This window comes from Eutrigla gurnardus (assembly GCF_963514095.1).
Source record: "Eutrigla gurnardus genome assembly, chromosome: 6".
Taxonomy (NCBI): domain Eukaryota; kingdom Metazoa; phylum Chordata; class Actinopteri; order Perciformes; family Triglidae; genus Eutrigla; species Eutrigla gurnardus.
Window position 1 is genome coordinate 26,460,218 of NC_139920.1, and position 108,628 is coordinate 26,568,845.

General features: G+C 42.9%; 5 protein-coding genes and 1 long non-coding RNA gene across 9 annotated transcripts; 2 read left to right on the forward strand and 4 right to left on the reverse strand.

Annotated features, from left to right (window-relative positions):
- Positions 1 to 3,199: 3,199 nt before the first annotated feature.
- LOC311014237 lies at positions 3,200 to 13,429 on the reverse strand. Its single transcript, XR_014597245.1, has 2 exons — positions 12,919 to 13,429; positions 3,200 to 5,905 (listed from the first exon to the last, which is right to left on the reverse strand). It is a non-coding gene; the product is annotated as an uncharacterized lncRNA (long non-coding RNA).
- A 15,226-nt stretch (positions 13,430 to 28,655) lies between these two features.
- ncln (nicalin) lies at positions 28,656 to 36,424 on the forward strand. Of its 4 annotated transcripts, none has more exons than XM_084012513.1 (15): positions 28,656 to 28,935; positions 29,645 to 29,835; positions 30,133 to 30,277; positions 30,363 to 30,457; positions 31,371 to 31,451; positions 31,686 to 31,789; positions 32,462 to 32,550; positions 32,892 to 33,031; positions 33,541 to 33,719; positions 34,283 to 34,370; positions 34,450 to 34,487; positions 34,687 to 34,851; positions 35,081 to 35,134; positions 35,393 to 35,471; positions 35,633 to 36,424. In XM_084012513.1, exons 1-15 carry the CDS (start codon positions 28,761 to 28,763, stop codon positions 35,693 to 35,695), a joined length of 1,686 nt encoding a protein of 561 aa, XP_083868639.1. In that variant the 5' UTR covers positions 28,656 to 28,760; the 3' UTR covers positions 35,696 to 36,424. The 4 variants fall into 4 exon arrangements, with proteins under 4 accessions (XP_083868639.1, XP_083868637.1, XP_083868640.1 ...); XM_084012511.1 differs by having other exon boundaries at positions 28,657 to 28,935; positions 33,541 to 33,767; XM_084012514.1 differs by having other exon boundaries at positions 28,657 to 28,935; positions 34,450 to 34,488; positions 34,691 to 34,851.
- Positions 36,425 to 37,841: 1,417 nt separating this feature from the next.
- On the reverse strand, positions 37,842 to 64,084 carry cers1 (ceramide synthase 1). The gene is made up of 7 exons (XM_084012515.1): positions 62,968 to 64,084; positions 46,342 to 46,501; positions 43,740 to 43,920; positions 43,333 to 43,494; positions 43,072 to 43,219; positions 42,817 to 42,980; positions 37,842 to 41,466 (listed from the first exon to the last, which is right to left on the reverse strand). Exons 1-7 carry the CDS (start codon positions 63,214 to 63,216, stop codon positions 41,424 to 41,426), a joined length of 1,107 nt encoding a protein of 368 aa, XP_083868641.1. The 5' UTR covers positions 63,217 to 64,084; the 3' UTR covers positions 37,842 to 41,423.
- A 328-nt stretch (positions 64,085 to 64,412) lies between these two features.
- On the reverse strand, positions 64,413 to 71,066 carry cope (COPI coat complex subunit epsilon). The gene is made up of 10 exons (XM_084011901.1): positions 70,922 to 71,066; positions 70,704 to 70,766; positions 70,485 to 70,585; positions 69,469 to 69,621; positions 68,961 to 69,014; positions 68,565 to 68,646; positions 68,191 to 68,346; positions 65,808 to 65,876; positions 65,080 to 65,154; positions 64,413 to 64,744 (listed from the first exon to the last, which is right to left on the reverse strand). Exons 1-10 carry the CDS (start codon positions 71,021 to 71,023, stop codon positions 64,691 to 64,693), a joined length of 909 nt encoding a protein of 302 aa, XP_083868027.1. The 5' UTR covers positions 71,024 to 71,066; the 3' UTR covers positions 64,413 to 64,690.
- A 1,282-nt stretch (positions 71,067 to 72,348) lies between these two features.
- On the forward strand, positions 72,349 to 85,997 carry tnfaip8l1 (tumor necrosis factor, alpha-induced protein 8-like 1). The gene is made up of 3 exons (XM_084011906.1): positions 72,349 to 72,655; positions 83,780 to 84,060; positions 84,824 to 85,997. The coding sequence occupies exons 2-3, from the start codon at positions 83,789 to 83,791 to the stop codon at positions 85,110 to 85,112; spliced, it is 561 nt and encodes a 186-aa protein (XP_083868032.1). The 5' UTR covers positions 72,349 to 72,655; positions 83,780 to 83,788; the 3' UTR covers positions 85,113 to 85,997.
- A 14,694-nt stretch (positions 85,998 to 100,691) lies between these two features.
- On the reverse strand, positions 100,692 to 108,147 carry mydgf (myeloid-derived growth factor). Its single transcript, XM_084011907.1, has 6 exons — positions 107,920 to 108,147; positions 106,107 to 106,157; positions 105,884 to 105,945; positions 105,493 to 105,574; positions 103,469 to 103,541; positions 100,692 to 101,931 (listed from the first exon to the last, which is right to left on the reverse strand). The coding sequence occupies exons 1-6, from the start codon at positions 108,079 to 108,081 to the stop codon at positions 101,852 to 101,854; spliced, it is 510 nt and encodes a 169-aa protein (XP_083868033.1). The 5' UTR covers positions 108,082 to 108,147; the 3' UTR covers positions 100,692 to 101,851.
- Between the last annotated feature and the right edge of the window lie 481 nt (positions 108,148 to 108,628).

Genomic DNA, 108,628 nt, shown 5'->3' on the forward strand with positions numbered 1-108,628 from the left:
ACTTAGAGACTAGCATGGTGCTTTTCAGTTAGCCTATTAGCTGGTTTGATTTGCATTGAGAAATCATGAGGCTAACTAGCATGCTATAGGCAATGATAACATGCTGATGTTGACCATTTTCACCATCACCATCACATTTGCTGATTAGCACTAATAGAAAGTGCAGTTGAGGCTGATTGGGCGTTACAATCCGTCCTGTGTTTGTTGGAATAGTTTAAATATTTCACTGCTAGAGGAAAGTTCATCCTTTGGAGGCCATGAATGTCTGTACAAAGGTTCATGACAATACAACGTCTTCCAATTATGCTTTGGGCATTCCTATAATGAACATGCAAGATACAACATGTTATCTAATGAGCTTTTAGTTGCTGGTTGCTTGTGGATTTCTTTATTAGCCACTGAACAAAGCCAGGCTGGCTGTTTCCCATGGTTTCCATGGATCTCCAGCTTTATTTCTGATTGAATATGAGTGGAGGTCATTCTTCTTATCTATCTTTGCCAAGAATTCAAATGAATGTGTCTCAAAATGCTGAACTATTCCTTTAAATGATAGGCTTTGAAGGTGTTTATCACCATTTGTCAAAAAAAAATTAATTACAATCCACTCATTTGCAGGAACCAGCATCCGTACAGGATATCATAAATCCCAGGTTTAATGCGTGTGCATTTGTTATGACTGCGACCACAGATCTCCGACTAAATAATACCAATCACACTGAACACTGAACATATTAATGGGATACTCTGTGTGCACAAAGTAAATCAATTCCATGTGAGACATCTGACTGAATGAAACAGTCTCAAGCCTCCTTCTGCACATATGAAATCAATAAAGCATGTTCTTAATCAGCCGCCTATAAATCCTACACAACTTCACACATTTGAACCTCGCATTTCAAAGCCCCGTCACTGTCTCTCATCGCTGGGTTTAACTCTCCAGAGGGTTTGGACTTGCAGGTTTGGAGGTCCTGCGCTGCAGCAGCGGCCTCAAGACTGGCTTTGGTTCTTTTTGGAGTTTTTTTTTTCCATGAGGCCTGAGGAATGGAAGGAGCTGAAGCTTTGTAGAACAGATGTTCCCGCTCAGCTCTAAACCAAATTACGCAGCCGAGCTCACAGCCACGGGCCAGAACCGCACGGATGCTGATTGAATGGCAAAGGGGGCAACACAAGCAGATCAGGCTCAATAAAGCAGCCACATCGTGAAATCTGGTCAGCCTTTGAGGCTTGGAGATAAAAGGGATATTGACATCGCCGTGGAGACTAAAACGAGAGCTGGAGGCTCTGGTCTGGGGCGCCTCCAGCTGCGGGGATGGCTGTCTTCATGAGAACTCCAAATTGCGTATTGTCATGTTTTTGATTTTTAGATTTGTGAGACAGGCAGCTCGAAACTGGGTGTAACGTGAACGGAGAGTTGAACCTTTGACCTTTTGCAGTTCGAAGTACAAAGCAGGCAATAAGCAAACACTCTTGTCACACTGGTGATGATTCTTCACACTGAGATCACAATCCCTCATCCCCAGACTGTAAACCAAATACTGCTCCGTCTATTTGGAATGTAAAAAAAACACTAAAATAGGTGAATTCCTTTCAAAATAAAGGTCCCTCCTTGTGAAACCACCATCACTCAAACTAAGAATGTAGCTAAAAAGTGTAGTTTTAAGCCTTTCTGACAACGTATTTTTCAGACAATCCATTTTTAACCTAATAATCAACGCATGAATCAACATGAAAGTCTGTTTACATGCCTGGGGAAGTATTCTGCATATGTTTTGGGGGGGAAAAAGCTAAATAAATTGCTTCAAGTGATGTCACCCTGTGGCTGCTGGAGTTTGAAAAGGAAAAAGGAAGAAAGAAGTGAGCTTACCAGACGTCTGTAGGTCCTCACGGCCCCTTTTTGGGGAACAGAAAACCAAAGATCCTATAAAAGTCAATGCAATTTGGTGTGTTTGGCTAGTTTGTATGCATTTATGCTTGTTAAAAAAGCATTCGTTTTATAGACAAGTCTAATAATTAGCGGTCACGATCACCGTAATAAATTAAGGTTGATCGCCGTCGTGAATGAACGCGGTGGCCGGATATTGCTTATCCTGACATCTAACGCTACACTGATTGACTCACCAGCTTAGTGAATAATCAACCTGTTAATAGCCAACAGAGCAGCCTCCCACTCAAACTAAGCTTATCCATCAGTGGATGTGTGTTTCCATAATGGAGACTGCAGGTTTTGACAAGAACAAACAATGCTTATGTTGTCCATTTTCTGAAAGGTTGTCAATGTTACTTTTTTCCTGAAAAGTATCTCTTTACTCATTCATTCACAAATCTCTCTCACTCCGGGTATAACTTTATCAGCTGCCGTTCACTCGTTTAAACCAACCAGATTTAGCCGTAACCATCCTAAATTCATAATATTATCGCTGTCATTGTTTTCTCCTCTCTGCTGCTCCTCCCCATTCACCTCCAGTCATTCATCACACCCAGTGCCAAGGGTTCCTAAATCCTGTTCCAAATCCCATCATTTTAAATTTATCGGTGCACTCTGAATAAAATCTCAAAATATAAAGAAGCTCCAGCTTCCTCAAACACCCAGTCTGACCCGTGAAGCCCATAAATCCATAAAAACAATTTGGAAAATCATCCCTAATTAAACCCACGTTTCATAATTCAGAAAGATAATACATGTATCAATATGTCAATTAGTTTTGCCTTTTCGACTACCTTTTATTCCTTGTTCCCTCACAGGGATAAATGACGTGAAAAAACAACACAATGTTAGAATTTTCAGGCTCATTGAAACTTTATTACAATTAAATCGCGGCTGGATTAGTAATGAAATGAAACACAAATCATGCTTCAAATGAAAGTAGTTAGAAAGACACTGACATTTAGATGAATGCGCTTCACGCACCGTCGTCCACATTAAGGTAGATTAAAACGTTCACACAAATCATAGCTAACTTGTCGGTGGTTCCGTTTGGCTGGAACAATGCCTCCAAGACAATATCACACTGCTGACACGATGAAAAAGGCAACTCGCTAACCTTTCCTCGTGTAATCTCTTACAAGGCGTGAACGGAGCATTAATCCGCTGATATTCAACGTAACAGAAATATAATTCTGTGGTGCCAAACACGATCGGTGGAGTTGCTGGATAAGAGCACATCCATCACGCTTGGTAATGAGCTTTCGTTTTTTTGGGGGGGGTTTTTTCTCCCCGTGGGTATGAAATCTTCAAGATGATGCACTATTCCTTTGGCGGCTGCAAGTTATCTGCAGAATGGGGAGGAAACAGCATTGCACACATTCCCAGTCACTGATAATGGGGACTGCTGGGTGACATCAATTACACAGACAGAGCAGACATTTCACTGGGATTACCTGACAATAAACTCCAGTCTCAGTCTGGCCTTTTTGACAGCACAGAAAGACAGGAGGGAGGAGGGGGGGGGGAGTCAGAGAGAGACATGGACCGAGAGTGAGACTTGCATGCAGCTTTTTCAAGGGAAGAACGCTGAAATAAACATGAGCACAACAACAGGATCGGCGGCATCAGTATGTAAGTATTCACACGATGGCTCGGGATGCCAGGGCCTACCTATCAAGCAATAAATGGCAAATCTGCTTATGAAACATTCATATTTTATCAAAAAAATAAATAAATAAAATAAGGGGACAGCCATCTAAAGCGTTGGAGCCGCACCGCCTTGCATACGCTTCGGGGTTCAGTCGCGTCGCCTGACAGGTTGGAGGGCGCGGGTTTGATTTTCATCAGGGTCAATGACTCGAGGCCGAGCTCCCCACATTATTCCGTGGTGGGTGTGGTCAACTAAACACTGCAAAGTTGTTGGATCTGGATCAAGCTGCATGTTCAGTGGAGGTGGGTGAGGTTTAAAAGTCTCCTGGATGCTTGCTGGGCTTTAAAGACAACTTCACAACAGCAGCCAAACTGTGGAATAACGACTTCTGGGTCCCACATTGGGCCCCAATAGGCTTTTTGCCAACTTACATTTGGAAAGCGATGTGGACATAAGTCAAACACTCAAACAGCCATTATTTAAGAGATTACGTCCAAGTGTTGTAAAATGTATGACTCACTGAGTCCAGAGTTCTTGTCCTCCCTTGTCCGTTCATGTGAATGAGGCGGTTTTAAAGGACGGCGCCACAGTTCTCTTCTTAACGCGGGGTCATACTGTGCAGATCCTGCCAGATAGTGGACTCCACTCCTGTTCCTGCTGAACTGAGCCAGTTTTAAGGTAAAACACTGATACCAGTTCAGTAGGCACGGGAGGATACAGCCCCAACATCGCTCCGTTTAGGAAATGCACGGTGTTGAAAAAAAAACAGGATAATATGATGCCGAGCTAGAGCAGATACAACAAACACTCAATCTCTGAGTGTTAGAGTGAATATCTCAAAGCCCGGCACCTGCTACGCCTGTCAAGCTGTGTGTTCTCATATTATGGCACCAGGGTACAGTGATACCGCTGGTAGAATGGCAATTCACAAATCTCTCTAGTTAGTGGTCTATCCCTCTTACCGTAGCCCCACGGACACCGCTTTAAGCTCTGACAGGCCTGCCTTAGTTACGGTTGCTAAGCTTAGACAATCACTGCTTTGCGTCGTAAAGGTGCGTACGGTTTCTTCAGTCCGGGCGGCACCAACACACTTCTTGTCCTGGGTAAACCCCGGTTGGACTTGAACCTGGCGAGCCCCGACGGGTCTGACATTTAGCACCGCATTCCTAAAACGGCAACACAACCTGTGGCAGTTCACATTAAAACCTGGGTCAAAAGGGCTGCTGTTTGATTCTGCAGCAACACATTCAACGCTCCTCCACGGGACCCCGGTCTTTAAGTCTTCATGTCGTCTGATCTCCCGGGCCTCCCTCGCCGCCTAATTCCTCGTCACTCCTCGCCGCCTTTCTTCACATCCGAGATCATCAAGATCTTTCCGTTCACCGGAACGAATCCCCTTCCGCCGAAATCAACTATTTCACCTCAGGCACTGAACTTAGCCACTGTGAACAACACATAGCAGGGATCAATGCTCACCAATTAGCTAAGCTCTGTGCCTTTAGCAAGTGGGTGGCTGGTTTTTTGAGGGAACAGAGACTCATGCAGACCTTTACGTGACTGCTCGGTGGTGAAGTTTGACGGGTTTTCAAAGCCTGCCATGCAAATGATGTGGAGGTCTGCTTCGCCTTTCCGTGGGGCTCATTCGTATCATGTTTCAGAATGCGTTGCCAACAGAGGATCCTTGCCTTCATTGGAAACATGAAAACCGTCCCCGTGTTTATAAATCTAAGTTCCAAGAGCCGAAACGTGATCCGCCTCCAAACATTTCGTTCTGTTCGTGTAAAGTCGTGTACGGCTCTCATGTGCATTTACATGGACTTCCTGCCTGATTCGAAACGGGAGAATAGTGAAGACAGTTTAAATTTCAGACAGCTGCGCATTTAACTGCGGCCTTAAACGCATTTCGCAGTTTTTTTTTTTTTTTCTTCCGCGTGAGAAACCGATTCCGCAACTTAACCTCTTGAAGTCCACCGAGAGGGGACGAATCACGATATCCAATCTAAACCTCTCCAGTGTTTGTTCCTTGGACGCCATAGCAACATCCAGTGTCGGATCATAACAGAACAGCCGAGAAGAACACACAAAAGCATCCCCACTGTGGAAACATAACACAGGCGGGTCACCTGCTGAGCTGTGAAGGAGTGGAAATCCCTGGCAATGTGATTTTTGTTATTCTTTGTGCATCAAATCACGGTGCCAGGAACCCTCCCCACCACAGCCGGGGCAGAGGCTGGATCCACATGCACCTCTCTCTGCTCTCTGTGTCTTCTCCAACCTCCTCCTGGGCTCCAGATACCTTTCGGCCACGGCAGCTGTGGAGCACCTGTGACCTGAAAGCAAGAGAGACGCACGTTATTCGTCCGAGCAAAACCTTTAAAGTCGAACTCAAACCGACCTGATGATGCGCTTTAAACCGATGACACAAATTATCTAAAAATGTGAAATTGTGGGAAGTGAGGGATGACTCTGCAGACTTGTGTGCTGCACAGGATGCAGCAGATGTGGAGTCTTGGTTCGGGACATGCAGAGCCAGCTACCTGGTCCGTGTGTTTAAAGTAACACTGCTTTTGAAATGGTGAAGGCAATGCAAACTGTCTGGCGGCGCCGCTGGATATCAATACACCGCCGAGAGAATGTGCACCATAATGGGATTTTTGTGTCTTGTTTTTGCACATAATAAGCAAACTATAACAAATGGACATAGTTCTGTTTGGTCTCTGTTTCCCATTAAATAAGCGGCTTTCAGGTCGGAGAGGTTTGTTTGATTTGTTTCCATTATAGAAGGCTTTACTTAGCTGGGTGGGTCCAACAAGGGCAGACGTAGAGAAAACAAACTTTACAACTTCCCTCACCGTGTATCATTATCTTTTGTTGTTGTTGTTGTTGTTTATGTCATTTTTGCACGGAAAATTCCCGGCCCACCCTGCTGGGGAAGGAATAATGACAGGATTGTTGAGCAGTGAGGAGTAGGAGGAGGTTTGGGCCGAGTCTCAACAGTCTCTCCTTCATTGCTTCTCGTATATCGTCTGCGTCTCCCTTACACCTGATTTAAGAGTCCAAATCATTTGAGAACCACATCTGGAGTTTCTTCGACCCCCAGCGAGAAAAAACACATCAGGAATAACTTAGGAAACAAAAAAAAACTTTTATACTTTTGATTTTTTTTTATACTTTTTATACTCAAAAAAAAAATGCGACTGGTCTTGGTCTCGATGCCACTTTTTGAAGGTCTCAGTCATGTAACCTAATCTGTATACACAAATCTAATAAATGCATTTATTTGATGTTAATTGTGTGCTTTAATTATGCTTTTTTTTTGTTGCCCCAGCTCATATTATCCACGCCAACGATCACCCAACGGGCTACAGAAACAACTCGTTCCAGTCAGGAGTTGATTAACGAGCTTGAAGGACAGACTTCCATCTATAATCAATGCTGGAGGAGTGAAGATCCCACATGAAAGAACTCTCATCGCTGCATTTCCAAATCTCGATAATTACAAAGACATTTCACAAGATCTTTAGATGTCAAAAACTCTATTCCTGTCTCCACTTGCAGGTACGTAATAAACATTACAAGCGTCTGCTGACAGGATCTCAATGGCATGTGTGCAGCATGTGAAAAAGGAACTGCGTGTCCTCCGGCAGCAGCCGTGGTGTTTACGTGCAGAGCCACAGTACATGTTGTACGACCTAATGAAGGCGTGCAAAATCCTTCCAGACGGAGAAATATGTCCGTCCTGTCAGCCGGCGTTAACAGTCCGCCCCTCCCTGCGTAGGAATCATGAATAAATATGTTTATCTAGGTTGTGAGATGTGGAACGTAAAAGTTGTGCTTCACTGAACAGTTTGTAGGAAAGTGGAATGAGGGATTGCCTGCTTGTGTGTGTGTGTGTGTGTGTGTGTGTGTGTGTGTGTTCATTTGCATGCATGAGTTGGAGCGTGTTAAGTGTGAAAGAAAGAAGAAAATGGTGAGTGTGAGTGAAAGCAAAGGGAGTGGTCATGCCCTCTGACATTGTCTGTGAGTCAGTGTTTGTTTTCTGGGTGTGAAAACTTGATATGGGAAATCACTGACCTGTAACTCTGTTGTCAGGCTTGAAATGAATGGTGGGATGATGTGACATGTGTGGATTATAGGGTGACATACAGAGGGGATGTGGCGTGATTACACACATACAGCAGATTAGAACTGCAATCAGTCATTTAACCGTCATACTTTTCTATAGTTAATAATTAATTTGTGGTTTTGCCTAGAAAACATGGTCATTTTAACTGAATTTTATTATCATATGACAAAGAAAAGCAGCAAAACCTCACGAGAAGCTGGAAACATCAAATGTGAAAAATGACAGAATGATTAAGGATAGTCACAGTAGGAGTAGTAAAAGTAATATTTTCATTTTCTGTCAAACATCTCATTTGACATGAATTCCAAACGTCCGTAGCAACTAAACGCTCTCTCGCTTGTCTGTGAAAGCATTGTGTCGTGTCTTGTGTAATTCCCCAATGAGCATAATTTACAACTCGATGGAAGTTATTATTTTCCACAAGGCTGACAGTGTGAACAAGTCACCACATTTTTAGAAAGTGCAATGTTTGCACACTCAGCCGAACAAAATGACCTCATTCACGCAGCCTGGAGGAACTGCTTGTTGGGCGAAAGGCCGAAGGAGGCACGAATATAATCCCGGAGCTCAAGCGGTCGGTAACTTCAAAACGAAAAAGATGAACTGCAACATTAATGTTCATATAAATACCCACAAATATCAGTTGTACACCAGATCAGATTTTACATGTGAACCCTCGCCGCTCGCCGCTGACGTCACTCTGCATCTGGCACGTCGGTGCCACCGTCATTTGTCAGCCTGTCTTCGAAACACAGGCGACGTGTTGAGAGCGAGTCGGAGAGAAATGGAAGTATGTGGGAATGTGTGCGTGTGAGAAAAGAGAGCAGAAGTACAAGTCAAATAGCGTTGGAAAAAAGCCTCGATGGCTGGAATGTTGTCATGCTGTTCTTGGCCGTAAAGTGACAGAGTGCATCACCGAACGGCGCCTGTTTCCCCCCCATCCCATCCCCCGCCCCGGCTGTGACCGATCATTTCTGTCGATTTCTGGCTATCCGACATTCTCGCCCACTTAGCAATCACTACGACAATAGTCTCATTCTTAAACTACTGTTGTAAAACTTTACAACAATGTGACTACTTGTGTGCACGAATCCCACCTTCAAAAAGTAGTTATTTTCATGTGCCCCTCCCCCGCCGCCGCCGCCGCCTTAAAGGCGTCGGTGTGCTTTAAACAAGGCAATTCTCAGCCCCGTCAAACAGCATCCCCCCAGGAGAACATCACAAAACGGATAATCCAACAGTGATTGTTCAGGTGCGGCGCCGAGAATCCGGCAGAATTGTAACTTCAGACAGAACTTTAGAGGCGCACACGTGGACAACTGGCGTGTAAAGATGATGGAAAGACGCGTGGGCGCAAACTGCGTGGGATGTGAAATGTTTCCGTCTATCCCGGGGTTTAATGAATCTGCTTCAGAAAAATGTGGAGGGAAAAAGGTGAGCGACTGGAGGGAAATAACACAAAAGAACCGGAGGTTCTGTCAGAGAGGTGATGCATCGGTCGGACGCCGGCCGTTTTAAGAATTGATCAGAGATAAAACCACGAGGCCCCTGTCTGAACCAATAACACCTCTAAAGACCCCATGAGCATTAAAAAGTCATTATCAGAGCTTGTTGGGTCTGAGCTTCATTATTTAGCTCATTAGATCCCTCAGTCTGGATAAACCAGCCCTGCCATGTGACAGATGAAGGCGGCAGCCATTAAGGAGGAGCTTTTTTTTCTTTTTTTCTCATGTTCCATTAACAATAATCCACTTTGCATGAATGCAATTTAGACGGGGGATGTAATTTCATGCAGAATCAATCACAACCAAACCCTTTTGTTGGGAAACGAAACAGAATAAGACATACGAGACTAAACAGATTTGGGAATTTTACGTCAAAAAAAGTACTAAATCATTTGAATGTTGCATTAAAGAGGCGCTGACTCACCTCTTATAGGAACAATGGAGGAAAATAAGAAGTGATCTGGGCCTTTCGGCGCTGACAGAAACATGATCCACGGTAATGCATGAGGGGGGAAATGGCACAGCTGCATTAAATCCTGGCATCTCTGAATCTGATAGTTGCAGCTATCTCAGCTATTAGCTAATAGCCGTGGCCACGCTGATAACATTATGAGTGGAATGGAAAGACTCTCAGGGAGAAAAGGGAGGTGGTTGCAGAAGTAGAAGAGACGCACGCAAAAGATAGTAAAAATAGGAAAGATGAAAGAATTGATAGTGACGTCACAGTGGAGGAAATTATATCAGACGCACCAACACCGGACTATCAGGTTCATCTGAGGACAGCGAGGCGTATCAATGCGACTATTATGAACTCTTGAAAGGTCTCATACCAGACTCGACTAAACCGACCGCTTTTTTCTTCTACGTGTGACACACCCTGTCAACGAACCTTCCTTCCTTTGTCTGATTTCAAAAAAGCCGTCCCATAAAAGTTGTAAAATCAAATGTTAAGATAACGGTAGATAGTGAGAATCTATACGTCTTTTTTTTTTTTTATCGCATCCAGATAGCGGCGAGGAGCGAGTGAAGGAGGTTTCTATTTGACTATTGGGACGCGTCCGTCAGCATGGCGTGTGGGAAGGCCGGGAGGAGTTGGCGTGTTCGGATCGTGACCTCCGTGACCGGCAGGCTCCCTCCCACTCCAAGCATGCAATCTCTCCACAAACTGAGGCCTGTTTTTCCACCGCACATGGCTTCAATTGAAGGCTACTGCTGCTGCTGCTGCTGTGTCTGCAGCTCCGGGAGAAAAAAAACAAAAAACACATAAAAAAGAAAACAGCCAGGCGTAGCTCGACAAACCTGATTATGAAATCAGTAACTGGCAAACAGATCGAGCTGGCAGTGTCGCTTCGTCGTGAATATTTCCATGGTTGAATTGGCAGAAGAAGATGTGTGTTTTTTCTCCTCTTGATTTTCTTAAAAGTATTTGTCTCTTTGTGAACGCGTGTGTTTACGTGTGTGTGTTTGTGTGGGAAGTCTCACTCCAGCGCCAACAAGGCAAGCTGTTTACTACTTGGTTGGTCATAAAAAGTAAATATGCATCAGTCGGGGGCCTATCAAAGGCTCCTTCAGTTGGTTCCTGGCTAAGATGGCTTTGGATGTGTGCTGTAATTGCCTCGGCTCAGACAGAGATTCTCTGTGGTAGACGCATGACCGGGGCTGAAAGAGCTGAGGGAAACCATGCTGTCCCGTACACTTAAACACTCCGCAGTTGATCCGAGAGGAGCCGGCGAACGCACCAAACGTAGGGGAAGGGAGGAGGAGGAGGAGGAGGAGGAGGAGGACACCGACGTACAGGAAAGCCACACAGGTGCACGCCATGCAAGAAGACAAACAGACGTGCTCACGCTCGCTTTAAACTCCATTCAATTAGCAGGCAAACCCCTTAAAACAAACATCTGTTGTTCTCAAGGCAACGCCCAGGTGGACGTCTGCCTGCGGGCATGCAAAGTTTGCTTTATAGAGTCGGGATTTAAAGCTGGGTTAACTGATATTTCATCACTAGAAGAACATGACGTCATTTCATTAAGCTATTAGGGTTTACTTCTTCTAGACCTTTTAGCAGAACACCGCAGTAACATGGGCATCCCATCGGATTTATGTTTGGCCATGGAACAAATGTAAACGCATTAATTATTTAGAATATTAAGTTGTGCACGTTAGCTTTGGTTTGGAGGAGAATCATCATCATGGGCTTTTACTTACTTACTTACTTTACCTGCGTGGTGTTTGTCTAACATCACGTAATTACACTTTTTAAATCTGGGGATTCATGTTTTGACGGTCGGTTGTCACGATATCCGATTAGGGCAATTATCACGGCCGAAACAAGCAATATTATCGCGATATTACGGCAGTAGCTCAAGCCAAGTCTGCGGGGACTTGGCTTGGGAACTGGAGGGTTGTGGTTCAAGTGCAAAGTGTTTGCCTACTGCCCATTGAGCAAGGCACCGGACCCCCAAACTGCTCCCCAAATTTCACCGTGTGCTGTGCAATGTACGACACAGAAAGAAAGGATTTATTTTGTGTTTTTTGGAAAATTAATGACACACAAAATGACTTTTAGGTGGAGAGTCTATGCGTAAAAGGATTTAGGAGGCGAGGGATTATTTACATGATATTATCTTGTGTATATATGGAAATTATATAAATGCCATTTATCATTTTATTCGGTGCAAGCACAGATAAACAAATTGCAAAACAGTTAAAAGACGCATACAGCTGCATAGCTGGGTGGTAATTGTTTTTGTTACATGAAATAACTATTTATCACTCAATCCCTCGTTTATTTCGCTGCATTCGATGCAAACACTGGACGACAATTAAACGTCTGGAAGAGAACGGGCCTTTGCTATTGTGTAACACGTTTCTCACACATGGGAACAACTCGGTGATTTAGCAGCCGCAGATAAAGCCTTGTCCAAAAATGTTCTGTGCACTTGACTTTAGGGGTGAGTTTATCAAATCAAACTCCAGTTCTGAACAGTGGTGAGATTATGTCGCTCTACAGGAAAAAAAAAAAACCCACAGTCATGAGTTTGCTGAGAGAAAGTGCTGGTACAGCAGCCAGAAGTCATGCAGGTATGTGTGTGTGTGTGTGTGTGTGTGTGTGTGTGTGTGTGTGTGTGTGTGTGTGTGAGAGAGAGAGAGAGACATAGAGAGAGAGAAAGAGAGAATACTACTTTATCTGCATTTCTGTTCACAGCGATCAAATACAGGTTTATTCAACTTTTATAAGATATTTGTCTTTATGTTTATTGATCTGGCATTACAACGCTCAGAAGTAACCTCGTCTAAAGATTTTACTTTTCATCCAGCCTTCACAAACAACGAGATTAAACCAAGCGTGTGAAATATCTCCGCCGTGCCAACGATGGCAGTAAAACAGATTTGTCATACAAAACAGAGAAGCACTGTCTTCATAAGTGGCATCATGGAATGATCAAAGCTAGACTCTGACAACTGCATAAACTCCATAACATCAGACCGAAGCTTTGATCGTATCTGCTGTCTTGTGTTGTGTCAGCTGCCAAAGGGGGGGGAAAAAGGATGAAAAAAAAAGAAAAAAAGAAAGGAGAGGCACACACAGAACAGAGCAAAGCTAATAAAATTTGGGAATGGAACGCTACACCCACATAAGGAAACGAGTCAAAGGGAAAAAATGTGTGTGAAAAGCTGGAGAGAGAGACAGAGAAGGGTGTTTGCCACTCACCGTGCCCACAGGTCCGTGTTGTTTTGGGGGGGGGGTGTTATCGGTAGGTCTGAGTCACCTCAAGAGTTCAGATGAGGATAAGTTGAAGAGTTGACCCCCCCCCATGTGGAGAGGACCCCGCTCCCCCCGGTTCACTGGCTGACCAACTAACCCCTCTGACTGGCTAATGACTGGCGAGACGATCGCACGGCCGCCTGACTGTGCCAACTGTGCCAGCTCGGATCCAAGAATCAGTCGACAGTCGAAATCCTCCAGAGTCATCCCGGCGAGCTCTCGCTGCCAACGCTGTCCATGTCACGTCCTGGTCCTCAGTCCAGGACCGCTTCCCAGAGCGAGAGAGATAGAGAAAGAGAGGGAGAGAGGGAGAGAGGTAAAGTGAAGATCTGTCCCGCTCGTTTCCCACAGGCTGCCAGGAGGAGAGGGGAGGAGTGGAGGCTGCTCTGTTCCCATAGAGGTCAGATGTGGAGTTAACACACCCAGCCGGCAGCAGGCTGGTAACTGCTGCCTGCCTACAACCGGAGTTACCCCCCCGCCCCCCTCCCTCCATCACCCCTCCCACCTCCCGCCTCTCTCTGCCCTCCCAAACCTGACAGATCCCCCTGGAGACGCAGCAGAGCAGGGACCCACTCAGCCAGGAGTAACAGTAGAGACAGAGAGAGACTCTCAACCAGTTGTCCCATGAGATCCACTGTCCATATGAGAGTCTGGAGGAAGAGCTGCCAGTCCTCCCTCCTCCTCCTCCTCCTCCTCCTCCCTCCCTGCCTCTCCTCTTTCATTCCCCTCTAGTTTTTTTTTCCCAGCCTCCACCGAGACACTCTTATTGTGGCAATTGCATTAGCCTTTAGCGAGCGAGGTATGGCTCTAAGTGCCTAATGCGATGTTGTGTCTCTCTGTCTTTGTCTCTCTCCTTATCTCTCTGCCTTTTCTCCCAAGTGTCCGTCAGTGTGACATGTACACAAACACAACACAACACACACCTCCTCTCCTTCCTTCTTTGCAGCTTTTCTTCTTCCTCTGTGAGTTATCCCTTAAAGGGACACTGTCTCTCATTTTTTTTTTGCTCGCGGAGGTGCGGAGGTGCTTTGACGGAGTCCAGGTGCAGGATCGTATTTCTGGAGGCTGAGAGGCGATCGATTGTGTGTGTTTTTTGTTTTTTTTATTTGCCTTGTGATTGTCTCCAATGTTTACGCGCCATTACAGAACTAATGGTCTGCCGTGCCACTGCAGGGGATATGTAGCCTATGTAGAATCAATACAACAACAATGGGCAGAAAGCACATTTAACCACTTAGTTTATGACCACAATAACATAGAAAGAAGGGTATTATCGCAACATATACTGGAAATTTGAGTTTTAAACATGAGGCATGTTTGTTCTCAAAAAAGTTTTAGTGTGCTTTGATTAAAGGATATCAAACGTCAGATTTTTATTTCCAAATAAGGAAGATTTACTGCACCGACACAACAATGGGTGCTTGATTTAAAGGTATAATATGCAACAATACTGAAAGAATATCTCTCCATCATTTATCAGCCATTAGAAGTGTGTGGTGGTGTATCTGCAGAGACCATGAAAATTAATACTATTTCATGCTAGGGACTCTTCTGGGGATCAATAAAGAGCATTTGGGCTCCAGGCTCATTGTAAATAATATATAAAATGTTGATGCTCAGCATACATAACTTGTTTTTTATTTTTAGCATAGGCTTTATGCTTTAATCTCTCATATTAATATTAAAGGGAAAAGGCTTATTCAGTGAGAAGTAATGCGTTTGGCAAACATACAGTATTATGTAATGTGGACTGGGGTTGCTGAAGTGTAAACTTACTTAAATCCAATACAAAGCAGAGCTGCTAAGGTTACTTAGCCACACTCCGTAGCCTGCAGGATCACCTTCCATACAGAGGAGAAATACTAGACACTCATGTACAGGTTGATTTTATTGGTTTTGGTTTTAGAAAGCCTAAAGAAACACTCCATCTTCCATTTGTATTTGAAATGCAATTTAAATTAAAAAAAAGCAAATGTTAAATTGATAAAGTCCAATTCACGTTTGCTTCGTAGGCTTCAATATGTTCAACCAGTAAAATAAAACTCTCAACAGAGCCAACAGAGGGGTGACAGTGTTTCATCAGCAGATGCGATGCAGCAGTTTTGGACTCTGAAAGTCTGACACTGGAGAGTGACAGGAGGCCCATGAGGTCACGGATTTCACCCCAAAAGTGTTGTCAAAAACAGCTTTTCTGTCCTGCTGTTAAAAACTCCACTTTGCTTAAAAGCAAGAATGATGCACGGCAGAATATGTGAACAACAAGTAACAGGAAACACTCCTCAGGTCTGCTCTAACGATGCCCCTCCGAGGCAGAAGCATGCGGCTGCAACTGCTCCCTCCTGTAAATCTGAAAATGATTAGAGGGCAGCAGCTAAGATTAGACTGTATTTCACAGCGTATTACATGTCCAGACATAACATTCATTAATTAAACTACCTACCTTCCTTTTTGAAGTTAGATACTATCCTACAAAAGCATTTTTTAAGGGACGAGAACTGCAGCCCATGCAATGTTCTCTCAGCTGCCTGTCCGTCTCATAACTCACGGCTGCTTTATCGCTGCCATCTATCATTTCCACTGCACAAAATTAGACTCCAGTCTCTTTTTTTTGCGGGCTGCTTTTTCTAAGTTTAACAGCAAAGGAGGCTCCTGGTGGTGATGATTCTCTAAATGACCTTAATCACTTACCTCTAATGAGTCTTATAGCCCTGCAGATCATGTTTCATTGGTGCAGGCTTAAAGATTTGTGCATGCATTGAGCGTTTTGGTGCTTAAAGCTGCATTAATACATGTTTTATATTACAGTATGGATGATATGACAGTGAATGATCAATTATCTTATCAGACTGAATTGTCATTTAATTTCACTTCATGTCTGTCGGACGGGAAATTCATGTTAGCCTCATTTTTTTTCCCCCATAATTAAATTATGTATTCATCACACTGACATCATTGTTCAGTAGACGCCGGTTGTTGCTACGGCTCATTTTAATGTGAATTGGAGAAATACTCCAGCCAACAATGGGCTGCTTCTGTGGCGGTGGACAGAAAGATGATGTCCACATTCTTCATCCCCGCCTACACATCATTTATTGACTCGGTTGTTTTTCCAACCAGGGCGACGGTCTTCAAGGTGCTCAATGCCAGACCCAAACAAATCTGGGATGATGTGGGCCGAGATGCAGAGCTCCAGAGACCTATTATAAGAAATGAAAGGGTTGATATCCAGAATATAGGGAACACTATTTCCCCCGAAAAAGAGATGCAAATGTAATTGTCAGTGCTTTGAGCGCCACAAATAAAATTCCATCCAACTTGCTGCCGAGACAGAAATCTCAGGGATGGAAATCTCAAACCCTGAGCAAATAAGACCCGACTGGAAGAAATCACCACCCACTCTGGAAACTACTGAAAATTAAATCAGCACTTATGAGAGAGAAGCTTCACGGGACGAAAACCGACGCAGCACGACTACATTAATCATAGATCGTGCAGCTGATGCCATCTCAGCACAAAAACCAGCCATCTCTCAAGGCAGCGATGGGTGCTCGTCGCTCACGCCGAGGTGCTGATGTTTGTCTGTGTTTCTCATATTTTCCCCTTCGGAGCTCATGTGTTTGTTTGAACTAGTCTGAAGCATTCAGACTTTCCAGCGGACCGAGCCAGCAGCGAGCGGAGAGAGGCGAGGCTGACCGACTGGGATCGTACCCTCACGTTGAGTGAAAACCCAACGTTTGTCAAAACACCGAGGAGAGGAGGTTTCTCTGCATGCAATGAATGCTGTTTTGTTACACACCACTACGTTGCAGTATATAAACAGTGTCACACATTGTTTGCAGAAAGAAAATGCTCCTGCATTACTTTTCCCTTTGCAGCATAAACCAATGATTCTGTGTAGGACACTCGAGATGTGGGACATCATATTCATACCAGAGGAGGAATTTTTTATGTCTTTCCAACCAAGTCTCACAACAAATCCATTAAGGGGAGACTTCATCCATTAAGTATTGTTTTTGGGGGGCATTTTATGCATTTGGTAGAACGATTTGACAGTAAAGAGGTGACAGGAAGTGAAGGGAGTCGTTAGCAAATTGAAGGTCAAGAAGCAGGTCTTTCAGGTCTCATAAGGCTGACCATTAAAATGATGATTGATTTCAAAGATAGTGTTTTTGACAACACATTCTTCCCCCCGGTTAAATATTGCAGTTGGGTCAAGCTTCAAACTGTGACGCTCTTGCATAGAAAGTGTCTTTTAATGATAAACATCTTCACAGGGAGGTGTTTAGGCAACAATAACCACGTAGTTGGTGTGATTGATGTTTAATTGATCGAGTTTCGGTGTATTGGAAGGGAGAACAGGCAGTGTTTCAGTGACACCAGCCAAGAAGTCTCAATTGTAATCATTGTGAGTTGCGGCTGACTCCCCGTCAACAGTTATGTAGCTGTTGCTCAACGGGTGCTTTGGTTTACGTAGAGAGATTAATTTGCTTGCGAGGGGTAAATGTTTTTGCGATGCATTGCTCCCGTCGTGCCCGTCCTCGTGTTTTGATGTTACAGCAGAGAGATGCAGAGGTGAGTCTGACGACAGGCTGAGAGGGAGACAGACAGGCTGGCTGCCAGTCTTTGACTTTTCCAGGGTGGGTTGAAGACGGTGCCAGAGGGAATGCCATGCATGGTGCTGTGCCGGGAAAAAGAAGCCTACGCAAGACATGGGGGAGGGAAAATGCACGTGCACACACACACACACACACACACACACACACACACACACACACACACACACACACACACACACACACACACACACACACACACACACACACACAGAGACACCCTTTATTTAAGCATTTCACAAAACATGGGGCACGAACCATCAAGTTTACACACGCACAGGCTGACAATAGACAAGTACGCAGACAGACAGGCACACAAGGATCCCATTGGACACCCAGCTACAAACCAAACGCTTGTACAAACACACACACACACACACACACACACACACACACACACACACACGTACTGTACACAACCTATACAAATGAGCTCCAGAGGCTCCCCGGCATGTGGCAGATGCCCAGCTCTCCTGCCCACATCCTGTTTCCAGACCGAACCGGAGCTCGCCCCTTCACACGGGGCAGCAACATGGCTGCGGCCGGGGAAAAAAGGACACTGATTAAAGTTTTTTCGGATGTTTATCATTTCTGTTTCTCTCTCTCTCATTACAAAAGATCACTCCTCATTCATAACTGTGTCGGTGGGAATTTGGTTGTACATGCTGATGTTTTCTCTTTTCTTTCTTTATCCAGCGGGGGGGGGGGGGGGGGGGGGGGGGGGGGACTTGCTTCAGTTTGTTGCTCAAGGGCACTGAAAGCACGACGGAGGCTCGATGAGACAGAACTTGAACAGGAGCCGTCTCAATAACTTCAGTGGCCGTTCAAACAACCTCTCTCCCTATATAGGCAGACAGTGAGAGAAAACACACACACACACACACACACACACACACACACACAGGCATGCTGGATGACTTTTGAGTGAAAATAGACACATGTGTTCCCTAAAGCTCGGTGACTTTTAGCTCTAAGCCGTTAAAGAGAGGGATTGTGTGTGATGCATGCTGCCCGGAGGGCTTCTCTCTTAGAGTTCCCACTCTGTACTTTCCCATACTTCTGAAGCATCGCGGCCATGTGTAGTAAACTGTACGGCCACATGTGCATTCATTTTGAATGCGCTCACATTCCCCATGCCGTCTAATGCAACGGATTACACACCTTATTTCTATTTTATGAGACAATTTGATTCATTCAATTGCCTTTTTTTTTTTTTTCCACAACAGACATTTTAATTTGTCATAGCAGGAGAAGCACAGGTGTAACTAATAACATTAACAGGGCCTCGGTTACATTTACCGTCTCAGTGAGCCAGCCAAACGCCAGAGCCCTGGGCATTATTCATGTTATTAATTACACCTGTGCTTTTGTGTGCTACAACACAGAAAAGGGCATAAAACATATTTAACTTCGGACAAAGAGTTTGAAACACACACCATCTTTACCAGCCCTAAACCTGTACAGTAGAGTTTTATCTGATAACCATACTGAGGATGTTAAAAGTCAGCTGAGGCTGGGAATTAAAGTGTATGTAAGATGAAGTAGAGGGAAGTGGAGTTACAGGAGAGAGATTCAACAAGAATGGAAGGGAAGCAGGCAAGAAAAGACACATGTGTCGGCTGTAATGACTCCCCCCCGCCCCTGGAAATCTCCAAGGACTAACTGAACTCTTCAAACCTCCACATCTGGATGACACACCACCACCACCACCCTGCATCAAAGGAAGGGATGCAGCAGAGGGCCAGACAGGTGGCAGGGTCATTCACATACAGTGTATAAACCTCCACAAACATGGATTTACACACAATAACCTGACGTTTCCAGCCGTGGCAGCGACGACAGGGACGTCAGCCACTTTGGTCCAAACTCCACAACGCTTTGATGGATCGCCATTCCAGTTTATAAAAGTGATTAATGTTCCCCATCAACATTAATGGCTCTCCGAACTGCACTTCCAAAGAGGTTGACAATTTTGTCTTTGATTGAAACAGCTGTCGGAGGGTTTGCCCCCCCCAGAGGATGAATTGTAATAATGTTGGTGAATGTTTCATCTAGCGCCATCATCAGATCAAAATTTCAATTTGTTCAAGACATCGGTTTATGACCAAAACCATTATTTCCTCAAAAATGTTCCCGTCTGCATCAGTTGTACTTTGTTTTTAGTGAATAAGAAATGTTGGTTAATTTGCGCCGCAAATCAATTTTGAGTAGAAAAAAACGCTCAAAAACACTAAATTGATTTTATTTCCATTTTCACCGAAAACATTTTTTCATGATTTATTCTTGACAGTAAGATTGTCTAAACAATATCGGGTTGTAAGGGTGCGACCAATTGAATGAGCCACATATTCAGAGGTAACCGCATGACTGAGAAATATAATCCTACGTATGAAATATAGAACCAAGCAATATTAAATAAAATATCAGGCAGTCAGTTCTTTTAGAAATCCAACACTTTAAACAAATTACATTTTAGTAACGTTAGATAATCAAAACAGATTATGAACCAGAATACATTCCAGTAAAAAGTAAACTCTTCATACTGCAGTGGGTCTTTTCTTCTGACATCCTGTAACACCAATCTATCGCCTCAACACGTGGACCCTGCACAGGCTGAACTAATAACTGCACTGAGGAACACACCGGGCCGAGCACCCAGTGGGGCGCTCGGAGCAGAGCGCTCGCCGAGTGCACCCGGGCTGTCACCCGCCCGCCGCTGCTCCTCTGCCTGCCGTCGGTGATGGATGACCCGTGAGGGATGATGAATCGACTCCTGTCAGGTCCTCAACACATCCTCATCTGGGATTCAGCCGTAGGGGGAAAAAGAGGCAGAGCGTCACCGTCGCCTCGCATTGTACTTTAAAATACTGCAATTCCATGAGGCAAGGTTATTTTATCATCCTGAATGCTTTCTTTTTGGGATTCATCCATCGTTTTATGTCATGAATGGATTTGGATTTGGGATTTACTGACAAAACACAGCGACGCTCTATTTTCAATGTCATTATAGTTTTGATATATTAAGAAACTAGATGATTGAACCTGTGTACAGTGTCTTCTTATTTAATGCTTTGGTCTTCTTGTTCTTCTCATTGTACTGTCAGTGAAAGTTACTTTAAAAATCAACAGCGGTTTTGATTTGACTCGTCGTCAGTGAATGTTAACACTGTTTCACTTCTTCAAAGGAAGTTCACACTTTCATATATTGTATATTATATCAAATGAGTCGTCACTGAGTCCACAACTGGCACAAACCTCATTGGTACGACCGGATCAACCCTGGTTTTACTATTTGAACATCACTCTCTTTGCTTTCCTCACTCATTTCATCACGTTTTCTTCATTTCCTGTGTAAGCAAGCAGATGGCTCTGAGTTTGGGTTAAGGCCCGAGTGTTATCTGTGCCGAGCGAGAGAGAGAGAAAGAGGGGCTTCCTGGTAGCTTCAAAGCCAGCAGATTCTGAGCTCCCTCAAACCAAAACAGCCCCTCCGCTTCATCGCGAGCACAGTCCCTCGCCGAGGTGGTCAGCTGGGTTTATGAGAGTCAGTGGCACAGATGGTTTGTGTTTGCATTGAGGGATCAGGTTAACGCCCCCTGCGCTGAAAAGCCGATCGATCGAGCTGCGGGTCACGACGGAGACGTCTACAGAGAGACACACACACAGAAAGAGAGATGGCGAGGAAGTCTCATTTCACACAACTCTCAGCACGAGAGCAAACAGAAGCAGACGGAAACCATTCCCAGTCTACTGCGTGCCCCGGTCCAGATTACTTCCTGAAGGTTCACTAGAATTTCAATCATCCCCCCCCCTCTCCCCCACCTCCTTCCTCTTTCACTCTCGTGCATCTGGCAAACGCAAGCCGATATTTACATTCATAACAAACAATGAATCCTCGAGGACGAGGGAGAGAGAATGATATCCAATGACTTGGGCGGTGTGGCTTCAGGAGGCAGATACCATTCTCTAACAGCCACGATGGGCTGCTGGCAGATATTAGACCTCCCTCGTAAACCTCCACCAGCGGGCTGCATGGCAGTGAGCCTCCAACAGTCTGCTCAACCCTCTTCCTTACAGCAGCACGGCCAATTACAGACCAGATGTGGCAAAAGCGGGCTGCACGGTGGTGCGGTGTGTAGCACGGTCGCCTCACAGCGAGAGGGTCCCGGGTTAGATTCCCCTGTGGGGAGTTTGCATGTTCTCCCCGATAAGCGATAGATGGAAGGATGGAAGGATGTGGCAAAAGCCCGGGGGAGCAGGCCTCCCTGACTAAAGCAGATCAACATCTAACGCTTGTTTCTGGCTCTTGATTTGAGAATAGTTTCACGCTGTTCATTTTGCTTTATTGCTTCATAATGATCAATGGTATTGGGGTTAGCAACCGTTAGCTTAGCTTAACACAAAGAGTGGAAAACTGAAGCGTCAAAACCATGTAGTTATGCTGTATTAATGCTCTGTCCATCTGATTTAGCACCTTTAATGATAAGAAAGTATTAACTTTTTGCATTATTTCCTTTTCCTCTTTCAACAGCTGTAAGAAGACTCTTCACATCTGTCTGCTCTGCGAAGCAACAGCCTACTGTAATGCCGACACGTGGTCGGGCATTGAGCTCTAAATGTGTGAATGCACGCAACGCGGGTTCCCGTTTCTCTCTCGCCACCTGAACAATTTAAACCCGGCTGGCAATCAGTCAGCAATCAGGCCGGCAAACAACCAAAACAAACAGCAGGCGGGTGAGCGATGGTCGGACGGCGCTCCCGTCGGCCCGATGTGACCTCTGGACGAGGCGGCCTCATGACTGATTGCTGTTTAAGCTCAATCACAGTCAGCACACTTCCTACTCCTGTGGGCCAGCTAAATGGCTCTATTCTCTCCGTCAAACCCTCATTTCTCTCTCTCTCTCTCTCTTTCAGCTATCTGCTCTCTCGCTCTCCCTCCGGGGTCTCTAACAACCCCCCCCCCTCCCTTCATTCTGTCTGTCTGGACTGGAGGGAGGCACCGTGGGAGTTTAATTGCCTCGTATTTCCATGAAGCCAAGTTCATTACATTAACAGCTCCGGCCCACGCTGCATACTTCTAACCTGCTGCAATTTGTTTTTGTGTTTATTAGGCTGGCAGAGAGGCAGTTTCCCGCTCAGCTGGGGGAGAGGGAGCGAAAGAGGGAGCGGCTGGGTGAGGGAGAAGGTCAGAGCGAGCTCTGCAGGCACAGGCATCCATTGTGATGCAGCAGCCGGGCGGATAAAAACATGACAGGGAGGTAAAGGCGAGGAACGCAATCCAAGGCCTACTCGAGAAATCAGGGTCGCTGTGGTGGGGATGCAAAGACAAGGCAGTGAAGGAACGATGAGGGGAAGGTCAGTGTGTACAGACGGCTGGAAACTTTTAGGATAAATTGTCATAAATGTAAAAAAAAAGTCAACAGAAAAAGAGAAAAAACATCATTTAAAAACAGCACCATTATATGTTATCATCATATTTGGCTCCATTGCTGAATCAATACATACACCAGTCAATATTTCTATATTAATGACTCAAATGATTAATATGAACGTGGTATGAACTCACAGAGAGTCATCAGTTTCCCTTCAGCTCCACCCAGCATTTTAGCATCTTTCAGCTGATTGTTTTGGATTTACAGCTTGCAACTTTACAGTCTCCACAGCTCTCATCGACATCGTTACCATCGGCAACAGTGAAAAAGCACCAAACATCATACAAGCACCAGTTAACGACAAACTGGGGAATCTTAGAGATATTTCACACAGGATTTGGGAGAGACCAATGACGGAGCTCAAAGAGAATGAATATCGGACTTTTATTTTGTCAAGTGGATGAAGACACAGCTCCAAATGAATCATAACGTTGCTCCGTGTCAGCTGGATGTGAAAAGTTTGCTACAACAACTTTATAAGGTGACGATATGTCAGTTTTGTGCAAACAGCTTGTTCTGATGCCTATAAATGGCCAATAAAAAAAACAACAAACACTTAATTTACTGGATATAAATTTAAAAAGAATGTGTTCTGCCTCCTCTAGAGATTTTTTCTTTTTGTCTTCCTGCCAGTGGCGTAAATTACAACCGGCCCCAAAGCATGCTATTTTGAGGGACCCCAGTGCCCACTATATAGTGCCTTACACACACACACACACACACACACACACACACACACACACACACACACACACACACACACACACACACACACACACACACACACACACACACACACAGGGTCTCTATGGGCCTAGGTCCCTTCTGCAAGGTGTGATCTAAATTAGCTGACTTTGCAGAGCCCCCTTCGATTCAAACGGTATGGTTTAATGGTACAAAGAAAGTAGCATTTAATCAAACTACTAAAAAACAATTGACCTGCAGTGAACCTGGGACTTTAAGGCCTCGGTGGGTGTAGGGGAAGCCAGCATGCAAGACTGGTAAAACACACTGTAATAGGCAAAGAATAGGAAGACAGACAGGAAAGTATTAGACAAGATCCTCTCCCATCATGCTGCTTACATTCCCAGCATTGAAAGTGATTGCCCCACACACACACACACACACACACACACACACACACACACACACACACACACACACACACTCCATTCATGAATTTCTGTCTGTTCCGCCCACCAAATGTACAGTTCACACAGTACAGAAGATCGGACTGTGCTCGGTCATGACACATGTTCCTCTTTCGCAAGCGTGGAGTTCCTAGTTTGCTACACACACATCCTGCAGATTCAGGCTCATATGGCAAATATAGCAAATTCAAAAATTAGCTTCCTAAGTATTTTGTATTGCAAAAGTGTGAAAACACCGCAAATCCCTCAGTGCATTCAATTAGAGACAATGTGTACCCGTTTAGTGTTGTGCAACGGCTGTGATGATACCGTCAGAAAACCACCAGCTAATCTAAAGCAGCAGCACATAGTGGATCCCCTCAAACCCTCCCAAGAACCACGGAGGAAAAGAATAAAAAGGCAGAAAGTGTGAATTAGAGAGGGGTTCAGTTCGAAGCGAGAGGAAGTTAAGAGTAAGACAATACGACGAGCAAGAGAGAGGGAGAGATCGGCCGAATCCACCGGCCAGCGTGAGTGAGCGTCTCTGAAAGTGGATATGAAGGCGGATGAGCCACGCCAACCTCCTCTGACCACATTAACAAAACCTAATGGAACGGCTGGCTCCAGGAGGCCTCGTCATCCATTATCTGACTGTTGCCCCGCGCAACCAAATAGGCTCACGGCCTCAGCGGCTGCAGCTCAGCTGTCATACACTACGGTCTCCCTTTTTCTTTGTCTTATTTCCACTGGCCTTAATGAAAATGATTGGTAAATCAATTCCCCGGTACGTAAAGAAGCCTAGGCAATATTACCTCCACCGGGGTTGTGGCCACAAATCAACTATATATCAGCAGGGAAGGGAAGGGGAATCTAAGGATGGCCATATATTGTATTGAGAGGCGGCCGTCATCTCAGATTCATCGTTACCGGGCCATCGTTGAGAGCAGAATCACAGCTCAAAACCTCAGCTCAACCCCTTCAGTGTGATTTAAGAACTCACAATAAAAGTCATTTTTATTTTTCTATTCTATTCCAGCTATCTATTTTATGTTATTCATGCAAAATAATAGCAAATGTTCACTAATATTTCAGGTTCTGGCTTCCTCTGTGTGTTGTCCAATACAATATCACACTTATACACTACATTTGGCACATGTAGTTAGTAGTTACTTTATAGATAAATATTGTATAAAAAAAAACAATCAAATGAGCTTAGAAATATGCTAAACATACCCAACTATATATACAAGAGGACAAATCTGCTCCAGTTTGACCGGCTACAAAATGAAAACACTGCAATAACAATAACCCAATGATAGACTATCTAAAAATAAAACAATGTACAGAATGAGTACTTTTCCTTTGGATACTTTCAGTACATTTAATTGACACAATTTTCTCACTTTAAGTAAGGCGTTTTACTTGTAACAAGGGATTTATTTGACATTTTGGAGAAGAGATGACACTGATTCTGCACATCAACAACAAATCAGGTGCTTCAATCAATCAATCAATTTCTGGTGACTGATGATTCCAATTTAAAGGGATTTTAAAAATGATTATTGGTTATTTACTGAGGGTGAACGTGATGTTATTTGGTCTTCAGAGACGTGGTTTACCAGGCTGTGTTAGATTTTTTTATCATTATTGAGGGGGAAGGTAGGGGACTTGCTTAAAATAGCAAGACACTCTATAGCAGAGCCAGAATCTAAAGTGCAGTAGAGTCTTTAAAAACATCCAGATAGTGTCTCCTCTGACCAATCTTCATATCACGGACGCCCTCACTTCAATCTCAGGCCTTGTTGTTTTCAAGCTTCCGCTCATTAACAAGAGTATTACATGGCGGGTGGTGTTTTAAGGAGTGACTGACTCAGAAGACCTGCTCTATAAGGTCTCGGTTAGAAAGACCCCCATTGTGTTGCAGACAGCGCTGTCTGTGTGGAGACTGAATTCTGGAAATCACTCCCTCTTACAGTATATCTTTGGTATTCTGTGATTCTGACCTTGTCGTCGAGCGGTTTAAACACTTCAGTGTGGCCAGTGTTTCAGCGTGGTGAGAAAATGACAGCATCCTCTGAGAATGGGAAGGGGCAATACACTGAGGGGGGGCTACTTACCGGTACATAGGCATGCTACACAGGAAAATGCTTACTTACTGCTAGGTAGCTAATCTCTCTTAATCCACGGTACTTACACACACACAAACACACTGACTGCACCTTTTGTGTCGCACAGAGAAAGTGTTTTTCTGTAGTCGGGAGCAAAGGCTGGTCTGATTCAGGACATTCCCAGGAGCGCTGGAAAGAAATGAGGACACTGAACAGCTCATGCATTGTGTGTGTGTGTCTGTGTGTGTGTGTGTGTGTGTGTGTGTGTGTGTCTTTGTGTCTTCCCTGTTATGCGCACACAGTCATGTTTGGATTTGGCAAGTGAGAATGGTGACGTCCTGGATCTTTTGTTGAGCCACTGTGTTGGATGATCCTGTGATAATAAGGATGTTATGAATTCATGTGGCACTCCACGCCAAAATCCATACAAGAACATTATTTTTCCTCTTGAAAACAATTATTCTTTTCTACCGTTTTCTTTATCAGTGTGTCTTCCTTCGACCAGCAGCCGGTCATCATGTGAGTGGATCTCCAAAGGATAATTTCACAGCAATGTGAAATCATTACACACACACACACACACACACCAAATTGGTTTTGTGCTTTGTTTGCTACTTGTCCTCTCTCACCAGCCCGGGCACAGATTACTCATATAAGAGGAAATAATGACGCCAAGGTCCATTAAGTGGGATGGCAGGACATCATATCAGCATTAATCTGCCACTTAGCAGAGCAGCCTCGGGAGGGAGAGACAGGGAGAAGATAGGGAGCGAGAATATTATTTGCAGTTCCACCCAGCTGTTCTCAGACTTTTCTTCTTTTTTTTATTATTATTACTGTGTTTTTTGATGATGTTAAACTTTACTCAAAAGATCTGGTTGAAACAAATTGATTTTTGTGATCCCATGACCAGGTTTCTTTTTTATAAAACGTCACAGAGAAATGATGTGATTTGCTTGGATGAGTTTATCTACAGTATGTAGTGCAAGATGAGTCATCAAATATACAACAGGAAGAGAAACAACAGGATTGTATATATATAAATACTCAAATATGCTTTTCTTCTCTTTCTATTTCTTTTTGTTTTTTAATTAATAAAATGGAGAATTTATTTTGTGCCTTTCCAAACCATCACCAAGTCCAAACTATACAGTCAAATACAATAAAAAATAATAACAGACAGGCAGCTATCTTGGTACCGTTGCGAACAGTGGGGTCATGTCAGGTCATATATCTGATATCATGGATTACTTACAAATCTGATGGAAATCAGGTACAGAAATAGTCCATATCTAAAGACAAATTTAAAAACAAAACACGGCAAACAAACAATAAAAAAAGTGCTCAACGAAAAAGTGACATCAACACTGGTAACAGCTAAAACTTCCATAATAGGGTCAACCCCATGTCCATTGTCCTCAATTCAGGCTTGTGGTAATTGTCCATCATTATCTATCTATTCAAGTCCAAATTATAGTCCACTCCCAAACGTTCCAGCGGCCTCCTCCTTATATGCACCAAAAATATGATTCCTTTTATTGATGTAGTGTCTACGTTTTTCCAGGGTCACCACCTCTGAAATCAGAGATTTCCACATGGAAGGGTCATCACTGACCCACTTCACCTTTAAGGCTTTCCTTGCTAACATTAAAAGCAACTGAATCACGTCCTCATTATTTTTAAGAGACAGGGACCGACAGAGAAGTGGGTCTACTGACACCTGCTGACCTATTGCTGTAGACTTACATTTAAAAACTTAGGGCTAAATGTAAGGTCCTGTGGTTGACGACAACAAGGCACCGAAAAGGACAGCAAAACAATTTTCTTCCATGCTTTTGCATGACTTTGGTTACAAAAGCCATATATAGTTATTTTTAAAAAATCATTGAATAATAAACATGCAACATTAACAGTATAAATTAGACCACCGTATTTTTAAAACTTAGACACAGACCCGTCTGTTTTTCATGAAGTGTTTTTTTGTTACGTGAAAAAAAGTAGAATTTTTTGATGGCTGCATGTGCAATTTGATTTACGTGATCAGAAATACAATTATAGCCTTCACTGCGAATATCAGAATATACTTTACTATATCATAACCCGGCTCTCTCTCATGGTTAGAGTTTTCATGGTGCACAGCGCCATCTAGTGTCATTAAATAATACACGACCGTTCAATTAAAGCTGCCCTAGCAGATCCCTGAAGGACCGTTGATTCAGTTTAAAATATTTACTTATTAGATAAATATCATACATAAACACGTACATTCCGATAAGCATCAACATATATGTATCTGTCTTCAAAAACAGACAACAATGTTGCTTTTGTTCTGTCTCACAGTGTGGAGTGCCTTCCGACCGCCTGATCAAAATCATCTGTCAGTTGCTCCGGTTGCAGTTAGCGATAGCCTGCTAGCTAACCTGGGTCCCCGGCTGTCAGTTGCAGAGAACGGTGCCAGCTAAAACAAATTAGTTTACCCCTAGCTGTGCGATCAATACAATCGGCACGATGTTTGAGGAGGCTAGCGAAGTGTTCGACAACATGTTCAAAGCATCGTTTCCTCTCACCTTCATTGTGTTCATCCCCGCGGTGCTGATCCTGGTGTCGCCGCTGCCGGCCGAGGCGGCACATGAGTTCACGGTGTACCGCATGCAGCAGTACGACCTACAGGGACAAGCGTACGGTGAGACAGCTGGTTCTTTATCTCATCACTTAGCAGTGAATGGAAGTGCACCTCGGTTATGTTGACCAGTGACTAGATCGCTCTTCAACTGCAGTCTCTCGGCCAATCGTCGAATTAGCTTCAGTAGGTTAGCAGTAGCTAGCTAGCTAATGTAGCTTAGCTTGACTCGTAGGGCACGTCAAGCTAGCTTAGCTCCTAGATGCAAATCAGCATCTTTACTCCTTAAAATAATGATTGAACGTCACTCTTACGTGCATATCCCCGTAATAAACCATATCCAGTATCGATCCCTCATTAGATTGGCAACATTTTAAAAAAGCGATCTTGCTCAAAAGGGACAGACACAAAATACTAGTAGAATTAGCTGGTTCACAGTCTGTGCTATGATCTGTGAGCTGTTTTGAGTAGTGTACATCTTTGAGTAAGTCCGGAAACGACTGAGGTTTCTAGTATAGTGAGGAAACATCCTGGCAAGGAGAAAATTAAGTATATGGTGTCATCTGTGTGGCACGTCTTAGATGAAGATGAATGAAAGCCACTTGACAAAGAGGTCAACTAAACCCAGCCCTTTTTGTTATAGTCTACTATAGTTTTTTTTACAGCTTTGATAGTAGGATAAGTCATTATTACCCTTTTCCTTTTGACATAAACCAACACAGGAGTCATTAGTGTTTCATAATTGATGCTGATTGTGTCTCCTCCCCCTCAGGTACCAGGAATGCCATCCTGAACACGGAGGCTCGTACTGTGGAAGCAGAGGTACTAAGTCGTCGCTGTGTTATCATGCGACTCGCAGACTTCTCCTACGAAGAGTACCAAAAAGCTCTGCGGCAGTCAGCAGGAGCTGTGGTCATCATCCTGCCCAAGAACATGTCTGCTATGCCCCAGGACATAGTACAGGTGACACACTTTACACCCCCTTCATCCTCAACTGTTTCTTCTTTGGTTGTGTAACTAAATTAGAGCTATTGTAGGAAAGGTTAATTTGTAATTCCCGTTTCTCTCGTTTGCCACTGAAGCTCTCTCTCATCACATAAGCCTACATTTCTCCTTAAATGTGAGCAATTCCGAAATGTCAGGCTTGAAGGAATTAATCAGATTTTCCCTTTCAGTTTTAAACCATCAGCCTCTCTGGCTTAGAAATCGAGCTTTGAGTCTTGTTAACGCCGTTGTTTCCCCTCTGTTCATCCTGTGTAGCAGTTCATGGAGCTGGAGCCGGAGATGCTGGCCACTGAAACCATCGTCCCCGTCTACTTTGCCGTGGAGGACGATGAGCTTCTGTCCATCTACACCCAAACTCTGACCTCGTCCTCCTCACAGGGCTCCTTATCAGCAGCTGAAGGTAGAGAATCGCAATACGGTGGCAATGTGGGATGCGCCACTCTGCAAGTCAATTCTAACGCTGTGTTTTCTGTTGCTTTCTGTAGTGCTGCTGCATACAGCCACAGCCAACGGTTTCCAGATGGTCACCAGTGGAGCGCAGAGTAAAGCCATCAGTGACTGGGCCATCACCAGTCTAGAGGTGAGAGACTTAAAGTCCCAGAAGTTAATGACCTCAGCTTTTCGACTGTGACGTATTCCCCTATGAAAGGAAATATTTGAGTAGTGTACAGTTACACGATGGAGTTAAATGATATCCATTATATGTGATTGGACCGCTATAAAGTGGGTGGGGTTAGAATGTAGAGTTTGATTTGACTGGTGATGTGATCTCAAAGGGTTAACATGATTTTTTTCTTCATCTTTGACCATAATCTGAAGACTAATATACCAGAATGAACTGGTTTAAACCCACATATCTTTATAAATTGATATTGTTTTCATGTAATTCCATTCAGTAACTCGTAAGATTAGAAAGGCTTTCCAAGGCGCCGGCTTTTGCAAATGACAGATGTTTGGTGTGTACGTTGGTTTTTGGAAAAGCCAAGTTGGAAGAGAATGTTTTCCTTTTAATTTTCCTGAACACCTGACGGGATTTAAACATGCTTTGTGCTAAGCTTTCTCTCTGTTTGGCTCTCAAGGTCAAAGGAGTTGCTCAATGTGAATTCTCATTCTTCAACTGTTTTCATTCAGACTAAACAATCTATATTTCTGTCCCTTTTTCATCAAAGTTAATGAAGGGATTTGATTTTACTTTGACCCTTGTTTAAGTTTAGTATCTCTCTTATAAATCAAATAGTTTTGAGTCGGCACGGGTGGTGAATTTTGAGTTCAGGACATTATAATCCAGTCTTTGTGTTAAAACCAGAAGGAAAAAGTGGTTTAGTCACACTGCAGGGGATTAGGAGACCCTGAGGTTGACTGACTGTAACCCACTGCACCTCGGCTCACGCTACAGTTTAATACGCACATTGGTTCTGCTGAATCCCATGCTTTAGATCACCAGCTTCTGTTTTATTTCCGCTAATGGCTCTTTTTTTTTTTTCATTTCCCAGGGTCGTCTGGCTGGAGTTGGAGGAGAAGACCTGCCCACTATTGTCGTGGTGGCTCACTACGACTCCTTTGGTGTTGCTCCAGTATGTTCATGGCTTCTTTTCTCTTACAAATAACCCCTGACTCTTTTACAATTTAAAAGGAACAAATGTTTTGTCAGCAAATGTAAGGATTTGTAGACGTGTACGATTTGGTGTCCTAGTAAATTTGTCAGAAAGTGTTTTTAGTTGTTAGAAAAAAACACTAATGTGACAGAACTGTGAGTAAAAAGAGCAGGCCAGGAAAATAATCTAATTTGTGTGTGTCTCCGTGTCCAGTGGTTGTCGTACGGAGCAGACTCAAACGGCAGCGGAGTGTCCATGTTACTAGAGCTGGCTCGTCTCTTCTCCAAACTTTACACCTACAAGAGGACCCACGCTGGGTGAGTGCCGATGACAGCGCTCACACTTGGATTATTATTTGTCACATTGGCCTGAAATATCAATTTGCATACATTTTGAGCTGCGTTTAAAAAGCACAATTTCCTTTCCTGTGAAGACAGACACCTCGGGTACTGTCTATGCTGAGCTCTCACTCTTCTGTGCATTGTCTATACGGTGAAACGGTAGAAGGACCATTGATTGCTGACCTCAGTGGTTCATCTGAACATAAAATAAAGTCGATTTGTTACGTCCATCACATTTATTATGGTTAGTGTCCTGCTCCAAATGCTTTTTAAGAACTACACTGAACATCATCCGTGCACTCTGCTTGGCTGTAAGAATCACAGCAAGCTTAAAGCGGTCAATATGGAACAAGCTCAGTCTTATGTCTGAATGTACTTAACAGGAGCTGAGTGGAAGGACTTCTTACAGAGAGTGCTTAGTAAAGGAGTAATGGACTTTACTGTAAATTGCTCCGTGGTAGACGAAGCTCCGACTCAGCACTACTCACTTGATTTGTCCATCATTCTAAGGCCCCGTGTGCTTTGATATTTATTTCCCACAGATTTCTGAATGTAATCTCTTTACCTTGTACATCTGCCTCCATCGGGTTCTTTCAGGATATTTTCCTCCCTGATTTGACTCACGTGTGACTCGTATTGTGTGTTCAGGTACAACCTGCTGTTCTTTGTATCCGGTGGAGGGAAGTTCAACTATCAGGGCACCAAACGTTGGCTGGAGGACAATCTGGACCATACAGGTACTGTTCAGTTCATGCACTGCTTACAGAAGGGAACAGAAGTGTTCATACAGCTGGTTTGGTTTGATAGAAACATTTTCGGCTATGATTAAATTTTGATGCAATTCTTCAAATCTGAATTGAATTGGTATTTAATTCCTCAAAACATAGAATGATTCCCACTAGAAAATAAACCCAACGGTTGCATTTGAAGGCTTCGTGTTGAAGCAGATCAGACATAATGGCAAACAAACCAGCCCTAGTTATTTTCTCTACATACAGTACTTGGTTGTTTAAACATATCATGTGCTCTTTTTCACGCTTTCTGTCTCTCAATATTATCTATTATATTATATTCATAGACTCCAGTCTGCTGCAGGACAACGTAGCCTTTGTGTTGTGTCTGGACACTCTGGGGAACGGAGACACTCTGCACCTCCATGTGTCCAAACCTCCTAAAGAGGGATCTCCTCAGTTTACTCTGCTCAAGGAGCTGGAGATGGTAAGAATGATGCACCTCCATTTATTTATTTGTAAATGTCTGTCATTAGTCACTTACTGAATCTCTGACTGCAACCTTTGACAAAAACACACTCTTGTTTAGTAACGGATGTATAGGTATAGTAATAATATCATAACCTATATAGTAATGTAAATGGCTGTTCAAACTCAGCTTTCCCCGTTTAATACTGTAGATATTTCTGTAACAAAGCAGCACTTTCTTTCATAAGTCATGTGAGTTTTGAACCAGAGCATATGTGCTGCTTTACCCCAAGTTATCTTGTGTGCTTAATCTTGACATAAATAGCAAGTGATGTATAAACTAACATTTAATTCTTAGTTAATGTGTAAAAAAATGCATGTGGTTTTGCTGCTGCTCTGTAGTCTGCACATACTTCTGATACATTAAAGGTTTTTTTTTCTGATACAGGCAGTTTTGCTCTACTTTTCTTTTCTCTAAACCCAGATCATATTGTAGATTATAGGCTATAACTTCTCATTTCCTCTCAGGTGGCTGCTAGTCAGTACCCGGAGGTCAAGTTCTCCATGGTCCACAAGAAAATCAACCTGGCTGACGACATGCTGGCCTGGGAACACGAGCGCTTCGGGATCCGCCGGCTGCCGGCCTTCACGCTGTCCCATCTGCCCTCCCACCGCCTGGCTCAGCGCTTCAGCATCATGGACGTGCGGTCAGTGTCCCCCTCTTCTCGCCAAGGAGCGGGAGAGCCCCCTGCTGGGTGGGTTCATTACTGCAAGTTTCTGAATCACCCAAAAGAAAAGCGTCTTCCATTCTTGCTGTCATTTCTATTCATGTCGCAGGTGTCGTCATAGACCTATTCCTTTTCTGTCAAGTCCCTTGGGACACCTTACATGGATAGAGCATTGTGAGGTCATCGCCAGTGCATATATGACGTCATTCATGACTGTATTTATGCACTTTTGTCAGATGTGGAATGAGGACTCTCCATTCCTTAATCCTGCTCCTGTTCCCAAACATCTACCCGTCTCTGTTGGTAAACCATTTATTGGGTCCGTGTAACTATTTCACACTTGACCCATGACCTATCAGTCGATTTGATCTTGCTCTGTCAAACTTACTGCGTTTCAGCCCACCTGTGTGGAACTTGTTGCTCTGTAATTGATTTCTTCTCTTGCTGCAGAGGGTTTCTGGTTTCTCTCCCCTTTTCTTTAAATGTTTTTCCCTTTTTCACCGTGTCTTAACTTTCTGCACATGTGCGATTGTGTCTTACAGGCCTCACGTAGATGTGAAGAAACTCAGCAGAAACACCAAGCTGGTAGCAGAGGCACTAGCCAGGGTCATCTACAACCTCACAGAAAAGGTAGGTCGCCACGCAGACGGAGAAACTGTTTCCACTTGTTTCCACGTGATGTGAAATTTTTGTTGTTTCTGTTGCAAAGGGTGCTCCTGGGGACCTGCAGATCTTCACTGAACAGATGGTGAGTCACGAAGTAGCGAGGATGCAGTGGTAACAATGTTTAAAAGAATCAACCTTGGCAACAATTGTTCCTCTTCTTTAGAGTTTTATTCTTTGTTTCAAAAGCAAACCCTCTATACAGTTTAACTATGTCCTGTCCATCACAGTGGTGGTTATTTTGTCTGTAGCTCATACTCAGTTTGTGCCTCTTGTCGCGGCGGCAGGTGCAGGACGAGCAGCTATCAGCCACAGTGGACTGGCTCACGGCGCAGCCGCGGGCCGCTCAGCTGGTGGACAAAGACAGCAGCGTGGTGTCCACTCTGGAGTACCACCTCGGACATTACCTCAAGGATGTCAAGAGACACTATGTCAAAGCTGACAAAAGGTAAAGGAAAGGGTGCAGGCGGACAGAAAAGATGTATATTAATATATAAAAATTAGTTTTCCACCCATTTAAATGAAGTGCCTTTTTTTTCATTTTATTAGCTCGTCCTAAATATCCTTGTATTTTATAATAAATCATAGACATTTCTAATGGTAATGAGTCTTTCCTGCATGTTTTCCGAACCGACAGATCTAATATTTATTGTACTTTCTCTCCGTTTTGTCCTCAGGGATCCAGAGTTTGTTTTCTACGACCAGCTGAAGCAGACGATGAATGCCTACAGGTATGCTGTAATGAGCTCCTCTTCCCCCTCAGAGATGCTTCAGTGCAGTCATGCTGGTTTACTGTAGCTTCGTAAAATCTCTTCATCTCACCGCTGTCTGTAGAGTCGTGTAGAATCTCATCTGCTTTCAATTACTCCTCAGTTGTTTTGATTCATGCTAGTCCATACTAGTAAAAGATCATATCCGAACGTTAAAAACGGCTATCAAATAATGCTTTTTTTCTGTTTCTCTTTTTAATAATCTCTCTCATCTCACAGAGTGAAGCCTGCTATTTTTGACTTGCTGCTGGCTGTCTGCATTGCAGCCTACTTAGGGATGATGTATCTTGCTATCCAGGTAAGTCACAGTAGCCTCTTTAAATACATACGTTGTTAGTTTTACATATTTAAAGCGGCTATAACTGATATTCCATGTTTGAAAATGCTTTGAATGTGCAGATGTTTTGTGGGTATTCTTGTCTGGAAACATTACATTTTTTTTATTTATATTTTTTGCAGAACTTCGGAGTCCTGTACAGTGTTGTCCGTAGAATCACCCAACCCAAGACAAAGACCCATTAAGGTCCATCACACCATATTTCTTCCCAGATCCCACCCTTTTTCCCCGCAGATTAAGGAACTTTGACCAGTAAGAACACAGAAGCCGGTCTAAGCTGCAGTCCTCATGATGGTTTACAAACCAGCAGCATCTCTTCCATTTTTCTTTCATCCTGATCCACAAACAATGATGTCAGATCCTGTCCTGCTGCCAATCTAATCCACTTGGTCCCACCGACCAGAATAATCAGGAATCATGTTTCACTCTCCCTGCCTTCATGAACACAGATGTCTCGCCATTTTGAAATAATCCCCTCATGTCGTCTGGATTGTTTTTTTTTCATTAATTCACTCTTGGGATGTAAAGCGTTTTGTCCACACCTCTGAGATCCAGATGAGATTAAGTGAGAGTTGCTGTTCCGCCGATCGCTCCTCGTCGGTAGACGGTACGAGTGACCGCCCTGCCAAACTGACGTCATGTGTTGTCTCAGGCAGCTACAGGGAGAAACTGACCACACAGAGTTCAGCCCAGAATTTCATTTGTCGAGAGACGTGTTCAAACCAACTTGGCTGTTAAAGGGCAGGTTCACTTTTTTCCCCCCCCAGTCTGCTTGAATTCAATACTTGCGTTACCATGAAGGAGTTTAGTGAGGAATTAATTGCTGTGATTGTTCTTTCGCTCAATACTCACAGCTTCTAATGTCCATGTGGGGAAAAAGAGGACACTTCATACTAAAAAGACTGTTAACATTAGATGATACCCACTTGGCCTCATTTTTTTTTGCATTGACAGGATTATAGATTGTTTTTTATCCAATGATCTTTTGATTCTTTTTTTGTTATTAATCAATCGCTTAGTCTATAAATGTCAGAAAGTGGTAAAGAAAATGCAGCTTTTCAGAGTCAGGTGAAGGTTGTCAACATTATTTCTTCAAGCTAACAGAACAAACTACAAAATACAGCAATATTAAACATAATAAAAGGCAACTCATCACATTAATCATGTTTGGTATTTGTGTTTAAAGCTGTCAGTCAACTTCTAATTGATTATATGGGCAGGTGAGTGTTGCGTTGAGACAGACTTGGGGGGTAAAAACTGAACTTATCCTTTTTAAATGCACAGCGAAAATGACTCCCAATATTGTTTACGGATAAGACAACCTGTCTAAATAAAATGTGAAGTAGTGTCTAGATGATCCTGATTTCATAGGCTTGGTAGTGGATTTATTAAAAGAATAGAATGGTTAAAATATCTTTACTAAATAATTATTGTATGTATTAATATCCCCGTTGTCCCTGTTAAATAAATGTTATAGAAATGTAAAGCAGATTCCACCTTTGACATTTTCTTTTGATACTTTTTGTGTCACCTTTTCGAGGTTTACGTCCTCTTCATGTGTGACTTGATGTGTCTTACTTTTACTGCTTTGAAGAAAACCAGAATTGATAAAGAGAACCTGGCTGGTGACGTTGACTTATCTCATGTTAAATAAAGGTCAACATGTTTGTCTAATCAGAGCATGTGTTAAGTGTGTAATAGTACAACGCCTACACATCATGGCGAGATAAAAACTCCCCCTTTACTCCTTTTTTATCAGTAGAAAACGTGTGCTGAATTGGACCTTTTTGCTGACCGTAGCAATAATGTGATTTGACTTAATCAGATTTTTAAAAGTGAATATTTTGGTCGAGCCGGCACTGCAGTGTTCGTACACTGGAGGTCTTAAAATGGACAATGACACATTGTGGATAAAGTGGGGACAAAAGTCTTAAAACATACCTAGATGATTAATTTCAGGCGATATTGGCGTGGAAAATGAATACTGCAGTGTTTCCTTGATCTCTCTCTACCCTCGTCTTGCCTTGTTGTGGGTGAATGGTGTGTTAATTGTTTATTTGCCATTTTGTATTTTCCATGTTACTGCATGACCTGTGACCCCACCGCCTTCCGTTTTTACCAACCTGAGGGAAATACTGTGGTGTGGTACATTTGAATATTTTTTTTTTTTATTTATTGAAGCGGTTATTTTCCATTTGTGCACTGAACTGAACTCTCCTCTGGTCTGAACTCTGTTTCACCTCATCCACAACACTTGATCTTTGCAATCAATATATCAGTTGTGATTTAAAACAAAATAAATGAATTAAAAGAAATCACAAGGAGCACGACTCTTGTTTACTGACATGTTTTTATTTTGTGGGGGGGGGGGGGGAACGAAACGATAACATTGGCTGAATGGTGTTCAAATTGCATTACAAAAGAGCAAGTATGTCTTTATCAAGTGGTCAGATTTAGAAATTGGTCTTATTGTTGAGTTTGGGGGGGAAAAAACAACAAAGGTTCATTAAAAAAAAATCAATTACAGTGTATCAATGATCTGGAAAACAGGTATTATTAATATCCATTTCAAATTAACAAGTTTGTTACCTTTTCATCCCCAGAAAGTCATAAAAATTCCCATTTTTTTTCCCTTTCCCAATTTTGATCTACTAATGAACAATAAAAATAATACTAATAAATTACAGTGCAATTTAGAAGAAATACCTGCAGGGCTTTTTCCTGCCCGTCGTTCTCTACTAGCTCTCCTCTTCGCTCGTCACCATCTCCCAAAAAACACTTGCCTCGTAATGTGAACGGACATTTTGGCACAATCGAAGCACTCGTCAAAGATACTTTGTGTCGCGATGGAGGCGAAGCCTGCGAGCCAGCTCAGGCAGAACAACATTTTATACCACGTTTCCATACATTAAGATCAGGGAGTAAAGAGGTTAGAGGCTAAATAGATCATACTCCTAGTTGTTGCAACACAAATCCACAGAATCTTTGCCGCCTCGTCATTTCACCGTCACTCCCTGATCTTCTTTGAGCTGATCTCGGTGTTTGGGAACGGGGAGTGACGAGGTCAGAGCCTGAACATCAAGTCTCTGCGTTAACAAACCCGAGTTGTCTGACTGAACTGAGCTTCACACGCAACGGGTTTTCCAACGTTTCAGATGCTTAATTAAGAATCAGCCAAATCCATACAGAAAAGAGAAAAAAAACGACAATTTCAAAAATGTTTTCCTTCTATTTCAGATGGTTTCGTCACGTCTCAGTAGTTGTTAGGGGTGGGCGACATGAACACAATGTATTTCATATCCTACTGACATACATGATGATGTATTAAACTTTCAGAGGGTTGGGTAAGTCATCAAAGTAAATACCTGAAAAGACAATGTACTTTAGATGCAAAAATATGAAATCCAATATTTCCAAAATTGACACCGTGGTGTAAACAGTATAGAATATCGTCATATCGCCCACCCCTAGTAGCAGTTAGTTTGGGAGAGATCGACGGTCCACACAGTACCGGACCAGACTTGAGGAATGAGTCGCACTAAATCCAGATCCTCAGGTCTTTGTGGGTTTACTGCAAACTTCACTCCGGTCAGCTGTCACCATTCACAAAAAATATCAGCAATTTATGGCTCATCTATGCTAACAGTGGAGCAGTCGAGACCTCCGAGGTCACTTCCTGCCGGGACGCCATGCTAGTAAAACCAGTCAGCCACGGGACTCTGGATGTCTGATATATAACACACAGCAACATGTTTGATGAACCATGTTACTTTACAGTACAGCTGTATGACAACTACAGTAAAAATGAGCGTGAGCCAGCATTCAGATGAACAGGAAGAAATCTGAGACTAAATCCAGATGTTTGTAAAGGTAGATGAAGGAAACGACTCTCCCTGGAAATATCCGATCTGAGCAGACAGTCACCGACTCGTACACAGCAGGGAAATCAAATAAAAGTGGAATACCAACAGTGCTCTCAGAGTAGGGAAAAAACAGCAGCAATTCCAAAAAAAAACTAATCAATAATAACCTGAACTACAGCAATAATTGTTTCATATAAAATTAAAAATGAGTTGTAACTCGCCACATGTGCGGATGTGGGGATCGAGGAAGACAAACAGATAAACTAAAAACAGCACGACATCCGTGGCCTGCTCCAGCACCACAAGCATGCTGTTCATCCAAACAAGAGCTTGAATTTGATCGAGAAGGTGGGAAGAGTAGAAACATCCCTTAGTTTTACAGATGCAAGAGCCGTTTCCACTCACACACACACACACAGTAAACCAGTGGCATCCTGGGAAACCCCGTCTAATTCACTTTAATTGAATTTGTTCAAAAAATCATCCCATATGTGGGATTCCTGGGACTTTAATCCCATCTCTTATATATATATCTTAAAATATACAAATTTCGATGCCAGATAAAATCTATCACACACTGGTTTGTATGTTTGTCAGCCAACATTATGTGTGTTCAAGTGGTCACCGCTGCTTGAAAGAAAGATCACTTTTAGAATCATTTTTAGACATTAATAAAGACATCATGATTACATAGCTAGAGGATTTTTTTTTTCTTCATTGTAAGACAATTCCTAGCATATTTCCAAAATCATTCGATATCATGCATTCCTGAATACCATAATGTGTGCATACATGTTTTTTTTTCTTCTTCAAAATCATACTAATCTGTATCTTTACACAAGTTCTGGGTTATTACCGCCGTCGCCCACGAACTAGTCATAAATATTAATCAAATCCACATTGGTTAAACAAATTAAAAGATGAGGATGATACTGAAAACCAAGTCAATCAATTCTAGCTATTTGCTGTCATTAAATCAGCAACCAGCTTGTATGCCTTCATGTCAGTGCAGCAACAGATGCTTCCCAACAAATGGAAAAAAAAGAGGAAAGAATAAAAAGCTTTTTCTATACAATTAAATATTTCCAATGTATGTTGATCATCAGTACAAGAGATAACATGTAAAAAGAAATCAAAACTAAGAGGTGAAATGTTGTGAAGGATTTAAAAGATTCAGCTACATCCATCCTGAAACACCTAACACACACACACACACACACACACACACACACACACACACACACACACGTCTGCACACACACACCAATGTGGCTTTTAAATTCAGCCTAATGGACGCCAGAGCTGTGCGGTCGCCACCACTGACTTGTGCAATGATATGAAAATCAATACATGTGGTGAAACAGCAGCAGACGAAGCCAGGTCGGCTGTTCTGCATCACTACAGCGGTGGAAAAATTATACAGAGAACACAATATTTCCCATACGAGTCACGATGTTTAGCCTTTTTCTCTTCACGTCTTGTGTCAGAGAAGATGGACGGAGGTTAAAAGACAAAAAGGAATTCATTGGAATTTCGCAAACACAGCTTTGCCCCTATAGAATTAGCATATTGCTTGTGTGCCAGGTTGCTAAAGGTTGTGTAAATGTCTACAGAACCACTACAGAACCTTTTTCCTTGCCTGGGTGCTGCGGGGCTGTTCAGGGTGACGGTGATGATTGGGGGTCACCCTGAACCACTACGTGACAATCACAGTCCAACTCTCACTCAAAACTGCTTCTTGTTTCTACTGAATCTATCAAATAGTAAAGTTAGCAACAATAACACAAAACCTGAAATAACATTCACAGTGCTCTAATAAAAACAAAATGACAGCGATGAAATTAAACGTTCTAAAAACAAATAAAAAGGAGCAAAAACTCACTGCAGCCAAACTTCCTATTTCCCCCTCATTTCTTTTCTGTTTGTGACACTCTTCTCTTCAGCCACGTTTTTTTTTTTTTTCTTTTTTTTTCGGAGGGCCATCCAAGGAGGGTGTCTGGTCTTGCTTGTAATTGTAGCCCAGTGCCAGGTGGTGGCGACGGAGAGCCTGTTATAGATGCTTCTCTTTGGTGACCCCGTTCTGTGCGTGCTTCCTACAAAAGGGAGACAATGGAGAGTCAGGGGACTGAGAGCTAACTGCTAGGCTAGCTCCCTGACAGGAGAATACGCTTCTGGGGGTGAGGGGATCAGCAGGTGTGAGGCATTAGCAGGCAGAGAAGGATATCAGCAGCGGTCAAGGCCAGGCAGATAAGAAGTGCCACATAATCACATCTCCATATGGCTCTTTTGAGGCGATCGACCTGCGAGGGCCGCCGGTTACAGAAGTTGAATCTACAAGTGGAGAAGTGTGAAGTGCCACGACACCACAGCTCAGTTTTTTTCTGCTAACGTATGAATAGCTATCAGTTTCAGGGTCTTCAGAGTTTCAGTGGGCAAAGGCTGCTGTGATAATCAGCAGCATGAAAGGTACACATGACAGTCGGCCACGAGGCTCAAGGCAGCAGATAAAGATAGATGAATCCATGAGTTACGATAAAGACACAAACAGATATTCTTCGGTTTTTCGTCGAGTTAGCATGTTCTTGTTTAGAGTTCACTATTGCAAAGTGCTGAGTAGAAATGTTCACATAGGAAGAGACCACTATTGTGCAACTATATGAACGTCTGTCTGACTGTATGTAAGCAGCAGCAATACAGTCGGCTAATTATTAAGAGGTATCAAACTGATGGCAGTGGCACGGATAGTCAATTCCTGTTAATGCTAATGTCATAACTCCATATAAAAGCTCCAACATCATAGCTTTTATTCAATACAATATTCGGGACCAACCTCTCTTTAAAATCAAGTGTTCAATGTGTTAAGGGCATTTAAATTGTTGTTAGTTTTAGATATTCAGAGGCAACAGGAACTATTCGACCATATTTATATTGAGAAATGTTTCTTAGCCACGCTAACAGCTAATATTTGCTTCAGGCTCCGCTGTACTTTAACGCTAATTAGCAAGTATTAGCATGCTGCTAACGCACTCGATTGAGAAGGTTAACAAGAAAGATGTTATTCCTACTACACATGAGCATGTTAACACTGTCACTGTGAGCATGATAGCATGCTGACGTTCATTCATCTCATTTAGCTGCAGGTCACTGAGACTCTTGTGTTTGTGCACCTAGCTACATTTGCATATCAAGTCAACTTTAAATGGGTTTTTATTCATGAAATATTGATTTTGTAAGAAGATAATTAAAAAAAACTACTGCAACAGATCTTCCCTTCACACTTGTTCATGTGTCCATAATGAACTGTCTTAAACCTAATGATTTATTGATGTTGACATAGCACCCGAAACTGCATTGACAGTGAAAACCCGGCAGCAGTTGGTGGTATTTATCCTCCCAGAGGTCGCTCTCTCAGATTAAACAACTGACTGTTGGAGTTAGCTCACCCCTGGGCTGAGTTGTGATGTCCAGCATCATTATCGTGGTTTTGTGCCCGCGGTACTCTGGGAAGGCCGCCGGCTGCCGCCTTGCTGCCGTCCTCGTCTTCATACTCCCTGACGTCGTTCACCTCCTTCACCTTAAGCACCTTCACTACGAAAACCACAATGAACTACACAGGAAACGGAACAGGAAACACACCAAAAAAAGAGGTTAGATTGTGTGACGTTTTGGATTTCATTAATAAACCTGTGTGTCCTCACCAAGAACCAGTAGATGTTCATGAGCAGGAGCGCCAGGAGGAGAGCGTTGAAGAAGAAGTAGAAGGGGATGTTGGGGACGGACTGCAGGCTCGACACACATGTGGCGTACAGCACTTTAAGAGGAAACCAGTAGAGACGGAACCAGAACCTAAGAGGACACAATTGACACCAGAGATAGAAATTCATGTCTATTCATCGATTCAAGCATCTATTCTTCAAAAAGGAGTCAGAGACTACATGTTTGTGTTTGTTGAGCCTCACCAGGTGATGCTAAAGCTGACGGAGCCCATGTTGGACAGCACGTCGTTGAGCAGGTAATAGCCTCCTCCTCTGGACTTCAGGTAGATGTTGAGCTTGGTGAACTCCAGCTGGATGTCGTTGATGTCGTGGAGGAACAACACCAGGATCCCTACGTTGTGGTATCTGAGGGGCAGGGAATGTTTTAGCTTCTTTTCTAATACAAGTCCTTTAAAAGGTGGCGCCTTTCGCATTTTTGGAGAATCAAACCGACGACCTCAGTGCTAATGTTTGGGGAGTACAACCAGAAAAGCATTAAACCAACCAAGTAAATCACACATATGACTTATGTGGTTTTATGCTCATCCAAAACCTATCAGGGTCAAAAGCAAATCTTTTTAAGGCAAACACATTCCACCAAACCAACGCACCTGAAGGCGTAGGAGAAGCTAATGAGTGCCAGTGTGATGATGTGGTGCACCACCATGACGGCTGAATCCTTCCTCCACGCGTCCATGTAGACCGTAGCGTAGATGGAGTGGCCGTAGAAGCTGCCCTGGATCAGGTAGGCGATGGCGATGTCTGTAGGCACTGACATACCACTCTGCCAGTCTGGAGAAACAGGCAGGAAACATACACACATCAACAATCAGTCAGCTTTTACTTTAGAATTAACTTATGAACTGTCAAATTATGAATGTAGAAAAATGGCAACATGTGTATTATTATTTCTTTAAAGAGAGAAAGACATATTTGAGAAAGATATATTTGTGATACTTTGATGCAGGTAACCAACGTCAGTATATAATTTAAATAGAACTTAAAAAGAACATAGTATATATATATATATATATACACTATGTTCTGTTTAAATTGGGTATTTTTCGATGTGAGCATCTGTGAATATCCAATGTTATTGATTATCTGTGCTGAACTTGCTAAAGATATTGATGCCTTGTGGGTATTCACCTAATTATATACACACCTACCTGCTTGATTGCACCACAATTATCCAGTGCTTCCCTGATTACAACCTGAAAGCTGACATCAGCCTCGGCACATCTGCGAGCTGACACTCGTATTCATAAGCCCTGAATAAGATGTGAGTTCAAACTTGTAGGCCCATTTGATTAAAGGCATTTGATTAAAGTGATTTTCATTTTTGCAAAACAGCATGACTTGTTCTTTCTTTGGTTAGGACTTAGTGGTCACAGAGCTAACTACAAGTTTAACCGCTGTCTTTTTTGAGCTCAAGTGATGTTTTCATTCATGTTTCCTTGTATGTGTGTGTTTGTGTGTGTATGTATACAGGGGCCGCATCCCAATTCTGTTAAACTGCGTCCACGTTCCCCCTCACTGTCGAGGCACTCGTCTCACTACTCATCGTCTCACAAAAGTCTCAAACATTGTGAATTAAAAGCAGGACAACAAATTACAAATGCTTCTTCGTGCTGGAAAAATAATGACATTACAAACGGTTAATCAAATAATGTTTGACGTGAAATACATTCGCATTAAACCAATGCAGACTGTGCCACTTATTCCATTTCATTATTCTGTGTTTCCATTTTATAATTAATTTGCCTTGCATTTGCCATCCATAATGTTAATCTTTAATTTAAAGACATTGACAGGACCAACCCGCAGAGAAGCAATAGAGGATTCATCCTTGTGAGGTCATTGTCAGATAATTGATGTTGTTAAACAGCAGGATGATTGTATATATATATATATACACAAACACACCCCTAGGGACACAATTAGAGTAGACCCACTATATGTTGAGATACTGAGCGATATACAATGACTTCCAGAGGCTGAAGGGATCCGCTTTAACCTCAGGGGAATAAGAGCGGGTTTCTAAAGTAACACTGAAGACTAAACAGGCCAAAAGTGCGTTAAGGCTCCGAGGCTAGCTACTGTCTCAAACCTATCAGATGTTGGACGGAAACTTTCCCCTCCGATGTTTGAGTAAGGTTTGTCTCTGGTGGGATTTGGTTACGCTCGGGCGGTGTATAATGTTTATTGATCGGCCCTTCCATCATTAAACATTGAGGAGAAGGCTGCTAGATGGATCCCAACAGAAGAGCTGCCAAGAGAAGGCATGGGAACTGCAAACTTGTATTTTCTCCTGGAGTCCGAGTCTTTTTTTCCCCTCTCCTCTCTTGAGAATACAGACCCCTCCTCAGTACTGCCACGACTGTGACTTTGAATTCTCCTATTTACCCAAATACATTCCTCTCATTTTAGCTTCTCATTTCTCTCCCTTGCCCTCTCCCTCGCCCTCTCTCTAACAGTCCAGCCAAATTAAAAAAAAACCCTGCTCCAGCACACATCTCAGGCTGACAGCTATTAGGGGTAATGCAGCCATTAAAGATGAAGCTGGCACCGTCAACCGGTCTTCGATAGCTCCACTCAGAGTGATCCGGAGCCCTGACACCTCCATGCCTGACGCAGGACACATAGAGACCATGAAAGGATTTAATCCCCATTGCACACACATATATCCACCGCTATAATAATGCAGTGCTATTCATCCAAAGGTACAATTATGCAGATTAAAAAAACTTATTGTATTGTAACAGCTGATCACTTCAAAGCTTGGAATATGCATGAACCACCAGGCTGCAAATCCAGAATGCACTGCTATAAATATCCCTCTATTTGAATACTCAAAGTGGCATTTACCCCCACAGAGGTTCTATTGGATTAGGGCGTGCTCCCTGCTGTTTCATAAATGGCTTCAGTTTGAGAGGTTAGCAAAGAATATATCTCCGTAACAGCACTATTAAACATGCTTTTCCTGATGTCGTTTTGTATCTAATATGGACCCGCTCCAAACACAGAAAAGGAATTACAAGGAAAACATTCAGTTTCAATTCAACATGTTAAATACTGACGGATTATTTGAACCATTAAAGGCTCTTTCCTTAGACGTGACGAGGAGTCATTCAATGAGCGTATCCCGATACAAGTGCCCAAACTGCTAAACCTTTAATTGATGCTATCAGTTCACAGTGTTGTGTGTCTTACTGTAGAAGACAGAGGGGGGGTCGTGGAAAAAGGTGTAGGAGGTGAAGAAGAGCAGGTAGGTGCTGTACGACCACGACATGGTGTAGAAGACCAGCTTCCACGCGCTCTCCGGCATCTTGGCAGCATCTTTGGGCAGCAGCCTGCACCACTGTGCTAGAGGCTGCAAGGGACAGAGCAGAGAGGGAAAACTGTCAGACGGGCCGGAGGAAGTCACGCTGACGTGAGGTGCTTCTTTAAGCATGCGGATTCAAAATGTGCAAACAATTCACCACATGGATTCTTTACAGACTTTTAATGCAGCTTCTAAGCTGAAATAATCTGCTTTCTTTTCTTCTTTTGCAATAAACTGTTTGTTGTTCCATGATGTAAGGCTGAGAGTTTTTTTTTGTTGTTGTAAAGACTCAAATGTTTTTGGCCAGTTGGACCACAGATGGTTTTAAAGGGGTTGTAATTGTTCCGACAACCTTAGGCACATTTTTTGTGAACTCATAAAGACTGGCTGCAGAAAACAAAATGGTCTAAAAGAATGTTAGAACGGAGACATCTATTTAAGGCAAGGCAAGGCAATTTTATGTGTATAGCACCTTTCAACAACAGGGCAATTCAAAGTGCTTTACATAAAACATTAAAAGCATTGGAGAAAAAGAAAACCCATTAAAACAAGCCAATAATAAAATAAAGTTTAACATTTAAAAATAATAAATAAATAAAAATATTAATAAAAACAAGAATATCAAGGCATCTAGAGGATGCTGTACATTGTATCTTAACAATAAACAGCCACAAATACATCACATGAAACACGCTTGCATCAGTGTCTTAAAGGTCAAACCAATGGTATGTTTTTGGAGCAGAGAAGCGAACTAAAACCTACTGTACACATTAGACCTGTGAGTTTCATTCATTCATACTGTGGTTGACAGAATGTGTAAGATGACCCTGTTAAGATGGTTATTGGCACGTTGAGATGTTAGATTGGAGATGTCGTTTGCACTCTCTTCTCTTCCTGACACACATGCACACACACCGCCGTCATCAGTGACCTCGAGTACATTACAGCCATGTGACCGTCTTCCCCGCAGAAACATGTCTTTCACAAGTCCGCTTATGGCTTGCTATGCAAGCAGAAATAGAGGAAGTCGCAGAGAAGGCTCCTGACTTCCTGATGCAGCCTGATAACACGACGGCTCCACCTACTCACTCGTTGGGGGCCATATTATCTCCCTCCGTCTCCTCCCTGATCTCGCTGCCCACTCCTGCTTCTGTCTCTGTCTCTAGTGTGGCAGCACAAACTCTGAATTATAATCACGGAGGCACAAAGACGTGAAGAATGACATGTAAAATAGGGACGTCAGTTTGGCATCAAGACAGACAGGTGTTCGGTGTGTCTTTGCTGTGCCAAGACAGGAAACCAAACCCAGCTCGCCGTCCCCTCTCACACACACACACACACCTCTTTGGAAGGCAATGAAATGGTGTAACAGGAGGCAGGAAAGTGAAAGTTGCCGGTGTCAGTGATACAGTACGTCTCAGTCGGTCGTTACCAAGCAGCTAGACTACAGGATATGATACGACCGGGCTCAGTGACCGACTACATGACAAATTAATGGAGAGAGAGAGAGAGAGAGTCGCGTGTTGAGCCATGCGTTTTCATTCAGTCACGCTCAGAGGGATTCATGGAACCGTTTCCCTCCGGTGCTTTGCCTGTGTGCCCCAAAAAACACCGCAAACGTCACAGTCCTTCATCCTTACTTTCATTTCACATTTTCCTTTCTTTCTCTCTGCCTCACTCTCATGTTTCTGTCTCTTCTTCTTCTGCTGTTTTCTGGATTCGATCCCTGCGTCACACACAAGAGAGTCAAAGCAAGACGGGGAAGGAAGCTGACGGGGCAACACTGGTCTTTGTGGTCCTCCGGTTAGCGACACGCGAACAAGAGGATAGGCAAATGCAGGCGGGCACATGATCCCACCCGGAGTGGCCGATTGGCTGGGACTGTGGCGACATGTGATTTGGTAATTCGTGACCCGAAGCTCAGGATACTCGCCGAATTCTTCGAAGTCCCTCAGCACATCTGTAGTCCCTTTATCACCCCCTCCCACCCTCCGTTCTCTTCCCCTTTATTTCTTCCCAGCTCTCTCTTTCTTTCTTTCTCTCCCCCCCCTGCCTGCGACATTTATTTATAGAAGCCAGCTGTCAGCACACAGCATAGCCCCCCCCCCTACCGCCAGTCTTCCACCACATCACCCCCTCCGATACACAAAAAACATAAGCCTACACACACTCCCGCAGGCTGGAACACAGCTGATACAGGTTACTGCAGACACCAGCCTTGCCTCTTCAGTTCATACCTTACCTGTTAATCATCATTACTGCTGTCCCACTGCTTTGAACATCTCTTACTAATGCCTCCGTATCCCAAACTGTGCTATTTACCTCTATAGTCTTCTAGCCACTGTTGCAGTGACACAGTTTTCCTATGAAGCAGTGCCACATTTTACTAAGTAGTTGTGTAAAAGCGACATTATACGGTGTATTCTTGCCGGTTGTACTGTAACTGCCCTAGTTACATATTGAAGTTGGCAACTTTGATTGCATACTGTAAAGTACAGAAAAAACACTGCTTTCTGAGAGTGGAGAAGGACATTAAATAACCTGTTCAGACAGCAACGACGGCCCCCTCTGAGCTCGTTAGTTGACTAATCTGTCAATTATGCGGATAAATGCTGGATAAATCATCTTAAAAACATTGCTGTTAAACACAGCAATGTGTGCTTTTGTGTGATTCTTTGTGGAGAAACTCAGTTTAAAAAAATCTGTTATACAGATAAAGTAGTGATAGTGTAGATTACTTCTTAACCTGAATACATAGTTGTAAAAGTTAACTCGAATTGAAAAACTGCACAAAACTTGATATGATTTAACAATAACCGCCATGATAACTTTGCAGAGTTGTCAGATCCTTCCTCACAGTAACATAACCCGCTCTTTTGGTGTCTTGATAAGCTTTCAAACTCATGGATCTGTTACTCAAACTGGACTCCCTGGATCACATTTCCTCTCCTAATCTGTACCTGTAGCAACTCAAACCCCACCAACGCAGCCCCATGCATTTTTTAACTGCATTTTGCCGTCTCACAGCACGGCTATAGAGCATTCCTGATTACATCCAGTTTTAATCTTTAAATCCTTTGCAACACCTGCTTTTAGAGGAAATGAACCCCAAATCCAAATATGTACGAACCACGTTACTGCAGGTAAGACGCAGGGGCGGCGGCGTGACCCGACACCAGCTGACAGCGGATTTGTCTTTGAGGTTACTTGCGGTTGTTGGAGAAATGTTTTTTCCTGATTCGTTTTGGACGGAGGAGGTCTCGCTGTTCCCGTCCTGGCCTTTAAGCAGCTAAAACCACACAGCAGGGACAACATCTTGGTTCAAATGCAGATGAGAGGTTATATAACTGCCTGCCAGTGGCTCCATTATTGTGCCTCTGTGCCAGCCAGCCCACCATCACACTCGGTCCTATCCACCCACTCTATCCCTCTACCCTTTAGTTGTATATGCCAGCCTACAAAGTGGGGGTATGGTGGGTCAAGGACACAGATAATCCACTCGTCCTCTGGCGGATAAATGACAGGGCCTTGAATTACACTCAGCTGGGACCTTCGACCATTCAACAGCCCCCCCGTCTCTCTAACAGAGACCCTGGTTAAACTCATTCTTTAACTAAAGAGTGTTTTTAAAACAGACGGAGTGAAAGAAACGGAAGAGAAGCAGGAAAAGAGTCGGCGTTAATGAGACTTGATGACAAATAATTGGTTACCTTAGCAACCAAACAGAGATGCTGGCACAGACCTACATCATGGCCTCCATCTCTCCTCCATTAGAGTCCTTCCTCATCCGTCCTTTTCACTGCTTATCTGCAGCTGCACCACATTGCCCTCCCTTTCACCCTCATTCTCTTCAAAAAATGCCCCCCCCCCCTTCCTTGAAGCAAGTGGAGAGCGAGAGGAGAGAGGGTGAATGGACTCCACTGGCCTGTTGCATAAGAAGATAAACTGGGCCAGTGAGTCAGGGTACTGGCTCACGTGGGAATCTCTTCAATAAGGTCTCCAGTCTCATTCACATCTGATCCCTCTTCTTAACCTGACATCACTTTGTCCATCTTAGTGTCATCTTTAAACCCAGTTCTGTCATGGATTTCGCTTTACTTCTTTTCCCAGACATGGGGCTAAATGGATGACCAGAGTTTTACACTATATTTGCATACAATATAAATCTAAATATATAGCCGACATCTGTGAAAAGGTACAATTCTGTTGTGTTTAAAGTCCCAGTCGGCAACATTTGTTTGATCATATTCCCTGAAGCCGACACTACGCTCCGATAGAACAACATAAATCATCCGGTTTTAGAAAAAAAAAGCGTGCCTCTACGTGCACGTAGAGCTGTTGTTTGTTTTGCAAAGATCCGATAGAGCCCGGATCATCCTGTCCAATCAGCACGCAGGGCTGTGTTCGTGCACACACAGAGCCCCTCCCCCCTCGGGTCGTACCACTATCACAGGGGGGAGGCGGAGGGAAGTAGCAACAAGCTTCCAATTCCTCGTTAAAAACCCAAACGAGGAGGTCCAAAACAACCAAGGAGAAGAAAACACCGGTGGAAAAGAAGGACAAAAAGAAAGATGGCGACGGTGCCCGTGATAAAACCAGAGTCAACATCGGACCCGCGTTTCAAAGGTGGCGTGATCTAAGGGAGTTCAAATCTAACTGTCGATGTTTTTTGGCGAATGTTAACCAATATCTTATTGGAATTTAAGCCACCTTAACCAATCCAGAGCAATATATCTGTAATCTACAGCAGCATTAGTCTCATCTGGCCTTGTCCCCTTGTTTATCATGCATGTAGCTCAGTAACTATGAAGGAAAATGCCCCCATTCTTAATCCCACCTATTTAGCCGGCCAAAACAGCCATTGATGGTCACACTTATTAAATCGCTGAATGTGAACCAGCTGTCTGGAACTAGGCTTCATTAGCAGTCATCACCATCAGTCTGAGGCCTGCAAGTAGCTAGCTCATTAGTGTGGGGCTTTTAATGTGAAGCGGTGACATGGAAGTCTTTGCATTATCAACAGCTTAACACAGCAACAGGCCTCATCACAGGGAGGCTGCCACATCAGGGAGTGTTAAAGTGTGGGGCGGGGTTAAGGTGCGTATCACATTATCTCAACGTCATGGATTCGACTAGAGACGGTACCACGTCAGCCCGTGTTTCCTGTGTGCATACTGGGACAGTGAGAACATGGGTACTGTATGTCCTTTCCTATCCCCCCCCCTCCAGGTCACTAATGCTGACCTCTTCACATCCACATCCTGCTTTCTGTTGAGATGAGTCGACTGTTCATTTTCATGTGTCACAAGGAAAAAAGGAAATGGACAATAGATGAAAGGCACTCCAGGCATACGAGAGACTTAGCAGAAACACTCGTTAATCTTCTCACACTAAGAGGGAACCTATACACACTCACACTCGCACTGAGACAGAATATATGCTGCACTTTTCAGATCAGATCAAACTATAAGATGGTTTAAAACCTGTTGCTTATCTAAATATATTTGATATATCTTTATAGCAGCTGGTAAAATAACTTTATGAAGTAATGATCAGTGTAATTAAACAAGTTTTCTTCTGCATATGGAAACAAACAAATAAGAATGTATAGGGTCTCTTTTTTGTAGCCTATAGCCACAGACAGTCTTTGTCATCAGGTTAGATCTTGATGATGATCCCATATTTACCCCCTTTTGTTATACGATGATTTGCTTAACTTGTTTTTTGTCCAACAGGCACCTGAAGGCAACAGATGTGAGGTTTGAAAAAAAAAATGTTGGAGAAATAAGCTCATGTCCTTGATGTGGACCTTGAGGGACAACAGTTCTGCCCATTTCAACAAAATAAATGGGCCATAAGATGCAATAAGTTCAATAAGCACATGTGGATCAAATCATCAAACAGCATGTGATGTTTTTTGACTTGCCATATGGAAACTTCTGGCCCACCAGAACTACAGACGTTCCTCCAGATGGCCACTGCTCAAATACTGATGCTGAACCAAGCGGCCGGCTAAACATTTGAAACTGATTTGAATAAAAACCCACAATTAGACGACACACCGTCTCCACTGAGCAAACGTATTTGCACGTACGTGACTGGACACCGGGCACCCACGAGTGAGTAAACGACCGCAATTTGTGAGTGTGGTGGCATATAGCAGTACATCTTCGGAGGCCCTGCCAGCATTGGCTGGTGATTTTTATTTTTATTTGCATAATAAAACAAAGCAACACAAACACAAGACAAGAAGTTACGCAGGTGAGATTTAAAATCCAGGCTTAGAGACCGAATTTCACCTGAGTAAGCATTATAAGCAAATACAAAAGTCATGTCGTCTACAAAAGTAAAGCACCTTTCTTTGTCACTTGCATGACCTCAGGTGACACTCGTAGTTCTAAGGAACCGTCAAATACCTTTTTTGAGTCTAAACTAAAGCCACAGTGGTTTCACTTCCTGTTGTATAAATGGATATAGATATATTCAAATAAGGAAGCCTTTCTGTCTTGTGTATACAGAGGGAGAGAAAGAGAGAGCACCTGTACGAAGGTCTAGCCTACTCGTTAGGGCATTAACTCCCTAATTGGTTCTCAAATGACTGTAACTCCTGGAGTATCAAAGTTAAAGATTTTCACAGGATTACCATTACTAGCAGTATTACTACTATTACATATTTAGGTTCACATAAAAGCAAGATTATGTATCTTAATATCTAGTATGTTGTAGTGATTTAGTTCTAGATCTTGTTTTAGTTTTGATTATTCATTTATCCTCCTTATCTGTGGCTACAGCGTGCTGTTTCCTCACATACTGTAGTGAACACAGTAGATGCCGGGTCCTCATGCCAACCCTTTTTAGGTGTCTTTATCTTCTGTAGTCTACGTTGTATTATTGCATCGTCAAGTAGTCGCTAAAAGCCTTATCAATTATTTAGAGGGGGCTACAGCAATGATCAGAAAGGCTAAAGCTGCATAACAAACAGCAGGAGAGACCTCTTCAGGAAAAGCTAGCTGGACAGATTTTATCCACTTAATTCACATTGACTCGAGAAATGGATTTCCTAATCATATTGCATGCATGATAGGGAACAGCACTTCTGGAGGTTTATTGAACACGTTTTTCATGCGTCAGGCTCTTATTGCAAACATTCATCCACCATGCTAATATGTTTTGGCTGAAGATAGAACTTTGTCCGCTTTGAAGTGAAAAAAACCTTAGTTTCATACACTCCACGAACAACAGAACAGTCTATTTGCACGGACACACTGTGCCATTTAAGTAGCACACAGTGCGCTCTTTATTCGAGGGCAGCTGTACATCCGCTTCTTTTCATTTTGCTGTCGGCGTACGGCTTGTGATGTTTGGTCATATGTTTTTTTAATTCGTGTCTGATGACTTCCATACTGAATGATGTCTCTGCCATTATACTGCAGAAAGAATAACACTATGTGAATGCAATACAATTTATAACCCTCATATTCCTAGAATGGTTAAAGCAATAGAAAAAGAGTGGAAGTGAAGGCTGAAGTGTTAAGATATTCACTCAAGCTGCTTCCTCTCCAAACTGACAGCTAGAAGACATATGGCTGTCATTTATAATGCACTAACCATGCTATTGGTAACACAGTGAGAATGTGTGTGTATGAGAATAAATGTTTGTGTGTCTTCAACAGGCCAATCAATGTACAGTCGGCTAATGGTTCATGATTCACTATAATCATCCACCCTCAGACACTACGTCAAACACACACGTTCTTAGACAGACAGCAAAGTTGATTGTTAAAGATGGGAAAAATCAATTCAATGATGTGCCATTTATTTTATATTTTTTGATAGAATGAGACTCGTTAAGTGTTTTAATGACTTTGGAGAAAACAAATGCGTTGTATGACGGCAAAGAACGCAAAGATTTGCCTATGCTAAATGAAAAAAGTTGAGATTTCACTCAGTTTAATCTGATTAGAGTTGTTTTTTTAACCAATAAGAAGACAAGCTTGCTTGACGCCACATGGAGTTGAATAATAATGCTAATCTGGCTAGCAGAGTCTGGCAACCTGCCTTTAAGGAAATACACATATAACCTAATGACTGACCATGGATGATACCGATCAACAGATCCAAATGGGCAAGACATTAAAAAGTAATCAGAAGTCAAATCAATTGTGCTCCTGAATTACAAATCAAACTGGCAGTTGAACTTTTTGTGTAAAAGCTGTCAATCAAACCCTGGCAAGCACCAAACAGCTGAGCTGAGACCACCTGAGAAGGTAGGTCTGCTCCCGAGCGGACTTGTTTTGTGAAAGCAACTCCAGGATTTTATGATAGCATGTGATTTTAGTGTGATATTAAAAAAGCTAAACTACTAAAGAAGCCTCTTGTTTTGCCTGTAAAACCCAGACTATAAAGGAAACAATGTGCGGTTGTCTTCCCAGACCAAATGAAGCGAACTACAGGTGTGAGAGCACACCAAAGATCAATATAGTATTGAGCATCCCCTTTGATGTGTGTGCTGTTATCACCAACAGTCCACTATCCATTAGAGCAGCTAGTCTCGGGCTGATGATTATAGCTACGGTATTGAGGATAGGCCTCATTACACTAAGTCTAATGGAGTTAAATGACGATGGCATGTCTGGATAGGTTATTGGCTCATGGTATGGATTACAGCAAGGAGGAAGGCAGACCAACATTACTAGTTATAGCTACGCAGTGCGGTATACCCTTCATCTATTTTAGCTGACATTCACTTTGATAATCCAAAAAATTAATACAACAATTAAGGACTAATTAAATACAACATTTCCCTTAAGGATGCCTTGAAAATAGGTCATTTAAAACATGTTTTGATCCCCAAATCACTCTAATAATAACAACCTTTCATTTAGATAGTTTTACTTGCCTTTCAAAGACTCTATATACTGTTGACAACTACCTCTTACAAACCAAAACAAACTTTTTTTCATTATGACACTGCTCACGAGTTTACATTAATCACCTCTACCGGGAAAATATTTGCCAACATATCATGTCTCAGTGGATTTCCAAGTGTGACAACAAGACCGTAGTTTCTCTGAGTCACACCTCGGCTATAATCATTTGGTTTCAACAACCTCTTTAAATCCCTGCCAGAAGTCGGCGCGAAGCTAACTCACAAATGGTGGGCGGGGATGAGACGGAGACGATTACATGTGAGGGCAAAACACACAATAGATTAACGATTATAAGAAGTTATGTCCAGAGGAGAAAAAAAAGATACAGAAAAAAAGGGAAATAGAGCGGAGATTAGGTGAATTTAGGGAAGAGGAGAGAGAAGAAAGTCACAATTCTGTTCACATTTAGCAGAGAGAAGTGCAGCATTTCTGATTGTGAGTCCATACCAATGTTACTTCCACAGACAGCAACAGAGACCGTGACTGAGAAACATATCTAACTGCATCCAACGAATGTTTCGGAGATCCAGCTCAAAGTAAAGAGAAACATCCAATTAATCATCAGCACCACATGCACTTAATAAACCACCAGGACCTAAGAGTGCATGAAGACGATGGTCAAACGACTTCGCTCCGACCACTGCGCTCTCCCACACTATTACAGAGGGCCTTGTTAGGGGAGAGACAGCTGCCAAGTGTGAAGCCTCCAGTGACAGTGTGTTCTTGTCTAATGACATCCTGTCCACTGTGTCCATCTGAAGGCAACTAAGTGACACAATGCGAGAGGAAGAGGAAAAAGGGCCGAGAGGCTGGCCAAAGCAGCTCTGTAGCAGTCAAGGACTCGCTGCCCATTCCAGTTGACCAGAGGAGGGTCGGACTGTCACGGTCAGCAAACAGAGCTGATTCATGATCCTGCTTTCGGTACATATGGCTGCTTTAGCTGTGATTCATCCTGTTAAAGAGTATCTACCTTCAGTGGAATCACTGATAGAGCTGCTGTCTATACAGAGAGGCCAGGCTCGTACTAAATTGTGCTGTATGACAGTCTTCTGCAAACAAATATGGAATACATCAAATATAATATACGTTACGCTGCATCCTCTTCTATTTACCTGATGAAAAACAATTATTTTCCTTATCATTTAAGCTGCTGATTATTTTACCAACTTGTACGTCCAATTGGTAAGATGCCTCAGGGTCGAAATAATGTTTGTGTAATGGGTCCAAATGGTTCAAACGTGAAAAAAGGCCACCAAACACGTCAGTAGGACATTCAAACTGGACTGCTTGATGCTCTGTGCATTAAGGTCGGAACAATCCTGCAGGCAGCTAACCCTACCAGTGCACAAAGCCGTCATACATTCAACTTTTTAAATGTTAAATGCATAATACAGGTATATAAATAGACCTGTATAACTGCATCTATCTGCACAGTGACGCATCATTTATTGATTGATTGACTGAAGCACAAGCTTTGTGTGGAAACAGTGGGGTCGACAGTTTTGTGAACCCATAAGTGCTCTGTATTTATGATGTATGACACACTGAAGCCCACAGAGCACTGGTTCACAGGCCAGGTGATGGCGTGATGGAGGATGTAACTAATAGGCCTAATAACCAAACTCCCGAAACAATTGCTTGCAATCAGTGTCAAAACGACAAGCAAGTTTTTCACCTGAGTGGGCACTTTTGGCTGAATGGATAGCACTTCCCCTTCACCACAAATCCAGTATCAGGTTGCTCTCTGCGGCATAAAAGCACAACAATGAGCAGGGTGCTCAGCGGAAGGTGATCTGGGATCTGTGGTTGGCGGACCTTGTCAAAAGCTCAGCCTGCTTTCACATTTAGAACAGCAGCAAGGGTAGGAGGTGCTGCTTGGCTCTATGCAGGGAGGTGTGTGTGTGTGTGTGTGTGTGTGTGTGTGTGTGTGTGTGTGTGTGTGTGTGTGTGTGTGTGCGTGTGCGTGTGTGTGTGCGTGTGTGTGAGGGGCTATGGGAGGCATATATGAGAGTGATGCCTGCCTTGTTTGTCCACACCGAGCAGCATTTGTGTTTTCAAAAAACACAAAACGCAGCTGGATATATTAGAGTTTGGTGGTGGGAAGAGGTTACAAGTGTGTGTGTGTGTGTGTGTGTGTGTGTGTGTGTGTGTGTGTGTGTGTGTGTGTGTGTGAGTGAGTGAGCATACATCCTTTTTACCAACATGTATATGAAAGTATTTTAATGATTGGTTGCCGCATGCCGACTCAGCAGGATTGGCCCCAGATTCACAGCGACTTCAAAAGTCACGTCTCTCCATTACTTCCTTCCTCTAACTGTCTCTTCCTGCTCTAATCATTTATCCCCTCTGATCACCTCTCCTCTAGCTCAGTATCATGATTTTATTCATTACGAAACTTTTCTCTCTCCACAGCATTTCCCCCCCGTGTACTCTCTGTTCACTCTTTCACCCACCGAGGCTTTGCATTAATGGAGCAGGAAGTTGCACATGCATGATTGTATGCAAACACAACCTTCCAAACTTGTAAATGCAAACAATCATACAAATGCAATGCCCGACTGAAGCCACCGGATGAACACATATTTGAATCACGCAGGCCAACGCAGACATGAAACGTGCAGTGCAGAGGTGGAGTTGCAAAGACAACGAGGAAGGAGTACAGCTACGTTCACACGGTCACGTGACGTTCAGACGAGGTGATGTTGACATTTCACTGTACGTTTCCCAGAAACAAAAGTCAAACATTTCAACACTTAACTTAAAGGACACATTTTAAAAATGCCACAGTGTCAGTAGCGCAGGTGGATGAGTCGGCAGAGCACGTTGCACCACCGTGTTTTTATATAACAGCAGAGCTCAAGTGGCTTATCAACAAGTTGTGTTTAATTAAACCTGATCCCACACTGGCTTGTACACTGAAGCATCGAACCAAAAGTGAAACATGATGAAAACCACTCACTCCACCGCACACACGCACTTCTACTATGCTACCACACACACTCACCTTACCTCACCCAACCCCAAAGCACACTGACATGTGAAGTGATCATGGTTTACTTAACATAAACACAGAAATGTAAACAAGTTGAGGACAGATATCGATCCATTCAGGTTGACCTTATTTCCTTTATTGCCAGCTTTTGGCTTTTGGACAGCCAGTCCAATGACCAGCCATCATAAAAAAAAACATGCGTCCACAGTCCTATGTCTAGCAGTGTGCTTGAGGACACTGAATCCTTGATTTAATGGATCAGTCTAGAATATAAATCTTTCCAACGTATCGAGAAAGGGAAGTTCAGGGGCCCCGGGAAGATGCCATGGCATGCCAATGCATCGACAAAGAGTGAATATATATCTCTTTATCTCCTCTTTATGTTTCACATTGAGTGGGTTCCACCAGAAGGCATTAGTGGCACACATGCAGGGGTTACACATCGTAACAAGGCTTGGCTGTGGTCACTGTGGTACCACTTGCAAGCTACACATAAATAATCAAGCATCACGATCAAGCTGCTTTCATCGTTGGAATCTTACTGTACTGCGGAAAAAGGCAGAAGAAGAGAGTAAGTGGATATTTTTAAATGGGTCAGCCGTCATTCTTCAAACATGACTGGGAGTACAGTAAGTAACAAAACAGGAAACTAATTATCGTCGTCCACCGGCTCTTGTGGCGGATCCGATGTGAAATGATACAGCGACTTCTGCAAGAAGAGCTAGTAAAGTCATTAGAGCTGCAGCATCCATCATTGGTATGGATGATATTTTCAATTAATCGTTTGGTCTATGAAATATAAAGAAAAAATGCTTGAACAATTACTGTGAATGTTATTTTTCTTTCGACTTTCAATGAAGCTTTTAATTGTCTAATTTTTGCAGCTCAACAAGAAATAAGTGAGGAAATTCATATAGAATAAAAACTAATAACAAAACAAACCCAACCAAATACATGTCCATCACCATGATTGACAGTTATATTGATGCCTGCATCATTCATTTGATGTCTTTACTTCACAGAATGTCAGAGGACCAATATTCATCCCATCACCGTCTAAGATCACAACAGGATGCGATTACACACTGCCTTTGTCCACTACAGTCTAAGCTAACATTTAATATCTATAATGTTTCATGAGCTCTGAGCCTAATTAAGTGTGTGTACTCACGGCCGTTTGTCATTTATTCTGCTGATATTGTACACACATTAGAGCCCGTAGCTTTTGTGTAACCACCAACACTACGAAAAACCACGATTCAATCATTACTGACAAGGCACAGTTATTAAATGCATTCTGTGGTTTACTTAACGTTCAACTTAACGAATGAGGAGACATCCTGTATAGATAAAGCCACCGCAATTAGCCGTGTTCAAATAGCGTAGTCTGACAACCCACCTCAGTGTCTGTGATGTATAACATCAATACTTGTATTGCATTAGCTCACACCGAACCCATCCTCTTCATCCCTGATGTAAGCACTCTAAAGGTGATGTTATACATGCACTAAATAACACTGGCCGAGTCTTAATTCAACATTAAAAATCACACCTCATCCGTCACAGACCTCCACAACGCAAATGGGATGCATGGCATATTGTTCCATAGGGGTCTTTGCATCCTCGGGCTACATCTGGCTTCACACATGGGGCCCTGAGCTAAAGTGTACTGCATCGTCGTCATAGCATCTACCACGTGTAGACTCTCAACCCCCACCCACGATCATGCATATCCTAGTTATCTGTGGCGAAAGGCCCCTCCTTGGCAGCAACAACAGCATGGCAGCAGGGAGGGAGTATATGAGGCCTGGGCATGGGGCCATGTGTCAGAGCATCTGGCTTCTGAGTGAGGTATTGTGGTGAGCATCAATGTTGTTGATGCTGCTTTTAAGGACATTATGGTTTTGAGAGTGCACATTGCTCTCAATAGACTCATTTACAAGAATAAAACCATTAATAAAATATAAATACAATAGTGCAGATTTGTTATTTTTTCATACCATTTAAACTAGTCATTTCTTTATGTAGCATATTGAGCCATGTTAGGCCATTTTGGGTAATGTTAAAAAATCAATCTGCAGATTGATGGCAATTCGATTTTTTAGATGATTTTTACATCAATGTTAAGAAACACTGAAGCAGGTATTAGTCCCAAAACAGCTTTCCTTTATAGTTTTTGTATTAATTAACTGTTAAATTCATTTTCAGGAAAATGTATAATTTTTATATTTTATATTGATATTGTGATCTCAAGTCACATATACTAGATTTTATCTGCAATCCTCACCCCTCATGTCAGCATAGCACGTGTGTGACATAGAAAGAGAGAGAAAGAGAAAGAGAAAGAGAGAGAAAGAGTGGGAGGGAATGGGATGTTAGGAAGTCTGCATCACTTGCAGCTTGACATAATTGCAATTAATGACCTCACTGCCATTTTCGAAAAAAGTACCTAAAAGCACTCACAGAAATCTAAAAGCTTCAGGATGATATTGACTGCTACAAATGGATAAAACGGAAAAATACACTGTAAATTATTTCCCCGTTAATTTACAGTAAAATACTGGCAGCTACAGTTGCCAGCATGATACTGTTATTCTACAGTGTACCTACCGTAATCTACAACAACAGTTAATTACTGTAAAAAATATTACGGTAGTGTACTGTAGAGAATATATACTTTACAGTATGATACTGTAATATTTTTTACGGTAATAAACTGTTGTTGCAGATTACGGTAGGTACACTGTAGAATAACAGCATCATGCTGGCAACTGCAGCTGCCAGTAGTTTACCGTAATTTAACAGGGAATTTGTTACCATTATTTTACAGTTCCTACTGTAAACTGTTTATGGAGATTACCATAAACAGTTTATTACTGTAAATGCACATAAGTACTGTAGAATGGAATTCTTACAGTAACACTGCTGTATAAAAATGCCTCAGACAAGAGATGGTCTTACAACATTTATTGAAGCCAATCAAACATTTTCAGTCACTGAACAATTTAAGTAAGCATATTTGTAAAATAAATTAAAATCCATAAAAACACCACTCACTCCTCGGTCTTAACATTTTCAGGTTTTAAAACACATGTTGCAAGTTATCATGTAGAGGCCTTTACAGTAGGAGCAGAATAATCTCACTCATCCAACATAGACTCTAAAGTTACTCTCCCACAGGTTAATACAATTTTAACATCAGCGATATAACTTTAGTGCATGTTAAAATCAACTTTTTGGCTCCAATGCACAAACAAGCAAGTTTCTCCTACCTGGAAAAGCAACACAATGTCCTCAAAACGTTTTACCTGAAATAGTCACACAGCAAAATGTTAAAATATAGCCTAGTCCCTGATTTGATAACAAATAGCCTACAGAAATACAGAAAATTGCTAATGACCAAGCAAGCTAATGTTTACAGTGAATGCTTGGAATTTCAATAATGTGACTAAATCAGATGTTCACTGCTTGCAACATGTAGCTCACAACAAATAACACCAAGCAGTAATTTTGACAAAATAAAACGTATTCAACAGAAAATAACTGGTAAGATTGCATTTACCTAGTAATCCAGGAGCAGGATGTCAGATGAAGTCCGATGATGGTACATGGTGCAACACGATTTTGATTGTGACCAGACTGCTCAAGTTAGACTTGACAAAGAGAAAAATACTGTATTATACCGTAAAATTCTACACTTGCTGTTATTTTTTTGTTCCTCAAACAGTACTATACTGTATTTAAAAATAATGTTACATTGCCGTAAAAAACCCTGTATTTTTACAGCTATATTTCCCATTGTAGTGTATTTTACCGTTAAATCTTACAGTAGTCTACTGTTAATGTCTGTTCTTGGTTTTGGCTCCAAAAGTATGTACATTTACAGTATTTTACCATATTTAGAAATAACGGTACATTACTGTTAGAATTTGGCCGTATTTTTACGGTAATAATTTACAGTGTACATGTGGGACGATTCAGTGAACACAAACTGTTGTGCATTCTTTGTTTCAAACTTTTAACATGTAAAGGAAAAGTGGCTTTGTCACCACAATATACTCCCTGGTTTCATTGGGACTTTATTGGCTGGGGTCATTTTAAACTATAAAACATCATTAGAATGTAAAGCAATTAAATGCTAATGCCTGTCTGCATGTGGAAATTGAGTCTAATCATGATTGTCAATATACCAAAACTCACACAAAAAAAAACAATTCTTAATGTCAAACTTGCTTGTTACACCTGTTCACTTCAAATGTTTGTCCAAGTATAGATAAGGGTGTTTACTGACTACCATACATATACGCTGTCCTTATCCTGACTTGCCCCCTTCTATAATAAGCCTTCAACTGGATCTATTTGTTGAACATGTGTCATCCTCTGCTTCACACATCCTGTCTGCTCGGAGCATGTGTGCCTTCAGTCACATCTCCTGAGAGATGGGAGGCGCAGAGCGCTTCTGCAGCGCTGGGGCTCTAATTAGAGAAATGAACTACTAAACACATTAATTAAGGGTGTCGGTGAATTAACCTTGGGGAGCTGAGGATGGAGGTGTGGGATCAGTGTGTGTTGTGATTGTGTGTGTCACCCACCTGAAACAGACTTTCCGTCAGTCCCCGCCTGACCTGCGTCCACAAAAAGGCGCAAAACAAGAAGAGGGCGATCTCGGTCCAGGTAATGTACGCGTTATCCAGGAGGGTCCGTTTGGAGAGCTCCAGCCCGCAGGAACTACAGTGTGTCCACGCGCCCAGCATGACGGTGGAGGCTCTGGTGATGAGGTCCAGGTACCCCGGCATGGGCTCCACCTCCACCGGCCCGGCGTCCCCGCTGTGACCGCTCATCGTGGTGCGCGGAGAGAACAACAAAAAAAAAACGTGAGGTGGGGGGAAAAAATAGTCCAATTGTGGGGCAGAAAGATAGCAGGGAGCGGTACAGTCCAGTCCCAATACTGTTTGGCTAATCCGCGGAGCAGCTTGCTAGCTCAAGTAAACGCTAAAACAAGCTTATCTAACCAGCTTAACGTTACCCTCTTCAGTAGCCTAATTCTTTGTTTTCCAAATTAAGACACGGGGCCCATATCTTCGCCTCGGGGACGGTTTTATGAATGACAGCGGGGGCCCACCGGGTGCGACCGGACACCACCGGCTCGTATTTGACAATCAATTATCAAATACGGGTTCTGACGATCATTGCGAGCCGTTAGCGCCTGTCTGCTGGAGGTTTCTTCCGATCATCATTCCGCTACGCACACCGGCGCGTCATCGTTAGCCGCCTAGCTACGTTAAATCAAATGCACACAATGTAGTGAATGGACCAGCATTGGCCGAGCTAAGATATGCTACTTGAATAAATTACACACAAAAAAACGTGACGGGAGCTCTCACGCGCACACACGAAACAGAAATCCCGTTCGTGTCGCGTTTTTTTTTTTTTCCAGCGCCGAGCCCTGCCAGCACATGCGGGTTATTGTACCGCTATACGCGCTAACGTCTCATCTGTCCGTTATTCGCCTTTATGTAACGTATCGGTTACCGCTCCGGTCTAAGCAGGGGGTCCTGAGAAAACCAGCGCGGGGAGCCAAGTTATCCCAGCGAATAGAGGAAAAAAAAAGGATGAAATAATGATGATTATTATCCTTTGAAAGAGGCCGCCGTCTCTTCTTCTTCTTCTTCCTCCTCCTCCTCTCCTCCGCTGCCGCTCTGGTCGACGTGTGTGCGCCGCCGCGTTTTCACAAGCCGCGCGCCGCTTTCAATGGAAATCAATTGGTACGCTGAAGAGGGCGACGTACGTGTATGCTTAAAGAAGAAGAGAGGGGAAAAACGGAGGGGGCGGGTCGTAATTAGGGGCCCGCTATCTTCTTTTTTTTTAACCCTTTGAAGGATTAACGAGGATGACTTAAAGGGACAGTGCGGATAAAATACTTCATATCACACAAAACGTGCATCATAGTGACAAAAAGCACCAAAAAACTTTTTTAAATGAATTTTGTTTCAATGCCTGGTGTTGTGCATGCACACACATAATGCACACTTCAAACTGCAATTAAACATTTATTATCATATCAGAGGAATGCTTACATTAAATCAGACATATTGATTACTGTGAGAGAAATTCAAATGAATAAAGAATGGACATGTTTCGTCTACACCCTTATAGGGGGGATAGTCTGGTAATATAACCATTTAAATAACCAATTTGATATATATTTTTTTCTGACAAGTATCAAAACAAATACAGGTTTGCAAGTTAGAAAGAGAAGTTGGTGGTGTTGTGCCGACGTCCATTGTTGATGTGCGTCAAGTTAAAGCAGACGTCCTATGCTGTGGCAATGGGAGCGTACTGCAACGCTAGTCTGTCAAATTCATTCTCCTGCAGGGAAACCAAGAGCAGAGCAAACAGTTAAACAGCAGGGGAAATATCTGACCAGCTGTGCTACTGAACAAACACGATTTGTTTAGCAATGGTATAACGCAGTTTTAGCATGTTTATTTACATCTGCACCCATGTGTAATTACAGCACAAAGACTAAAGGTTCTTATTTGCCTTTGCTCCAAGGACACATGCTGCCTAACATTCAAAACAAACAAGCCAGGTAATTAAATTATGAGTTATTAATGGTTATAAAGGCTTGTCAGGGGATGGCTCTCGTGGCCTCCCTCAGAAGGAAATGCATTAAAAAACAAAAAGACAATAAATCAAGTTACCTTGGCGAAATAGTCTTTGAGGAATGGGTGGGCTCTGTGTGCGTCTTTCAGCTGAGAGAGGTACCGATTGGTTACCTGAGAGCAAATATAAACAGATGCACACGTTAGAAAGTAACATGAAGTTAATGACAAAAATATCTCTGAAAAAAAAAATGTTTAAAGACCCTTAAAATCTGTTTTTGGGGGGTTTTGATTTGAAAATGTAACATAACTTAAATTTAGGCATAGACAAGTCCATTCAGAGGATAAGCCTTGTTTCCAAATTGTCCACATAACCTTGAGTGAGATGTTCCAATCAGTGATTATCACAGTTGAAAACGTTTTAGTGACGTCTTTGTCAACGGTCAGCATTCTTTTGCCTTATTATCAAATCCATCAAACCATCAAAAGACAGATAATTGAGCCTTTATCTCGTGAACTCTGAGTTCTAGGGTGTAATACTCACATAGCACTAAAACAGTGGAAATGCTTGGGTGACATTTTTCACGACAGAGGACAAATGCAATCAAGAGATTGCTCGGTTGAATGCTTTTGGCTGCTTCAATCAAGGCAAACTCACATAAAATTGCTGAGAATAGCATCTTGCTCTCCAAGCACACGATCGTTATTGAACAAAGATATTTCCATGTCCTCTTTGACTGAAGACATGTTTATCTTAAGGAATATACTAAACTGAAGGCTGTTAAAGCGTTGCTTTATCATTTACAGCTTTGGGTCCAAAGTCTCACCTCGGGAGCTTTGCCCAGGTGCTGGGTCAGCACTATGAGGTTGATCAACGTCTCAGGGTGGCTGCTGTCCTAAAAAGGAGAAAGAGAGATGGACAGAAAGTTAGAGAGTCATTCCTCACAAAGCAAACAGCAATAGAAACACATATGTGGTGATAAGAGAAAATTACTCTGTATTTAGAGAGATTCTTGTCACTTCGTCATCTCCTGTTTCAGTTTTAAGCTTCTTAAGTTTCTTTTCCTTTTATGTATTCCACTTAACACCATGGTTTTGCAGAACGGGTGCTTTGACATGTAAACCCACATAATACTATGTTATCGGCTTAGTGAAAATAACATTAATAGATTAATATCACTTTGTAATCATTTAACCATTAAAAAAGGAAGAGGAAAACTTAAAGAGGAAGCTCATCAAAAACACACATTTGTGAAAAAATTCACTTAAGTTGACCTTAACTGATTAAGTTTTAAGTCATTACAGAAAAACATCTCGGGAGTCTGACAGAGGTCTGGTTTTAAAAGTCAACATCACTGACATAACTTTCAATAAAATAACTTGTTGCATCTTGTGGATGAACTGTGTGCCATAGTCAAACCCAACTGTTTGTGGTTAATCTACAACTGCAGACTTCAAGAGAGTATGTGGTGCCATCTGCTGTTACAATGAAAACAGCTAAAATGGTCAAATTGCCTACAATGTGGTTGAGAAAAGTATCCACAGAGCAGGAAACATTTGGCCTCATTTTAGAGAGTAATGATACTAGATTATATTATAATTAAATAACCTCATTAGTAAGTTAAATCTTTGGTATGCTGCTGTGTGTTTGGTTTTACTCAAATGTATGTGGCCATGAGTGCATAACACCTTGGATGAAGAAGGCTTTTGGAAGAACATTAACTTCAGTTAATTATACTCTACTGACCACACTGCTTGTCCTGAAACATACCGTAAAACCATATATAAATATACAGTATATATGCGGTCGGTCAGTGGTGAAACAGTGACACACATCTTCACAACATTTCTCACTTTCTCACATTTTGTAATGAGGTTTAACCCTGTAATCATATAACATAGCACCTCTAGAACAAGCCATCTGTTTAGCAGGCATTCACTAGGGATTTAATATACTGTATATATATATATATATATAAATCTAACACCAGCCTGAAAAACAAGCCACTGGGAGTTTTACCTGAATAAACTGTGCATGTTTGTACACCACTGTGTTTAGGATGTAGGGGTGTAACGGTACATGTATTTGTATTGAACCGTTTCGGTACGGGGTGCTCGGTTCGGAACGGAGGCGTACCGAACGAGTTTCCATACGGACATATTAAGTAGAGGACCGCATTTGTGGAGCGTGCTGCAGCCGCACATGCGCAGTTGCGCACACCGCGACACAATAAACAGCAGTAGTAGCGGACGTCATGGCTAATGCCGCTAGCGTTGGCAACAAGCCAGAGTTGGAGGACCCTCCCGCGACATTAAGGTCTCCCGTTTGGGAACACTTAGGCAAAGCGGTTTGCCGACATTGTTCATGTGAGGTCGGGTATATTTCTGGCAACACGTCAAACCTGTTGACCCATTTGAAACGGCACCACCCCCACGTGAACATCGCTACGAGGAGAAAGACGAGCGTAGCGTTAAGGCGGGTCCACACCGCACCGACTGCCCGACTCGCGTCGGTAAATGAAGTCGGGCTACTTAATATGGCCGACTCGAATGGCGGATTACACATTTGAATCGGCTGAAATGAACGCCGACGTGGGCCGATTCGAGCGACCACACCAAGGAGACTCATGTCACGGACGCCGACTCTCTCAAAGACGCAGATTTTCGGTCCGGTGTGGACCCGCCTTTAGTGCAAACACAGCTCCCCACCGCATTTAAACAGCCTCTCCCTGCCCTGTTCAATTTTGCACATCAGATGGAGAAAAGATTTGTTTTTAAAAAAACAGTCTGAGCCTTATTCATGTTATTTAATCTGAGCAACAACTTGAAACTATTTAGTGTTGCAACTGTTCAATTTTGCACATCAGATGGAGATTTTTTTTTAAAGAAACAGTCTGTTATTTTGATTTATTTTTATTTTTTAAATAAATATTTTAAATACTTGTATTTATATTTTTGAGCAGCATTCTAGCTCCAGTGCATGTTCCTACTGTTAAAAGCACAAAAGTAATAAACAACTAGCACATTTATATTTTGCATTTTGTTTTCTTACTGTACCGAAAATGAACCGAACCGTGACCTCAAAACCGAGGTACGTACCGAACCGAGATTTTTGTGTACCGTTACACCCCTATTAGGATGTCAATTAATGTGTGAGGAAGACACACAAGAAAAGGGACAAAAACAAATTACAAACTATCGTCATCTAACCTTGTCCAGTGCCTCCTGCAGCACTCCCTCGGCCTCCTCCCACTTGTTCTGAGCCATGTAACAGGCCGCCTGCCCGTTGAGGAGCAGCAGTGTAGAAGAGTACTTGTCTGACATCTCCTGGAAAATGTAGTAGGCATCCTGTAGCTTCTCTCCACCCTGGAACAATAATTAAATCAAATGTAAGCAAGACGAAATCTGAGTTTTCAGCAGTGACCATGCTGAAAATTAGGAATGTAATTTACTTGGTATATATGCAGATATATGACATTTATTTCATATGTACGGAGGGTTTACAAATGATTCATGATTGATCATTTAATAATATATCAAATGTGTGAATCTTGATGATGTTATACAAATGTCGGACTCCTCACCACAGCAATATTAACCCAGGCTGTAGCCAGCTGGGTTAGAGTAGCATCCTCATCCTGCTCCTGCATCTTCTTCAGCTCTTTCCTGTATATGAGAAGAATATAATGTATGAGCTATTCCAGCAACACAGTCAAATTTCAAAGAGACAGTATATATTTGTGTATGCAAAGTATCTGTTTATTAGTTCTTAGTTAGTTCCAGACATAATGTCAAATGTCGTTACTAAATACATTCAAAAAGCTCATCGATGTTATCCATGAGTCTTCAAAAACCGAGGTTGGCGTGTATGATTGGCTCGTTATTTGAATATGGATATGAATGTCAAATAAACCAATCACCTAATCAAATCTAACCTAACAATGAAATGCAAATCATCCACCGTGTGTGTTTTGCCATACCTTGCAAGGTCAACACGATCCAGACTCAGCATCACTTGAATGGACATGGCCATGCTGAAAAATAACAAATGCTCAGGTCAGCTTGGTCAGTTTCAGGATGTTGTCTTTCAAATTAAAGTAACCTATTAAACTCAGAGACCCTTCATTGAGTCTTGTGGCACAGATGTGCTAATTATTTCCATTTGTATACTGAAAATAGGTAGAAAAAAAAACCTGCTGCATTTTCTGGAGACACCTTTCATACAATGCCTTTGATCAGAACCCTATCTAGTGGAGGTGATATTGCAGCCAAAGCTGATCATTTCAGTAATTCTTACGCTTAATTTTACATTATCTGGTTGGTTGTATTTTTTCAAAGCAAGGATTAAACAATCTTCTTAGTCTTTATTTTAGTTCAAATGTTGTGTAGTTTTCAAAAAGTATTCAATTGCTGATTTGAAGGCAGTTTTAAACATGAACACAATCTTTCTGAGACTTTTTTATAGGTAAAACCTGGATCCATTCTCACCACTCAAGGCTTTCTCCTTGGTGCAGAGTCCTGAGAGCAGCATCAGTGTTCATCTCATGGTAGTAGATGGAGGCAGCCATCAGGAGGAAGGTGGTGTTGGCAGCATCCACACTCTTTGCCATCTTCTTGTCTAGATCGGCAACAATAGTATCCCTGCAAGAGAAAATAGCAGCGGAAAAACTGTTGAGATATTAAGGACTTTAAACGAAAGAGAATCCATGAATCACAATCGGGGACGAATATAAAAGGTGTTGCTTTGTAATCTACACACACAATTACATTTCAAGGTTCAAGGTTCAAGGTTTCTTTATTAATACCAGCTGGTAAATTTCTTGTGCAGACAGGCACTCGGCAATCCCAGTATAAAAAACACACAGACATTATGACAGACAAATCACAAATAGAAAAACACAATATAGTCATAGAAATATAAAAGTGTTTCTACATGAACTCCTAGAAAACATAGAAATGTAGAAAAGTAGAAAAGTGCTTCTTTATTTAGACATGTAAAGACCAAGGCTGGGTGATATACTGAATACTTTGGGGGATAAAGTATATTCTATAATTCTGTTGCGTATACCAAAGAATATCTCATTTTGATGAAACCAGTTCCCTCGTTTCACAAAAAAAGAGACACAGAAGTAGTTTTAAATTAACGACAATACCTGGGAGATCAAACTGAAAGCTGTAATGTGTCGAATCAAAGAGATAAGAGATGGTTTTCATGAGTACTGTGTGCAGAATTAGGTTCTGGTGGACACTTAAGACCATCACACCATATATAATTGCTCAAGTGGTAAAGAAACTGTCAAAAAGCCATTCCAGAAACTGTGTGATTGTATAACTGTCTGTAATACTTGGTGCTTAGTCTACTTTGATATTGACTGGAAGATTCCTCTGCCTAAAATGTCCATGAATGTATTGAGCTACTGTCTACTACTACTATTATTGACAAACAAGCGTAGCCATATTGGCCTCATGCCCCCTCCATGTTGAGCTAAGATGCGAGCTCTGACCTTTTGCTTTCACTGGACAGATACTCAGCAAGCATCCTGACAGCCTGAAGCTCCGGTGGAGAGTTGCCCTTGATGTCATCCAGGACAACAGCATACTTCCTCTGCAATAGCACAAAACACAACAGGTCAGGTTGAGCAGTCTGAATGTGTCTAGATATATCTTTGACACATACAATGTCCAACGTAACTTGAGGAAATCATACTTTAAAAAGGTTATACCTGCGCAATGTATGCTCTGTACAAAAACATGTCCCTTTCAGTCTCCTTCTCGGGTGTGGACGGCTTCAAAGAAGAAGAAAAACAGCCATTATTTTTAAGAAGAAAGATAAGCTAACATGTTTAGCATTGATGCTCGAAATCGCCGTTTGCTGCAGGCTAAATAACGGCCGAAACAGTCGATTTTAAAACATTAAACTGACGCCGTGTTAGATACTTACCTTCACCTTCTGAGCCTCGTTAATACATTGTTGATAACTGCCAATATAATAGGCATTTTTCACATCGAAGAGTTCATCAACATCTCCCTGCTGCGCCGCCATGTTTGACTACAGAACTTCCTGACACGTAGCAAAAGTACGTGACGTCCCTGCCTTTCGCCAAGGATTGTGGGAAGTGGAGTTCAACAACAAAAGCGAAGGGATCGGACATACATCCGGAGATAACAGAGGGTAAATTGATAATAACTTACAGATAGATGGAATACAAACATTAATTAAATAAATGTATATTGCTTTGCCCTAAAAAGACAATATCTCGAGGTACACAATAGTGAAGTATTCTGCGATATTTGATATCGATTAATCATGCTCACTTTTCCAGAAAATAAACCCCTAATTTTATTGATCTTGTATTATAACCTACTACTGACTTCTGTTCAAACAAAACAGCTTACCTGAAGACATGAGCATTCTCAAAAATGTTACTGACTTTTGAAATAATTTAATCATATTTAATATATTTTTTTAAATATATATATTAAATATAAATTAGATTTTTTTTCCTCCCCGCATTGTTTTTATTTATTTGTTTTTATATTTTTCTTGATTTTGATTCTTACTTTCTGCATATTTCATGAGTCTTACCCTACTAATGCCATTATATCACTAGAGGGCGCGCCAGATCAATTCCTCCACTGCAGGTGTCGTGTTTTATTATGACTGAGATTTGCAGCAACACACTAATTCATCTCACGGTACAATATATAAACATAAATTGGCTCGATGTATTGCTTTAATAACAGTGAGATTATGACTTGGGCCTTCTGGCAATGTGTGCCTGAAACTTACAGCATATGACAGCAACACTGTCCAATTACCTCAGCGTTTTAAGTAACAATGCAAGGAGGCTATTTTGACCTGGGGAATTCCTGTTTCCTCACGGATGACAAACTTCCTGTATCCTAAAAACATCCGCTGGCAAAATATCAGTGTGTTAATTTACTAATCAGCTAAATGCTATAAAACTATTGCCTTTTTTTTTTTGGTTTGTTACAAAATTGTGATGTAACCCCCCCAAAAATGAAGTTTATCCCATGTAGGCTAGTTGTAACTCATGCCAGTATATCATTTTGTCCATGACAGAAAAACTGCTCCCCGCATTTCCTGCTCATTGTTCCTCTAAACACCGTTTCCTCTGGGAACTTTTCAGCCTTGGGACTGGGGGACTGGACCAGGATAATTACTGGAAACGGTTAATGGGGGCAGGGAATGTTCTGGTTGTAAATGGCCCTTTCTTTCGGTCGACTCCCCTTGTTGCTCCTTCATTGGCCCAAGCCAGCATCAATCTGTTGATTTCCAGGTCCCTCTCAAGTTTGAAACTTTTTTTTTTTTACGAGGAGGAGGAGGAGGAGGAGGAGGACTCGGGTTACAACTAACTCCTGTAACCGATCTCACCACAGCCGGTAGAAGAAAACACTCTCAATAATTCACACACCTCTGTGCCGGATTACACGGTTACAGAACAAAAAAAAAAGGGGGGGAACAGACGTGTTTCTTTTATCGCGGGAGCTCCAGAAAACAAGCGAGCAAAACCAGAGAACATGCTGTGAAGCGACGTATCTCCCCGCAAAGACAGGATGAAGACTTGGGCGATTTAGTTTGAGAGTTAAGTTATCACACTGTTGGCTGACCACTCCCGCCGTGTCCCACTGAGGTGACGGGGGGCAAGAAAAGGTGAGTTCCATGCCGGTGCTTTTAACGGTCGAGCGGTTTTTAAATCAAACTCGCGAACAAACAATAACGGGTCACCTATCATCAGCGGCCTGTGGTCAAATCCAGTTATTAGCCCGTTAAAAATGTTTACTTGTTGACCAGCATTTTTTTTTTCACCGCCAACAAACTAAATGTGAAGTCAACGAAGTTTTGTTTGCTAGCTCACTTGTCTTTCTTGGACTTTTTTTATTTATTTATTTATTTTAGCGGAAGTAACGGTCAGGCTTATCAGTTGAGGACGTGATTCAAATATAGCATTTTCATCATTAAGCTAGCAACAACAACAAGACATGGCCTTAAAGCGATTGTGTGACGGTTGTCTTGGCAATTAAGTTGATTTGGGGGAGTTTATTGACTGCGTTGGCAACCTGAGAGACAGTTGGCTGACAGTTGTATTAGTTAGGCAACAGATAGACACACAATGCTATTTATGAACAACGTCATATTATTGGAAGACAAAATGAGGAACTGTGTGACTCACTTCATGGGGAGGGCGGGGGTCATAATGTGGTAGATTACTGTTCATTTCACTGTTCTGTTACTGGTTACTGTTCTTTTTTTTTTTTAAATCAGGTATTATATATTGATAAAGTAATGTAAAACATTAGCAATGATTGGAAAATTGGATATCTTCCCATCCATAGCATCCAATTAAAAACATGTTTGACCTTGCAAGGCGTGCATGTTTGTATATACATACAGATAATGTGACTAATTGATACAATATTTTACAATAATGTTGTGTGTTGTGTTCAATTCTGAAGAAATTGAACAAATGTCAAGGGACTGCGTCTTATTTAAAGATGTAACAAGCCTCTCTGTGGTTCCAGTGTAATCTGCCACTGCATGTCCAGGGGGAAAAAAACCCAAAAAAGGGTTGAAGCCATGTGTTTTGCAAACACTGATATGTTTTGTAACACATTGCTGTGTTTACATTGTAAAGCTCTGGTCCAGTACAAGGTTTGAGTGTGGATGAATGGCTCCACTGTGCAGCCGGGGCTCTGGCAGGTAGCGGCACACATTATCATGCACAGCCTCGACAGACATGTCAAATGAATTATGGCCTTGGATCAGGACTTGGGAGTTTCCTCTCTCCGTGCATTAGCTGGATCAGTGGCGAAATGAATTGGCGTTTTTTCGACCTGCTCTTTTTTTTTTTTTTTTAGTGGCCCAAGAGTCCTTTGTGTCTTTTTGTTGTTGGTAAGCAATAGCTGACATGGAGCTGATTATCATTATCATTATCACAGAATAACTGCAGGGCAACATATTCTGTATAAATATATGTAAATATACAGTCTTAATAATCTAGAACAGTCATTATTAGTTTATTTATCCAGGGTTTGTTGATTTATTCATTTCCAGCAAAAATGCCCTTGTTTCAGCTTCTCAGTTGTTATGATTTGCTGCTTTTTTATGTCATTGTACTTTGCATATATTTGGGGTTTGGACTGTTAATTAGATAATTGACCATTTGAAGGTGTCTCCTTTTGGCTTCTGGAAATTGTTATATGCAAATTGCGTTGGCACTATTCTATGATAGGCTAAATCATTGGTCTCCAACCTTTTTATGGCATCTGACCCCTTTAAAGATGCCAATGTCTTGATTATAAATTTTATATATTTGGGTTATGAACTTATGGTCGGACAAAACAACAAATCAGAAGGTGCCACCATAATCTTTAGTGAGTGGTGATGGGATTTCTTTCCTAAAGTAATAATTATAATGAAAGTGAAATGCAATATAACTGAAAACTCTTTTAATTTAGATGTAATTCATGACTGGTTTTAATGAGCATTTGCTTTATCATTAATCATATAATCATGTGCTGCACAACAGCTTTGTTTCAGCACAACATGATTCAGAAAGACAAGAAATAATAACGATATATCTGATAATTGCCAGTCAATAGTGGGATTAAGCAAACGCTGGTGTGCCTTGTCTAAGTACAGTATATTTAATTGTTACCGTGTCTGAGCAGATCCCCTCCTCCGAGAGGACAATACAGTCACGTTGCCAGACATTTCTTCATGAAGTGTTATTCGAGGCCGAGCTGGAAATTGCAGCAGTAACGGCGACCGACACTGTTGTATCTACAGAGGAGAATCCATGGTAACTCACCGACACGACAAGCGAGGTGTTTGACCAGCCTTTATTAGGCTGCAAAGTTCAGCCGAGCACGCGGGTGGCCTCCAGTTTCCCTGGAAACCAGAAAACACTCGGAGCGTGTGGCCTTGTCAGAAAGAGCAGAGCTGCTGGACCTGCAAAATATCATGACATTGTTTGAAATGGAGAGCGTGAGGGACGGCGATATTTGCCAATAGACCAGACACGTTTCAGATCCCACTTGAGTCATCTATTAGTCACAGTCATGTCCTCTCATATTGGACCTCCCTCTGCTTTCACTGATCTCCATCCCCGCAGTTCTTACAGCCAAGCACTCTGGTATTTGCCACTCCATTGACATACCAGGTTAAAAAATGATGCTCTAGTGAGGCTCGAGGTGAAGGAAATTACTCATAATGTGCCTTGCTCTTACGGTGGCCTTAATTAAAATGTCATAGGCCCAGACATCACTCATAACTCAAGCACCAGTTACAGCTAGCACCTTGATTATGTCTGGCATTATGTGCAGCGCTGTTGAGATGCCAATTATATTGAAAATAATATGTAATTAAAACTTGGACATATAGCAATCAAAGTTAAGTCGTGACAATGGGTGGCCTTTTTTTTTTCTTTTCTATTTTTCCACAGATATGTGATTCTAAATCAGCTCACTTGTAACCATTAAACAACATTTATTCTGGTTTTTAATGCCAAAACAAACTGTAAGTGTTGTGTTGGCCCTCAGGCAGCGCAGCAGCGACTGTATTCCCAGCCTCATTATACATGCGTAACACTGACTGATGTTCCTAAATGAACGCCATCAGTTTACAGTCACTGTCTCTCCTACTGTATGTGCTGGCAGTCCAACCGTTTAGCCCCGTCCCTCTTCTCTGCCCAAACCTGTTGCACCGCAGCAGACTCCCCTTAGCCTCCGGTCTATTTTAGTCCAAATCGTCAGGCTGAATTATTAATTCACGATCCATTATATGGTGATGTGTTAATTATTAATTTTACAGTGGGCTCTGGCGGATCTGAGGAAACTGTTTAAAAAAAAAAAAAAAAAAAGGTAGCATGGGGCATGGTGCCTGAGCGAAAGGCACACTGATTGCCTCCTTTTCTGCAGATCTGCAGAAATGATGACTGTGTGGGAGGAAAGGAAAGTGACATCGCATAACCAGCATATGAAGATCTACCTCACCCAAAGCATGCATGATGTACGCTCGCATCGGTCTATCTGTTTGGATGTATTTATGGCTCTCATGTGTGTGTCTGTGTGTCTGTGTGTCTGTGTATTAAGCAGACGCACAATGTACGATTGTTAACACACAGCAATGGCGCTTTTATGCAACATCTCAAGAGCGAGACAAACACTACAAAACTTGGTGAGAGCTGAAATTGCAGCGGTTCACTTGTCCTGAAACCCGTCTGTTGATTCCCTAACAGCGGCACAGCTTATTTGAGTGGCTCCATGTCCTCTCCGAGCACAAAGCACGGATGTACCTTATATAACAACCGCGATTGTCTATTGTTTCTCAAAGTGGAGACAGATTATTTCATACAGCTGGTGAGAATCTGCGGCGAGATTCAGGATTCCCAGATAAGAACTAGTTTTAACGACATCCGTAATGCTTTTGGTCACGATGAAGAAACTTTTTCTCGGGTCTAGTTTTCTTGTTATTTTGTGCAGTGTTATGAAGCTTTTATTAAAGCTGTCATAGGAAAACAGTTTTTTTTCACCTTCACTCGCAAAATTTGCAGCCCTCCTATAAATACTACCTTTATCGTGTTTAGTTTTTGTTGCCGGTGTCAGAGAGGAGTGGATTGAATGCTCCCTTGGTATTAGAGCTGAAATGATAGTTGAACCAGAGGAAAAAATAAGCAGTCGCTATTTTAATGATCTATTAATTATTAGTAATTTTTCAAGCAAACATCTCAAACAATAACTCGTTCCAGCTTTTCATATGTGAGGATCTGTGATTGTAAATTGAATATTTTCTGGTTTTGGACCCTTCCTTCCGACAAAACAAGTTATTTAACGACACAACCGTGGGCTCTGAAATTGTGCTGCCAATTTTTCTGGCAAAGGATTAATTGATCAAATATTTAAATGAACAATTATCCCTGCCAGCGTGGTTAATTTACAGCTTAACAGTTACACAGCCTTTGTGCAGGATCGCATTAAAGGCTGCAGATATTGTTTACACACTGATGCATCTATTTAAGGTACCCTTCAAAGCGTGCATTTAATTGATTTAGAGCTGTGATTATTAGTTTATTAATGTGCCAAAAGACAGATTTTTTTTGCCTTAATTTAATATTATGAAGTAAATCTTCATTGCCGTTAAGAGTGTCATTATTTTACAGTTATGCCTATTAGCCTCGCCTTCACTATGCAATCGTGTCCAGGATTTGACGTCGTAGGAAAATGAATGGCTCAATTTACGGAACTGGAAGGAAGTGCGTCAACCATTGGTAAGGAAAACAGAAAGAGGATAGTGCTTTTGTTTTCCCTCACAACAATGCTGAACGCTCACTACAATAGTACAACAAATATAAAAATAATTGTTAGCTGCAGGCCTAAATTGATTCTGTTTGCACCAGTAGTATTTTTGATTTTTTTTTTTTTTTTTTTATCATTTTAAGTATTGAAAATATTCTATTTCTGGACAGCAGCATGAAACCACATGGCAGGGTAGTTGGGTGGGGTAGAGGGACTCTAGATGGGGATGTCTCTGTTCCATGGTACACATCTGCATCACCAAGGTTTATGCTTTTAAAAATGAGAAGGCGTGAGAAAATTGACAAATATTCATCAAGCCTTTGAATGTTGACATCATATTTTAAGTACATCGTGCAAAAAAAAAGTTGGTGTCAAAGGAAATCATGGACACACATTACGCCGAGGCAATATGACAGAACTGCGGATGTTTAAAGAGCAGTAAATCCCCACAAATACGGAGCTATTCTCTGTAATGGGTTCCACTTCCATTCTACAGAAGTGAAGATTTCTCTGCTGATGGAGTCGCCTCTGTCAGGGTCACAGTGCCCCAGTCCATGTGACCACTCATCCCTGAAGAATATGAAAGTCGTGACATTTTCTGCTGCCATCAACCAATCGCTCGAAAGATGAAGTGTCAACGGAAAGTTCTGTGATCTCTGCCAACGCTTTTTTAGCAACTTGTGGCGGCCAAGTGGTGTAGAAACACGTTCTTTATTGGGTTTTCTCTTTATGCTGGCTGTTATCAGCACTCACCATGCTGTCAAGATTGGCAACAGAGTGGGGATATTTTAGGTGCTGTGGCCTTTTCTTTGTTGTGAGGCATGATGGCATGCGTTAGAGTGGGCGGGAGCTACAGGTGTATCCAATTTCTGGCTGTTTCTCACCTGTCGCACCTCAGCTTTAGTTTGACTGACAAGTGCGATCGATGCAGAGGCTGCAGACTGGAGCCTGCTCAATGCCTCCCGCGCTGTAAATATGAGCAGCCAAAAGGTATGTCAGGTAGCATGTACGGCTGGGAGAAAAACAATATAATAATGTAATTTTACATTTTTCTATTATTGCTTCTGTCACAATGTCAAAAAGCCAGCAGGCGCATTAATCAGCGATGCTTTACATTCTGATCCTTGCCTATGGGAGCATATTATGTATTTACTTTTTCCCCTATTTTATCACTTGAAACTGTTCATTTTGCATGAATGTTCTTAATAAAATTAGAAAACACTCAGGACATTTAATTCGTCGGCTATTAAGCTGTCGAAGCGCGTGTGGAATTTCTCATTACTATTCAGGAGCTATCTCCTTTCTGGTTTCCTCAATTGGTGAGTGAGTCAACACAGGCGGCAAATATTGCATCTAGTTCAGTCAAACATTCACTGTTTCCAGCTTCCCAGATATGATTATTGTCAGCTTTTCTCTGTTTCATATCACTGAATTTCTATGTAGTAGGATGTGGGACTGGTGATCGGACACATCAATTTGAAATGGTCTTCTTCTGCTCTTTGAAATTATGAACATTTCTGTGATTATTATTATTTTTAATGGCTTAAACAACCCTTTGGTGCTTTTGACCACTTCAAAAGGAGAAATATCTTCGCCAGACCCCCAAATCACAGTTTGTTGTTTTAGAATAATGTCATTAGTTGTAAGCAAAGTCATTTTTCCTTCTTTTGTTGTTTCATTTAAAGGATTCAGGGTTAAAGGATCCAGTATTTAACAAGAAACAAGTGTAAGAACCTGCAGCATGCAGCTTGGTAGTGCTTTACAGTGGTGCTTTGAGTTAAATATTAATATGCTGATGTTGAGCAGGTAATTTTTACAATGTTCCCCATCTTGGTTTTGTTTTTAGTGTGTTAACATTTGCTAAAAAAACAGGTATAAACCAAAGTAGACCTCATTTTGACCTGCGGAGGGCTCTGTATGAAAAGTCAGAGGATCACCAAAGTGCTAACCGTACATTCTGAGGAGAATCATCAATGTCTGGATCAAATTTCATGACCATCCATCCAATAGTTTCAGTCTGGGCCAAAATGGTAGAAAGGCATCGCTGTCTAATTGCAACTCCTAATGTGAAAATTGCTAATTATCAGTAATAGTTTTCGATATATTGCAGTCGGCTCCTGGACTCTCAAATAAACAAGCTACACAGTGCTTCAAGACGGGGAAGTCATTCTTCACAGCCCTTGTTCACTCCGTCAGTTTGAAAGGTCTCCACGACGGCCGCATTGTAAATGAAAACGACAGCCGGTAGGAGCTGTCATCCCACTTATTCCCCTTCTCCCAAATGAATTGGGGAAAAAGCTGTTTGCTGAAGTGTCCCCAATACAGACATCAGCTTTACCTGCCCTAAAAATCACAGAGGCAAAGCAATTTAAAGCCAGATAATAAAGGGCCCGTGCAGCTTCACCCGACCCAGCTCCAACAATCCTCCGAGGACTAGAAGAGAGGAGAGGAGGGTTATTTTCTTCGTCATCACAAGCCCTTTTTTTTTTTTTACCTCGATCCCTCCGTCAGGCTGTCACGCCAAGGCTGCCTGCACCTGGAGCGGGTGCATTACCCAGACTCCCTCACTGTCATGAGACGTCCAACGCCGCGTACAGTCCGTTTTCATCTCCCTGAGTTATGCTCGCTGAGCTTTAGCCTGCATGTCTCTGCGAGTGTTTTTAAAGCAGCTTGTTGGTGATTTTGTAGCTTGTTTAACTGCTGTAATTATGCTGCGGGACTGTTGGCTGCTGCAATCTGTCTTTGTTTTTCATTTTCAGCTGCTTAGAGCAGACCCGGCGGTATGTGTGTGCGTACATGTGTGTGTGTGTGTGTGATTTCTGTATGCAGGCATGGCTGTGGCTGGTGTGTTTTGTATAACACTCAGCAGGTTTTTTTTGCTGCTGTCGTGTCTAGTCCTGCCTTAAATCCGTTAAGATTTTGCCTCTATAAATACTATGGAGATGCTGTGTCAGTGTTGGCCAGGCTGTCCCTGGGCACTGGACTTCACAGACCATTTAAATCTGGCACTAAACCACTCTCATGCTGCAAAGTCACCCAAAAAAAAAAAAAAAAAAAGATTCCTTGATTGAAAACCTTTTCATCACTCCGAGCACTTCTTCCCTGAGGGCCGTTTTTTTTTTCATGAGGCCTTTAGTAGTCCCGTTTTGCGGAAATGGAGTGGGGGGGGGGGGGGGGGGGGGGAGTGAGAGGAGTGAGCGTCTCCCTCCATTCTTAAGATAAGAGTGCCAGGAGTCTATTAGTCACTCGTCATCTTTGAGTTAAACCTCAGACGGTCAATCCCAAGTGCCACCATGTTAAAGTGTTTGTATTCGTGGGTCTGGAAGACAAACATTCTCATCCCTTTTTCCTCTTGTTTGTCAGCATGCTACACAGGGTTGTGACTGGCCCCGGCCCCCGACGAGAGTGGAATTTAATAAGCAACACCAAACCACCCTCCAATCCGACAAAGAGGGTTGCTTTTCTTAATGTGCCCATTACCGAGTTGCACTTTTCTAAACTATTAAACGTCCATCGGCAAGGACGCGGCGATGGAAGGTAAATGCAGGCTAACCCTTAAGTGTTGCCAATGACAAGCGATTGTCCTCTTGAGGCTCACGGTTGTGATTAGAGGGTGACGGTGCAGGTGCACTAAGCGATTGTGTTTTTTGTTTCGTTGTGATCGTTCGCGGCTTTCTTCTTCTTCTTATCCATTTCACACACGTTGCATCAGATCTGGATTTTCTGTAACAAGTGCAGCCTGACAAGTTTAGAGCTACAATCCTGGTGAAATGGTCGATGGGGATCTGTCAGTGATCCTTGATCAGCACGGAGCAGGGGCCCGATTTTAAACGTCCAGCACCTGCAAAGAGAGAGGAAGTAAAACTACATTCAGCATGAGAGACAGTAAAAATAAATGACCTCTCATTCAACAACTACATTTCACACCCGATGTGTGAGCATGTGTACTATATATCCATATATATATATATATGTCTACCCGCCCTATTCCCCTCAATCTCTCTTCCTCTGTCTTTGCTCTCCCTCTCCTCATGTGTCTCCTCCCTGGGAAGCATCCTGCTGACACTCTCTCCAAGGAGTCTTATTGATATTCTTGGAGAGGCATTGCAGAGAGCTATAGAGAGAGAGAGGGGGGAATGAAAGTCACACACTGTAGCGGCAAACGCACTGCCTTCTAGTACCTAACAGTAAAAATCACAAGTCAAACAGCAGGGATGTGTCACCATTCATTTCATTTTGTCTGCTGTGCTAATAGAAAGTCTCCTGCATTGGGGTTTTTTATTATTCTCGAGCTCTCGGAAAGGCTATTGGCCAATCATGCAGAATTTCTGTTGAGCTTAGGGCTACTTTCATGCGGAGGAGATTAAACCCCTATTGTGATGTGAATGCGACACTTTGCTTGGATAAAATGATTTAGTTTTCTCTCTCGACAGTCACCTATTATGCTCACATTACATGTCAGTGATGGGGAGATGCATGGAAATAAAAGCTGACTGTTTTTTTTTCCCCCTGAGGTGAAGAAATGTTTTACTTACTTGCATGAATATTTGCATCATTCCTGAGAGAAATGGGGTGTTTTAAGTCCTCGGGTGGATTCAACACTTGCTTCTTGGTGCTGATATACCAGAAAGTGAGGAAGAAGAAAGTTAACGAGTAAGTCAATCAACAGAAAATGAATCTGCTATTAAAAACTCACACCATTTTGCTATTTTACCTTCTGTAATGTGAGGATTTGTTGTTTTTGTCAGTTTTTACATTATTGTTTTGGACTGTTTGTCACACAAAATGAAACGTTTGCAGGTGTCACCTTGACAACTGAAAATTCTTCTTTTTTTCCCACTAATTTCTGTCATTTTAGGGATAAAACAATTAATTGTTTAATCAAATAATTGGTATGTTAATTGATAATGACACTCCTAGAATGAAAGTAGAATTAATTACTTGCCTAATGAAGGTATGATTTAAAAGTGACAAAATAATAAAAAGAAAAGGAGATCGAGCATGAATTGCATCAAGCATTGAAACCCAACTTTAAGTATCTGACACTTTGATTGATTGATTGATTTGATGGTACCGACCCTTTGTGTCGGCGCGGCAGACCTTAGCAGGGCTGTAGCAGCTCATATTCAGCCAGCACAAACTGCAGCGCCAGTGACTCTCTATTTTCTCTCAATGTACAAGCTGTATTACAAGACAGGCTGGGCGACGGCTAGCTGGTTAGCATGCTAATTTCACTGTATATGTGCAACACAATACAGAGACACTGTTGCCTCTTCACGTTGTGTTGGTAATGTTAGTTCATATTTTTTTATGTTTTAAACCAAAATTTTGGCCATATCTTACACATTGCATTTAAGTTAAATTGTTAGCTGGTCAGAGAATGAAGCAATTTTAAAAATCAGTTAATTGTCTAAGTCAATCATGAAGCAAAAATGGCAAACATTCTCTGCTTCCAGCTTTGCAAATGTGAAGAAATCATTGGAAAATAGCCATCTTACGATTTTAAAGTGTTTGCAATTTGAAGATATTGCATTGGGCTCTGCTTAATTCCAACAGGCATTTTTCTATCTGTTAATGAAAATAATTGGCAGTTTCAGGCCAATTTTAAAATCAAGTCTAGGGAGTTGTGTTATGATAGACTAATTAGTTTTAGGTTCTTTTTGTGTAATTGTGTTAAGGCTCATTTTTTTGAAACCGTGGCCATGTCCTCATCCTCATTCATTCCATCTGTGCTGACATTGTGGAGGACCGCTTTATCTCACGTCCTCCCAGGTTATCCTCTGAGAGCCGTCAAGGTTGGGGAGAGGGAGCGTACGGGAAAATAGATTAATTTTATTTTTCAAAACAACAAATGTACAAACCTTACGAGGTGACCCGCGGTAGCATTGATACGCGGCTGCTGAAATGTTTGATAGGAGATCAGCGGGAGTGTGAAAGCCGACGGCCCTCATCACCGCCACTATTCTGTTTAAGCACCAAACACACGCACGGAAACAACACCATACATAAATCACGCAAGATATGTGCAGTGAGTAAGTTGGCACCGTCTCCTGCTCACCTTCACACACATGCACATCCCGTTCCCCGAATGCATTTAGCAGATGAGACTTCCAGATTACGTTTTCTGCTTTGCATGTTGGTGCTGCACCAGGCTTTACTCCTGCACAAGTAATGGCACACTCTGCTCTAACTACCTTGTAAGCTCCAAGCCAGAGGGTTCGCCGGGACTAATTTGACAACTGCCACGGCTCATTATCCGAGAAAGGGGAGGGTTCTTGGCCCCACAGTTTAAACAGTATTAGTAGTAAATGTTATTTGCAATAACCTCACACATTGCATGAGAACGGCTGAGCTGCTATCTAAGAAACCATTTTATAGGTTTCATAAAACATCTGTGAAAAACATAAATTCTCATTTGGAAAAGGAACGCCTATTCATATCAGTCTTTTTTTCCCCCCCTCTCTTTCTTGTCTTGACCCAGACTTGGACCATGGACTCCTTCAGCACCAAGAGCTTAGCCCTGCAGGCGCAGAAGAAGCTGATGAGCAAGATGGCCACCAAGAGCATGGCCAACCTCTTCATCGACGACACCAGCAGCGAGGTGCTGGACGAGCTGTACCGCGTCACCAAGGAGTACACGCGCAACCGCAAAGAGGCCCAGAAGATCATCAAGAACTTGATCAAGATGGTTGTGAAGCTGGGAGTGCTCTACAGAAACAACCAGTTCAACACCGAGGAGCTGATCCTGGTGGAGAACTTCAGGTAGGCGTTCAATAAATATATCGAGACGTCGGGGAAACGCACCGTTTCGCTTCCTCACCGAGAATGCATTTCGATACCACACTCATGTCGGTGCAAGTGGAAGTGATAGCTTACCGTTAGCTGAGCATAAAGACTGGAAGTGACAGCTAGCCTAGCTCTGGTCAAAGTTCAGAAACATTTGCAAGCTAACACTAAAGTGTATCGGGGTTGTTTGATCAGTACACAAACAAAAATGACAATTTGTGGTTTAAGGATCTATTTCTTAATGGATGACATGTTTTCAATCAGCCCCATGTTTCATTGCAGTGAGAATAATCATCTAATACATAGAGCTTTAGTCACATCCTACCGTATATGTAATTATTGCTATATTGTGTATCAGAAGGTGACGAACCTTGTGAAACAACAATGACCTGGTTCTAGTTGAGAGCTTCAAGTGGAGGGAACTGCAGTTCCAGTGTATTTGTGTGTGCTGATGTAAGCAAATTAAGAAAATTGGCTTTTACATCAGTTTATATATTTCCCGCTAAGAAAAGTAAAACTCAGCTTGGAGGCATGTGAAGCTGACATAAGTGCACAGTGTGGAGAATGGTGATTATATTAGCATGGCGATGCATCGCTGCGAAGGACGGGCACTAGAACCGGCAGAGGGGAGTTGCGAATTTTTTCCTGAAGAAATATCACAAGACGACAGTTTCTATTTTTACTCTCTTCCGCCGCTCCGAATTAGAAAAACTGACAGCCTCTCTTCTCGTCTTCGCAGGAAGAAAGTCCACACGCTGGCCATGACGGCGGTCAGTTTCCATCAGATCGAGTTCACCTTCGACCGCCGCGTCATGAGCGCCATTTTGAATGATTGTCGGGAGCTGCTGCACCAGGCCATCAAACGCCACCTGACGGCCAAGAGCCACTCGAGAGTCAACCACGTGTTCAATCACTTCGCCGACTGTGACTTCCTGGCGTCTCTCTACGGGCCCTCGGAGGTTTACCGCGGCCACCTGCAGAGGATCTGCAACGGGGTCAACAAGATGCTGGACGAGGGGAACCTCTGACCTCCACCGGCCTCGTCATCTGGCACCATTACCTCTTAGTCGCCCCTCATCTACCACCTTGGGAAATTTCTTCTTTTTTTTTTTTTAGGTGACAATCATGGACATTTGTGTTTATAATGTGTTGCTTTGTGTTTGTGTGCCTTTCAGCCGTTACTGTAACACTGAATTATTTTTTTTGTATCTCGTCTAGTTAGTCCAAAGTCTGTTTCTTTTCCAGCCTGACTTTTTGTTATTCCACAGCAAACAAAACCCAGCAGATGTTTGGGAGGATTTTCTTTTTTTTCTTTTTACTGAATGTAAAACTTCATGCTCTTATCAGTATATTTAGGGATAGGAGCCCTGACAACTGTGCCTTGAAAAAGAAGATATTTTTTTTGTCTTCATTCCAAGGGCGCTCTGCTTGCTCTCTTACTTAATCAAAAAGGCATGAATCCGGCACAGGCCTTCAGTCGTACCTCCGTGAGGAGCTTTTAATGGACCTGAATGGTTTGGGGCGGTGGCCAGGAGAGGAAAGAAAGTGAGTTCACGTCTTTTCCAAATAACCAAGGATAAAGAAGTGATTTTTTTTTTTGTTGTTTAAGTAGTATTGCACTCGATCCTGAACAAGCGCTGTACTGTACTTTCCTGCAATAACGAATCCATGTGAAACAGCAGTTGAGGAATCCTGCTTAGCCTGCATTTTACAGCACTGAACTTCACTTTGTAGAGAGGCCAGGGCTTTTGTTTGGAAGGCACCTATAAACCCAGTTTTGTTTTTTAATAGTCTGGTTTACAGCCACCACAACAAAGATGAAGTATTTAGGTCATGGGGGGACCATAAACGTGAAGGAATTTGATTGTGCTGTGTATTGTCGAATGTGTTACTGGCTGTACGGTCATCTGCTCTTTTAAAAAACACAACCCTCCAACTTTACGACTGTAAATGTCATAATCACAGCGGGGGGGGGGGGGCGGCACAATGTGCAAGTAAAGGTTGCTCTGGCATTTTGTCAGAGAGGAATAAAGAGCGATCACAGATGAGAAAAAAAATGCTCGTCATAATAGATGTTGGAGCCCAGGGTCAGCTGTGTTTTCGCTTACCGACGTTGGCCTCGGGTTTCTCCAAAAGGCACTAAGACTCGGATTCTGACAGATTCCGACTCCCCATGAGCAGTCGGATGAAAGGCTGGACGAAAAACCGCAGCTCCGTGTTTATGAATAGGGCCGGGCAGGGTGTGGAGATTAGAGCAGAGACAAACACAGTACCTGATTGTACTCTCCCGCTGCAATTACAGCTCCCCACTCTGGGGTGGTATAATGGCCCGGAGCCTGCCTCCGCCGAGCAGCCACTCCATTTCACCAGACAGCAGCCTCATGTAATGTGATGGAGATAACCATCTCTGTTTGCGCAATGCAAGTCCTTTTAATGGAGCGAAAGATATTGTTGTTTTTCTTCCTTATAAAGGAGAATATGAATAGTTACTATCCCTCCTGAACCTCACATAATAGCTGTCTTTCCTTTTTGTCTATGTGTTTTGTTTTTTTTTGTATCACGGAGTCTGTCTGGGAGATTGTTTTGTACCGCGGCCTCATTTTGTATTCTGTGTGTGTGTGTGTGTGTTTCTGTGTGTGTGTGTGTGTACCTGTGAGAGAATTGGAATTGAGCCGTGTAATAAGCGCTGTGCTTTTCCAGATAGGATTGCTGAAACTTTAACTTCATCCACCGCGGCTCTGCCAAAGAAACGAAGACTGATGTTACTCCAAATGCAGTCTCTTTTTTCTTCCCCCCCCCCCCCCCCCCCCCCCCCCCCCCCCCCCCCCCCCCCCCCCCACAGGAACATTTCAGGAAACAGTATGCACTTGATAATTATTACCCTGGTAAAGGTGATGATGAAAACAAAGATGGTGGCTGTTGTATTCGGTCTTCCTAATTCTTAGATGATTACGTTTTTTTAAACCCGTTTAACCTTCACTGCATCATTTTGGGAGGCTTTGAAGTAAATCCCTTACGCTAGTAAAGTCCCAGTGAACAGTTGACTTTAATTGTGTTTAAATGCCATTTTCTCTCCAATCCCTCCACATCTCAGGGTTAGTTTAAATCTTCCCTCGGTTTAAAATGCCCACAAATCACCACAAACCTCTGCAACAGCCCCACGTATTTTTTACTAAAGCCCTCAAACTAAGCATCCTTATCACGTGCATTTTCTACTATTGTGAATTGTGAAGTTTTTATTTTCACTCATGTACATATGATTGTTTTGTGTCTTTGTGTATTGTATCCAGACGCAACAAATATAATACAATTTACTTTTTTAAAAGAATACATTTCTTCTTTCTCTCCTTTTTTTCCACCCTCCCCTCCCTCAATCAAGCGCTGAGCATCTTCCCATTAGTATGCTGGATTGTGGAATTTTCTGGGCCAGATCAGGGAGTAATCTGACCAAGTCTGACCTGGATTTGGTCGGCCAAATCCCCTTTCCTCCTGCTCCCAGCATTGTTGGGAAGCCATGAAAGCAAACACAAACCCCTCCGACTGACAAACAATTCAACTTTGGGTCGTCTTTTTCCAGTTACTGCAGGCCAACAACGCTCAAAGGTTGCACAGGAAATTAGTAATACTTCTGTTTTTGGAAACATAAACACTCGACTGCATATTTTATATTCGACCCGAGTTGAATCTATCGTTGCCTGTGCAACTTCTCAGACTCTGGGATCATAATTTTGCCTGGAGCACGTCTGCACATCCTCCCTGCAGCGCACTTAAAAGGCTATTGCACTACCAAGTGTCCAATTATCATCTTAATGGTCGTTTTCGTGTGATTTTTTTTTTTTGTGTGAATGCACCCTCGGGTGAGGTTATGATGACTAAACTGGGATGTGAGTGCAGTTGCATGTCTCTGTGCTTCTTCCTTTTTCTTATTTGACTTAATTATGATGTCAAATAATACATCCTGACATCAACTTCAATGATTCACTTCTGCCCGTCTTCTATTTTAGTTGTCGACGAGGTCAAAAACTAGTTTTCCATTTTTTGGAGGGGGTGGGGATGTGTTTGCTTATTCTTTGCAATGTGTCTGCGTGACTCACTCAAACTCTGAAAATTAAAAAATGTGAAAATGACAGTCACGACGTGATTATCAATGGATGTGACTGAGGGCTCTAATACATTTTGGTGAAGCGAGCTTCCACTGGGGCGTAATTATCATTTCCACATAATGAAGTGACTACAAAGGAGCTGTCCTGCATCCTAAGGAGGAGAGGGCTGAAGAGAGGAAGCGTGCAGAGAGGACCCATTTCTCTTTCCACTTGTGTTCAAGCACAGATTAAGCGAGCTGTGATACACACTCAGACTTACAACCTGAAACTAAACTAAAGTCAAGCCGAGCTATTGTACAGTCGGACTCAACTCTGGGATCAATTATTGCAAAGGAACGGTTCTTCCGTGTGGCCGCGCGGGCGTCCAACCCCGTTAGGAATGGCTAACCGAGCCGGACTTTCACTGCCCATCCCCACAAGGATACGTGCAGTTGGTTTTGGCCTAACTGTGCAAACGCTGGCTGTCTGTCAACACGGGCGCAAACACCCAAATGTTTGACTTCAAGGTGGTGCTACTAAACAAACCACAGGGCATTGTGTTCAAACAGCAGGCAACGCTCTGCACCCGTGCAACATCACACGGTCATATTTCTCGATTTTTCTCCTTTATCGCCGCTTCCAACAGAAATGCCTTTCAGGCCCTAATGAGTGAAACAAGACTGGGAGTGCAGTCAAAAGATGAGTGGCACCAAAGAAGAGAAATGATTCAACTATTTCAGTGATGATCACTCACTCACTCACTGTATGCAGCAGAGAAACAGACCCGTGCGTTTGTTGATTCGTGCCGCAGAATAAACCAGGAGCCGGTTTTATATCCCGGAGCGGCAGATTATAAGCAAATTGTTTTGTTAGAATAACCCGAGGTTACCGACATCATGTGAAACATTTTGTCACGTTTCCATTCCGTCTTCTTTACGGTGTTTTTTTTTTGTTCCTCATTTCTATGTAAATCTATACGTCGAGGCCGACATCCCAATCTGACGGTTCCGTTTATGCTTTCTAAATCTTATTATAATGTGTTAAAGGAGAAGCCCCTTTTACACGAGGCCCTCGCTGACCTTTCAAGCACTTCCAAATTTTCTCTCAACACCAATCTCATGTAGGTTAGCTGGCAGAGGCGCAGAGCAGAGTGAGTGCTGCTTATTATGTATTACTTTGCTTTTGTAGTCCCTCCACATCGTTACTCATCCAGTATGCTTAAAGGTGCTCTCCCCTCTGGCAAGCACAGCTATGGCAGTCGGCTTGGAAGTTAGAAGTCTTTCAAAACTCCCTGTCTTTCTCCCCTCCTTTTTCCTCTGTCTCTCTTTTACTCTTTCCTGGTGTCCCCCACGTTTCTCTCTCTTCCTCTCTCGCTCAAGTCCTTGGAGAGCACCTGACTGACGTGTTGTTCAAGGATGAAAAGCACAGCGGAGGGAAATCCAAAAGCAAACAACACAAAAATATACATGAGAGGACGGGAAAAGACACACACACACACACACCACTCAGTGGCGAAACCCTGAGGATTATCACCAACGTGCTACTGGACACTTCAGGGAAGACAGCATCTGCTCACTTACATATTTAATACAGCAAAAAGAACATTGTGTTCTCAGGAAACTCATTTTCACTTTTGAGTAAATACAGAGCCAAACACGAGCGATGCGCTCACGAATAAACCCTCTCCAAATTCAGACAGAAACGGGGTTCCTCGCCCCCTTTCAAAGCACCGCCTTTACATCTATGTTTTTCCGCCAAATTATGTAAGGTGTTCAGTGGCGTGTCTCCGTCTCTGCTCGAGGAAATTCAACTCTCTGCAGCGGCAGTAAAGTTCAGCAGACTCTCACCGACGAAGTGTCCCAGCACACTCGCTCTGCTGCTTCTCGATGGGCAGTCGGCCTGTTACAGGACTCAAGACAAGCAGGGGGGGCCCCACAGGAGGCGGCGGGCAAGGTTACAACGAGGCCATATGCTCGCCCTGTCGTTCCCCAACTGTTCCTCCGATATTGAAAACGACACAATGTTTTTTTTTTCCTTCAATCACGCGCAGCACATTAATATAATGGTCGATAAAAAAATCTAAAAAGGCACCTGGCTCGAGGGGCTGCACCCACAAACGGAGGGCGACTAGGACAAGCCACTTATTATTCCACATTGACTATAAAATCAGCCATGATTGTGTGTATTGCTGCTGTGTTATTTAAGGGCTTCACCATGTGGGTGGCTGATTGGAGGGGAAACTCCCAGATGAAAAGACGTGAATTCAAGGTCTTTAACACAGAAACACAACCAGGGAGTTATTTGTTTCCAATGTAATCAATAGCATATTCAAAGTTGGCACTGACCCTGCCTCCACGTTGTCACTGTCCCTTTAAAAACATCTCATTTCCATGTTTTTATGAGCTGAGAAAGCTGAGAAGTTTTCACTGGACAACAACCTTCATCAATTTCAACAAAACGTTTTTTCTCTAACATTGAATAAACCCAACAGAGATCTATATGTGTGTCTGTGTGTGCATCTGTGCAGGCATGCATCTATATTTTATACATTTTTGGTTCTATGTTCTGTACATTGAGGACATTATTACTTTTGTATGCCCGTGCTCTTGAAATGGACTTAAATGATTAAACATCGTTTCAAACGAAAATTCAAATCCTCATTATACAAAACCTTTAAAACATTGATGCAGGCGTTCATGCACACACACACACACACACACACACACACACACACACACACACACACACACACACACACACACATATACATTCAGAGTTAAATCTTTCAATGTAACCGCAGCATGGAAATAGACTTTGTGTGCACAGCATGCCGTGAGGGAAAAAAGGATTAATAATAGCCGCTATGACTTCCACTCTATTGTTTTTTCTATCCAGAAGAGTGGTCATTACTGGCTGATCCACATGGTCCGCATGCAGGCAGGAGTATTCTAAGCCTGCAGCCCCCCCCCCATGTCAGTGAGTGAAGTCATATTTTAACAGGGCACTACCAGAGGAATATAGATTGCTCTGCTGACTAACAGAATGACTAACAGAAGTTGCTTTGAGTGCCTCACTGCTGAGTGACAGCAAACTGTCAGGGCTTTTTTGTGTGTGTGTGTGACTGTGCTGCTGTCTTTTTGAGTTCGGATGCTGCTGCCGGAGAGGGAGGGACCCATTCATGCAGCCGCAGTTGAGTGAAAAGGCACCTAGGAGGCATCTTTGGGCTTGTCAGACACGAGAAATCTAATACAGACAGCCAACACTGGGAATTTGAAAGAAAAAGAAACCCCGAAAATAGCAGCTGTCTCTGCATAATTGGAACAAATGGAAGTTGGAATCTGCAGCAGAAAAATAAAACAAGGAAAACAACTGGGATGTAACGTGACACTATTTGCTGACAGTCGGGATAATCCGGGGAGAGCCGTGCCACGGGCAGGCTGTCGTTTGTAGCCGGGCAGTTTATAGTTTGTGTCAAACTCGTGCTAATCTCTGATCTTGGAGGGTCGCAATTATGTGCACCCCTACTATTCGTCCTCCGCCCCCCCCACCCACCTCCCTGCCGTCCTCCCCTACTCCTCTAAACCCCCTCTGGTATCCTAAGCAGCATTTAATTGTGAAGGGCTGAGCCAGGGAAGGAGTAATCAGATGAGAACAGAGGCAGGGAGAATCACGTGGCTATGCACTGGCTAACGGGGGATTAATAACAGTGCCGTCTTGATTGAAGTTCAGCTGCACTCCCTGGCAAATGGGAGGTGGGGATGCGAGGGTGGGGGCGGGTGGGGTAGAGTGACAGAAAAAGGGGAGGAAAAGAGAGTAGGAGAGAGTTGCAAAGACAGAGGATGTACCGGGGCTCTTAAATGAGAGCAGGAGAGGAGACAGAAATGGGGAGAGAAGAGGGAAATAGAGAAAGGGAGTAAGAGCAGTGAGAGGGAGTGGGAGGAAGAAAGAGCGAGGATAGGAGGCAGCGCAGCGCAGTGTGTGGGGGAGAGAGAGAGAGAGAGAGAGATGTAGAGACAGGAAGCCTCCGCTGCTACTGAGCCAGTGAGACGCAGGCAGGCAGAGAGAGAAGACGGAGAGAGAGACAGAGGCCCTCGGCATCTCCAAGGCCGGCCCAGTGAGGGGGTGAGGGGCTCCAGAGCAATCCAACAGGGAGGAGAGGCAGAAAACGGAAGGAAAAGAAGCGGGGTGGGGTGGGGGGGGAAGGCAGGGTGATAACATCAGAATCAGGCTTCAGCAGGAAAAGGGGGGGTGGACGGGATCTGTGATGGGGAGGGCGAAACGCAGATAAAAGTTTTGGAGAAAGGGCTAAAGAGAGCAGCGGTGGAGCGGACTGAGTCTGTGTTAATGGCAGAGGTAGGAGGAGATTCATGGAAAAAGCGGAGGAAGCTCTCGGGAGTCCTCCTGTTCCTCTTCTGCTTCGTTTTTCTGTGAGGCTGCTGGACGCCATCCATCACCATGTTCTCTGACAGCAGGGCTTCAGTGCCTGGGGAGCAGAAAGGCTTCAAGCCCCACGCCCCTCACTTCATCCCCTGGCTGCGCAATAGCCTGAAGCCCCACCACAGCAGTGACCTGGGGCTCAATGGACCGTACAAATCCGGCTCGGAGGCCCGCAACAACCTGACCCCGCTGGAGAGAGCCAAAGGGATAGGGTTCTTCTCCATCCAGGGGAAGGGACGGGCGAAGAAGGGGGAGGTTCGGTGCAATGCCGTTGGGATGGCGAGGATGCTGCCGGTGGTGCTGCGAGGTCACCACATCCTGCCGGGCAGTCTGGGGAAGCAGAGGGAGGACAGTCCTGCCAGGGGGAACCGGTCTCCGGAGCCGGATCCGCTCCCCAACGCGCAGAGCAGTCCAGGGGACGGGCACCTGAGCAAGAGCTCCACGTCTGCCCAGGACAATCACACCTTTGTTAGGAACCCCGGCAGCCACCTGAGCCTCTTCGAGTCGCAGACTGACGGGACCAGCACCTCGGTCAGAAAGTATGGGCCCCTAGTGAGACCCCCTCCTGTCCCCGTTCCCGCACTGCTCATCGAAGAGCCGAACTGTGAGGTGCCCGTCGTGATGGACACCGAGGACAGGAGGGGGAAGGTCTGGGACTACGGCAGCAGTACCACCTATCGCAAGAGAGACCTCCATTCATCCAGCTGGGTGAGCTCAGACACTCAGGTACTAAGAGGAGGGCAGCGTGGCTTCGCCTCCAGCTTCAGGAACTCCCAGAGCCAGAGAGACCTGAGGGAAACACCTGTGGAGGGTTTCAACGGGCCCCTCAACGGAGTCATCTTCTCCACTGAGGTTCCTCAGAGAGGACTGGGCTGCACCACAACGCTACGAGGCCCCAGGAAACCCAGACCGAGCTCGGAGCGTATCGCGGGCCTGGGCCAGAACCAGACGTGGGTCCAGTACAGGCCAAGCAGTGACATGAAGCCACAGAGGAAGGAATCGGGCTGCAGCAGGAAGGTTGTCCGACACCAGATTAAACGGGTGGTGGACAACCTGGAGCAGGTTCTCACAGCACTGAGGGACGTTCACCAGGAAATGAAAGAGGTATGGCTTTTATTGTTGATTCTGGGTAACAATTCACCTGCACAATCATGTCTTTCCTGGACTCAAAAACAGAGAAGTTACCGCATCCTCTTTTATGCATTTTGGTGTTTCCTCATGCAGGAAATATTCATGCTTAGACAATGAAATAAAAAAAAAACCTTGTGGGCTCTTACTCTCACAGATAACAAGGCTACAAATATACATCCTCAGCAGAATTTAACATGCATTAAAAAGTCAGCAGCAGGGTCGGATGAATGCACCGCAGTCTGCAAACTGTTTCTGCAACTCTCCTCTCTCATCCGTCTGGTAGACAACACCGCTCAATTCATGCTTACGTTTTCATAGAGGTGAATGAGACAATAGTTATGCCCCATTTGCATGATGCATTCAGGGGGCTGCTGATACACAGTTCCTATCTGCATCTGCCTTCTCTAGCATCCCCCCCCCCCCCCCCATCTCTCTCTCTCCTCATGGACAGATGCTGCTCCAGGCACAGCTGGATAGCGTTTTATAATCCATTTATGTCTGAGTATCTCTGCCTCGTATTCCTCGTGCTGTAAAAGTGACACGTAAATCTCGCCTCTTGGCATTTGATCTGCTTCTAAGGGGTCGGGGGCTAAACCCGGGGTAGTAACCTCATCATCCCGACTGCAAGGTTTTAGTGTATGACAGTATTAATATAACACTGATGAAAGAGCATATAGGCTACGCCGAAAAAGAGGGGGAGCAAGCAGACACTGTGATCGAAAAGAACCCAAATTTTCACAACAGAGACGACAGATCAAAGGGAGATAAGGCACCAGAGAAGACTTTGGTCGCATATTTATTTCAAAGCCCTGTTTTATCATTCTGTTGCATGAGACGCAACCCCTCAGTTTTATTAAATAATCAATCACGTTTATAAAAAAGGTACTGGAGAGAGCTTTTAAAGCATTTTAGACAGACACAACATACACATATTAAAGCGACGCTAAAGACATCCGAAAGAAGAAGAAAAACATCAGAAAAGCGAGCTCGTGCATGAATATTGTCTCCTGCAAAGGCATTTTGACAGATCAAAAACTGCGCTGACTTAGAACCTAACCCCAAGCAACAGTTAAAGAGTTGCATGAAACTTACATGACTGAGCTCTACACCAAATATCTCTCAGCACTCATCAGCACTATATGTACCTGACCTGAGGGGTTAAAAACATGGTTTAATAAACACTCTGGGGAGCAGCACATGAGGGTCCTCTCCTCTTTTATCTCCTCTGAATTCTGACATTAACAAGCAGCCCAAGAGTCTCTTGACGTGCATATATATATACATGCTGTACTTCAAAGTCCTATGAAAAAAGCCTCGCCCAAAAAGCTTCAGCTTAAAAAAGAGCAGAAAAAAAAAAGACAAACCAGGTCATCTTTTGACATCAGCGAGGAAGTTGTTGAACACAGAGAACAAAACAATAATTCATCGGTTCCAGCGGCGGCCGGGGATTTATCTGCGCACACAGAGCAGGTGGAGAGATGGGTCAAACATTTTCCCCAGTGTAATTTTCTACAATCTCTCCTGCCTCCGTCATTGTACATGTCTCTATGTATTACGTGGGCAAGCACTCATGCGCTTCATGCTCTGCACTTATTGAAATATATGCATTGCGACGTGTATGCATGTAAAACAAATCATATATTACATGGTGTGCTTTGCACGACATGTATCGGAAAGGAAACCCACCTAAATAGGGCTTACACATTTCCCATTATAATAATATCCTTGTTTCTATGCTGAGGTAAACATTTTTGTGCACTAGGTTGCACGAGTGGCATACTTACAGGCTGGTGCTATACACCTGGAGAGAGTCCACTTCTGTAACAGTCTGAAACGCTCCAAATGCAGAAAAACATAATTATGCATGAGAGGCTTGCAGTAGGATTGGTTTGAAGACTCGAATTGGAAGGAAAGTCTTTAGGTTACAGTGTTGCTATGTAAGCTGCTGATAGTGTAGAACCAGCAGTGAATTGATGAGACGGTCACGATTAATTGAGTTATTCAAAACATTATCTGGATTATTAATAATATCTGGTTTAAGCTTCTTAATTGGGAGGATTTCTAACACTTTAGTAATTAGAAGAAAAAAGAAATCAACAGATTAAACAACAATTAATATAATCATGAGTTTCAGGTTTTCTATAGGCAATAAGGTATTGCACTTTTACAAAAAAATCAAAGCAACAAGGTTGAGATATTCAGATAGTCCCTGTGTCTTGATGCAACCTAATAGTCTTTAGACAGATTCCCCCTGATAAACCAGCACGTCTTCCTTGTTTCAGTTTGTCACTCAGGTAAATTTAATGGTTTCAAGCTAGAAAACTCCATTCAGAGAAATAGTGTTCTCCTGTTTCCACAGGGTGAAAGCACTCCTCATGTAAAATCAGTGGAGTGCTTCTCTTTCCAATCGCTTATGTCCTTTTTATTCACGCCCATGCCGTATCTATTTATCCATCATAGGTGGTGCAGCAGATTGACTATCTAACCTCATCCATTGATCTGAATGCGGAGGAGCAGCAAAAGACTGAAATGGGTGGCGGCGCCAACCCTCCCAGCGACAGCAGCTGCAGTTCGGGTTCCAGCTCCAGTGAAGTGACTGTAGACGGCGTCCATCAGAGGCCCTCGGAGCCTGAAGACCTGCCAGGAACCTCGGACTCATCTGGCAGCCTCATGAGAGGTCAACGCGTCAGGAGCCAGTCGCCGCCAAATTTGCTTCTGTGCCCACTTACTTCTGGGCTCTCATCGGAAAGGAGTCGAACTCTTCGGTTCTGCAGTCTGGGGTCTTCTCCCAGACAGGTTGGGCCGCCGCAAAACGACACTAACCCCCCTTCATCCAATCCCTCTCAAAACCTTACCTCCAATGACATTATCTTGTCTCCCCAAAGAAGCCTCCCTGTTCGGCCTCCCACTCCTGGTCTCTCTCCTCTAACAGTAAACCTCCATCACCCCAGCAGCCCCGGTTCTCAGTCCCCTGGGCCATCCTCCTCCATCGGGGTCAGCCCCGTCTCCCCCCTGTCTTCAAAGCCTCACCCGCCCCCCACACTTAGTCCTTCTGTCATCATAGAGAACAAAGTTGGGTCTTATCAGACCCACCCATCTGCTGGTCTGCTCCCTCCATCATCGACCCAGCCTCCGTCTGTCAGCTGCCCACCCACCATCTCAACCCAAACCGCGTCCAACGCTGACAGAGAGAGGCGAGCATCCTTAGCGGAGCCCGTTCCCAGACCTTCGCAGGTATGCGCTGCCCCCGAAGCCTCGGCTAAACCACCGACGGCGCAAGGCCGCAGAGGTCGCAAGCCTCCTCCGTATCCCCACCACAGACCCTCTGAGCACGCGAAGAAAGTGAAGGAGCCACGCAAAGCTCCTCCGTACCCTGAGAAAAGAAGATTGCTCTCGACCACAGTGTGAGACGACTGAGAAGGCGGGGGGGGAGGCTCATGATTGAACAGACCCACATTCACAGCACCAGCCGCACGAGTGGAGAGTGATTTAAGGTTCGCCAAGTTGAGCTGCGACCAAGTTTCCAAGGTGACAGGACGCAAACGCAACTTGGGGTGAGTATGTGAGGAAGAACAGCTTGGCTCTGCGGACGTCCTTTTCTCCGCCTCTTCTTCCCCACCAATCTCTTGAGTATATACGCAGAACATACACAGGGCATCACAACATCTGTCTGGGTCACTGCTCCGGTAACAAGAGCCTCTGTACAGATGCTCGCTTGCTCACCCAGGCTCTCGGACTCCCACAGATTGCACCGTTAAAGGGCAAAGGCGAAGGCCTAATTAGATAGAAATAGGAAGGAAAATGTAATTATTGCAAGATGACAAGACAAAGTAAGGACTGATTACTTTTGCACACTTCAACCTATGCAGCCAGACCGATCCACTCCTATGTATCAGCATAGTCAGGGTTAGATAATTGCTGTCAAGAGTTGCTTCGATGTAACGAGAACTCGGTGCAGCTCAGGGTACTTTGGCTCAGCGGTGTGAAAAGCACACGCTGGGGGAGGAGAGGCTGTAGACCTGTGATGGATCTGGAGACATGAATGAAGAACTTAGCAAGTCCAGATAAGAAGCGAACAGGCCGGGTGGTTCCGGGCTGACTGGGTCACCGGCTTGGCGCCTGGGTGCGCATCAGGGGAGACAGGGTGCAGCTGGCCATTCGCTGTACCCTTCACCGGGCCCCTGGTGTTACAAAAATTCCATCTCCTTTGCTGCCTCTGGTTTGACCGACCCGCCACAAGCCCCATCTGTTCCCCTCCAAATGTCAGGAGATGCAAAGAGAGAGAAATAGGGGGAAAGTGGGAGGAAAGAGAGGAAAACCGGCACAAGAATGTTGGATTTAATGCATTGTAGGTCCAGGAAGGCCTCTCTGAAACGTAACTTTACATCACGTTTATTCCAGTGCCTTCTAATGGCTCTTTAAAAAAAAGAAAGAAATAAGTGTGTTATTCTATATATTCGCTTAACAACAAATCGGATGAAAAATATCAAATCCAACCATAGCCTATGTTTTAATTTGTCCCTCGTTACTTTCTGACTTAATTACTTAATTTAATTTCCTATAAATAGCCGGAGACTGTCGTTTTTAGCAAATGTTAATCAACCACGAGCCGTGGATTAACACAGCTGGTGCTCTATAAGAATTTACGACAGCAGGAGAGTGAAAATGGACTATAGTGTGTGTTTGTTCCTGCTAATGAAAAAACTGTGTCATAGGAATTAGCTACATCAGGCTTTCCATAGTAAATAGGTTACCTTGTTAGTGGGCTTAGTTCATGTTTTGGTCTTTTCATCGATTTATTGACATGAAGAAAAATATCAAATAAATGTCACAAGATTTCGTCTACAGTCATGCTAACATCAGTATGCTAGCATGCTCACAATGACGATGTTAGCCGTGTTTACCATGTTCTGCTATGTTCATTTAGAGCGTTAGCATGCTAACATCAGTATGCTAGCATGCGCACAATGACGATGTTAGCCATGTTTACCATGTTCTGCTATTTTCATTTAGAGCGTTAGCATGCGTTAGCATCGCTAATTAGCAAAGTGCTATGCTAGGGGTGGGTGGGGGGGATTCTTACCTTATGATGCTAAAGAATAGAATAGAATTTTATTTAAATAGGGACGATACAGTTGACATAGTTCCAATACAGAGAATGCAACTGATGTGCTGTACAGAGTTTATAGCTATTGCTAATTTTCGACTCTTGTCCCTAGTTGGGCTTGTACATGAGCAATAAAATAATGAGCATAAAATTATATAAATGATCAACATGCTAATAAAATACATTACAGTACAATGGAATATAAAGCCTACACTGTAGTGTACACCAATACACATACCACAAAACCATTCCTCCAATTCACTAAAGTGTCAAGGGCTGTGAAAAACATTTACAGAAAAGGAAAACATTTTTTATGTCAACAAATATTGTGTTTCGTTTTCACCTTGAATTACTTCTTCAGGACTTTAACAAGGAAAAGATTGTCTTTGGTTGAACTGGTTGATCTATATATATAAAAACCAATGATGAGGGGCTGCAGGCATTGTTACATCGCATTGTTGTCGTGAACCTTTACAATTTATCCTGATGGGAACATGGATTTCCGTCCACCATTTTTATAGTAATCCCAAAAAATGTGAGTGCCAGTCTGCTGGTGGCGCCAAATTAAAAGCCAAAGGGACACACAAAGTCAGGAGGATTCATCTGGGACCATGTAGATTTGTTTAAAATGTCATTGCAATAGACATTTCAGTCTGGATCTGAGTTGGACTGACTGATCCCCGGAGCCCCCTTTGCTTCTGTGACTAAAAATGTTTCTCATTTCTCTTTTAATGCACGCCATCATAATCTAAGCCAGTTCTTGGCAGCATCAAGTGTATATATTTCCCTGATGGTTGTACTGTAGGGGGGGGAAATGAAAGTAAACATCTCTACTGGTACCAGATGGTAAACAGTAGTGATACGAGTTCAGGGTTTGGATGACAGCATAGAGGCAGCTTTGAGACTCGGAGACGCAGTGAGCTGGCAGTAAACAAAGAGATATTGTGCTACGGAGACTTATTACTGAATGGAACAACCACCTTGAGAACAAAGTGTCACATGTTTGTTTTTACCCACAAAACTGGAAATCAAGAGTCTGAAACGGTCACGTCTTTGTAAGACGCTTTAATTACAAGTAGCAGACTCTGTGGGAGTTTCTCGCCTCTGCCAAAACGCTCCCACACAATAGATTTCCTCTAAATGATATTCAGATGCTTTATAGCTGCTGTCATCATTAGATTTTGCATTAAAAGCTTCACGTGACCGCGGTATCAACGTGTAATTCTTGTATCGCAGGATTCAACCTCGCCGACGCCGATTTGACTACAATCAAGACGAGCGATTTTCCTCTTGGCTTAACATAAAATGAATAAATCCCTCCTGACTCTATATCTCTATAAGCCCACAAAGATCAACGCTCTATACATTCCCATATGTGCCTGTGGATTTAGTCGATCCTCCCTGCAAAGCCTCTCTCTCCCCAGAAATTAAGAAGAAACAATGGAAGCTCTTAATCTCATGGAACCATTTATCCGAGGACAATATATATTAATTGAGTGCGCTTACAGAATGCATTTTCCATCATTTTGATTTGAATATAAAGATTCATATGAAGTCTCATTTCTATGCTGGAGGTTTTTTTCCCGCAGGAGCCCGAGTTTAAATTGGGAAAACATTAGCGCCGGTGCTAAAATTGCAGTTATTCTCGACAGATATGACGAGGGAGAATAAAAAAGCTCTCAAGCCATGTTCGCTGTGGCCCCGGCTCTGACAGTGCTCAGAATATTTAATGCCTCAATGCTGGCACTCAAAATGTCTCCTCTTTTCATGTTTACTCTTTAACAAGGCTGTGGGAGGTTCAATCAGATCATGACTGACATAACAGGAGAAAAATATTGAATTATACGCAGCACAGTGACAACGTGTCTTTATTCAAACATCCATCACATTTCATCACGAATCATAACAATCTAGAAGAAAAAGAAAAGAAAAAATAGGAAGAGACGTGTATAAAATGAGTAACATCTTGTGTGTTTTCGAACAGCATCTGGACCTGGTTACTTCCTGTTGTGAACCCAGAGGGAACCCTCAAGGCGTGATGACACGGGGACACGCAAACATCCTGAGGATCACCTTCAGACAGACCAGAGGATCCGGACCCTGATCCAACCAAGGTATGACAATCCAGAGAACTCATGTGATCTTCATATGTCCCTTATGTTTTAGTTTTTTGCAGTTTTTTTCTGCTGCAGCCGTCTACTTAAAATGATCAAAATGACAGTAAAACTATAATCTTTTATGCGTATTACTTATATCTTATTTTCCCAACAATTAATTGACATGACATCCTTTAAGATTTAACCAAAAACGCACTGTGTATAATGTACATCTTTCTCTTAATATAATTTATGAAAGCTGCTATCTCCTCAATTGCATGAAACCCTTCTGGCCAAACAACCCAAACGACACAAAGAGTGATCACAAGTGGTACCGATTTGTGATTTTTAGGGGATGAAACGTGTGCTTACGGTTATCTAGAACAGATGAATATGAACCGAGAGTGAGGAGCTCAGAACAGAACACAGACTGGGGGGAAAATGTAATTGTTTATGTGTATGCAATGACGCTATTGGAGATTATTCACTTTCCTCTCAGGATTACATTAGACGGATAAATCCCTCTCTCCTCTAAGTGTGTTATCTATACTCTACAAGCCCCCAGACACCAATCCTCTATACATTCACATACGTCCCCAGTGGATCACAACAGATTGGGTCTCTGTAAATCTTATAGCCTCAGAAACTAAGGAATAACTAGGGAAGCAGACATTATGTAGTAAAAAAACAAACTAAACTGATCCTCGCTGTATTTTTTTGTGTCCCAGGCAGCATTTTCAAACCCCTTGTAAAAACATACAAGGTAATTAATGTACTGACGATCTCAGTATCATCCCACGTCCCACCAGTTTTTGGTCGTTACTCCCACGAATCCATCCTTCATTGACTAGCGAGCCGAGACACAGAAGCCCGACTCAGAACTCCACGCGAGACCGAACGCCGAGTGAGACTCCTTACAGCTCGTCGTGTCGCGTCCGTCCGATGGCGGTCAGTTTGGAGAGCTGAGCGCTGAACTTTCCGTCTCTGTGGGTCACTGCAGGCGAAAGAGAGGAGAGCAAATTACAGACTAAATTAAAACCAAAAAGAAAGGACACTCAGATCCACTGGTGCAAAGCACCTGAAACCAGCCAGTTTCTGACTGCAGAGGCAGCAGTTTGAGATCGCAGGTCTAGTCCAACCTGCACTGTCTGTTGGCAAGGAAAGCAGCAGCAGCAGCAGATTAGATCTTCTCATAAGGAAAAGTAATAGCTACTGCAATTTTGACACTTGTGCCACTTGCGATCAACGACTGTTACTCATTGTTTCTCAGCTGCACTTTCATTTCTGTGCCGCTTGTAGTTTAAATGTGATGGTTTTGGTCACTGCTGAATAAGGAAGACCTCCTTATAGTGCATCTGCCTTCCTGGAGATTACTTTGGAGAGACTGGGTCATTGTTCATTGTCTCTAAAGCAAAAGAAAACATGTGTGGATGCAGAGGAAGGAAATATTCATGGATACTTTGCAGTGAACTAAGCGTTTTAACAATGCGCTTTTATTAATTCACATAAATCTGGTGATTATCATATTTCAATACGGTGATTATTTCAATGACACATTGGTCTGAAAATGATAAATTCCAGAGATGAATGAACAGAAAGGCAGATAAAACAGTAAATGTGTTTGATAATTTGCGTTTTATAGCCAGAAGAACGACTTCTGATTCCCATCTCATATCTGGAGATGAGGTCGATACAGTAATGTCACTTTTTTATCACCGTCTAACCAGCTGGTGGTGTAAGCTTTGACTGTGAAAACCACCACTCTGTGCTGGGGAGCCATTTTCATACAAATGAGGAAGGTATCCAGTCCTTACAACACACACGCTGTAAAACCTCAAACACAAAGCCATCAGCGGCTATAACAATCTGCACTTTGGACACTCATTACCTGCAGGTGGCACGAATTATAAAAATTGGATTGTTACAGCTACAGGACATCCACAGGTCTAAACTGTCCTTTCTTTCCTGTAAGTGGTGCATGTTGGTTCATGCATTACATGATACTTGTTGAAAGGTTCCCCTTTGTGGCAGATTTCCAATAAATTTGTGACTGCCGGCTTAGCCTATTGATATAGTTTGCATCTAAAGAAGCAATTTACCTCCTGCACAACTGTTAAGAAGTTTATCTCCCCAAATCACGACCGGAAGAGTTTCCCAGAGGTCCCACAAAGATGGGATTAACACAAAGTCTCTGATAGTTCCTCGAATTTGAGTAGATAAGCCTCTCTTGCTGTCGTGACTAATCTGCTGTTACAGTAAATTGCTGTGTGATTTTTGTGATCCTGCTAATCACGGTCCGGAACTGGAGCCGCGGTGGGGAATTTGCGCAAGAACTGAACGACGAAAAAAAGCAAATAATGCCACTGGGACAAATGGCAACCCACTCACAGCTGGAGCACACGCTTTAGAGGCAAATCAGCGGGGAAGTCGCGACGTGATGGAGGGCGGAGGGAGGGAGGGAGGGAGCGGGAGATTGACGTGACGAGCAGAGGGAGTTGATTGAACACTTGGAAATACAATCAATTTCTCACCTGTTGAGTCCCCGACGGCAAACTCCTCCGGCTTCAAAGGCACGTCACTCTGTCCTGCGGCCGCCGTCTGAGACTGGAGACGAAGACGGTCGCGGAGGGAGGGAGAAGAAAATAAAAAGATACACAAAAACAGGATGAGAGGCGGCACAGGAGATTTCTTTTTTCTTGCAACAGACGGGTTGGGAGAGTAGGAGGATGTGGCGACAAGGTCAAGGAGATGCTGCGAGGGGGGGGGTGGCAGGTGCGTTTGTTTGTGTATGTGAGGTTATTTCTGTCCCATCATTTAGTGAAGTTTTTTTTCCCCCTGTCTTCTGCTTGCAGGGCACGGAGCCAGAGCAGGAGGAGGAAACGTGTGCTCTGGCTAATGACAGAGTGTCAGGTCTGCCCTTGCTGGGGGAAGGAGGCGTGTCGACGCGTGCCTCGCGTCAGCAGCGATGACCACATCAGACTCCGCTAAGTGACTGAGCTCAGGAAGGAGTCCAGACATTAACCTTCCACGAAACATTATGTGCAAAGACACGGGGAGTTTGACTTCCAGGAGAATTAAAGCGTTTGTGTTACTTTAGACTTTGACTCCGGCTGTGTTAGTTTATCAGAAGTTGGGACACAAGCCAGGATGCTGCTCAGACATCCTTGAAGGACAGTGGACGAGATGTCGTCGTGGACATGTGGAGCACATGATGGGTTTCTATGGATACATAAGTGGAGGGGGGGGGTGCAGTAGAGCAAAGGATCAAGGTCTAACGTGCGTGTTTTATTCAAATCTACTCAGGACTTTGTGGTCAGGTAAATTCAGCGATGCTCTCAGATGATGATGATGATGAAGATGATGATAATTGACATTTTTCAGACTATGATGAGCATTAACGCCTTTTCAATTGTGGTTACATTTGTAGCTGAACTAATAAAGCAATTGGTCGAGAGAAAATGCGACACGTTCCCACTTCAAAATGTGAGGATTTGCTTCTTATTTTTTGTTTTATATCATCATTCATTTCATATTTGGGGAGTTTTTGGACAGAAAAACATCAACATTAACATCAAGTCTGTGTCCATGTCATGAATCATGAAATGTAAGACACCTCCTAACCCCTTATATACAGTAATGTAACATGCATTTACACGAGAGAGGGCCCACTATGGCAAAATCACAAATTCTCTAAAAAGATTAAAGTGTCGACGTTGACAGCAACCAGTTTTCTGGTCAAGAAAAGCAAAATAAAAAAGAAACCCTGTGCATTTATCTCATCCCTGAGCCTGACAAATGTATCGCTGGCACACATAGGTGGGTGGTTTATTATTTGCAGGCGACGCAAAAATGTTCATCAACCCGTGCTTTGCCTTGATTTTCTGACATTTGTGCCGACGCTGTAAATTCTACGCTCTAAACTTGTTTTGGGGGGGCGAAGGAATAAGGAGGCTTTAATCTCAACGCTGACAGGGTGCATTAAAAGTGCGGAGCGCCATCGAGGAAAAACTTTTTACTACGCTTTGTCTTTGTTAAGGCAGCAAAGTCCCGGAAGCTTCTTGCTGCCCAACATAAGCTGCACTCCCACGAATCACCCCGTAGGGGGGCAAGCCGAGGACCTGGACCTGAGGAGGTTTGTCCTGGGTTGCACCTTCAGCATCATAACTATATTTCACAGGGTCACAAAAGATGTGCAAATCATTTTTTTTAAATAAGATTGTGGATTATGCTGTTTTATAAAGGATCGAAATAGGAGGTTTAAGTCTAAGTCAGCATAAAGACATGTAAAAGATCCATTTCTTCCATTGTGTCATTAACGTTTTGACAAATAAGATATAACTGATATATGAGCCATGTTATACGGGGGTTACCTTAACTCCTATAATAAATGACTGGATTGATTTCATTACATTTAACGCTGCAGAAATGAAACAGTATTAAGCCGATGATGACCAGCAACGCTGGCTATCCCCTGTGGAGGAACGTGATCAGCCGACGACATGCAGACAAATGAATGTGAACAGGACGGAGGGGGTCGTATTTCTTTTATACTTACATATGCATTAGCATATTCAATTTTGGTTCCTTTCAGTTCGGCTTTGAACTGAGTGAAGAACAGGTACGATTTCCCCTGCGGCCTGGCGGAAAATGAAAAAAAAAGGAATATTTGTTAGCGATGTAAAGTCATCTGCATACATTCACACTGACGTCTGATATGAATACGTTTTAACCAGGTGGTTAGAATCGATTGTTTCTCCTCGTCTCTCCTGGTGCTGTCACCATTAACTACACAGAGTGACGCAGCGGGAAGAGACGCAGACGGGACAAAATCTCACTGAAGACGAGCTGAAACTCAGGGTAACTGAGCTGAAGAAGATTCTCGACACTGTGTGTGTGTGTGTGTGTGTGTGTGTGTGTGTGTGTGTGTGTGTGTGTGCGCGTCTCACCTCCACACAGAACAGGAAAACAGCCTGTCGTCGTCACTCAGGCCCACGCTCATCAACCATTGCTGTTTGTCACAAAAACAGAACATTATTTATGCATGAAATCTGCAATCATTCAAAATCTATAATTAATAAAATTATCCTGGAGAGAGAGAGTGTGTGTGTGTGTGTGTGTGTGTGTGTGTGTGTGTGTGTGTGCGTGCGTGCGTGTGTGTGTGACACTCACCTCATTAGTTCCCCCTTGTGAAGCATAAGTGAATGAGCATTCATACTCCCTCTGAAATTAGAGAGTGTAACATGGTGCTAGTTAGTGCATCATTAAGTCTTCATATTACTTTCATCCATCAATTACTTCCACATGCTATTAATAAACACTTTCCACCGATCTGCTGATTGTTTTCTCTCAAAGAGGCATTGCTTAATTAGAGGGACAACGTAAGACTGCGGCTCGGTTTGAGAAATGTGTGTTGATGTGATCGTTTAGTGCAAATTCACACTCATTTCTGCAGCTTCGCAAAGGCAGGGATTAATTTGCTTCTTTTTTTTTTTACAGGTTTCACATCATTATAAACCCAAAGGTCTGTTGTGGCTGCTGGTCTCAAACAATGTGCTTGAGTCATCAGTTTCTCACGGCAGGCGTTTGACATGTCCTAGAGGAAAAAGCACAGATGTAAATGTTCCACCTAATATCGTGCCACTAGAATCCCTACTAAGCGAGAGCAGAGCCATAAAACAAAAGTACCGCTTCTTGTGATTTTGCAAACACTTGCCATGTTGGAATATCTAGCAATTTTACATCCTTATTATAGGGCGTTGTCATGGCAGCACCAGAGCCACTATGTCATTAGTAACACCTGTACCTTTCTTGTTATGTCAAAATGTCTGCGGTGGAAAAAGGCCTATTGTGACAGGCATGTGTTATTACTCAAGCCAATTTTAGGAGCAATTCATACATAATAAAAGGAATAACTGACAATTGGCTTAAATCATAATCATAGAAGTGATTTTAGACTCTGGTTTAGACTTGAATTCTCATTTTAACATAAGAAATCCTTATAATCTCATTAATATCGCCGGATCAGAAGGACCTGCTTCAGCTCTGAAGGATCTGATAGCCATTTAGACTATTCTCTTTTTTTTCACTGGCTTATCTAAAATGTCTTTAAGAGAACTCCAGCTACACACGGCTAGGACAACAGCAAGTGTTGACTAAAACAAGGGAAACCAATCTCATTACCCAACTGGTAAAAAGCTCTAAATGACCTTGCTCCTCCCTACACCAATAGGGATTTTATGTTCCAGCCACTAAAGTCCTTCACTGCTTTTCTTTTAAATGTGACCCATAAAAGTACTGGTGAGAGTGTCTTTTTAATGCCCCTTTACTGTGAAACACACTGCCTCTGGGTATTAGAATAGGAAACATCCTCGATACTAAAAAAAAAAGGGGAGATTATAGCCCTATATTTTGAATCTGGCATTTAATTTGGAGTAATGATTTAGCCTTTGATTTTAATTTTCATGGTTGTTAATTATTTGTTTTATCCCTGGTGTTATTATGTATATATACTTTAATTACATTTTTATTTTACTTTTAATGTGTTTTATGGTTAAATTGTATATATTGTTGTGTTATTGGTTTGTACCCTCCCCCCCTTCCCTGTTAGCCAATGAATGGAGGTATTGTGGCGCCGACGTGTCAGCCTCTCACAGGCTGTGTCGTCATCACGTAGAAGTTTGTTTTAACCGTCACGTCGTTACAAATACCGACTATTGAGAGCGTGTTTGACACACTTTAATGACAGAAAGACACCTCCGCCACACATACAAACTAATTTGTGACGTATTTAACGGTGTACTCGTTCTTGTCAGCCGCTTTATCTGCAATGACAACCAAGCTAATTAACTAGCAACGAACGCGGTGAATTAGCCTACATTCAAACGTTAACGTGTAGTTTTAGCGTAGCTTTGTTTCCGGGTTGGTTGTTTGAAAGCTAATCGCGTTGCAAAATGAATCGCGATACTTAAATACGGTCACTTACGATGGCCTGAGAGAAAGTGTGCACCACTCCTCCCGGTTTGACGTTAAACTCCACCGTGTTCGTCCGGTCGGGTGACGCGTCAACCGGGATAAACGCCACCGTGGACACCAACACGAGCAGAAACGCCAAATCAACGGCACGGCGGTTGTTTTGGGTGGCCATCTCTTCTTCCGCAGATGTCTGTGTGCTTGGTGTGTCGCTGCGAGTGGCTCCCCGGGTAACCGGTATCCTCGTCGCACGTGGATGTCGTCACATCAGGCGTCACACTCCCAAAACAAGGTAACAAAATACATTATTGTATTTATTAAATAACACAAATAAAAAAATACACTTTTTAGAGATTAACTTATTTGAATACTGACGAATATAAGTGCGAGTACATAAATGATCGGTTATGCTACCATTCGTGGCCACAAGATGTCGCCATTGTTCGACCAATTTTGTACATTTATTTTTAATAAAAGTTGAAGTTGAATCATCGTGAAAACGCCTACATTTTATTTTCTCGTGACACATTTTAATCTAATCAAGCGGAGCAGTTTTGATAAAGCATCCCAACTCGAGGTCCATCACTTGAGCCATCTCCATGGCAACTGAGCAAACTCCATCCACTGACGATAACGCCGTTAAAAACCTCCAGAACAAAGATTGTCACAGTAGATTCTTAAAACTCTAAATAGCCACACAAACTATAGTTAACGCCATCTGA

Bases quoted from the DNA above. Each gene is read 5' to 3' on its own strand.
- ncln (XM_084012511.1), top strand. From the start codon at position 28,761: ATGTTTGAGGAGGCTAGCGAAGTGTTCGACAACATGTTCAAAGCATCG. The intron at 30,278-30,362 runs GTAGAGAATCGC...TGCTTTCTGTAG, and splicing joins CTCCTTATCAGCAGCTGAAG to TGCTGCTGCATACAGCCACA. The intron at 30,458-31,370 runs GTGAGAGACTTA...TTCATTTCCCAG, and splicing joins GGGCCATCACCAGTCTAGAG to GGTCGTCTGGCTGGAGTTGG.
- cers1 (XM_084012515.1), bottom strand. From the start codon at position 63,216: ATGAGCGGTCACAGCGGGGACGCCGGGCCGGTGGAGGTGGAGCCCATG. The intron at 46,502-62,967 runs GTGGGTGACACA...TGTCCCTTGCAG, and splicing joins TGACGGAAAGTCTGTTTCAG to CCTCTAGCACAGTGGTGCAG. The intron at 43,921-46,341 runs GTAAGACACACA...CTGTTTCTCCAG, and splicing joins CCCCCCCTCTGTCTTCTACA to ACTGGCAGAGTGGTATGTCA.
- cope (XM_084011901.1), bottom strand. From the start codon at position 71,023: ATGGCGGCGCAGCAGGGAGATGTTGATGAACTCTTCGATGTGAAAAAT. The intron at 65,877-68,190 runs GTTAGATGACGA...TCTCCTTTTTAG, and splicing joins TGCAGGAGGCACTGGACAAG to GACAGCAGCCACCCTGAGAC. The intron at 64,745-65,079 runs GTAACTTGATTT...GTTTCCCTGCAG, and splicing joins TCAAAGACTATTTCGCCAAG to GAGAATGAATTTGACAGACT.
- tnfaip8l1 (XM_084011906.1), top strand. From the start codon at position 83,789: ATGGACTCCTTCAGCACCAAGAGCTTAGCCCTGCAGGCGCAGAAGAAG. The intron at 84,061-84,823 runs GTAGGCGTTCAA...TCGTCTTCGCAG, and splicing joins ATCCTGGTGGAGAACTTCAG to GAAGAAAGTCCACACGCTGG.
- mydgf (XM_084011907.1), bottom strand. From the start codon at position 108,081: ATGGCCACCCAAAACAACCGCCGTGCCGTTGATTTGGCGTTTCTGCTC. The intron at 105,946-106,106 runs GTGAGTGTCACA...TGTGACAAACAG, and splicing joins CACAAGGGGGAACTAATGAG to CAATGGTTGATGAGCGTGGG. The intron at 105,575-105,883 runs GTGAGACGCGCA...ATTTTCCGCCAG, and splicing joins TTTTCCTGTTCTGTGTGGAG to GCCGCAGGGGAAATCGTACC.